We start from the raw sequence: 144,179 nt of genomic DNA, 5'->3' as shown, positions 1-144,179 counted from the left end.
GAAATAGTATTGTGTGAAGGCATAATTTGCTAAAATACAAGTTCAAATATAAGAGATTAAATATTCTTTAAACTTAAGAAACTTTTCACAATTTTTGTGAAATTGATCCTTTGAAGACAGTTTTAGGGAAGTGAAAACAGTAAGTTACAATTACAGAGTATTTTGCAATATTAACTATGATGTGGTTTTTGCTAATAGCAAGAGTAATAAATCATATTTGTTTACAAAAGCCTGGTGCCTTTCCAGATGTCATGAACTGTGGGGTCCTGTGATTTGCTTTGATTTTTACTGTAATTGTTTAGATTTGATTTTCAGTTCCACTACAATGAATACCTTTATGTAAGCAGAGGAATAGGGAGCGTTCTTCTCAGCATGTAGTGGGAAGAAAATTTGACAGAAGTCAAAGTCTGACATCCTTCAGCATTATGGCATCAAGAAAACTATTCCTCGTGCAAGCTCCTATTTGCTGGGTTACACTGCTCATAACCTTCCAGCCTGTTGTGTTCAAAGCCACTTATCTCCAGGAACTGGGTTTGCATTTTCTGTTTCCATGCGATATAGGAAGGAAGAGGGATTTTTGGATGTGTGGCACCCTGAGCATGTTGAGGTGAATTAGTCATTAAAATCATCAGTAGTTTTGGATTTCAGTCAAACAAGAGTTGAGACAGCATGAAAAATTTTCAAAGCACTTCAAGTTTTCAGGTACATGAAGGAACTGCTTCATGGATGTGATCCACACTCAAGACATTGTAAAAGTTTGCAAATTCAAAGACAGATTTTCTAAGAGTGTTTAATACTTAGAAAGCATTAGTAATCAGTTTGTCACTGATTTTAAAAAGGAACCTTTTCAAGCTCTTATTTATTAATATGTAACGTCATAAGGAGAAAATGTTATGTCAGCTCTTCTGTAACACTAGACATAACTAGATTTGCAAGTTTACAGGTATAAGGTTTTTACATCGCTTTAGTGCCTTCTTTTAATTCTGTGACCCTGGATCTAAGATGCAAAAGTTAATCAATCTGCAGTAGACCTGGTGGGAAATGAAGTTCTACCTCTATTCTTTCAGAATTACTATAGCAGAGGTATTAAAGAACTGTTCAAATGCCCAGTGCTGTCAGTGGAAAAACACCCCTTGACAAGACTGAGAATTTCTTTCTTTTCTGAGCAGGGGGTTTTCTTCTTAAATTAAAAATACATTTCTTCTCTTACAACATGCAATCCCCCATCAAGCAAGTACAAGAAAATATTATTCTAGTCAGACTCAGCAAAAGAGATTATTTTGTAGACCCCAGGAGGCTGAGGACTATAATGAACACTTGCAGGACAGCATTTTTGTTTCTCCTAATTTGATTAATGGACATTTTGGCTGCAAGTACTTGAAATGTGGAAAACAATATGTAATGAGATCCATCTGTCTAGCTTGAGAAAACATAACTTCCCAAAGAACAATCAGATTCTACTTTACTTTTGGGTGGGTGTCCTGATGTATCTAGTAGAAGGGAGAAGCAGGAAGAAGGACGGAAGGACAGATGTGATGTGTTCAACGGAGCAATCAGCCTCCTTCATCCTATAAGCCACGTGCCAAAACTCTCCATGTGGCTAATGTCCCCAGGACCTGTGCCATGGACCTTAAAAATGTGCAAAAGTATGCCTAGGAGTAATGCACAGGCAGGTGATAGAGACGGCTCACAGACCATCCTCTGTGGAATGGGGACAGACATTACTGCCCAAATTTTTTTTTTGTTTTTTTTTTTCTTTTTTGTTAATTTTTTTGTTTTCCTTTTTGTATTGTTTTCATCTAAACGCTGGTAACTTGTTTCCATCTCAGAATAGATTTTTTTCCCCTGTGCAGGCTTTTTCCAGCCATCCTGACTGCTCCAGAAAACTGTTGTGAAAGATTTTATTCCAGCAGTACTTACCTGTCCCTAGTTTTCCCATCTGATCCCTGTATCCTCAACATGTTAGCATGCAACATTTCTCTGTACACAATAATGGTGATTTCAGCTGGCTGGAGCTGGGAACAATGGATTGAAGCATCAAAGTCTGCTTGGCTAAGCAGCAGCATTTTTTGAAAACCTGGACAAGCCAGAATTTGAAATTTGAAGGCCAAAATAGAAAATGTACAAACCTAAGTAAGTGCTTGCTTTTCGGTGTGCTGAGTACTATGTATACCTCCTAGGCCAATCTGTTGCTATGGAAAGATTTACCAAGATAGTATATTTTCCAGTGCTTAGTCCAGTTCATTTTAAGATTTAAGTATTTCCTCTGGCAGAGCCTATTACAGTCTCATATATGTCACTAGCAGAAGTTTTGCCTGATACAATCTCATGATTTCTAGGTGAATTCTCTTTTCCTTACCTTGTTAGTCCTCCCTGCCTAGTGGGAAATTAATCTTCACATTCAGGATTAAATTGTGGCTCCACTTTCATCAGTAAGAATGTTTCTGTTGACTTCAGGGAGATGGGATTTTACTCTTGATGGTTACATGCTTCAAATGCTTGTAGGTAATGATCATATCTATTGTCAAGTCCATCCTGTCCCTTACAAGACCCTAGGATTCCTTGCATGTTATTTTCTTAATTTTGGTGGTTTTCCAGTTCTTCCCAATCTAGCACAATTTGCAAATTTTATTTATGTGCTACTCTGCCATTCTTCTGAATTGTAACAGGTGTGGCTGGACAGGGCTGAACCGAACCTTTTCTTACTCCTTGTTTGTTCTAGCTGTTATGCATGAATGAAAATTATGAACCATTAACTTTGATACTGATAGTGTTCACATCATTTTGAACAACTCTGTTTTTCATACATTTTGAACTATGCCAACATCCCAGATAATTTCTGCTTCATGTGGGAGAGCGACATCCTCTGCATTTCCAACAACAGGAACTCCCCCAGGGACACCATACCTTGTACAGAAAGCCACAGAGACCTTTCCGGTCCAGTCAGTGGGACACTGGGGTTTTCACTGGGGTGTGAAAGCCATTAAGCCAAGGAGTCACAGGCTTGCTAATATACATCTTTCCAAATGCTTTGGATTGACACCGCTTTTAAATGACAGCAAAGAAAAGTGTGTCCCATATACAAGTTAGCACCTGTACTCAGCCCGTTATATGATCTGCAAGTCAAGGGAGTTCTGGCTTCTTCTTCTTCTTTTCATGCAAACATTGTCAAAAATCTAAGGCACAAAAAAGTCTTATTTCAACCTATATTTACAGTAAAGTAGTTCATTGGTTTGTTGTTTTTTGGTTTTTTTCTTTCCTGTCCTCCCTGGTTCATACTGAATTGCTCCAAGGCTACAAGGCAGCAGGCAATAATGGTTTCATTACTTTTTTGCACCCTCTGCAAGTTTAGCTTTATGATGATACTTTTCATGCTAACTGCAGTACAAAAAGGCCAGGGAATATCATTGCACTTTATTCACTAGAAGAAACCACAGATCAGTGGCACACCAGGCTCTGCAATTACAATTTTAGATGAAAAATTATTAACGTAGAGGCAAAGGAAGGTCTCGGACCAGTTTGTAGCCCTACACATGAAAGGGTATTGCAGAGGAATAACATGAGTCCAACAGTCTGAGCCCACCACAAATAACTCATTTGGGAATATTAAAAATTGAGCAGTGCAAATATGAAATGTTAGCAGTAATGAACCGTAAATGGAAGGAAACACCCAAAACTCTGCATGTGGTAGTGGGATAAACAGGTGGTGATGAGGGGTGGCATCACTGCCAAAGGTGTTCAGTAGTTTTGACCAAGTGTGATCCAAAGCTCCACCAAGTTACTGTCATAGTCATGAAACAGGAGCATAGGGCTTTTTCTTGGAGACTTTACACCTTTTTCTGTCTCCAGTCTTGAGAGACCACATGTCTAATGTTGAGTGATGCTGTTTCCCACCATGCAACTCATTCGCCTCTCCTAAAAAATTTGGCATTTTTATTACTAGTTCTTTCAAAGCACAGACTTTTTTATTGTGGATTTCCTTTCTCCCATCACTGGTGGGACTTCTGAGCACCAATGAAATGGGAAAGAGAATGAAATGGAAAATATCTGCTCATGGCAGTGTATCAGCCTCTTGAGGCAGGAAAATCCATTTTTGGTATGTTTATGGAAACTCATTTCTGAAATAACACCAGCTAATGATTTTACTTGGTAAATGTGCATGCACTTCTGAATTGCTGAATTTTGTCCGTCTTCCATTTGTTTCCTGGTAGAGTCAACAACCATTTCTTCAGGACTGTGTTTGATGGCTGTTTATTGACCCCAGAACAACTGTGGTTTTCTCACTGTTTTTGACTAGGAAATAGGAGGTATTTCAAAACTATCTCAGTTTTCTGATTTCAGCAGTACTGTTTTTAGATGCTCTGATTTAAGTAGCTCTGCATTATCCAACTGCATTGTTGATTTAGTTAAAAAGAGCTATGATTAGGTAAATTCCTCTGAAAAGATGCTTATCATCAATTGAAGAAGGAGTAGTGAAGCCAATATTTTGTATGAAATAAATGTCACTTTAATTGGCCGGAAAAGTACTGTTAAATTAAGCAGAAGCAAATGCTAAAAGAGTCTGGTTTCTTCAGGTGTCTGATTTATACTAATAAAACAAAATAGATTTTGGATTTGGGGCTTTCCAAAAGCACAGTGGGGGAATGAAGGCATAGCATGGCCTACGCTGGGCTCAGCCCCTGGCACCAGGCTGCTCCCTGACCTCTCAGGATCAGTCCTAGGGCCCGTACCCATTAATGTCTTTGGTCATGACCTTCAAGATAGAAGGGGATGCACACTGAGAAAGACCCTGTAACCACTACAGCAAGGCTGAGAGCAGGAGCAGGAGCAACCTTTCTGGGAAGTGACATGGCCCAGGAGAAGGGTCCCCAGGAGGGCAGCCCTCAAGCCCCCACTCCCAGTCAAGGACACCCATTGGCCCCAAGGGTGCTCCCATGGGTCAGAGTTCAGGGGGATCCCCCTGGTGTTGGGAGATCAAGCCAGGTATGACATCCATGGCCTCCCTGTGTCACCAGTGACTTCACTGCCTGCTCTTCCAGAGCTGTTACCAGGGCCTGTGGTGAGAGAGAGCTCACACACCATGAGCCAGGCAGAACAGCTTTCACAAATGAGGAGGAAGAGGGAAGATGGGAAAACTGCCTGGGACAGATGTGCCACTCTCCTTGCAGCCAGCACTGCCACCACACAACACGTGGGCCTCCCTGAGGATGAAGCCAAAGGCACCGGGGCAACCATGTATTGCTCCCTGGCCCACTCCTTGCAGCTGGGCTGCAACATCCACCCATGGGAGGCAGAGAGGGTGCAGGCATGTCCCTGCCATGGCTCCCCTCCACATCCAGATGGGACAGAGACAACACCCATTGCTGCCTCAAGGCCATTTTAACAACTTACTATATATATTGTTATGGAGTAGTTACAGGATAGTCAGTTTATGGCTGGTCGTATTTTTCTATGCATATTACATACATAGTTAATTGTATTATTCTTTGCTTATAGTTAGTTATGGTATTCTGAGAGCACGCTTGTTCAGGTACCTTCAAGCTAGACATCGTGTCCTGGAATTTGTTATGCACAACATGCATCTGACTTCAATGCTATGGAAGCACAGATCTTTCCCTGAGGAAGAGTTAACAGCATTAGAATTAAAGGAAAATTGACTTAAATTTATGGAACAAATAAGTCTGCAAATACTGTTTGATCCTTTTTGAAATCAGAATGACTGAACAGTGGTGCAAAATTGTTTGTCCAGATCACAAGACACATGTGGGAGTGCATAGAAAAGAGTGGGACTGCATGCACTGTAAGCATTTTGCATTTTAAGAGAGTTGTTCAGATGCTTGCAAACACAAGAATAAGTTTTATTGTGGATTGCTCTGTGACTAAAAGTGAATGTTCTTTACCATCAAAAAGAATATTTAATCTTTGTGTCAATAGTGACAGATGCTCAAACTCTTCCCATCAGAGCTCTGACATATTTTTTTTCATCTCTTTAGTGTAAGTTTCCAGTCTGAATAGCACCAATATACATTTACTTCCAATGTTCAGTAAATAAAACTACCCTGAAACGAATGTCACTGGGCCAATTTGTATTGAGGTTGAGTCTTTTCATAATGTATCACCTAGTCTGAACTAACACCATGTGAAAACTAAGCTTCAGGAATGAGAGGGCTTCCCCAGCCAGTAAGTCATGCCAGGCCACTTCATTGCATCACTTCAGAATGAGGGAAATTTGGAAAAGGCCTTGAGCAATGAGTGGTTTTTTACCTTCACTGGAAAAAGATAGCCACACCTTGGTGAGAATGGCCCTTGCATGGTGACCCAGAGCAGCAGCCATCCAACGCCAGGCTGTTTCAGAGCCTGCCTCTTGCTCCAGCAGTCGATGGGCTTGGAAAGCGAGGGGGAGCTGCTGGCCTGCTTCTCCTTTGGGCGCAGCTCCTCGTGCACTTGCCTCCTGATCAATAGGAAAAGAGCTTTATGTTTGTGTCACTGCCAAAGGCAGCCCAAATGCAAAAGACAGGCTGCCTTCAGCTCTGCACACCTTGAAAAATAAAATTGGGGCAGTAGGAAGGAGAAGGAGGAAGATGGAAGATTCAAAAGCACAGGCATAAATGACAAAATGAAATGGCCCAGAGTAATGCAGTGCTTCACACTGGAACTGGGCATCAGGGGAGGGAAGAAACATCCCCTCTCAGCATTAGGTGCCTTGGCATCCATGAGGTAGGACACACAACCATTTGCCACATGGCCCAAGGCCTTATCCGAAAGGAAACCTTCTCGTACCAGCTCAGTGGGACTGAGAAAGAAGGTCTGGAGCTCCCAGATCTTTGGGCAAGCTGGCGTATGTAAAACAGAGGGCTGTGCTGGGTGAGGCGTTCAGAGCATTTCCTTTCCTTGTTTTGTTATAATGGTGGCATGCTCTCTTCTCTTCCTCCAGACATTTGCACTGGTTCTGTATGCAGCTGCAGCAAGTTAGGCAGCTCTGCTGAGGTTTGTACCCTGAGATTCACAGTGCTTTTGCCCTGACTCTGCTGTAGGGCAAAGTCCCCTGCTCTTTGTTGGAGTTGTGGGTGGACATGGCCCAGGAGGGACCTAAAAGTAACCCAGCTGGTGTGTTGGGCTCTTGTCATGTGCTGAGGAGATGAGTGCACCTCCCTGTGTAATCATCAGGACTCAAACCTGAGGTCTGCAGCTTGGCATGACCATGAGGCCAGGTGGCTGGCTGTGTGAGGATAGATGGACTTACTGGGGCCAGAGCTTGGCAGTGCTGGAAGTCCCGTGGGCAGTGTCAGCAGTGCATGCTGGGCCACGGGAAGGCAAGGGCTGACGTGGGCAGGGCAGTAATAACTAAGAGTAGATCTTAGGAGAGCCTGGAGAGCATGGTCGCAAGTGTCCATGATGGCATTCACCTTGGGGTAGGAAGCAATGTGAGATGCTGCCTTAGCTTCCTCCATAGCATGGCAACTGCCTCACAGTATGGCAGTTTGTGCCCTGTATTCCCTTAGAGGTGAAAAATCAAAGCTGGATAGGATGCTGGCTTACTTTAGAGTTAACAAAAGAGCCTGATCACGGGCGTAAGAAAACAACATAAGCACTTGGCACAGCCAAAGAAACTCATCTCAGTGACACCAGATTTTTGTAGAAAATTGATCAATTTAAGTTAATTTTTTTTTAAACTCTGGTGGTGGTGCATAGAAGTACACCTCCATCCCTGGAGAAGATGTTATGGGATTGTTTTATTTTTGTTCACATCGTTGGTGTCTGATAGCGAACGGTTCCTTTCAGTTGCTCTCAGATAGGCTTTCAGTTGCTCAGCTATGGCGGCCTGTCACTGTCACGCCTATTTCTTTTCCTCCGCAGCAAGCAGCGTGTCTGGTAGCTCTCTGGTACTGCTCTGCAGTCCCTGTTTTTTTGTTCAGCAGCATTAGTTATCACACCTAGCAGCTACAGGTTTATTTCTGACACTGGAAGGAATTTCAAAATGTCCAAGACCTCATGCCAGAAAGCTGTAAGGCTTTTCCCTACTGGCTCTATTGTTTCAGTGTTACATCCTAGAGCCAGCTATGGTACCCCTGTTGACAGAGGCAGGGTTTTCACAACTGGGTGGGCTGGCACGAGCTTGAACCTTACACATTATGAGATCAAAGATGGTTTTAGGCTATTGCAGAATGTAGCTGTGTAAAATCGTAATGACAGTAGCTCATCTTTTTGTCTTCAGCAGTAACACTTGCTTTTCTTATGTTTACATTGTAATAGCTTGTGCAGGTGAGTTATCTAAGGCAAATACAGACCATCCTGATTTTATTCAATACTGCTTCCAGAAAAGGAGAATCCAGGCAGAGGCAAAGACTGATCATAGAATCATAGACTCATAGAATGTGTTGGGTTGGAACGGACCTTTAAAAGTCATCTAGTCCAACCCCCCTGCAGTAAGCAGGGACATCTTCAACTAGATCAGGTTGCTCAGAGCCTCATCACGCCTGGCCTTGAATGTCTCCAGGGATGGGGCCTCCACCACCTCTCTGGGCAACAGGTTCCAGTGTCTCAGCACCCTCACTGTAAAGAACTTCTTCCTAATGCCTAATCTAAACCCACCCTGCTCTAGTTTAAAGCCATTGCCCCTCGTCCTATCGCTACATGCCCTTGCAAACAGTCCCTCCCCAGCTTTCCTGTAGGCCCCCTTCAGGTATTAGAAGGCCATTATAAGATCACCCCGGAGCCTTCTCTTCTCCAGGCTGAACAACCCCAACTTTCTCAGCCTGTTTTCATAGGAGAGGTGCTTCAGCCCTCTGGTCATCTTCGTGGCCCTCCTGTGGACCTGCTCCAGCAAGTCCATGTCCTTCTTGTGCTGAGGGCTCCAGAGCTGGACACAGTACTCCAGGTGGGGTCTCACGAGAGCAGAGCAGAGGGGGAGAATCACCTCTCTGGATCTGCTGATATCAAAGACTTGTCAGAGTGAGGTGGTGATCTTCCTAGGACTGGAAGGAGAACCCCACCTGATGATTATCTGAGATCTCAATTATTCCTGAACCCTCTAACGCATCGTAGAAAGTGACAAAAGAAGCCATGGCAGGAGGCGAACTGTTCCACACAGTTATGCTCAAGTTTCTGTTCCTTTCAGTTTGGTATTGAGTGAGAACAGGATTAATAAGATTGACCACATTTAAAAGCACACACATGATCCAGACTGTTGTTAGGGACTTAAGGAAAATCTAGAAAGAATTTAACATTCCTATGGGTCTTATATAGTCCATAATGACTCTCACTTCCTAAGTTTTTGTTTTAATATTTCCACTACTGGACAGAAAGCATTTCTGAACCCATGAACAGATTCTCCATCTTTGCCTGGAAATCATCTTTATTCCCCTTACAACCTTATTAGACATTTCATTGGAGTGGTACCTTCAGCAATGTGTTTGCTGAGTGTGTTTAGTAAATAGTTTGAGCTTTGTGACCTGATGTTTCTGACACCCTTTTTCAACTATGTTTAATGTTCCTATGTAGGAATGTGTCTGAGAGAAAATGGTCATGTGAGCCAGCCTCCCTACTATGAGAGATTAGATTAAGGGCAAAACAGGTGGTAGAAGATGGAATTAGTACATGGGAAAAACAGGAACTGAGAAGGTAGAAAACATGTTGTGCTAATGACTAAGCAATTTACTATGTGAATTCTTGTGACCAACCTGATCTGTGAATGAACTGCATGGACAGCGCGTGAACAGAGACTGTAAGCCAATCATATAGCTGCCGCTAGCGCGTGCTCTTATTGCCTGTCTATATATACTCTGTGAAAACTGGAATAAAGGGAGAACGATCATACTCATATTGGGACTCCATCGTTACTCCGGGTCCGTCTCCCACTCCAGCATTCCTAGGAGTAAAACCATATGTCCTCTTCACTGGCTTTCTCATTCATTTTCTTTTTCCCAGTTTGCTGAAACACTTCATTCTGGACCAAAGACTGACTTTCTTACTTCAGTGCCCTACTTTTACATTTCAGGGTGGCTGTGCCTTTTTTTATCAAATATAGACAGTAGAAAATCTGAGGAAAAAACTCAGCATACCTCACCACTGAACTGTGATGCCTTTTTCAGGTATATACCCTCCTTCCCTTTTCTCACTTTCGGTAATCCTTTCACTTTTCCTGAAAGGACAGGCTTGCGCATCCACTGTTTCACTAACTGTGCCCAAAAGAAGAATGAGCTGAGAAGCCTAGATCTCAGCAACTAGGGTAAGAGAGATAGATCATACCTCCTCAAGGTGCTACATAGGAAAAATATGTTGTTTAGGACAGAACCACAAAGTCAGGACCATGGAACAAAATTAGGGATGTCAGAGTTGAGTATACTGATTGAATGCACCAGAATCACCCTGATGGCTGAAGATAAGAAGACCTAGATCTTGAATGAGAGACCTTCCCTCAAAACCTTTGAGATCCAGGCCAGTAGCTGAGAAGTTGCAGCCAACGTTGGCAAATGTCATTCCACACAAATTGAATCTGTTGAATTAGTACTGAACTGCTGTGGGAAAAAAGAGAGGGGACTGTATAACTCCAGCAGGAAAAAATAGATCTAATCCAGACTTGTCTAATGATATGCATCCATTTTTGTCACAGCCAAGTGTCTTTGGCTGCTTTGCATTTGAGTTGCTTTCATCACCAGTAGGAATTCATTTGGTACTTCTCATGGCTTTTGCCTACACAAACAATACACTCAACATTTCAATGACTGTTAAACCATTGTCTGAAATTTGGTTTTAAAACAGCAGTTGGAATTAAACAAAACTTTGAATTAGAACTCCGATGAGATGAAAAAATGGGCAGTCCTTCTGGTAAGAAGTTGAATACTTTTGTTTATTAGCTCTGCTACTCCCTTTAGCTTCAATTAACTTTCATTCCAAAGATTTTATGCAATTCTGTGTGAATGGAAATAACCCATATTAAAAGGTCTCAGGCTTCTGCTTCCACTCATGTAGAATTTCAGATGTTCAAACAGTTGCCCTTCCAATAGCAATGCCAGTGTCAGGCAAGCTTGCTCAGCAGTTCCTCAGCAGATTAGCTTGGACTTGCCACCTCTTTAGATGGCTTCTTGTTCATCTGCAAAGCTCAGCAGAGTCCAGTTTTCATTCCTTTATCCCTGGAAGACTCCGTGCTCAGGAGTCTATAATAATTTAGGGTCAAATTTATGCTATATAGAATCATAGAATCATAGAATTGTTGAGGTTGGAAGGGACCTTTAAGATCATCGAGTATCTTACACTATTTAACATCCTTCATTTTGAAAGATCCTGAAGCACGTAGAAGGCAGAAGGCAGTCAACTGACCATAGTGCTCAGACACATGGGTAGTCCTGTGTCAACTGGGATAAGTCAGTTGGGCTACAAATAAAGGCAACAGTGTGTCTGTGCAGAGCTGTGTGTACAATCCCTTACCCTCTACTGAAAAGCAGCATTTAGCAGTAATGTGACTTTAATTAGTGTCATCAGATGCGTCTTTAACAATAAAGTTTAGGTACAGGAGGAGATTCAGTGCAAAGTGATAGTGGTCACAATGATTTGCTTCACATCTGCCTTCTTAATAAATGTTCCAAGGAACCTTTAGGGAGCACAAACCACAGGAACTTTATTTTATGTCTCTTCGGAATGCTTGGATCTCCTGAACAACAATGTAGCTCTTCATCAGGCAGGAATATGATAACATGATATTGCTGCAGACAGAAAATTTCAGCTCATTCAGTCATGAGGGCCTCTGCCTGCTCCTGTTGCAAATGCATATGCATCAAAGTGTAACAGCGCAGTAAAAAAACCCTTTTCACCTTCCCTGCTGTAGGGCCTCCTCAACAGCTATTCAGTTTTCTTCCACTTCTGTATAGCCTTTCCTCATTATTTTTGCATCAGACACGTGGGTACTTGGTTTCCTTTCTTGACAGCTGTGGCAATATTTTTTGAGTCTATAACACAAGTTTTTGGGGCATCAGAGGGAACTTGTGTGTCCTACAGGATCTCCGGTATCCAGGCAGGGAGGAGAAAAGACACAAAGACGCAGGATTCCTGATGCCCTCTTTTCTCTGTTGGCAGCTGGAAAACAAGCTGCAATTCAGTCTTCACTTCCAGACAGCTCCACTACTGCCAGGATCCCTGGAGAGACAGTGGGGATTCAGGCCACGAATGTCTTAACACTTCCAGTATCAAAACCAGAAGGAAACACTGTGGTTTAAAAAAAGAAATTCAATTTTATGAGCGCATATTAAAACATAAGAACAAGAGTTACGGGCATGTTTTGTTTGTTTGGACTTATTCTCATTTTAAATGCCATTTCCTGTTTTACTAGCTCATAAAAAATCAAGGTGATATATGCTGTGGTAAAATCCGACACAGTTCCATTAATTGCAAGGAAGCAACTTTATTCATGCCGCTTGAGGCTCTGACCCTTTTAAACAAGCTTCATGTGTCAGAGACTCTTTGAGCATACCTTGATGCAAGGAGAAGAAATATATATTTGGGATTCATGGTTTAACTCTGCATAATAATGTAACTCATACTGCTTTCATGTACCCTAATACCAGTTTATTAAAAAATTATAACTGCTCTCATTTTATCCCTTCTCTCCTTGTTGCGATGCAATATTTCATGTGTATTGATTATATTCAAAAGTACCCAAGTGATGATTTCTCCTCCTTTATTATTCCTGTATTTCACACCCTGTAAGACTTGATCTGAAACGTGTTTATTAAAAGTGACAGCTGGAAACATAAGAACCCGAGCACAATGAAGACGTTATCTTCCTTGCTGGGTTGTGCTCCTGTTCTGCTTCAGGCTAGGCTGCCTTTTGCAAGATTTTGTCATCTGAAAAGTCATTATTACATGATGTGTAATAAACACAAATGTGTCCCTGGAAACACTGATAAGAAAAATGGGTAGAAAAATGAAAAATTTAAAAAATTGGCTAATTTTTAAGTAATTTTCAGTCTCCAGGTTTCAGAGTTAAATAATTTTGTGTGTCTGACACAGTTTGCATTTTCTTACAAAATGTTCTTTTGTTTTCCATCTAGTATTCCCTCTTTCATACCCTTTTTGTCTCTCCATATATCCTTTCGCAGTCTTACCACACTGCTAAGAAAAGGAAAGAAATATGGCGAGAAAAACTTAAAAGGTGCGGAAAACAGATTTTTAAAGGAAGGGGATGATGACAAAAAAGTGCACATTTTATCATCTCCTGCTACCGAAAAAGCAGAAAATTGAGATGAAGAAGAGATAAAGCACTCTTCTCTTAAGAAGTGTTTAGCCAATAATTTGCACATGAATTATGATTAATTAATGGCATTAGTTCCTTCCCCCTCCACCACTGCCTCGTGGGCATAATTTCATTCTGTCCTCTGTGGAGGCGCGATGGGGGACAGAGCTGAATGAGGAATGAGGAGCCTACAGCCCATCTCTGCAGTGCAGCCACAGGGCATGGGGTCTCGGGTTAGACAGATGAGCGTAGGGAGAAATAAGCTCCCCTGGTAAATCTCAGCGATGGAGTTAAGGTCTTCTTCCCCTTTCACAGTAATCAGGAAGACAGATTAGGGTTTGGTGGCACATTCAGCTGAGGGAGATGTAAAAATCCATGCTGCGGCACTTTGACTTCACCTGCAAACCTCTTTTCCCCCTGGTGACAGTATCAGCAAGTTTCCTTCAGGGAAAGTATTTCAACAGTGATTGTGGCAAGTTTTGAAACAATTTATCTAGAAAATATCAGCAGATATTTTTGACCAAAAGTGAGTCTTGTTAGGTACAAAGAGATTCACAGGAGAGGGGAACTACTGCGTCCACGGCCAGCCTGCAGTCAGAGCAAATGAAGAGGATTATCAAGGCATTCCCACAGGGACGTACCAAGGACCTGGGTTGTCATGCTGCATTAGGAAGGCAGCTGTGACAGCGGACATCATGATTCATGCTCTAAATGCAAACACTTCATTCATGCTTTGAATGGTGCTGTACTCTCTGAGTAGACCTGGTAACAGAGGTAGGTCTAGATCTGAAACAGAGTACCAGCCCACAAGGAATGGGGACTGATGTTCCTCACCCAATGGAGAATTGCGCTAGAACTGGAGTATGTGTCCACTGTGCGCCACAAGCATGGTCCAGGTGTTCCTATACTCCATGTCCAGCATCAATCAGTTTGCAGCACTTCAGGGGAAAAGGAAAGGTACCTCAAAGCCAGTAATTTTGGAATTATATGTCAGCTCATAGGGAGTGTTTTCAATTTCACTTCTCTCTGTGATAGTTACTCCTCCATTGCTAAGCAGTACCAATCATTTCTAAAACATATGAACACAGCTGTGCACAGATCTATGGATGGCAGGATAGACAGAAGCATGAATACTCCTCGGCAGAAGCCTAAAAGAAAAAGAGAAGTTATGTCCTCTACCTGCACCCAAAAGTGAATAGGGCTCTGATTAGAGGAAGATAGGAAGGTCTGAAAAGCTTTTATGGTTTTACTGCACTTAAGAGGATTTCTGTCAGGGCCCTGAGGGCAGTAACAGGCCTTAATGACCCCGACCAGCATCACCTGGGGCCTCCATCCACACCCATGTGCTCTATTTAAGCTCAGTCCTGAGGTATTCCCTTCCACCTAAACTATTTTGGAGAAGTGCTAGTCTACAGCTATTGCTGTGATCACCCTTGATCTGGACTGTAATCCACAGACTGACTTCCTGACTTCACCTGGGACCTGCCTTGTCTCTGTGGGTCTGTGGTTGGTGATGCTCCTGGGAGAGGTGGGCTAGCAGAATAAGGAGTAAGTAGCACAGGAGAAACAGCTCACACCACCAGGCCAGTGGTATCTCGGATCAGGTCTTGATATCAAGTGACACTTGATAGTCCCAGGCTGCAGAGCAGTGCCCACAGGTAGGGTTGGGAAAGGAAACAACTTGATCACAGCAGCTATCTCTGCAGAGGAGAGAGCTCTGGGATGCTTATAGCTGTATGTGAGGAATTTGGTGTTGTATATCAGCCTATTTGGTCTCCTTGGGGTGTGGGGGTTAGGACTGTGTCTTGAATAAAACATGAAATCACTAGAACGTTTAGTTTAACTTCTCCAGATCTCTGTATGAGACTTGAGCCAGTGTTGTACTAGTGATGCTTTAAAACTTGATCTGCAGCTGTTGCCTCTAATAAAGTGCTGGTAAAAAACTTGTATAAGTGTACTACAAGAACAGCTTAGAAAACTTATTCTACAATTGACTTTCCTTCAGGGAAAGTATTTCAACAGTGATTGTGGCAAGTTTTGAAACAATTTATCTAGAAAAGAATGGTCAAAGATGTTAAGGGTGGTTAGGTGCCAGGCACCTCATGGGCAATGAAGTAAATGCAAGTTGCGTATACAGCTCCTACTTATCTCCTATAAACTCTCCAGCTGACAGTACTGAGGTCTAACCAGCTTGCATTCTTCCCTTTCTGCAACTGATTCTTACCTCTGTCTAGGGAAAGGCTCTGGAGGATCAGTTCACGCAGTGCTCCTGATGTTTATGCAGAGTTGGCTTGTCATGGTGAGGCTTGACTGCGAGCTCCTACAGCTTCTGTAAATGTTAACTCATGGCCAGATGAGGCTTCAGAGCATCCCACACTTCCTATGATGTTAGAAAAAAGGGATGAATACTTGAGTGATGGATTTGTCAGGTGTTTTCACTGTTATAGCTTCATCCTGCTCACTTCCCACACCTATTTCTGCTCCAGCCAGCTCTGCTGAGAATTGCTGACTAACTCTTATATGGGTGACTCAGAAGAACTCACTCTGGTTCAATATTTCACTGTGTAATTATAGGGTACCAAAGTTGTTATTAATGTTGGTGCAATGCAAAGATATTATCTTCATTCTCCATATGTTCTGTCAGAACAAATGTTATTCCTACAAAAGACATTTCTGTACCAAGTCATAAAATGTAGCTGTTTTCTCCTGCCACTGCTGTTCATTTTTACCTTCCAAATAACTGTTTACATTTTAGAGGATGAAGTGAATCCATCTGTGTTTTGCAAGTAACAGGACAAAGTGTCTGGTAGAGGTCAGCTGTAAGCATTATGTGAAACCATGGGAGTCAAGAAAAGCAGTTAAAACAGCAGCCACCGCACTGTCTTAATGATGACAGACATCAAATTTGATGTTTAGCCAAATGCTTGTTCCAGACATTTTTGGAACGAAGTGCCAATGTCTGTCAGAGATGTCCTCAGAAAGGCAGAATGCTCCATCCAGCCCAATGCTGGGAACATTTGATTACTTGCTGTAAAGGAGTGCTAAAGGAGGGAAGTGTAATGCTGTGCTGAAACGAGCAAAAGGGTGAGGCAGAACCACTGCTTTGACACTTGTGCTGGGTTGCAGGCCTCTAAATTTGGCACCAACAAGGTCCAGATTTTCCTCTCCTCTAGACAGAGGCCTACTTTCACGTAGTAGAGCTATAACTGAAATATTTTTTACCTCCTGAACTTCCCCATTCCTCACTTTCTCCGCTGAGTTGAGCCAAGCATCTTGCTCATCACTTGTAACCCATTCATGATCCGAGTGTTGCATTTCATTTGGCTTTTGTCTTAGGGGGCTTACTGAGCCTATGCCCAAACTTTCACTTCTAGCATCTTTGGCCTTTGCCTGTGAACAGAGGTGGACTAATCGAGTTTTAGCCCACTGTTCCTTTACACAGTATGAGTAACATTCACAGCATCAACAGAGGACTTTTTCCCATCAGCCAACTCTAAAACTTTTATCCACAGCCTGGTCACCTTCACAGAGCACCAAGAAACTGCAAAATGTTTGAGGTGAAAATGAGAATTTGGGGTTTCTCAGGTACCTATCGCTAGTCAAAATGCAATGCATCAGATTTCCCCTCAGAGCATTTTGTATGTAGTCTACAGACTCTTCATATTGCCATGGTGGTTCTAGCAGTGCTGGTATTCACAGCCAGCTCCTTTCCGCGGGTACAGACACAGGAAAGATCTGTCAGTGATAATCTGAAGTAGTTGATGTAATCACGGCTACACTGATACACTATTCATTCCTTACTATGTCCTGTGAATACTTTCCTTATGATGTAGTATCATCATTCTGTGGGATGCAGGCAGACCACCCATTCAAAAATCATCTGAATTTCAGCCAAGGCAGTAAAACTGAATTACTCATGAATGCCTGTCACCAGACTTGCTTTTTCCTCACATTTTTTGGAAGAAAAGCGGATAATGTCGCTTTGCCTTCTTCAGTGCTCTAACTTTGCGTAGCTGAATATCTTCCAGACCAAATCAACTATGATCAATGCAAAGTCAATTAATGCAAGTCACAGATTAGTTAACCCTATGGAATTTACCAGGTACATATAGGTGTCTATTGTTAGGTGGCTCTGTGCTTGTATAGGAATTTACAGACTGTCCTGATATGGCAAAAATGAACTTTTAGAAAAATCAGTCTGAAATGAAAAAAGCATTTCTAGAAAGCTTTTTTAATAAAAGAAAAATACTTAGCTGCATATATTGCATGCAAGTCACACATAAAACAGATGTAGCAATTAACTCTCAACGCATCTCTTCTGAAATGCAACGGACACATAATTCTAAATTTCAATGTGTAGATGAATGACTTTATCATCAATAATATGGCTTTGCTATAACCATTATTTCTGTGACCCAAAAAAGGGTATTTAATTTTTTTATTTTTTTTTATTGTAAGTCATGGTCTTTGTTAGTGTAATCGCTAGATGTGCTGTAGCTCAGAGTGGCAGGCTGCTGAACGCGGGTTTTGGTCACTGACTGCAGTTTAACAAAAAAAACCCCATCAGAATATGTATATTGGTAAATTTAAGCATAAGGGTGTCCCTGTGCACCATGGCCCCTACTGAATCAAGGTCTTCAGTTCCTACAACTTTAGTATCTTTGGCATACTGCAAGATTGTCAACTATTTCTCAGCAGCTAAATATTACTGTGCAATAAAATAGGGAATTTCTTTCATCTTTTCCATCATTACAACTTCATAGAGTATGTTATGGCTCCTCCCTTTTAAAACTTGTTGCCATTTTACATGGCATATCCATACCCGCCTCTGAGTTATGCCCTGACAATATACTTGCAATTATTTCCTTTTTTGTATTTTTTTGTGATTACAATTGTTCTTCCAGTCTAGTTTACTCATTGCTTTATTTTCATGCTCAGCATTTGGGTATTGTTCAAAGCTAATAGCATGATCACTGCTCTGTTGTAAATAGGACAAGACATATTAGATGTCTTAAGGAGTTTATAATTGAAAACAGATTGATGACTGTAGTTAATGCATTGCATTCCAAAGTAATCCTTCCTGTGTTTGCTTTTTCCTGCTGGCTTCCAAATGTTTGACAAACTGATTTCAATTTTAGAGCACTGGTTCTGTGGTTCATAGCTGCTCACCAAATAACTTCGGCAGCTTAGGTTGCCAGACTGTGGTTATTGGTTGTTAATGTCAATATTTATACCCAGGATTTACATTGCTACTTTCATGGGGATGAAAGGGATGCGGTAGATAGGCCACATAACAGTTTCCGTTCCCTCCTTGGATATCCAGGGGTGTGATTTCACATCATAACCCTTCGGATTTATGATCTGCTGCTAAGGGCAGCCCTGTCCCCGGCAGCCTCTCTGCATTGAATATGGTGGCCTGCAGTCTCACTGGCAGGAGATCACCTCTCTCATCTCAAAGACAGGTTCCTTTTCTTGTTTCTGCAAACTGATCTGATTCCACCCATGGCTGCAAAAAACTGATGCAATGAAAATAGTGGGAGAGCACAGTCAAGAGACAAGCGCCTGCAGTTAGACAAGGTTAGGAGTAATATTAAACCACACCACAAAGTCCCACTGATATTATTAACTTTATTTGTAGGTTTAAAGGCAATTGCTCTGAGTTGTTCCTAAATCCTTGGATAGGAGACTAAGAAATGGAAAAAGAGTTAATAAAAAGTGACTAATGTAATTCATTATTTACTTATTTGTAATGGTGTTTTCCAGAATGCAATCTAAAGTCCAAGCTACAAGTAGACACAAAAAAGAAAAGTTGTGTAAAGTCTATGTCCTTCCTTTTGTGAGAGCTCATTGCATGAAATCTATATTTCATACAGAATTTCATCCTACACAGGGAACAGAAGTCTTTCTTAATTTTATAGAAAGCAATCCTTTCTTTTGCAATTCTTGAATGTTTTGTACTAGCAAGCATTTTTGTTGCTCTTATAATCTATACTCACATCTAGATTTCATGTATCTCATAAACTTGCCTCTCTTCTTTTCAGTAGGTATACTCTCGGGTCATCTAAGTATCCCCGAGGGATGAGCAGTGCAACCTCGCAAGCAGATTTAAGTCAACGTTCCTGTTCATGATCATATTTCTTCATTGCTTTGTTGGAGTTGTTTTTTGCCTAATCTGATGACAAACAGCTCAGAAGAAGAATGCATTGATTTAGGAGAGTTTCAAGGAGCCCTGCATGAAGTGATGTAGGTATTCTAAAAATGCATCGTGTTCCTTTCATCTGCAAATCTTTCTAAAAGAGGCACGTTGGAAAGAGGGCTGCCTCAGAGAGAGTTCCTGTGAATACAGGAAAAAGCAAAAAGCTGGCACACGTAAAGAACTGGAAAGTGTAGCAAAGATTTAGGAATGTCACTTGCCATATGTTCATGCCTAGTAAAGAAATGCAGTGAAGTGTTTCTGCCTCAGCTATGGGGTTTTGTTAGGACAAATACCTTTATTGGCTTCTTTTCTGGTGCACTTGTGTTTTCAACCATGTAGATTTCACTTAGAAAATGATTTACGAAGCCCATTGCCCCCACTGATTATTTGTCTCCTTCCTTAGCAGAAACAAAGGCAGGTAACTATGGAGCACGCAATAATTATTTCACTGGAATATCATTAAAATTTCCACTCTGACTGCAGATGGTGACAGGTCTTGTGGCCAAGAAAAATAGCCTAAATTCTGCAGCGAGAGAATAGATCAAAAAGACCTCACTTTTTTTTCAAGTTCACAGGTACTACTTAGATAATCTACATCCACTTCTACGATGTAATTTTTTTCAGTTTATGAAAAGCCTGCTATCCTCAGACTAGAAAAAACCTAACAAACCTATCCTGTACATTCAATGCAATTCTTTCTGAGGCTAAAGATGTAAAGATTAGACATGCGTTATGAATCCCAGCCAGGAATCTGTCTTCATCCTGTGCCCAAAATTCCCGGAAGAGCTAAAGATGTCGCTTCTGGGTAACGTTAGGCTCTCGTCTGCCCTAAGAATATTTCTGAATGATCCTGATCCTCCCTGTAGTGTTCAGCTAGGCAAGGCTCCAGGTCTGCCCTGCTCGCCCCCTTCCCTCCTGGTTCTTCCCATTCATTTTTCTGATATGCTTTCTAGGTGTACACACGCACACACACACACACGCATTCTATTTTTGCTTGTGTGTTTGTGTGTGGTGCCTATGTAGCTTTCTTCCGCTGTTAGCCTAATTAAATCTAATTGCATTGCTGGGGTAGCCTTCTACAAAGCTTTGACTGCAATATCCCCTTTGGTTGAACTCAAATGTTAACTAACTGTGCACATGTCGTTCTGAGAGCACATCAAATGAGACAGAGCCCAGGCTATATAAAGCAAATGTGGTTCTAGCACATTCCGTTTAACAGGGGATAACAAGAAATAAAATGGAACACCATAACTGCTCTCTGTTCAACCTCTCCATTGCTTGAAATTGTAAATGCAAGCAAATATTTTGCACTTTTGGTATTTTTGTTGGGTTTGTTAACATCCAGGGACTCATGTAGGTTCCTGAATAAAGAGGGGGAGGTAAGGATTATGGGATTGCAAGTGCTGGAGCAAAGTGAGACCTCAGTTAACGTTACAGGACATGGAGCGAGCTCCAGAAGAGCTGCATCCCTCAGTGCATTATTTTATTCTTCAAGAGGAGAAAGGCTCACACTTATCAAGTGAAAAGTGTTCACCATCCATTTGGGGTTTGGATGAAGCCCTGTTGGATTTATGAACTTATTAATACCTCAGTAGTTATGTTAATCTTTGAACTAAGTTTATTTTTATGCTAAGGTGTAGTGAATAGCTACAATAGAATGATGCTCTTGCTCAATCTTTTCTGAGGACAAGATACAAAGTTTGCGTATTCTGGCTATGATAATGTTAACCCTCGTGATCCAGCTGGCAGGAGCAAGGGGTGGAGTGCGTAATCGATTTATATTCAGACTGCTACAGTGCCCATCCCTAGGGACTGGTTCACAGGGCAAGGGGTGGAATTTTAATGCATTTAAATTGAGATTGGTATAAAGGTGAACCCCAATAATCTGGTCTGCAGGGGCAAGGGGTGGAGGAGGAGTCTGAGGTAGGTAGTAAATTCAGGCTGATGATGTTAACTGCGGTAACTTGTTTTGCAGAGGTGAGGGGAGGGAAAGTGCATGTGTGTTTTGCTGCCATGTTGTGACCAGCCCTTACAATCTGATCCCCAGGGACGGAGGGTGGAGTTCATGAAGAAAATATATTAAAACTGTGATGCTGATAGTAGAGTTTATAAAGTATGAGAACAAGGGTGCCCCTGAGAGGGATGGTGGTTCATGCCAGAGCAGGGATGCCCCCACGGGGACTGTGGGTGGCCTGTGCTGGAGCAGAGGAAGAGAAGTAAAGAAAACAAGTGTAGCAGGAAGAAAGTGTTAGGTATACAACCTCTACCTCCAGGGCCGCCCAACTCCTCGCCAGAGGAACTGGGATGGACAGAGTGATCCGCTGGGACAGGGAAGAAGGAGAGAAGTGTTTGGTTTAAGTTGAGCCTAGGGCAGGGGGAAGAAGAGGTCTTATGCGTTTGCACTCCTTTCCCCCCCCTCAAATAAATTACCTGATTTCATTGATCAGAAGTTGGTGTTAATTGGCAATAAACTGAATGCAATCCAGATTCCCCGAGTCAAGACTTTTGTCTGTGACCTTGCTGAAGGACCAGGAATACTCAGGTGAAATAGAAGAACAAAGAGTCACAAGAAAACCTTTAAGCAGGAGGTCCTGGCTATGGAGAGGACATGGGTCTAAACTGAGGAACATATGAGAGACTAAGGAAGTTGAGGCAAGAATGTTTACTGGGCTTATTACTTTGCCTAGACCATGCATTTCTTATATTCCTTGGCTAAAGAGCCAAGAAAAGCAGTCTTGTGAGACTCATGTGACACTTCTGTGTATGTGCCTTTGTGACTGCGTGTGTGTATGTTTGTTTACACCTACAGCACATCCAAGAAATTAATCATAAGCCAAACAAATTGCATCTCAATCACGTGTTTGGGCTTGGAGTGTGTTTAGGTCACTACAGAGCAGGGACTTGGTGGGTGATGCCGGTGCGATGGTTCCCTAACTGGTCACCATTTTAATGGTGCGATGTCTCAAAAAAAGATAGGTGTCTTTACTCTGGCTCTGAACTTCTTAAACTTCCAATGAGTGCATCTTATAGTACTATTTGCTACTAGCTTAATTATTAATCTACTATCATGAGTCTTTTCTGTATGGAGCTTGTTAAGAGATCATTATCGGGTCTCCTCACATTTCTTTTGTGTGATGGAATGAAGGTAGGCTTTCCGGTCCCCAAGTAATCTGTCTTATACCTTGTTCTTTAACTTTTTTGAAACATGGACACCAGCAGGTAATCCGCTGCCTTGCAACTGGGAAAGGGAAAAGTGAAGAGAGAATGATTTTTGAACTTTTTCATTTTTTCTATTGAATTTGTCTTTCAGGAGTATGGGTATTTGGATAATACTAGACTTAGGCTAGAAATATCCATAGTTCTTATATACGTGTGTCTGTGTGATGCAATGCAGATATGTCTTTCTAAGAACATTTTTACGAGTGGGTAGGTTCTTCCTCAAGAGCTAGGAGATGTTTGTGTCTATTTATTGTCTTAAAAGATCCTGGTCCTTCACAGAATTTTAATTCAACGTTTTTTGGGAAGGGGAAGGGCTGATCAAATCAGCTGTTTTTGGCATTAAACCTCAGTGCTTTGAATCATCCCTTCTCCCCACTAGGAAATGAGGCCTCTGTCATTTAGTAGCTACATAGGCAGCATAAGCATTATTCTGAATGTGAAATGAGCTTAAGCTAAATGCCTGAAGAATCTAGTGTGAATTTTTGCCTCTGGATATATCTGTATGGTGTGGTGCAGTGCTGTGTAAAGATACTCTTATTTCCATGCGGTGTCCCACTGAAGTCAGTGGTTCTGTATTTACAGTCTGTTTGAAGCACCAGGTCCTCAGCTTTGGCTGTTAAAATGTATAGATACTTCACTGTAGCCTAGGCTGAAGAAAGATTGATGGTTTTGATGTGTGCATAATGATGCAGCTAGACTTCATTTTCCGAATTCTTCTACATTTACACGTTTCTGTTTTGTCAGTATGATCTACAACAGAAACACACTGAAGTGATTGCAGAGCATGAAAATATTACAGAAATATGTCAAATAATACATTTCTATCATAAAGCTTTAACACATTATGTGGTGTGTATTTGGAAAAAAGGTATTGTGATTTAAGGCCTATCCCATTTAAGTTAAGTTGCTAGGGGAAAGAAGAAAGGAATTGAGAATGCTGAATTAAAATTGTTTTTTCTGGAGCTCTTCTGAGCTGGAATACATATCAGCAATATGATACCTGGAGCACAGAATTGCTATGATCTTCCTTGTGGAAGGAGAGGAACTTAATCCAAAATATCTCTCATGAATGTCACAAAAGTCGCATTTACTATTCTGGTATATTGTCATGAATGTGTCTTAGATGCAAAAATTATATTTGATCTCTCTACTTTCTTTGCAGATTCACTGTAGTGGGAGTAGGATCAGCCTTTCGTTAGATGTTTTGTTCTGCACTCTGTCTATCTGTCTGCACCTCCCTCTCGCGCTCTCTTTAATCTTTCTGAGCAATTTTCTCTCTTCCTGCTGGGGTGATTGAAATGATCCTTTGAAGCAACCAGCTTTGACCTTTGGAAAAAAAATATTCAAAAATGAAAGAATGCTCTAATTAAGCAAAACATCAGTTAAAGTTCTAGCAAAAATATAAGATTCTGATCTGTTCTTTCATGTATGCTTGAAAAGTGCACCGTGTTAGCAGAGGGGCTCATTAGAGGGTGCTTACAGAAACTCCAGATGATCGAGCAGAGACACCCATGAGTGATATCCAAGATTGTATGTAGGAAAATTATGTATTCATCACCCTTCACATAACATAAGGTTGCGACCTACTGCCCAAGCAGTTCAGGAAAAGAGAAAACTTTTGTTTACGCTGGGGCTATCAATCACTGTTCCAGAAGTGAAAGGGGGCTCAAAAGGATGTGTATATTCTCCACTGTTGGTTTACCTGAGAACTGAGTCCTCTGGGTCCGGGCATTCACGTGTGTGTGCTTAATTGTAACTGTGTGATTTATCAACTATATGGCAAGATTAAGAAAAAGATCTTTTTGAGGCCATGGTGTTCTGTTCTTTCACAGTGTTGTCCCCATCGTGGGTGTACGGTAGGTTGAGGAAATTCTGAAAGTACAAGCTTCACCTTGTATCCCCGAGCCTCCTGGCCACCTGGTATAAAAAGGTGAATTTGGATGTTGTGAGAGCTGAGGCTGGCACTTCCACGCACCAAATGCCCACAGCTCATTGTTTCAGCTGTAATGCCGTTATTGCTAAGATAGCGACTACTCTTGCTGTGAAAATGACGCACAGGATATGATGAGGAGGTGTTCGGAGTTTACCCTCAGAGAGGCTCTCTGTGGGACGGGGCTGGGGAGGGTGTCGGGGGCCAGTGGGTTCAGCCCCACGGTGCCTCAGCCAGACAGTTCACAGAATCCACTTCATAACAGTAGTGAGATACCGCTTAGAAATGAATAATTGTGGCATGCCCACACACCGCCCCTTGAAAAGCTGTTTAAGTGGAATGATATAAATCGTTTGCATTGTTTGACTCGCTTTTCCTTTTCTTTTTTGCTGAGATGAGGAATAATTCTCTGCAGTGAGGTTGTGTGCTGCCGAGGTTTTTTTCCGAGCTTTCTCAACTCATTTAGCATTGTTGGGTGAAAATGCTACAGGAGCAAGGTGGGTGGAACTCACAAAAGCTCCTGGTTTCAGCCTCTCTGAGTTTTGGGTGTGCCTGATTCCTGGCATGGATGGTTTTCATTTAGTCATAGGCTTTTCTTTTTTTGCTCCAGGTCTGTGGACAGTTAGATGCATCCTTAAAAGTACTACCACAAGCTCTCCCGTTGGAAAGCTGCACACTCACAGGAGGCAAAAAGGATGGAACAGGCACAGAGGCAGGAGGAAGGTCACAGCACTTTGACAGGAGTGAGAGTTTATTGCCTGCATTAAGAACGTGCTAATGCAGGAGAAATAAACTTTGAGAACCGGTTGCATGTGTGGGGTGATGCTATGGTGTGAAGACTCTTTTCCCTGCAAGAATCCACAGCCTTTATCTCGCAGTGGGCACTTGTCACCAAACACTGTCCTAGGGGACTGGGCACATTTAGCCTGGCTGCTTCAGGTGGTTCTCTCCAGATTTTGCTGACCTTGCCTGGCTTACAGCACAGATATAATGCTCTCTTCCCATGGACGGCAGTAGGAGCCTACTCAGCTTAGAAAGACACCCAAGCATTAGGGGGGCAGTCCAAGCACGCGTGCTAACACGTTCTTGTGTCTTGCTGTTCTTTCAAGGGCACCTTGCAGAAGTCTCACTGCAAGGGCTGAGCAAGAACCTCTTCCCTTAGGCAACAAGAACTGTTTATGAACAGGGTTTACTGATGGACAGGGGTGCTTTTCTGTGGACAGATTGGAGAAATCTTGACTATTCTGGTCAGTCTCAGTTTCAACATGAGGCAACATGGCACAGGCGTATGTGCAACAGCTTCTAACCACTTACTGGTGGCAGTTATCATGGTGGTGCTCCAGACATCTTCATAGTGTAGGTAAGAGTTGGGAAAGATGTGGCTGCCTGGATGGGAATTATTTCCTCAAGCACAAGTACAGCACAGGTTTTAAAAAAAAAAAATGCTTTTTGGCAAAAAAGGGCTCTGAAGTACTAAAATCTTGAACCGTTGGCAGAACAAGGGAGAGCCTGCTCTTTACTCCTTCAGTCATCAGGCTTTCGTTGACAATTATTTTGGCATGCATAACACACACTATGATGGACCATACATTTCTACAACCTCTTGAAAAAAAAAGAGGATTGTGCTGGTGTTTGGTTCTGCAGCCTTCTCTGATGCCCAATGTGACAGAAAATAAGATCTAATAGAGTAAGCCTTGTGTTCCTTTTCTTTTAAATACGGAACATTTATTGGCGGTAGATATGGCAATACCACTTTAAAGTTGACTCTTTTGATAGCTTCAGTCAGATCTGACAAGGAGTCTATTCCCAACAGATATTTGTTGGGGCTTCTTGGCTAAAGCATCTTCCCAATCTTTTGACAAATTCAGTGTCTCAACACTGTGAATCTCACACCCACCACCCCCAAAATACTGTCAGAGCAAGTGGCTTTCTTTAGAAATGTCCTCTTTCCAAGTTTTGCACGCTGAAAGTTCCTCTTCAGCTTTACTAAGTGTTTCTTGTGGGAGGATCTGATGACGTCTTTTCTTTTTATCTTCATCTGCAGCATATCAGTTGTTCCTGCCTTGCAGACTTCACAGCTGATCCTTGGGTGCATGCAGCCCTCCAGCCTGCCTGTGTGTACTAATGAGGCTGGAAAGCAAGTTTCTCGGTGCCGGTCCTGTGAGCAGGACCTTGCGCTGGGACACCTGCGTCACTACCACAAGCAAAGCCCAGGGAGTGACGTCATGTCATCGGATTGCCTGGCACAGTTCAGAGAGTAACAAATATTAATTGCCTTCTGCTGACTAACTGATGGCTATCTGTGACAGACTAACTATTTAGCTTGTTCTCGCTTCGTAGGTTATCGCCCTATAAGAAGAGAGTAGCTGGGTGAAGAGGCCTCTGGAAGGAGAAGAGATGCTTCTTCCCTTGGGGAGCAATTGAATCTGCCCAAGGGAGAGACATCCGTATTATGGGGTGGATCACAGGAAGCAGCAGCAAGGCTTTAGCAAAGCAGAAATTTGCAGCACAGCGAGGAAGCGAGAGACCGCTGAGAGAAGCAGAGAGCACACTTTGAACTCTGTGCTGATGTAAGAGAAAAACCTCTTAGAGAGCTGAGGACACTCTGCAGACAGTTGCAACCCCTGAAAACCCTCCAAAGTATAGCTTGAGAGCAATGGCCCACCCTTCTAGGATACGATGGGCAGGGGGAGATTTGTTTATAAGCCTTTTAAACTACTCCTCTGTCTTACCTAGTGTCGTACCTAGTCCCTTGACACCTTCTGATCTACAAACTCAACAAGTCAGGTTTTTGGTCTAATAAAGACTGGCTTTTTCTAAATTTGAACACCTTCTAGGTTGTCTTTGAGGAGGTCCCTGTGAAAAAAAAGGTCTCGACAGATTTGTATCAGAGCTTGGGCTAGTCTGGGATCCCATCTCAGAGTCTGGTGGTTTTCATAAAATGAGTCAGCAATCTATTGAATTGAATCATTGTAATAGTAAATGACACTTTGTTCTCATGTTACCAGACTTAACAGAAAATCCTGAGACTGAATCATCAGGTCACCATGAAGATAAAGTACTTTCCCATCCTCTGTGCCCGGTCTCTGCAAATGTGCTCTGAGGTACGTGGTTCAGCTGCCTCTGCCTCGGTGGAGGAACTTCACCTTTGCAAAGCAGAGGACACTTTAATTCTCTCCTTCATCGGGGTATTGTACATCTCTAACACTCAAAAACTGCCTCCCCAAAATGTATCTTCAAGTTTTGCAATGATTTGGGGTAGGTTATGCTTTCCTCTATCCTGGGGAGTAGAGGGCACTGTCAGGGGCCTGGACTAGTGGTCAGATGACGTGTGTGATGGAAAGAATGATACTGCCTCTTGTGGCTCTTTTCTTCTGCCCGTCTCTGTTCAGCTGGCACCCCTTGGGGCAGGAGCTGTCTTACACCGTGTGACGGTACAGCACACACTGATGGTATCGCTCTGGGTTGAGGATGCTCTGGGGAGGAAAAAGGAGCATTTTATTCTCTGACTTTGGCAGATCAGTGGTACCTCTGTTGTGCTGCCCCAGGTAGGCCAGGCGGATGTGTTAGGCCAGCCCGATTGCTGCTCTCGGGCACTTGCCAGCAAATCAAACCCTGTGAGACAGGAGTGTGTGTTAAACCTCTCCAAAGGCTGGTTCAGTAGCTCTGTTCTCCCTTCCCTTCTCCACGGCTCTCTATGGACTGAATCTGCCCTGACCAAGGCAGAAGCACATCCTCCCCTGCTTCTTTAGGAGTCAGCAGAGCTACAAGATTTGCCTCTGGTGCTGCAGACCCTCCATCCTCCTCTCTGGGTTTAGACTTATCAGTAGCCTTAAGCTTTGGCAAAGGCAGAGGAAAATTCCTTGGGGAGAAGGAGGAAGCTCTTCTCTGCCCAGTATTCACAAATGTGCTGGTGTATATTAAGTCCATACTGTCCATGTGAAGAAGCACAGTAAAAGGAAAATAGGTACCTCCCACAGAAAAAAAAAAAAGCATCATCAGTGCATAGCTGAACTTCAAAAATGTTATACAATATCACTCAAACTCTTCAGTGGGTTTGTAGCTGGTCTAACCAGTCTTTTACATCATGGAATCTTCATTAAACAAAGGTATTTACTAGAGCAGAAACAGCAGCACGTGGCATAGATAACATCTCTAGTACGGGAGGGGGGAAAAGCTCTAACCATTCTTTAGAACATACCTTGCTCTTGTGTGAATGACAGGTACTGCTCCTTCAGTGCAAGGGGCAACATATTCCCGAGAAGTACACAGAAGACTTCCACTGTCGGAGCAGTTTGGAGCCAGCAAATGCCCTACTACTGCTTCCATGCACCTTGTTCATCTATGATTGTTGCTTTTAGTACTCGTTTCTACCTTGTTTTCCTGCATGTTCCATGCAGCGGGTTTCCAGCTGCTCCTGAGGGGCAGCCTTTTAAATCTGTGCCTTCCACTTTTTCCTTTTTCATGGGCTCCTGGGTGTCTCTGATTTGAAGGTGTCCACCCGAAGTACAAACAAAAAAGCCATCCTGCTGGCAAGTGGGCTTACATTTGGCATGTAGGAGGCTGTGGAGTCATTTGGAAGGCTTTACAATTGCACAGCTAAAAGGAGATTGAAAACCCCAGTTTAGATGAAAGCAGAAAGCATTATTGTACTTGTATCCGTGTATCTTTTGGCTGCCTGATAATGGCTGTATCGGAGCAAAGGCCTTCTCCAAAGGAATTGAATTACATAGGCAATGTTTGCCATTCTGGTGGCGCACAAGCCTTTCTTCCAGTTATTTGCATAGGTGGTTTATCTTTCTATATCAATAAATGTTTTTCTTTTTTAAATTTCCTTGAACTGTCTCTCTTCAAAGTATCAGCAAGCAAAGCTCCTTAATGACTGCACATTGCTCCGTGATCAAGGACATTTCTCTTCCACAGAACTGTTGTTTGGAAATGTTGTGATGTTTTGACCAGGGAGCTGAGTTGCTCATGATAGAAAAACTCTTTCTTAAGCAGGAGTGCAACATCCCTACGTATGTACCTATCCACATGGATACGCCACTTCACCTTTTGGAAATATAAAACTTGCAGACTTTGGATCTTGACTGAGTAGCAAACTACCTGCTGACGTTCTGTTTTATACAACTCCCAAAGTCTTCAGCTATTCCCTGAAAGAGATAATGCTCACGAACAGCTGGAATTTTCCTGTCCTCAGATTACCCTGTCCCCAAAGTGAGCTGTACAAAGCTGTCTGTAATGACGCCTCGCTGCCCTACGTAGCCAGTAGAGGCCAGCAGCTTAAGCTCCAGAAACTCCTAACCCACCATGGTGGGCTGACCCTGTCTGGACACCAGGTGTCCACCAAGCTGCTCTTTCACTCCCTCTCCTCAGCAGGACCAGGTGGGAAAATATAACAAAAGGGTCGTGGGTCAAGATAAGGACAGGAAGAGATTACTCACCAATTACTGTCATGGGCAAACCAGACTCGACTTGGAGAAAAATTACTTTAATTTATTACCAACCAAATCAGAGTAGGGTAATGAGAAATAAAACCAAATCTTCAAAATACCTCCCTCCATCCATCCCTTCTTCCTGGGTTTAACTTCTCTCCTGAATACTCTCCCTCCTCCCCTCCAGCAGCACAGGGACATGGGGAATGGGGGTTATGGTGAGTTCATCACTTGTTGTCTCTGCCACCCTTTCCTCCTCAGGAGGAGGACTCCTAACACTCTTGCCCTCCTCCAGTGTGGGGTCCCTCCCATGGGAGATAGTTCTCCATGAACTTCTCAAACATGAGTCCTTCCCATGGGCTGAAGTTCTTTACGAGCTGCTCCAGTGTGGGTGCCTCATAGGGCCACACGTCCAGCCAGGAGCCTGCTCCAGTATGAGCTTCCCATGGGGTCCTCCGTGGGTGCAGGTGCATATCTGCTCCACCGTTACCCTCCATGGGCTGCAGGGGGACAGCCTGCCTCACCATGGCCTTCACCACGGGCTGCAGGGGAATCTCTGCTGCAGCGCCTGGAGCACCTCCTCCCCCTCCTTCCTCACTGACCTTGGTGTCTGCAGAGTTGTTCCTCTCACATATTTTCACTCCTCTCTTCTGGCTGCTGTTGTACAGGGGTTTTTTTCCCCTTCTTAAATATGTTGTCAGTGAGGTGCTACCACCACTGATGGGCTCAGCCTTGGCCAGCAGTGGGTCATCTTGGAGCCAACTGGCATTGGCTCTATCAGACATGGGGGAAGCTTCTAGCAGCTTCTCACAGAAGCCACCCCTGTAGCCCCCTCACTACCAAAACCTTGCCATGAAAACCAAATACACCCACAAATGTGTAAGATTTGAGTTAATTTGTATTTGCTGTTGGAGGAAGGTCAGCTATGGGTGCTGCTGCAAACAAGCGTTAGCCAAAGAATAAAGGAGATGGAGCAGATCTAAACAGTCCTGGGCGGCCAGTCGTTATGCAAGCGATGTATCTGGATACATTAAGAGAGATCAAACATTACTTTTCTTTTTTTTTGTTTGGAAGCAGCAGTGGCTGTGCAAAGACAAATAGGATATGCAGCTGGAGTCTTACAGAAATTTCAGATCTTTTTCTGGTAATGTTTTCGAAAGAACTGGTACAACAGTGGGTATAAGGGACTATCCTGGACAGGCGTACTCTTCGCTGGGTAAAAAACTGGCTGGATGGCCGTGCCCAGAGAGTGGTGGTAAATGGAGTTAAATCCAGTTGGTGTCCGGTCACAAGTGGTGTCCCCCAGGGCTCGGTGCTGGGGCCGGTTCTCTTTAATATCTTTATCAATGATCTGGATGAAGGGATCGAATGCACCCTCAGTAAGTTCGCAGATGACACTAAACTGGGCGGGCGTGTTGATCTGCTTGAGGGTAGGTTGGCTCTGCAGAGGGATCTGGACAGGCTGGACCGATGGGCTGAGACCAATGGTATGAGGTTCAACAAGGCCAAATGCCGGGTCCTGCACTTGGGACACAACAACCCCATGCAACGCTACAGGATTGGGGCAGAGTGGCTTGAAAGCAGCTCGACAGAAAAGGACTTGGGAGTGTTGGTGGACAGCCGGCTGAATATGAGCCAGCAGTGTGCCCAGGTGGCCAAGAAGGCCAACAGCATCCTAGCCTGTATCAGGAATAGTGTGGTGAGCCGGACTAGGGAAGTGATCATCCCCCTGTACTCGGCACTGGTGAGGCCCCACCTCGAGTACTGCGTTCAGTTTTGGGCCCCTCACCACAAGAGGGACATTGAGGTGTTGGAGCGTGTCCAGAAAAGGGCTACAAAGCTAGTGAGGGGTCTGGAGGACAAACCTTATGAAGAACGACTGAGGGAGCTGGGGTTGTTTAGCCTGGAGAAGAGGAGGCTGAGGGGAGACCTTATCACCCTCTACAACTACCTGAAAGGAGGTTGTAGAGAGATGGGGGCTGACCCCTGCTCCCTGGTGACAAGTGATAGGACGAGGGGAAACGGGTTCAAGTTACGTCAGGGGAGGTTTAGATTAGATATTAGGAGACTTTTTTTCACTGAAAGGGTTATTAAACATTGGAATAGGCTGCCCAGGGAGGTGGTGGATTCACCATCCCTGGAGGTGTTTAAAAAAAGGGTAGATGGGGCACTTAGGGACATGGTTTAGAAGTGGCTCTTGTCAGGGTAGGCTAAAGGTTGGACTCGATGATCTTAAAGGTCCCTTCCAACCTCAACAATTCTATGATTCTATGACTAAATATGTATGAATTATCATTTTATTCCTTTTAGTCTAGCATCATATTTGTAATGTTATTTATTAAAGTCATTTTGGTATATGGATTTTAAATAAGATATTATTATTCCCTACAGCATTACCAGTGTGCTTCTATTAATATTTGAAATCTGTTACATAGGACTACTGTGACTTTGATCTTCAGGGCATTAAAAATAGTACTTAAAAAAGAAAACAGACTGTCTTAAGGAAGAGCCTCAGCAGTGTAATAAACAAATTGTTTAAAAAACACATCAGAAAATATAAAGTGAAAAATATTAAAGTGAAAATATTTTTGTAAGAAGTTGAAATCGCTGTAAGTAATACTTGTGGGTTCTTTAGCCAAACATATTTCCTTAAAGGCTCTGTGTCATTTCACACTTGCTTCTGAGTGTCTCATTGTTCTGGGAAATTTAATCATGATAATTATGTACCATCTCTTCTTTGACAAAGACCCTTAGCGCTTAGCAAACTTTTAATGATATTATGAGGTGTACGAATCACTCTTGCAATCAGGGAAATGCAGCCAGCACTGGCACGGAGTGTGGCAACTGCTTAGTAGCAAGGCAAACGCCCTACATGGTGTCACAGTCGTGGAAGGAATAGTTGAATTGGATCCAGTGGTGGAATAAATAGTAGTTCCAATTTATTCACCACCTAAAATCTTAGAAAGGGTGGACAGAGAAGTCCTATAACCTCGTTCCCTGGACCAGAGCGGGTTACTGATTCAGAAGGGCAAAAGCATGACAGCAAGAAACCACCTGTGTCGTTCCCTGCAGTACTTACAGCAGAGCACTACAACACTCTTTGAGATTCAAAATACTTGGTTGGTTGGTTGGTTGGTTTATTTTGTTAGAGTTGTTTTGCTTTGAGGAAGTCATCAGATACTCCGTGTGGCCGTGAGAGTCCCAGTGCCTGCCGACCACCAGCGAGAGGCAGGGGCAGTCTAGACTCGCGTGGAGCACAAGGGAGGTTTGAGAAGCGGAGGGACCGCTGCGGTGCCTGAGGCCCTGTCACACGGTAAGGGAGAGTGAGCCTCTCCGCAGCCCCTGCCCTATAGGGGTGGGGATAGGGTGAGAGGACGGCAGTGGCTTCTTTTGATAGATTCCTTTTGCTGGTGATCCTCATGTGCTAGGGATGGAGGTACTCCCATGATTCATGTCATCACTGTGCAGTTCCCTGATGTCCAACAGGAAGGTCACTGGGAAAGACCCTCTTTCTTTGCCCAGTTCACAGCAAACAATTCACACCAATTGAAAAATTCCAAAGACAAGATGGAGAGAAGTCCTCCCTCAAGCAGCTAAAGTCACAGATGTAGTTTTGCTCCTACAGAAGCTGTGGAAGACCCACCTGCAAATTCAACAGTTGAATCAAAGCAGGCACTTGGGTCCCTGGCATCCTGGACAAGCGTTTTCCACCCTCGGGTGCATCAGGTATTCTCAGGGCGGCCTCACTGATTTGGATCAAAAATTTCAGTCTGGATTTGAGACTCTCTTCCTAATGAAAGCTTAATTTGAAAATCACCTAATGCTGATTGATTTACAAGATAAGATAAAAACAGGAGGAAGGATAGTCTCTCTCTCCCCTCTGTGGTTCATAGCCATCTCATATCTGGGATGGTGGGTTTGGGACTGTGGACTCCTGCCAGGCTTCACCTGAGAGTGTGTTTAGGCGATGCTAAGTGCAAACAGAGCAGAGATCCCAGCCGGCATCTCTGCAGAGTCCTGCAGTACTGCTACCAGTAATCGAGCTCGGGGCTGACATTGCACTGAGTGGCATCATCAAAGATGCTGGTTTTTGAAATGTCGGCTGAACTGCTGTTCCTTTTCCTTCACTGCTGACTGTCAAGTTGAAATCTCTGGTTTATTTCACATATCCTCCAATGTTGGCCAAAACAACTCCAAAATAAAAAATGGTTCTAATGTTCAAACCTGTTTGTTTATGCTGAATCCTTGGTGGCAACCATCTGCTGCTGTACTTAACATTTAACTTACCAGAACACTTGGAGATGTCTTGAGGTTGAAAAGTTCCTGGACCACCGAGAAGCAATATGAGATGGAAGATGGGATGTCTAAGATACATATCAGTGGTATACCGCTGATTTGCTACATGCCCTTCAGCAACTCATACCTGCTTTTACATCTATTTTGGTGTAAGTACGCTTACTTGTATTTTGGTGTCTTACTTATTGCAGCTATTTTGCAAAATAGCTATCAGTGTCTCAAATGGATGCTTTGAGAGAGCTAATTAATTAATGTTAGTGAAGCATTTGGTATTCTTGGATAAAAGACACTACAGAAAAACAAATTATTATCCCTTATGTTGTAAATCAGATTCCACTTCATTCCTAAACACTTGCTGTATCTAAGGCTGATAGCAAAAACCAACAAGCTCATAAAAAAAAAAAAGGTAAAATACAGTCGCCTGAGGGCTTCCTTAATCAGAGATCTTTCCTTTTCAGATGAAAAAGACATCTACAGTGAACAATTTCACTAGCCAAGAAACAATAAAGAAGAGGCTTCCCGTGCGAAGTTAAATAGATGGTAATTACTCTGTGACTAGAGAAGGAGTGTGGGAAGAAGGCTGAGACAAGCATCCCACTTCTGAGCCACTTAAGCTACGAAGAAAGCCAAAGTCCTATGGCTCCATTAAGAATCAGAAGTTAGAGGTCTTTATCACAGCTGTCTCCTAACTGAGAAAGTTATCTAATCATCTACTTGCGCCTTGCTTGCCTAGGGAGGTTTCCTTTTCCACGGTCTGCAGCTGTACCTTTGTACTTCAAGCCCTATTTAAAATTTTGTGGTTATGGTTCATCCTCGCTTCCCATCCTCACCTCCTCTGACAACACTCCCTTCTGTAATTTGAGGAGATGCAACAGCAGGGACACGTAGAACAACCATGCGCACACAAAACCCATAACTGCGTGCAATAAAGTAAATTCGGCCTCATATTAATTTTAACCAGCTGGTGAAAACCGGGCTTTCTCTGGGCTCTTACTTCATTGTTTAGAAAAATGACTGGTTGGCAAGAGATTGTTCTTGCAGATGGAGGGAAATTTCTGCCTCCAGTAATATCTGTGGAATGAAGCTGCCTGGAGTGGGCATGCTACGGCTTAACTGAGGACACTCTCTGGCAGTCATACTCTTCAACAGCGTGAGCTGGTAGTTTTCCACAGCCTTTACCCAGTATCAGGACATCAACCTTTTTCCATTAACTCATCCTTTCTGCAGCTCTGTGGTTTCCTGTGCTTGTTCTAGTGCGAATTTCCTCCCATCCACAACTTTGTTGTGCAGCTTTTACTTCAGGAGGCAAGAGCTTTGCCCTTGTTCTGGTAATTGTGAATTGCTGAGGGCACAAAAAAAAACCCTGCTAACAGCTAACGCCCTACATTTCCCAAAGCCCTACATATTCTTCCTGCTGCCATAGCTGAGACATCTAAAAAACGTGCCACCTCAGCATACTAGGCACCAGGAAACCTTTGCTTAAAATTAACTTTACCAATCTCCCGTCTCTCTGACAGCCTGAGAAGATGAGCGCCGGAGTCTCCAGCAACACATGGATGACGATGTTTCTTGCAGAGCTGCCTCGTAGCTTGGCAGCCTGGCTCAGCTACAGCCAGTTTGTACAGACGCTCTCGCCTCAGCCTTTACTGCTGCCACTCGGGCTGCCCCGGTGACTAACATCGCTGGCAGTGGTGGCCCTGCTCCTTGCAAATCTTCCAGCTGATTTTTGCCATCTAATCAAGTCTCCTCTGTGACATCACCTGCAGGAGGGAAAAGGAGCTCATAAACCTGGCGATCTAACTTAAAAGCTGCTGCTGTCTCTATGCACGTCTCAGGCTACTCCTGTGTGATGCTGACGCTCCCTTTGGTCACCTACTGCAGGGAGACGAAGCGAGATGGAAGTTCGACAAGGTCCTGTCAGTAGGATAGCCCCCAAGACCTGGCTCCTCCTGCGAGACGTATTTATCTTGCTGCTTAGCACAGCCCCTCTACTAGGCAAGCTCCCTCAGGTAGAGAAACCTCCTGTTCTGGCCGTACGAACTTCTGCCTCCCTCAACAGCCGACCAAGAATGTACCTGCGTGTGCAAGGCAGCAGTTCGGGCTTTTGCAGGGTGACCGTGCCCTGCCAGCTCTGGCGTGTGGCCTGCTAGCAAAGCCATCTTTGCGTGGAGGTGAAGAGCGGTGGGGAGGTCCTCCTGCGGCACCACCCCAGTCGGCTGGTTCCACGCACCTCCTGTTTTGCTGGAAGCACATTTTTGGACAGAGATCTAAAACCGGCTCTGGGAAGGGAGGGAACACAGAGAAGGGGGCTGAGCCACCTGTTGATTTGGCTTCTGCTGCCTTCCTGGGCATGCTTTGGTTGGCCATTTCTAGTTTTGTACAGGTACTGAAGAGGGCTTGCTTTCTCTTTGACTCTGTCCTTTAAAACAGGCAAAAAATTAATGATTCCTATGTACAGATAGCTCTACACCTGACTGTTTTCCTGCCCTGGGCACCTGGGCTGACTACAGTTCTAACGCTCCTGGTTTGCTTCTTGATGCACTTACAGTATCTGTATCAAAGCGATGGGGGGCAATAAAATCAGTTGACACTTTCTCTGAACTGTTGCTGCCTCCATAGAATCACAGAATGGTTTGGGTTGGAAGGCACCTGAAAGGTCACCTAGTTCCAACCCCCCTGCCATGGGTAGGGACATCTTCCACTAGACCGGGTTGCTCAAAGCCCCATTACCAGTGTAGCTGTGCTCTGCCCATCGCCTCTTGTACTTACACTGGTAAAAGATTAGACAGATTAGACCTTAGTAGGAAGATGTTGCTAGTGATGTGTGTGGTTTGGGTTTTTTGTTGTTGTTGGTTGTTTTTTTTCTGAAGCAATTGGATGCATTTGGCTGTTAGCAAAGGATTTGAGCGTATTCTGACTGATGTTGCTCCCTCTGGCACTGAGATTAATTTGAACATTTTGGTATTTTTTCCTGTTGTGAAAACCAAGCATAACTAAACATTTCTCACACCAAGATCCCGTATCGGGTTGGTATTTCACCTGCCCTGAGTAATCATAAATTAGTACTGCAAAAGGAGGCTCTGATCCTATAGGAGGTTCCTAGCAGATGGAGGTTTTGTGTCCATGCTAGTTTTGACGGAAGTCAGCTGGGCTGTGGAGGGGTGCAAAGAGGTTGCCCATTTGGCTATAGCCGTGATCCTGGTACTCATCATTAAAATCAATTGTAAGTACAAATTCTCTCATTTTTATGCTTGCTAGGGAGTATGTAGTTTTTAAAACAAAGCTTTCAGGAAACTTCTAGAGAGAATGTAACCTATATGGTTTTGCTTTTTTAAATAAACAAATGAATGTATTTGAGGCTTTTGATGACAAATTCAGATACTGGTTCCTACCAAAAAAGCATCGCTTAATAGTGATTCTCTAGCACTTACGGATCAAAGACCCAACTCAGGTTCCTTTGCATATTAATTAATTGTGTTTTAATCATTCAGTTTAGATTTTCTAAAATGGAGACAACTTAAAAGAAAACAGACAGTGATGAAAATGTCTCTTCCAAGGGCTTTAGTTTGTCCTAGACACCTACTGTTTGAAAAAATGCCAGATCTGGAGAAGAAACTGCTCCCTGGTCCTCAGATTAACTCTTTGCATTCAGAGACAAGGGCAACCAGGGAAATTCCTATCATTATTCCACCGAAGGTTTAGAAGGTCTTGGCCAGGTTTCTGGGTCAGTTAAGCTGATGAGAAATCACGGCTTTCTTCTGTGCAGGAGCATAGTTTTATAGCTTACATGACTCTTGGACTACTTAGTCACGAACTTGATTGATTGTTTCACCGTTTAATCACAGAAGACGCCATGACTTTTGCAGGTATAAATACCCAATGACAACTCACGCACTGCTGCTGTTGTCTTTGCAGTCAGAAAACAGGCAACTGTACCTTAACTGCTTTTAAAACATAATGTGCCCTGAACACATCAAAGGAGGACTCCTTTGTATGATCCTTACTTCTCCTCTATTAGATTCCTTCATCTTGTGTTACCATTCAAAGTCATCATAGCCTGAAAACAAACTGCATCAAATCAATAGAGTGGGTCGCTGATGTCCAGCTTCCACTGAAATGGGAGGAAAGTGAAGCATGAGCAGCTCCTTCTCAGATCAGAAGACCACATATTTCGAAGCCCAGGGTACTGTGACGCGATGTTGTGGCATTAACACGCAAACACAGCCCTCATTTGAGTCCACTTCTTGGCACTGCCATTCCCTCAGGCGGGCCAGCTGAAGGAGGTAGGAAACCAAAGCAGCGCGTCTGCCAGATACCCAAAACGAGCTAAGATTTGATGTGGCTGAAACTCGTGGTGGAATTGATTTGTATAAAACTTCCTTTGGTTTAAATCCCTGCAGGGTGCACTTTAAATCCCATAACTCAGATCAAAACTACCAACTACAGACCGGGCAAAACCACAAGTTTTGATTGATACGCAGCCATAAAGCAAACTTCAGCCAGACCGTGTTTTGCTGTCTCTGTGCGGGAACCTATGCTCCAGCGAAACCCTTGCCCGGGGTCTCTGCACACGCGAGTCCCTGTGCCGATGGCGCAAGGCAGGATGCTTCCCAGCGGGCTCCCAGCTCCGCCGGCACCGGAGCGCCTGGAGTAGCATCTCTTCTCCTTGAGACTTGACACCCGTGGACGGGCTCCTTTGTACTCCTGCCTCCGTCCAACTCCAGCACAACCCGCACCTTTCTCGTAGGAAAACTGAAGGTCTGATTCGCTGCCCGCGTACCATTCCCCCATTCCCCCTTTTCTTCCCCTTCAGCAGCCGCAACCCCGCAGCTCGCTGGAGCGGGCTCATCAGCCAGGCTTCGGCTCGGCGGTTGTTCCGCAAAACCACTCGGGAGGCTGCACCGACGAGCTCAGCGCTCCCAAACCGGCCGCCGCTGGCACCGGACCCGCCGCTACCCGCCGCCGAGTCCCCGCTCCCGGGCGGAGGGGGGCCGGGGGGGACGCCGCCCGCGGGAGGGAAGGTGCTGCCGGGGTCTGCGGCTGGGCGGTTTCGGGGTTTCGAGGGGGAAGGGGGGGGGGTGGGGGTGGTGGTCGTGTTCCTCCCCTGGCTCCCTCCCGCCGCTGCCCCTCCCGGCGGTGAGGCGGGGCCGCCCCGCCCCGCCGGCGGCTCCCGCGGCCGCGCATTGTGCATCGCGCCGCTGCCCCGGGCGGCAGCGCCGGTCCCGGCCCCTCTCCCTCTCCGCTGCGGGGCCGGCGGATACTCCCTCCCCCTCTCCTCCTCCTCCTCCTCCTCCTCCCCTTCCACCCTCCTGAGGCGGGCCTCCGGCTCCTTCCCGCGGCGGCCGGGGTCGCGCACGGTGAGTGGGGGGCGGCTGCGGCGGGGGCAGACGCGCACCCCCGGCGGTTCGGTCTGGGGGAACCGGGCGCTGCGCCTGGGTCCGCGCCCAGCCCGGGGGAAGGGAAAGCGGGTCTGTCCCTGCGTGTCCCCCCCGCCGCGGGGGGGCACGGCGCCTGCGGGGGGTGGGGGGGCCTGGGGAGCGGCGGCGGGGACCCCCCTCTTGGCACCCAGGGGCCGTGGGGCGGCGGGGGGCCGTGTTGAGGGAGGGGAGGCGGCAGAGGAGCGGCGCCCGTGGTCCGAGGTGGGCTCCCGGCTCTGCCTATTCCCGTGAAGGGCGATGGAATAAGGCGCCTTGTAGCCGTTGGGGTGATTTCTGTTGATTCTAGACTTCGGGCTGGCAGGTTTTTGCACACCGGGTGAATATTAAATTCGTGTTTGTGCAGACGCTCATCTCCTTTTTTTACAGTCTGAAATAGCTATCTCAGGTAACTGGAGTTGACTCTAAATGTGATTCCTGTGGGTTGACTGCCGTAAGCCTTATTTACGCAAGTAAGAGCTATATGCATGAGTAAGAATTCTTTTTTTTTTTTTTTTTTTTTTTTTGTAGAATGATTTTGCATGTTTCCACCCCAAAGCGTATGGTCTCTGATGGCTTTTGTAGAAGGTGGGCTTGCCCGGTTCAATTTTTGTCTGCGTGCGTGCAGTCGCTGTTAATTTTGGCAGCTCGTAAGTGGTCATTGGTGAAGGTCCGGTGTCTTCGTTTTCTTCAAGAATACGTTAAGTTGGATGTGTGCCGGCGTTTTAGCATTGTAGAAGCAACAAGAGAGGCAGCCTTAGGAAAAGGATCGAGGAAATGATTTAGCTTTTCTAATGTTCATCACTTCCAGCCAGCATACTTTTAAACATTTCATTTTAAATTGCAGGAAACAATCAGTTTTTGCATTTACCAGCATGTTGATTAATAATGGAAAGATGGGTCTAAACTAAATTTTGGTGCTTCATTTAAGATAAATGCTTTTCATTTCTCTTGTCTCGCACACCTATTAGCTTTTAGGAAAAAGAAGACTATTAGGTGATGATTAGGCAGCCTTCTTTCAATTTGAATAAAAGGAATAGTTCGATACAGGCCAGCTGTAGCATAATGGGTACGCTTGGCATCTAGTGCATAGTTGGATGTAGAGCTGTGGTACCGCCCAGCAAAACTGTTCTTTGTTCATAACTTCTTCCATCGCCAAAGCTATGTGTATCTAAAACTTAGTTCTGGGAGTAGGATGAATTCTGCGTATAACCCTAGTTTTCTCTACGATAGTCTATTAATACGTGACTTACTATGAAACGTGTATTGACAGGGATTTCATATTTATAATATACACCATTGATTGAATGACTTAATGCTTCATCTTTCTTTTTCTCATTAATAATCCAATTAGGGGAAGACTCTGGAAGGAATATGGAATTAAGACACGTTCCCAGTGGATACGCAGTAAAAAGACACTGCAAAGCAGACAGAGTAAGAGGACTTTCCAAAAGTACTCATCACCCAAGACAGAGCCAGATTTTAAGCACTTCTAGGCCTGTGTTTAGGCTCCAGAGTAAATTGCTAGATTTTCGAGTCTTTCTTTTCAGTTCGCAAACTTCTGTATCCAGAGTTCTTTGGGGGACCTCCGTGTAAGCCAAGTTTTGAGTCTTCAACACTTAAGAAAATCAAGCCCCAAGCACTTCAAAAAATCTGGTCCTTGCATTACAGTCATACCTCCCCCCATTTCTATTCTAAAGGCATTTCCTTTTGATTTTTATGACAGATAGAATTATAGTTATAAAAAGTGGCCACAATGAAGAAAGCCAGTAAAATTGCTTTAATTGTTGGGGTTTTTTTAATGTAAATGCCAGTGGGATTAATGAACAGCTCCATAAATACATGTGATAAAATGCACAATTGGTAATAGAACTGTAAGTGGTACTTAATCTTTGAACAAAAATAACAGGTAATGGCTAAAAATAGTATTTCCCGTTTCAACAATAGAGTTAAATATTGTAATGGATATTAACTGCAACAAGGTAGATTGGTCCAGAGCTGGAGGCTCTGACCATTCGTAGCCACTGACCTTCTGGCCTACTTCTTTATTTTTTCCTTCAAAGTATCACTCTTGCATGTGTGTTTGGTAATAAACCACAAATGCAAACTAAAAAGCTGTTCTTTAAGGGAAAATCGGTGCTTTTTTGCTACGCAGTAGTGGCACTATAATTTTTAGAATGCATTCTGATTTTGTGTAGCTCAGCGCAAGCTGCTGAGCTGTATTCAGGTTGTGCCTGGATTTACCAAAGCGGTTGGTCCCGCACATGGACAAGAGCATCCTTGCACCAGAAAGGAAACAATTAGGTCTGGGTCTTATCTTTTAACAGTGTTTGAAACATTTCAACATCACTGCTGGATAAATGCCTTCATATTAAGGTCAATGAAAAATATGCCTCTCCAATAGCTCTGGCCACAGCCTCTCGAGGAGCTGTTGAATTATGAGAGCTTGTAATTATCTGCCTACATCTGTGTCCCGGGACTCATTGACACTGAGGACAAAGAAGAGAAGAAAATGACAAATGCTTGTCCAGAAGCATGTCCTCTCGATGGCATTTGCTTTCCCTCTGGTTTCTTAGGATAAGACTGGCGAGTTTGGGGTGTGGAGAAAAAGGCGATTAATTAGCTAGTGCATCTCTAGCCCTTGGAAGACGGAAAATACTGTATGGGGATGATTTGAATTAAGTGCTGTTATTCCCCGCTATTAAAGAAATTGCTTGCCTGCTCTGTGTTTCGTGTTGGAGTCGTAGGCGACCTTAAAGCATTATTTAAACTGTGGTTTAGGTCTCTTTAAGCAGAAGGGCCAGGGAAAGTCTTTCAATAGGGGGGGAAAAAAAGTAGGTAAAGATTTTCTTGTTTAAGCCTTCTGTTTAGCAGCTGCAAATCTGTGTGTATGGGAGGGAGGAAAAGGGAGTCGAATGGAGCCGAGCGAGGAGCTGTGGTGTGAGGTAAAATTCTGATATTGTTCTCTCATGCCACCCCGCTAATACATTTGCATTTAAAATTTCCAGGCGAGCCAAACTGTAGGACCAGTGCAGAATGCTAAATGCAACCTGACAGCTGACTTGGAAAATGCCACATAACGATGCCGGGCATTCCCTTGCTCGGACAATTGAGCTGAAGATTGTTTCTTGTAGTGATTATGGATCTGAAGCAGAGACAGGTGCAGAAAAAAAACGGGACATCATTGAAAGATGTTTACTTTTTGTCACATTACCCTGTGACTGCTGGAAGACTCACAGGAACTGTAAACCCCAAATCCCTCCCTGCCCTTCAGCTAGCCACAATATACTCCTTTGTGGCGCTCAGGCTGAAATTCAATCTGCCTGGGAGGCTGACGAGTGGTTCGGGGCACAGTTGTGATCCGAAAGATATTGGGTATCACCAGGGAGGTACGTACCCTTTGTGCCGCTTGTGCGAGCAGACGAAGCAGCAGGTCTTTTGGGGAAACTTGGTGATGCAGCTCCTGTATAAGAGTGAAACGTATTTATGCTCAGTGGCGGCATGATGTAGAAGCCAGGGTGGTGACAACTGAGGAAAAAACATGAAAGGCATCAGAAGAGCTCAGTGCATTATACCTTTTCATGTGTAAAACTTGGGTGTCTGCAGTTATTGGCAATGAACTCTGCCTCTGCAGACAGTCCAACGGTGCAGAACAATCTAAGGAGACTGAGGGATGGAAAAGGGAAAAGAAGATGAACGGTAGGTTAAAGTGTGTATTGGGTGTGAAAGAGCACAGGCAAAGTCCCAGGGCTGAAACAAACCGAGGGCCTGCAGTCGGGCACGGCTGCTGCAGTGACGCAGTAGTACAGGGCAGCTCAGTTGTCCGTGATATCCTGGTTATGAATGGAAGAATAACAGGCTTTACATGGGCAGTGTGGATGCATCTGCCTCCCTGCCTTAAATGTAGGACACCTGCCCTTTGAAAGTTTGAAAGGGAAGGGAAAGAGCTGGTGAGGAGAGCAAAGGGACTGATTTCTGAGGAATGATTAAAAATGCTTAATGTCACCAGATTATCTAAGAAGCAGAGATACCAGCAATTTCAAGTGTGGGTACTCAAGACGTAGCCACGTAACCTTTGCAAGACTTAATGGGCTGCAATAGAGAAGGTGACTTGAACATCAAGAAAACCTTCTTGATGGAATGAAGGTAAATAATCTTCCATGAAAAATGCCGGTAGCGTTGTTGATGGCGGCTTTTGTAAAGCTCGTAGAGAGCCCTGGAAAATGTTCTGCAGGGCTGGCAGCTCAGGGTCACACCTCCCCTGGCTGAACTGTGTCTGCGGATTAGGATGGAGGTTTTAGAAACAAGGCTCTTCAGTTAGCAGGCCAGCTCCTCTGCTTGGAGTCAGCTTCTCAACTCCCCTGTGTGGCCTGCTGGAAGGGACGGAGTCATGCTCTGCTAGCTTGGATTAGATGCTGACGGGGAGGGAAACGAATTAATAGATCTTATTCCATCTTTAACTCATAGGAGCCCGTGAGCCAGGAAAATACGAACGCTTACCTTGCTGGCAGCTGAAATGCATGCCATTATTCTGTAAAACAAATGTTGTAGCGTCTCCTATGTTGTTCTGGTCACGCGGTGAGGGAGGATGTGATGGAAGACACTTTTCCTGTGGTGAGCACAGCAGGCCGGGCTAGAAATATTTCTCGGTTTATGTTATCTCTGTTATTTTGTGTCCTTGGGTCCATGTTGAATTCTCCTTTTGAGGAAAAGTTAGAATGCAACAGGCTCAGGGTGTTTTCCTGCTTCAAGTTCCAGCCATTATCGGCAAAAAAATCCAAAGGATATTTTTGGACAGTAGGTACCTCTTCCTTTGCTGACTCCTGTAATAGACACAACATTGCATACTTACTGAAATGTGAACAGCAACTTCAAAGGGGTGAGCAGCTCTGCTGAAGTCGCAGGCAATGCCCAAACAGATTAGAAGGGCCGAGGGCCGTGATCCAAAATGCTCCACAGTCAGGGAAGAGTCTGCTGCTTTGGGTCAGCTCCAGCAGTTCTTCAGTCCAAGATCTCATGTTTGCTTATGTTTGGATTTAATCAATTTATTTCGGTTTAAGCTGTCTTTTACAATGCGATCCAAGAATGTAAAGAGGTTGCAATTTTGAACTTAATTAGTTTCATCGTATTACTGTACCCTACTGATTATTGTCCTGTTCCTCTCCTCAGATTTGAGGTGGGTCAGTTCATAAAAAGTCTGATTAAAAAGACCACTGAATAGTATGACGTATGATAGTACAATAACGTGTCTCTCCCGTGTGGTTTGATGTCCTAACATGTAATCTTTCTTCCGCTGGATTGCTTGTTGTATCCCAGAATAAACCAGAGTTTATGTAAATTAGGCATGGTCTTACTGCAGAACAGGTGCTCCAAGATGGTATGTTGTTGCTAGATAGGGAGGAATATTTTTATTCTGATTCGTAGTGGCTGCTTTAAAAATTGGAGGCAGCTTGACTGTCTTCAGCATGAATGGTTTATTGGACGGTAGGCATGGAAAACATTGACAAACGTTTACAACGCTGACTTAAGGATGACTCTCCTTTGATTAAGTGTAACTTGAGTCCCAAAATTTCTTCATCTGGTGACTTGGTACTAGGTTCTTACTTTCTGTGTTGTCCATTTGAAGTGGAAAGTCAGAAGAAAAGAAGCTATGAAATTTTGTTGTCTTGATTGCAAAGGACATTAGAACACTGAGAGAAGTTAAGCATTCTTCCAGAAACTGCATTAACCCAGCTTGGATGTGCTCATCTGGCCCCTCCATAAGCCAGTACTGCTGGTTTTCTTTTCGCCACTATATCAATCTTCTGTAAAATATTCTGTTAAGGTTCTCTCCAAGAAGAATGGAGGGCCACTCCTTTTCCTTTGATTAACTACTTATATCCTGATCTAGAGAAATACCAGCAAACTGGTTGAATTTGGCAATTTTCATTGATTCCAATGAGTAAATTAAGTTTGCATCTAGTTGTCCCTGTAAGCAGAACACCCACTGTTGGCTGCGTTAGTTCATAGATATGACTTGGGCTTACAGTATCAATTACTTTTTAAAGTAAGGCACTAAGGATTACACACAGAGAGTCTCGATTGACTCCTGAGCGCTCCACTGGTGGTTAGTGGTCATGGTTTTGCTTGTTTGTTTTGCTGGGGTTTGCGGTGGGGTTTTCTTGTTTGTTTTATTTAAATTTATTTTAATTTTTTGCTTTGGAGGACTAGGCCAAAGCCACTGTCAGCAGGTTATGAGATTTAACAGATGATTGGGTTGGCTTGGCATAACAAAACCTCTACTCCTAAATAAAGCTTTGTCCCTTGTATAAGTTACCCTGTCGTGTATCCTATGTGAGGTCTGAATCAGTCCAATTCAAAGTGCCAGGAAAAAGACATTCTTGTGGTAATTCTGGCATCTCTGAAGATAGAAAGTATTGGAAAATTTGAGAGAGCTTGTTCTTATAAAATACCCAAGCCAATTTTGTATAACTGAGAAGCAGCTTGGAAAGTTCAGATAAGAAGCCAGATGTTGGCCCAAACTTGTGAGATTTGCTTGCGTGGATCAAGTCTGGCTTTACAGCATGCTTCCCAAATTAATTCTGTAATGTTTAATTCCAGCATGAGTCGATTTTCCATTTTATTCTGCATGACTTCTGCTCATTTGTCATTATTAAACAATTTCCTGGAGATATTCAGGCTTAAGTATGTGTTTGTATGACTACCAGAATTGTCTGCAGTTACACAGACAGCACAGAAAATATTAATGCAGGTTAGAAGATAAATTTTTCCCATCTACAGCACTGTGTAGACCTTGTTACAGTCATCAAGCATTTCTCAAAGTTTACCAGAAGATTTAATTTGAAGAATGGTCTCAGCTAGGAGCAGATGCAAGGTTTATGCTTAGCATACTCCTGTGTCGTAAATTCCTCTTCCTTTTGCTGTTTTTAGGGTCAAGTTTTTAGCATTGATAATATGCTGCTGGCATCCTTCCTTTTTACTCTTTTGCTGGGAAAAGAGTATCCAAAAGAATATTTATTAGCTGATTTAAATTCAATTAACTTCATTTCCCTTTCATGGAGTTTTTAACAATGTTTAATGAGAGATGCAACTGAATTGCACAGCTATTATTTCCCCCTGAACACATCGAGGTCTTTCTTGAATTCCCATGAAGGTTTCTTGATCATTCACATTTTAATCCCGGCCCTCATAATTATTTTGTAGCATATGGAACGTTCTGTAGATGCTAATTCTGGTAGCCTTTGCCATGCTTTTTTAACAAATAGTTCCAGTCCCTCGTTTATCTGCCTTAGGATCTACTGTTTATTGGTGACTTGGGTTTTCTTCTGCCTTAAAACCCTTGGGTTAAGGAGCTAAGACCACCCTGTGCTAGGCAGAGTACGAACACAAAACAAAGTGCAGTCCCTGCCCTGCACATTAACGCTTTGTTCTATGACTACATGAGGGCGATTCCTCTTAACTGATCCGTACTGAGACCTCTCCAGACTCTCAGTTGCCACTTTAGCAGCTTTTAGATATCCTAGAAGGTAAATCTCCAGCTTAGGGAGAAAACAACTTAAAACTGAGCACCACTACTGCAGAAACAAGCCTTGTGCTTGATGGAAGCTGTAAAGAATTTAAGTTTATAAAGCCTGCCTTTCATCTGTGTGCTCGGGCAAAAATATGATGCACTTTCCTCTCTTCTTTGCCTTGCTTTTCCTCTCATTCGAGCAAATGGGCTGATGAATGCTTAGGCAAAATGTGCCCCTCCTGTTGTCTGTCTTGTTTGCTGGCTTCTTTCAACCGCTTCTCTATTTAGTGTTAAACAACAGGAGATGAAAATCACAACTAAAAATGAAGATTTTCTGTTATCGCGTAATCCTGTGAAAAAGGATGTTCTGCTTCCCCCAGAAATGGTTGAATTGCAGAGGATCCTTGTTAGCCCTAAAATGTGTGATGGCAAGAAGAATGATAAAAGCCCGTTGAAATTAGAAGTCGTTGCACTGCTGAGCGCAAACTACTGTATGTGGATCACTCGGTACCCTTTGAAGACTTTAGCCCGGAGGGTGATTTTTGTAGGCGGCAGAGATTCAGAGGCAGAGCCTGGGGAAGTCAGAGCGCCATTAACTGAACTAGACTCTTTTCTAAGCGTTCCTTGGTTTTCCTTTGGTTTTCCATACAGGCGCTCATACGTACAGAGACATATGTAGATACACACACAGACGCACGATGTTTAACAGACGGAGCATGAAGGTGGATCTGCTGCTCCGAAAACAGTGACCACCACTCTGCAGGTTTTGTGGTGTGTCCTCCCTGGTGCCCCCTGTAACCTTGTTCGGGGAATTAAATGGAATGTGACTCCCAGAAAGACACATTGGGTATCTAGATGTTGCCTTTCTGTCATTGACACAGCTGGTGGAAAAAGTGCATGAGGCTTGCCGTTATTTTGATCCAGGAGAAGGCATGACCAGAAGACCCTGGGTGGCTTCTGTGTGGTGATGCCATCACCAGCAGGCGCTAGGAAGGATGGACGCGGCTTTACGCTGCTAGGTCATATCCTTTAAGGCTCTTTGCTTCATGCTGTCATGCAGAATGTGAGGAATGCTACGTGCAGTGAAACAGCTGACACACCTATTGGAATTCCTACTCTTTCAACCTGAGCTTTCCAAAGCCTGATGAGATATTTCTGGCAGAATCCTGAAGAGCTCAGAATGGCTTTCTATCCACAAGTCCTACCAAGCAGTATTTACATAACATGGGGCAGGATCCCCTGTGGTTTGATCTTTGTGTATGACCCAACTCTCTACAACTGTACGATCCCATACAAAGTCTAGAGGCGTTTTGTGGTTTCGGATGGCCACGGGGATTAGGAGGACCCCTCCTGGGGGTGCGTGGGCAGCTTAGGCAACACTGCTGCTGCTTTGGCTGGCCCCAGCAGCTCCGTGCACACGTTCAGAGATCCCAGATAGAAGCAAATAAAAGCAATTTGCTTACGTTCCCCCCCACTGCCTTTTATTTTTAAAAATTTCTGCATTTGCTGTGTTCCACAGTCTCTTGGCTGTCTTTACAAATGAGACAGTAATGGAGCAGATTTATTAAGCTGATTGATTAAAGAACAGGGAATAACAGTGGGTTTAGTGGAATTGGAAGACAGTTCTGACCTCTGAGGAACACAGAATGGTGTGCTGGAATAAAGCTGAAAGATGGTGGTGCCCTTGGTCAGCGTCCCCAAAGTCATGGGAAATTTGAGAAACTCACTTTGCTTACGTTTTAAAAACACCTTGTTGTTTTGCTGACTCTACAGCAAAACCCCCATCTTCCTCCTTGGAAACAAAGTACAAAACCTTTAGGACATGATGCATGTCCCTCTCGGGCCAACGCTTGGTTTAGTACTTAATTTATCATGTTTTTTACTGACCGAGAGGAAGTCAAATGGGTTGTGGTGCTTTGGGTGGTGGCAGGAGGTGTCTGGGAATGGTGAGTCCGGTGCTGTTGCAAACACGTCTCGGTGCTCATGGCTTGCTTTGTAGCTGCTGAGTAGGGTGTGATGAGCCAGGGCTTATGCTGTCGTGTTACGGAGTTGGGTGAATTCTGGGAGAGCACTCGAGTAAGAAATCTAAGTGCAGGGTTTATGTGGACAAGTGTGGAGAAGCCGAGTAATGCCTGTGCATTTAGAGCAGCTAAAGGTATCGATTCATTTTGCGTTGAGTTTTTAGGTATGAACGCGATCTATAAGCAGCACCACGTGCCCTTTTCCTTGGGGCTTTTCCATGCGAACGGTACTATCTCACGTGGTAGCTGATGCCTGCAGCGCTGACAGCCAAGTCTTGTGTGCTGTCCTGTTTCTCATTCCTCCTTCTTCCCCACCCCCTCTGATTACTTTTCAGTTTCTTCTATTTAAGAACTGTAAATTACTAGAGTAAACCTGTTACTCTCGGGGGTTGTGTTTATCTGTTGCTGATTTTACTGAATGGAGCTGTGCAACTGCCTAAAAGATTAAGACCACGTGAATTAGGGTACTAGGTCATGTTGGGGGCTTTTACTTTCTACTAAGTGGAAGAGCAAATATTGCAAACTTGAAGAAATACAAGGGAAATATTTACTGCAGCCTCTATGCATGGAATAACTTGAGGGGAGGATACAAATTCGCCAGCCCGGCTGTACCTCGGTACAGTGAAAGGCAGGGCAGCTCCCTGGTACCTAAGTGGAAGATGGATGGATGTTCGGCACGGCACTGCTTGATGCAGCTGAGACCTTGTGCCTTGTCCTAGCAAGGCTGTGCAACGGGGGACAGCGGCAGCAGGGAACGAGGACAGAAAGGAAATGACCACCTAGTTTTCTCTCCTCCCTTCCAGTAAAACCTGGGCCATGTGAAGTCACCCTGAAGCTAAAGCAGTTTAAAAACTCACCGAGTCAAGCCACCGCCCTTGCCGGAGAGTAGAAATCTGGTCTTCGTTTCAGCTAATTCTGGTTCAGCTACCAAAACCCCTTTGTATTCGGCCCTTAGGGTGATATTCTAGCTGTTTATTTTAAAGAGTCAGTGTGGCTAGTGCCTTCTTGGGGGAAGAGCCTTCCTCTTACGGGGAGGGGATACCAAGCCTGGAGAGTCCTCTGGTTCCACAGAGGACATTTATATTCAAATAGAAATGAGAAGAGCATTTTCCTGAACCGAAAATCCCCATCTCTGGTGTGCTTGCCGGCTGACTGCTGCAGCATCTTATTTGCTGTGCTCTCATGGCCCCCTGTCAGTGTTCTCCGCTGTCGCGTTTCATTGTATGTTTTCTGTTAACACAAAGGCATCTGTGTTAATCTCTCATTTTCCAGGCGATTCAGCGTTCTCTTCCAGCCTCTGGCCGCCTCCTTTTTCTCAGCTTTTTCCCAAGGTGGAAGTTAAACTTGGTAAAAATATGTATAAGGGGGGATTGACCCAAGTTCTCAAGATATTAAAATTACTGCAAAAGGGAACCAAATGGGCCTATGCCCTTCTTTATTTCTGTTTGGGTTTGTTGTGTTTGTTTTTTTTTAATAATAAAGTCAGATCCAGGGCAGCCTGTAAGTCTCCGTGACCGTAGTAAGTCAGGCAAGGTAAGAGGGGCTCTCGCATTTCTTTATTTAGCAAAACCTGTAGGCTTTTGGCCAAATCCCACAACCTTAGAAAGGCAGCAGAGTATTTCAGCTCTTGAAGGCCTGCCTGCAGGCTGCTCCATCGTTGAAGAAAATGCACTGTGGGGGCTGTGGGGAAGGGAGCCTTCCCTTGTGTTAGATTTTGGTTTTCACCTTTAAGAGTCATTTTTGTTCATGTTATTTTTTTTTTCCACTTATTTGAGCATCACTATCATATCAGAAATTTTTCTTCTCCTGCCCTTTAATTAACAGATGAGAGCTACCAAACATCATCCCGCAAATACTTCAACAAAACCAGGGCATTCCTGGGTATACATAAACTAAAAAAACCGAAGGAAAAAACCCAGGATTTTATAGCAGTCATATAATATTAATAGTAGGCTTCTTCTGAGGCTTCAGAATTAATTTCGAGGCAGGGAAGTAATTTTTTAATTACCTTTAAATAAAGCGCTGAGGAGTATAAAAAGCTGCGTTGGCTCTGCGTGGGGAATGGAGCAGCAACAACCCAGACCATCTTTCCTTGGGGACCACTGCATTGTAGTTATCTCGGTGAGGTCTTCAGTATTCAGAATCGGATACCAACGCTGTGTGAAACAAATGGGGTCCGCCAGCCTTTTGTGGCGTCTTGTAAAAGCCTTTTTCTCCCTCACAGTTTGAAAACGAAGGGAAACAGGGAGGAATTTTTTGAGTCGTCTGGCTTGCTGCTATGAGATTATGTGGAAATGCTTTAGCTGCTCTTTAGTTACCCATGAATGATTGTGCTGAGAACATATCCTGAGAGAACATATGCTTCTGCTTTTGCTTATGCTTAATTATCTTTTTTGTGCGGCTTTCCCACAGCACCTACCTCAGTCAGATTTTGGTCTGTGAGTCTGTGACTGAGGCTCCACAGCTTGAGAATAATGCAAAAATACCCCAACAAATAATAATTCAAAAAAGCCTTAAATGCAACTGCTTTTATGCTATTTTGTAGGTGGACCCTGCTTGATAAAGCTTGGAGGAAAAATTTTCAGACTTGTAGTTAATTTTTATTGAGGTGTGATTGCCCTTGAAGCTTGGAGAGAGTTTTCCCCGAGTAAGAAGCCTGAGAAACGACGCTTAGGCTTGTGCAGTCTCTCGAGCAGCTTTCAGGTTTGGGGTTTGATTCTTGGGGGTTTCCCCTTCTTCGTTCTCTTAGTGTCTGCACCCTTGGCAACTTTCCAGCATTGTTCTCCGACCTGCTGTGAAGGAGTGGAGGAGCGGTGCTCTCTTACCGCTAATTCAGCAGAGATCGAGCGATAACGTTTGGTAAAGGTTAGAGATGCCGGCTGAGGATAGGTTCAGTCACCCAGCCGGCCACGTGCCTCAGCTTGTGGTTCCTCCCCGTCGTATGTACCTGTTTCTTAACCAGTGAAGGTAAGCGTTACCAAAGCTGGCCATCGCTCTTCAGGTTCTCTCTTCTGATTTGCACTTTTTTCTTTTTGCCTTTTTTTTTCCATAAGTGGAATGACTGATGCTACAGTGTAAATACTGTGGCACTGGCAAAAGCCTCTTCTCTCTCTCTTCATTAGAAGTGTTATGCATGTGTTTCTGCCTCTGTATAATGCAGAACAGTGGCAAACAAGACTCCAGGTAAATTCATCCTCAAAGCAATTACCAGGTGGTGTCGTCCACCAGCACAAATTTGACAAGCTCCACAATATTCCTTGATATCCACATTCTTCCTTCTCTTTGGTTATCGCCTACTTTTGCTGTTGGAATGCAGAGTTTTCATAAGATTTCCCAAAGTTTGATTTCATGTGTAGCAAGATCTTCTGGTTGGGTTGTGCTGCTGGATCTGAAATCTAAATCGTGTTGCGCTCCAGCTACTTGTGATACTGGATCTCCCGTGTTTCCTTTGTTTTCATGGAAGCGTGAAAATCCTCCAACCATATAGTCTTTTGTTGAAGAACTAGTTTTGTTCAGGTTTTAAATGACTTCTTCTACTTGCATAGGGTTGTTACCTGCTTACAAAAGGGTTGTGGAAATAGCGTTTAAAAAGTTCATAGGTTTGCGTTCTTCTTGCACCAGCAGAAAATTGCACTGAGCACTTTACTGGATGACTCAGATAAGGCACAGCAAAGACGCTGCACTGCCATCCGCTTTGCAAACTGCTGCTTCCAGTTAAAATCTGGAGAGGCCCCCTTTGCCCCAGCTCTTTGGTACTGCCCCTCTGCCAGCAATTAGTCTTACATGTGTCTGCTTAGCAGAATAGGCTGTGTGAGCAATCCCTAACCTACTTCAGGCAAGATCGGAAAGCTCAGGTTAAACTTCAATGGGGAGATGCTTAAATGAGGATGGCAGTCTCAGCGCTGGTGCGGCTCATCTTCCTTCTGCCCCAGGCAGGAAGGATGGCTGGAGCTGGGGACTGCTTTACGCCTCCCGCTTGCATCCACAAAGGGATCTGTTTGCACAGTGCGACAGTATCGAAGCAGAAGCTTAGACTGGTTTAAATAAATCCATTTAACATTAGTGTAGCAATCGTGTTCTGGTAGAACTGGAGCGTTCCTCTGAGCCTGGTTAACATGTTAGTTTGCAAAATGTTCAACCAGTATTGGTTTTCGAGCAGCTCCTTTCCTCTCCTCTGCCTGGCGAGGGGCTCTAACGCTTGGGGCTTTCATTTATGAGTGAGTGTTTTGTCCATGTGTCTTGGTACATGTTCCCAAAGCTCACAGAGCGTGGTCCAGGTAGCAGGTTGCTTGTGGTCTCTCAGCAGGCAGTAACTCTTCCTTTGCTGGAAAGAAACCCCTCCATCCGTTCATGTGTAAAAAATCTCAACAGTCATGGAAATTTCAGTAGGAATGAAGACATCACAATGAAAATCCCTCAGGAGAACCTGGCAAATTAAAATGGAGAAGAGGAAGATACCACCACCCAGACTGAAAAGGGTCTTATTTTAAGAAGTTTAAAGTTGAGTAGAACTTTATCCAAGTTAGGAAGAAGTTGGGTAGTTCAGGATAACTCGTTGCTTTTACCAAGTAGAGGAGAATGGGGAAGAAGTTTTAGGTTTTTCTTATTATTGATGAATCAAGATTCCTTTTTTTTTTTTCTTCTTTTTGTAGTAAGGATGTTTCTTTTAAGTGCAGCTGATACCACTTTAGCCCTCAAGATGGTCTTGAGGCTTTCATGTTTGTATGCTTACAACAGTGGCAGGCTGGGACAAAGCATTGCCATGATGGTTAATGAAGTGCCATTGTATTCTGGCTGTAGAATGATGAAGGGAGATTCTTAGTGATATTGCTGCTGTTGCAGTTATTTGGTTATGATTGTACTTAAGCAAATGATTAGCAGAACCATTGTATTAGGCTTTACATGAAGTACATGGAAATAGACCTTAAAATGCATATATATACACATATGTATATATGTATACGCATTCTAAATTAATGAAAAAGAGGAGGTCTGGTAAGAATTCCTTGGAGTGAGAAGATAGCTGGAGCCAGCACCAGTGAGGAGTCTCCTTCAGTCCTCCGATAAATGCCCCAAGTCAGCTAGCATGGTCTAAGTCTTAATGGACAAGTATATATTAGATTTTTCTCTGATTAAACCACCAGCCATCCTGCAGGAATGCTTCCAAATCACGCTCTTCTCACCCCATAGGCTGGGTTTTCTTCCTTGATTTCTTCGCAGCTGGTGAGCCAAAACAGCATCCCACCTGCCTGCCATTCATCCGCTGGCTTTGCTGGTGCCAGACCAGCTGTGGAGCAGCAGTTGCCATCTGTCTGGGGTGAGGACAGATTGCCAGTACAGAGGCTCAGGAAGTAATTATAAGGCGAATTTAATTTGCTCTTCAAGCACGTTGAGGTCCAAGTAGCTCTCCCTCCCCCCACCGAAAGAATCGGGGGGCAGCGGGGCGGGGGGGAAGAGAAAATTATAGGAGGGAAGTATAGGGAGGAAAGAATTGAGCTGCGTCCTCGCCATCTGTCCTCTGCGACTCGCGCAGCTGCTCTGCCATTGACAGGTTGCTGTCTCTCCAGCCAGTGCAGACAGCCAAATGACTTGCATTGTGAACACAAGCCACTGAAGATTAATACTAGTAAATAGCCTGGTTAGAATAAACTACCCTGAGGCAGAGCCTCTAGCTGTTGGAAAACCTTAGGTATCCTCTCCCTCTCCTCTCTCATTTATCCTTTCTCTCCACCGAAGATTTTCCCAGATTTTGGGAGCTAAACATAATTTCAGTAGTCATGCTTTTTCTGGATCAAATCCCACACCTTTGAATGCAGCGCGATCAGTTTTGGAACATTAAAAGGTTGTCTAGAAGCAAAGGGGAATGGCGGGACTACTTCTGTGCTTAAAATTAGTTAAGAATGTGCTTAAATGCTTCATTAGCTCTGGGCCTCCATCTGCTACCTGGGGCTGCACAGTTCCTGGCAGTCCCAGCTCCAGGGGCACGTGGAAGATGGTCTCCTTTTATTTGTGAAGAATACGTATTTTGCATTTATGGCTGTGGAAACATGGCAAATGGGCAAACGTGGACTTCAAGGTAACAAATACTAGAAACTAAACAAAAATACCACGGGTGTAGTGTGCTTTTGTGAATAGCTTTAGGTATGTTTCTTGAAAGCTTAGTCAGGCACTCAAAAGGTGTCTGAGGGGTTCTCCCAGTGCAAGGTGTGTGTGGAGTCCACCTCTCCTCTCCTGGAGGCTCTTCGCGGTGGGGGAGTGGGGGGTGTGTGTGTCCCATAACAATGTGGGTCCCAATACAATATCTGTTTACATCAATGGAAAAATACCTTGTGTACCCAGTATAAAAAAAAAATCCAGCACAACACTATTTTTGTTTTTCCTCTCCTGGTATTACTAATGATCATAGAGATTTTCCAGAGATTAGTCACTGGCAAGTGTGCCTTCCTGAGCCTGAAGGACCATTCAGGCAGTTGTTAATCCCCAAGAATAGCTCTGCACTTTAGTCATTACTGAAAAATTGAATATTATTTAGAAGCTCAATGTGTCTCTTTTAACTGTTCAGAGAGGTGATGATGGGATGACATTAAAGCTCCTTAATGTTTACGCTGTAGGACTTTAAATTATTGATGGCAGGAGCACAAAATGATAGCTGAGTTGAGTCCAGGTGCTTTTTGTGACAAAAAAGGCATTGTAATTGCTGCTACTTCTATTTACCTCTTCATTTTTGAAGTCAGTTTGTTTCCCACAAACCCCTTCCCTACGTACTGCCTCCAGCACACTGAGTCCTGATGTGGGTGCACAGTTTGTCTAGCTCCTGGCTGGTTTCAGTGATGGAGGATCGATGGAGCTATGAACTTGCCAATTTCTGTTTAAGTCCAGGACCAACATTCACATCTCCCCAAATTTTGGCAACTGAGAGATTAGAGACCCGCTCTGTCTTCTTCCAACAGTAGTTTACCCTGTGCTATCCAGGCATATTGTCTTCACCAGAGAAGAGTGGAAAACTTGCTTTATATCCTTTTCTCCTTTTATTCTCAAGGGGTTCAGGCAGCAATACCTGCTTTGAGAATGGCAGCAGATGTGGGCTGTGGAGCTGTATTCTTGTGCTACTTGGGTTTTCTCGGGAAGCTTTTGACTAAGCAGCTGCCGTCTCATGCGGAGTCAAAAGCTGCATCTGAGAGTGCAGTTGAAACGTCAGAGGAAATCGCTGAAGTCGCTGCCTCCAGCTATTTGCTACCTTTCTTCAAAATGTGCAAGGCTGGTAGAGCAGCAAGTATCTCAGTATTGGATCTGGCAGCTTCACCGGAACCTCACCGTCTGTGGCAGCGGAGCTGACACCACTGGATTCTGCACAGAAGCAGATACAGAGTGTATCACATCTCTGCCAACTTCGCTTTGGTAAAGCAGGGGAAGGGGCAGAAGTGGTAGTGTCATCGTTTCTTAAATTTCTCTTCCCAGACTTGGAAAAGCTCTATAATGACATTAGAATGAACTGCCTACTTATTCTTTTTTCTCTTTCTTTTTTTTTTTTCCTTTACCCTTTCCCCTTGCATTATTAAATACAAGTGGCAATTACTTCTGCTTTGAGGGTGTATGACTATAGAATACTACCTATGCAAGGATAGGACTCTTTTTTTTTTTTTTATTTTTTTTTATTTTTTTTTCCCGCTGCAGTCATAGTGATCCTGGAAATCAGGAATTACAATGTTTCGTATTCCTTTTGCCCAACACCTGCAGCCCAACCAAAATTTGCTTTTGCAGCCGGGGCCTTGTGAGCATCTCTTGTAAAACTCCACTACAGGTCCTGCATATGGCTCTAATCTGGTGCCAATGCTGGCATTGTTAGGCTTGGTTATTCCTTGCTATCAGTAACCCCAGCTCTGCTCTAAAAATAGGGAAACGCGAGTGGCTTTTGCTCTGGTGTGTGCCCGAAGGGTGCTGAGCCAGAAGCTTGGTCATTTGAGTAGAGATGTCCACATTAATGTCGGTGGGCTTTAGAGCGTGTCCAGCAAAGTCTACAGATTTGTGAAAAGAGACAGATAAAGTTGTCAAGGAGGTTGTGGGTCGTGACCTCATCATTCCTTTTTTCCATGTAGACTTTAAATTCTTGCTGCATTGGAAGTTACTTTTGGCTCCGCTCTGCTGCCAGATGCCTCTCTCTCCCTCCCCTGTCGCTTCTTCCAAAGGTTGCTTATCGCTGGCCATGCCAGGAGCAATGGATTGGCTGAGAAGGGTGTGATTTGTTTCTCTAAGCTGGTTATGAGTCTCAGTTGCCCAGCATCCTTCAGTCTCTTAATCTCTCCATAGAGGGTTGCTGTTGTTCTTAATAGGAAGCTACTGTTCATGGTGAATGTTTTTCACGTAGGCTTCAGAAGCAGCTGCCTTAAACATGGTCAGGCACCTCTGCAGAGAGAGCTTGAGCAGTGGGCTCGGAGAGGGGCCGGGGTGAGGATGGCTGTGGACAGGACTCCCCCGCGGTGCAAGAATTGCTTATAAATAGGAAGACAATTGGTTCCCTTTTTGGTTTTCCACCTCCCACAGTTCCTGGGAATGAGGAAGGAGGCTAATAAGACATGTTGGCATTTGAGTTCTAAAGCAAAGGCAGCTGAAGGGGAATGCCTCTCTTCATTTTGTTTTTTTTTTTTTTTGAGGAATGTTGCTGCAGAGATTGTGCCAGGCTGCTGGGCAAAAAATCCCACCTGGATTTGCTCAATTTTCAAATGTAGGGGTAAAACAGTTGACAGTCCCTGACCATGAGATTATTGAAAGTGACTGAGCCAGCAAAGGAGACCTAGGGGGTGCTCAACTGAAATCTTCCAAAATGCCCTCGTTTACACTCATTGCATCCTTTCCTAGTAAAACCCTTCAATGGTGCTTCAAAATTTAATGTGTTTGAGTGCTTTAATGGAAGCAAAGGAGAGACCTTTCTGTTTTGTCCTGAAAAAGCCCATGGAAAGTTCAAAGGGAACTTTCAGTGCTTAGTTATGCTGCGTTGCCACATCCAAGAACTCTTCTCCCTGAGGCTATAACGTTTTATTGAAATTGCTGGGGGATGTTGGTTTTCATGTGAGACCACTGAATGGGCAGTCTGTGAAACCAAGGCACTAACATGTCAAATATGAATTTAGCTTAAAATGTTGCCTGTTATGAATAGGATTTTCCAGTCTTTTCCTGATTAAATTGTTGAATATTTTTCTATAATTTTAATTAAAGCAGCACCAGGGCAGTGCAGAAAGATTTAAAGGGATTTTTTTTTTTTTCTGTCTGTGTTGTTAAGTGGTAGTAATCCCTTGAAAAATGTGTTAGTGTTCTAACTCCACGATTAAATTCACAGCTCGCTCGCAGCGTGAAAACGCTGGCCGTGTGCAGTTGCATTTGCAAGCTTTGCTTGTGAGACGTTTTCACTTAGCTGAATAAGAATTACATTTGGGGTGCTGCGAAATCCAGTTCACAGGGTCCTTTCTATGAACTGGAGCGTCACCACCTACGTCTGTGCAAGCACGCATGCTGTAATCTGTGCACCACTTGTCCATGCCATCAATTAGTCCTTAAGTTTAAGATCTGGTCTGTGGGAAATGAAGAATGAGAGAGGTTTAAAATATGAATTATTGGAGTTTTGAGTATGGAGAGGGGTTTTAAGTAGGAGTTTTGGGTGTGGAGAAAGTCATAATCTGAGATAAGAGGGGAAATCTTTTGGTGCTTTTAGACTTGGTTGATCCTATAATGAGCCCCTTAAAATTTTGTTTTTGCTTTTGGTACGTTCTAGCTTTTTCTTTGTCTCCATGGAGTAAAATTTAATGCATTTTAATGCAGAGCTTTCTATGACTTTTTCATCCTACTTAGAAGAGTAACACCAAGGATTTTCAGGAGAAATTATCGCCTTTAGGTTGCTATCTTCATAAGTTGATGTCCTCAGAGATAAAAAAGCAGATTAAGTGTCACTATTGCAGCAGAAAAGAAACTCAGCAATACATGCAACAGAAACTGACTGTCAGCAAAAAAAAAAAAATCAGCTATGAGAAGTCAGCATTAAAAACAATCATATTATTTGTCAGAGGTACAATGTTGCCCCAGGGAAAGTCAGCACAGGCTTTCCTATCCTTTTCTGTAGCCAGAATTCATCAGAACTCATTTTTTAGTTATAACTTGAATTTATAGTATGAGTTTTAATTCCATTAAAGTGAAATTGTATATATTTTTTTTTAAGGAGAAAGATCAGGGAAGTAAAGCCTAGATGACATACTGCCATCTTTTTATCTCTCTCAAAAACGAGAGAAAAAGGTATTTAGACCTGCAAGTATTTCACAAGTCTAAAAGATGAGTGAATCGAGGTGCTTGGGACGCCAGCAATAACATAGGCCGATCCCCGTGGTCTTGCTTGTTGAGACCAGTTGTAGACTGGCTTGTTAAATGACTGGGGAGGGGAAGGCCAAAAGCACAAAAGGGCACTTGCTTCATAGATTGAAGTAAGACTTAGCTAGCCCAAAGGCAAATCTACACGCATGTTACTGGAGGAATAAAGCCAAGAGTACAGATGGTACGTTTTATATCAAAGTCTTTTCAACTCATTCTTCCTATGCACTTTTCTCTACGCTTCTGGTTGATTGAGCCGAGCTTGCAAAACTCTGAAAGTAGTGACCAAGCCTTTGCAATTTCCAGCCATCGATGTTCTTCCTGGTCATCGCAGTCCCAGATTAAAATCTCCCAATAGAAAAAGGTCTGTAATAGTGCTGCTGTGGGCTTTCATGCAACAGACCTTGATCATGTCAGCCTGCCAGGCTGATTGTAGTTTAATTGCAATCACCATTTCCAGCGAGTGCATTGATTCTTGGCTTGCGCCTTTGTAGACTGCAGTCGTTGAAATGATAGAGTTTATTTGCCGGCCACTCGCGGCTGAATTGAAAGACATATGCAGTAATACCCGAAATTAGAGTCCGTGTGACTGATTTCTCTGGCCGCAGCTGGCTAAGCTGTAGGTGTAAGTGGGCAACTGTGTCAGCTCCACTGAAATACTGATGTACAGCAGCTCTTGTTGTCGATCCTGAGGAGGAACTGGCAGTCCCTTTGCTGAGCACATTCATGCTGTATGAAAAATTAATTTCACCCGCACTTGCAAATAAGTTAAAATACAGTCACTTAGAAAAGAAGGGCAGTTATATTAATGTGTTAGTTATAGTACACCTGTGATGCACGATCCTGCGTTTTACCTCATATTTTTGAATACTCACTAGTACTTGGACAATTAGCCTCTCTGCCAGAAATAGCATTTTGGATTTGAGCAAATTCCAAAATAGCTGTTTTTTCAAGCGGCATCACCAGCCACGCTTCACCTTTTCATCCTCTGCCTCACACACACAGAATATACCTAGAAATTACACTGCCCTGTGGCTCAGAGCAGTTTGAGCTGAATCTGGATTTGTGGCAGCTTTGGGGTCCAGGAACCTCTGGAACTGTGTTTCTTCTAATGCTGGTCAGGAGGTCTCTAAAGCCACAACGTGACGGTTATGTCTGCAAAAGTATTTTGGTCCTTCACTGTGATTGCCCTCAGAGACTTGTATTGCTGCTTTCCCTATAGCGAGGGATGGGTAAGTAGTATGTGCCTGAGAAAACTGTAAAGCAGTTCTGAAATTCTGCCTGGTTTAAGGTATGGTATCAATACTTGATAACAAAAGTCTATATGATTCCTTGATTTGCTTTACCTGCCAAAATAACAGACTGATTGCTCAGCTGGTGTGAGGAATATGCTTAATTACAGTGTCCTGGAACGTCTGTGCAACAGCATCATGGGTTGGTTTTTTTTCCAGACATTCTCTTTTTTCCTTTCCTCTGAACCTAAAAATAGTTTAAGGTATACAGGATATTAGATGAAAGCAAGATAAACGTAATTCACAAATTAAAAAAAAATAGTAATTTATACTTCATGCGTGCATTGATGGAATAGCTGAGCTTTCATCATCAAAGTCAGGTCGATTTAAATAAAAAAGGCAATGGAGTTTTATTCTGAAATAACCCCCTCAAATCCTGAAAAACATCACTGTGATGTTAGTTTATTATCCCAGCTAATCAAATTATCACAGGTTATAGGCAAAATGGATGATTTTTATTTATTTTTTTTTAATCTGCTAGCATGGAAATGTCAAAGCATGATCCCCAAGCGAAACACTATTTTCATGCCCATAAGCATCTAATCTTTTGAGAACCGGATGGCTATTATTGCACTTTCAGTCCATAATCTCTGGCTAAAATTTGTGGGTTTTCTCATCTACTTTAAATTAGAAGATTAAGAGTCTTCTTCAGTTTGCCTTTTAAGCAGGGAGGGGGAAAAAGCCAAAATTCATGACAAGATCTGTTATTTTAGATCCTACTTTGATAATATCCACTTCCAGCTGAGACTGGCTGGTCATAGCTTTTGGAAGACCTCAATGTCCTGTCCAGTCTAGCAGTTTTGGCAGACGCTCCTAATATAAACCCAGCTATATCAAGAAAGCTCTACTCTGATAACAGCTCGCTTTGCTTAGAGCAGTTTTGTACTAGTATAATGTCTAGCTATGTCCACGGGAGTTTTTGTTGGTCTAGCGTGTTCCTATCCAGTGTACTACTCTCATATCTTGTGGTTTTGCTATACATCCCTCACTTCCAATTTGTGCGTGTGTCATCTCCCAGATGCACGCGTGTCGCTGAAAAGGTTGCTTTCCCTGCCTTGCCCCCAGATACTCAAAATAACGGTTCGTGGCTCTGTTAGCCTACAAGCTACCGATAGTTTCTCCCCTTCTGCCAGCTGGCTGCTGAGCTGCTTGTGTGCGCGCTCCTTAACGCATTGCAGTCAAAATGCACCGACTTCGCACAATGCTGTTATTTAAACCAACACCTCTGATTTTGACTAAAATAAGTGGTAAAGGAATGAAGCTCACAGCCATAGAGCAGACAAAAGGTGGGAGTATAAGGGGATTATTTTGTTCTCTTAAACGCAGGAAAGATTAACCGTAAAATATGTATTTTTTTTAAACACATGCAGTTATTTACATCCTTGCAAAGTGGGTATGAAATGCCACAAAACAAAAGCAAGAGTGGTTTGTACCCAAGATAAACTGAGTAAAATGGGAGATCTATGTATTCCTAGTTAGATTTAGCAGTGTGTTAGAGCTGGTACTAAGGACTATGCAAAGCGCAAGCCACGAAGAGCCGTGCTTAGAATGTGGATGCAGATGTGTGTGAATACCACTGGTGTGTCTATGTGTGTGTATGTGTATATATATTTTTTTTTTTTCCATAATAGCATTTTATATTTATTGACCGGTGTTTTTAAAAAAATATATATCTTCAAATTATGAAGATGTTTGTATTCTAAGTCATTATAAATCCTCTGCTGCACCAAGGATACCCGCTCTGGCGTTGTTTGCTGTGTTAATAGTCATCTCAGAGAGGCGCTTCAAGACCAGCCCAGGACAGGCAGTGATATTACGACCATCATTTGCAGCCTTAAAGAAAGACTTTCCAGCGTTTCTAAATTATGCATTTAAGACTTTTCTGGGCCTTATAGGTCAGCTGCTCTCCAAAAGTCATCACCGCAGATCGTCCAGCATATTTGAAACCATTTTCACTTGCACTGTGTGTGCTCATGGAAACTCTCTTATCCTCTTAAGTGACGGGTGTAGCTCTTGGTGTCAATGAGTCGCTCCCCCCAAAAGAAAACAAAACAGAAAAGGGAAAAGAGGCAAGAAGGAAATGTCTATTTCTATCAGTGATGAGAGGGAACAGCACTTGTTTCATTTCTGCGTGTGTTATGAGCTCATTAGTGTACTCTTGAGAAACAGTTCCTAGAATAGCAATATGTGCAATACTACTTTTTGTGCATCTTTTGTTGCAGAGCTGCCTTTTTTGCAAGGGGCTGACTTTTTTCCAACCAAATCGTATCGCCTGTCAAGAATTTTCATGTGACTCCTGGAAACCTGCTGCAGTCTTCCCTATTTGCTATTCACTCCTGTTTTCTTCTCCTTTGAGCAGGTAAGCACATATTTCTGCAACGTTATTTGCAACTGGAAAATATTTCCAATTTCAGACACCTGGAGAGCTCATTCCCTTGGATTGACTAGGGTTAACATCTCTCTTCTGAGATTTCCCACAGATCCCACTTTATTTTCTGCCATAGAAAAATATCTGAACAGCAGTGCAGTACTTCGGGATTTTTTAACATCAGCTCATGTCAGTCTACATCCCTCTAGCTTTAGCGCAGCTTAAAAAACGGTATGCGTGAACTTTCAGCTGTGAATCTATTTACAGCTGAATCAGGGTTGTGAGCAAGCAATATAGAAAACTGCTTGAATTTCTGCTCTCCGAGAGGAACCTCTAAATAGCTTTATGTCCTTAGAGGGGTGGGGGGAGAAAAGCCCTGAAGTAGAGACCCAGAGTGGGGTGATGCAGAAGCTGGGGTGTCACCCGCCATGGTGACCTCCAGCTGAATGAGAGGGTTCAGATACTGTTCACCAAGATCATGGCCGGGCAACCGTTGCAGAAACAAATTAAGCCGCCCCGGCTGACTGTGCACTGAAGCGTATGAGGAACTCTCAAATGACCTATATATGATTATATATGATTGATGTATACGTGGGTGTGGCAAGAAGCGGCACCAAACAGCTGAGGGGTAGTAATATCTTACACAGCTGCAGCTATTTCTGCAGAGGTGCTTGGCGCAGCCCTCCAGAGTCCCTTAATATTCATTGCTGGAATTAGACCCGCGTTTGAGAATTCAAGGTTTTTAGGAAGGAGGAAATTTTACAGATTTCTTGAAATCACTTTCAGTAAACTCTAGTCATTAATGGAGAGTGTGTATGGGGGTGTGTGCGTGCATTTATGTGAAAGGAAAGTAAATGTGCTTAATCCGTCTTTGATGTTGTTCTGCTTTTCTTTTAACATTATCATCACATGTAGTAGCTCTTATTTTTGCAAAGCAACTTAGAAATTTTCTCAGAAAACAATTGCTAGTTTCCTCCTCCAAAAGAATTTTCTTTCTGAACATATTAAGAGACTTATTTTCTCTTAAAGATTTATTTACTTTATCATTGAGCTGCAGAATCTAACCTCTGCCATGGCTTCAACTTTTTTTTTTTCCTGTGTTTTTTAAGGGAAGAGGTATTTTCTAAAGCATTTGCTCTTGAAAATTTCCGTTTTGATTTACTTGACAGTAATGCATGCTTTCTTCCCAGTTTGTATCAAGCGGTAAATGATGGGAATGCCTGTTCCATGCTACTTTATTGCAGTGGTAGCCGGATTTTGTTACGGTGGTTACTTGGTCTCATCTCAGGCTTGCAGGGGTAAATGGTCCCCTATAATCTGCAGCTCCCACCAGGGCCCTGCACCGTAATCCAGTGCAAGGCTGTGACCTACAGCAGAATTTAGCTTTGTCTTTAAACTGGGCACAGATTTTTAAAAGGGAAAGAAATTATTTTCACTTGCACTGCCCTTTTTTCCCCAAGGATTTCCGGGGTGCTGTTAGCTACTGCCTCTCTGGATTCCCCAAGAAGTGAGTTAGTGGTATCAGTAGCAGAGAAGGGGATGTTGTACAATGAGCACTTGATAGTCCCAGGTCATGAAGAGTTACGGGTATGGGCATCACTTTTCTCCTTATAAGCGATTCCTTTGGAAAAGGTGAGGGGAAAAATCTGGGTACAACTCAGTCAGGAATTCCCTGCTACGTTATTTCGAGCATACCCACAAATCTTCTGCTCCTGAACTTTACAACCTCCTCTGAAACAAATACCCATGTCTGCTGTTAACTAAGTTAGCAGCCTACCAACTAATCCATCACCAAACGTGAGTTCTGTCAGCAGCAACTCCAAACACGTCTGCTAGGAGGATTCAGCCATTGCCAGCAGAACTAAAAACTGTTCTGATGCTTCACTGAAGTATTTTGAAAAGTTCACTGTGAACACTCCCATCTTTGTTTTGTTTGTTGTTAAACTTCTATTCCTGGTATTGTAAATAACTGCCCTGCAGAGTACACAGAGAGACATATGCATGCCTTCTGTTTCTAGCAGAGCCTTTGCAAGCTATCCCACTGTAAACTGTTTATAGATGACTATGTAATCTGTAACCTTACTGTGATGGAGAGTCAGGTCAGAGTTCTCACCACACGAGGAGGCATTATTAGACATTATGCATTGAGTGACTTACCACCACCCTGACAGAGTGTTTGCTGAGTAGAAATACCAATGCCTTATGAAAACACTGCCTGCCAGCCAAAACCCAGCATTTTATAACCACTTCGTTTTTTTTTTTTTTCTTTGCAAAAGCCGTAACTTCTCACTTGCTGGCAATATAATAAACTTTAAGTGATGCTTATGGTTTTAAGTGCAGCACTGTATTCAAATTTTATATTCCAGCAGTGTGCATATTTTCACAGTTACATTTATTATTTGCTTTTCGTTGTGGCATGATATAATTTAAAGGTTTTAGGAGCCTGGCCCTACTGTAACAGGGACCATAGAAAACACGTATGGAAGGTTTCAGGTCTCCAATAGTTTATATCTGCAGGCCATGGCCTTGGCCTTTGCAAACAGTTGTATGTAAGTTTTACTTTCTGGATGTGTAGAGTCCCATATTGTTCCGTGGAAATGTCACAGGTTTCAAATCCAGCACGTACGGAAGCCTTGGCATGGCAGGGGCCTACTCAGAAACAGCAAACTATTGTGTTTGCTGTGCTCACACAGAGACAAAAGTCAGTAGGAGAGTGTTGAGATAATAAAGGAGGTGAGCAATGTTTACTGTCACAGCTGATAAGCGCTCGATCTTTTCATAATTACTATTATGAGAAATTCCTGGCAAAACTGTAACTCTTTGTTTGCTCCTTTTCTTTCTCCTCCTCCAATACAAAGAGGAGAACCTGACAGTATCTTTATTTATTCTTCAGTTCTCCTTGTCCACTGCTGGTGTGAGTGTTACTTTCAGCTCAACTCTTCCCTAAAATTTCATCTGATTTCTTAGCCAGAAGATGCTCTTAAGCAGCAAATCCCATTTGAGGCTGTCCCATAAAGGCTGCAAACTTTGCCCATTTTTTCTCAGTCCTGCAATGCCTTTGGTTGACAATAGACTTGGGTAGAAATACTCCTAATTTAATATCTCCCTACTTGAAATACCAACTGAGCTTGTAAGCCAAAGGCATCTCCCAAAGGTCTCTTCATCTAGGGCCACAGCATGTACTTGAGGAAATGAAACATTCATTAGTTGGATGCCAGATTATTTGCACTTCTATCATGATTAACCAGGCAGTAAGAGACTGGGGGTGACACTCATCTAATTTTAGGTATTTACATCTTGGAATACCATACCCATATCTGAACTGCTCACGTTATGTTCTCTTTATAGTTGGAGAAAACAGGCGTGTCCCCCAGCATGACTTTCCTGAACAGATTTAAACACTCTTTGTAGGATAGGATGAAGTGCACCCTGGATGTGCCCAGTTTTCTCCAGCAACCATGGAATGAGGTCTGGATTTTCCTGTACATCTCTGTTTGTGAGATGTACATATCCCACTCCCGATGGCCATTACCTCATTTCCTAGTAATTAGTGCTGAATGAGCTTAAAAAACGGAAAGTCTAAGCTAGAGTGGCTGAACTTTATGCACCTTCCAGTTCTGACCTCCCAGGTCACTATGGTGCTGTCACTGCAGTCATGAAGGTCTTCTCTCTCTTCACAGCAATTACGGAGAATTTAATCAAAAGGAAGGAATTACTTCAAAGTTTTCTTCCTGTTTCTTATTTACCATCTCAGTAAAATACAGACACTAGGAAAGTGTAGATAAAAGCATAAATATTCTATCTATTGATCTGCCTATCTAACTTTATGTAAAATAACTGTCAACTCTATAACAGCTGACGTCTTTCATTTATTACATTTAATTTTCTTATAAGTAAAGGAAAATAGTATCTTTCGTTCCTCTTTTTTCCCCAACTCCACACAAATGCAACCCAAACCACTTTCATAGAGCTGAGCAGAGGAGGACAGGTCACCTCACTTCTTCCGAAAGTTAAAGAATGAGAATTACCAAAATAAGGCCTTAAGAATTCTATACTAGGCACAAAAAAATCATGATGTGAGCTCGAAAAATGATGATTTTTTTATTTCTTTAGAACTTGTGTTCTGCTTTTGAATTGAAATGGGACTGTTTCAGCACCTGATGTTGAAGACTAGATAGCATTTCTTGATAAAGTAGTAAGAAAAGTATGTAGATAAAGGCAAGTGGGTCCTGACAACAATTTCATTAAACCTCTTAACTAGGACTTAACAAACTATCTAATCATTTTGGATGCCTTTGGTTTTGGCCCTCTTATAGGGAAAAGTTGTTACACAGTATTAAGGATTCAGTCTTTAAAAATTAAGGCTCCTATGCTTTTCCTTTTTTTTTTTTTTTTTTTTTTAATAACACTACTAGGTACCAACAATAGAGTTGGAAAGCCTTTTGCCTTTCAAAAAAAGATGCTTCAAAACATTTGAACCAAGAAGATTTTCTGTTGAAAGCATAGGTAGGAAGCAATACATGACAGTAAATGAACAGTAAAAATTTCTATTTTATTCCAGCAGAGTAAGTTTAGATGTGTTTACGTTTCATCTGACATGCTAAATTCTTGTACTAAACAAACCAAGGAAACCCAAACAGAGTCAATGAACTGAAAACCTGGATTCAAAAAGCCATTTATCTTTATGCTGGTCTGAGTCAAAGGTTCAATTCTGGATACTCTCCTTCCTCAGAGTGTTTAAATCTGGATCTAAAACTTTCTGTTGGACCCAATCTCTAAAACAGATGACTAATAAAAATGACATAATGACACACATATATATACACGCACATATCTTCTTTTTGACATGCAACGTATTAGCTGAGGGCCAGGATTGTTTTATTTTTGTGTATAAAGTGATTCAACTCCTCCTTTCCCTGTCCTCCTCCCTTCTCCCAGTCTGCCCAAATCTTTGTGCTGGCTCGTACTGCTGCATAGCCAAATATTGCAGAAAGGAAGATGGTGTGCTATTTTTTGCCCCTTTTTTTTTTTTTTTTTTTTTTTTTGCAAAAAGTAAAAATTTTGTTTTACTTTTTTCCTTGTGTTCATTGGTCAAATTAAAGAGTCAACTTAAAAATTGATGCAAGCAAATGGCATCCAAAGTGCCCTTGTGCATTTTATAATTGCACCCAGCTGTGATTACAGTCCCACAGAATATATTTTTGCATTTTCTTTTCTTGCATTACACTTCATTGGTGATTCACTACCTAGAAGGGATTCACCCCTTTTAGGAGAGAGAGAATTCACTGGTTTCATGACCTTTTATTTCTGCAGTAGAAATGGGTGAACTCACTTGGAATAAATACAAACCAAGCCAAAACATTACACAGAACAAAATTAATTCCAAATCTGACCTTTCTGAATCGTAAGGGGGAAGGAAGGAAAAAAAAGGGTTGCTTCCCTCTGTCTTTTGACTGATGCCTTACAATTTGCAAGCACCAAAATATCACAGCAGGGACTAAAGCTTTATGGATATGTGTCCTGGTGAAAAGCAGATGAACGGCAAAACTGTAAGACTCTCAGTGCTACAGCCGCTTCTCAGGTCTGTGCCTGGAGTGGGGTTGGGGGTACCCTGTGTCCGCCTGGATGTGCTGGTGTTGTCCCTAAATAGGGGTTCTTTACCCGCTGTGCAAGAGCTAGTCGCCACACTAAGCTGGGATATTTGTTTTTATTTCAATTCTGCAGGATTGGGTGTCAGGCATTTAGCAATAGCCAGCACACCTCACATTTCAAACCACCCAATATTTATAATGATAAAATACAGATGATTGGTTAATAATGATTCATTCACCACTCCTAACTATACATATGCATCTAAGCTCATGTTTAAAACATTTAGGGAGGTTACCTGATTAGCATGCTCATTATTCACAAAGAGGTGTGTATTTTAGCATTACAATTACCCAAGGTTAGTTTGGGATGCACTCTCCGCTCGACTTTGGTGCAGAAGTAATGTTTTTTGCTATCTTATGTCTAAGTCATCAACCGCAAAAGAACGCTTAAGACGCGTTGTTTCATTTTGCATCCTATTCAAGGTTAGGTACCTTCTGTGATGTCTCAGCCACATCCCAACTGAAGCTTCTTGATAAACTTTTAACTTTGTGCTTTGGACATCACCCGGACGGCCTGGCTGGTTTGAGGCCACGGGTGGCCCTTGCTGCTCTGACCCACCTCCCCGCCGCTGTTTGTGGTGGCTGTGGCGCAAAAGGGGGAACAAGAAAAAAGTGTGAGGCGAGGAGGGTTTATTTGCTTGCCTGGGACACGAGAGAGTCCTGTGGGAAGCATCTCCCACCAAGGAGACCCCTCAGGACCTGGTCTCGGATTTTTGTCCCCCTCTAAAAGGGGGTGACACACCGCAGCTCCTGGGGGCTGCCTGAGGGACCAGGGAACCAGGCCCTGCCTGTTGTCTTTGCCCTGCTGCCGCTGCCCCTTTCATGCCATCTGGAAAACCAAAAGACTGACTCCTTTTATTAAAAAAAAAAAAAAGCGCCCAAACGTGATGGAACAGCTGTCGATTTACAAATGTTTGCAGGGGTTGAGCTGTTTCAGTGGCGGGGTCCCATCGGGCCGCTCTGGCTGCCATTTTGTCTTGTCTTCCCCGGGACCGGGCCCGGGCCCGGCAGGGGGCGCGGCGGCAGCCGGCACTCCCCGCCCGGCCCCCGGTGTCGGGGCGAGGGGCGGAGCGGGGCAGGGCCCGCCGGGGCCATCGATCGCCTCGGGGCACCGGTAACGAAGCGGCTTCCTTGGCAGCGTCTCCTCGGCTCAGACGGGGGTAATCCCGCCCGAAGGAGGCCGTAACAAGTCGTGAGGGGCTCTGTCAAAAAGTTGAAAACCGAGTTAAAAGCAACGTGCCTGGGAGCACGCCCTCACAGATGTTATGGTGCCTTTTTTATTGGTTCCTTTTTGTGTTTCATATGGCTGTTTTCAGGGCTTCTTTCCCCATGCGCCCAGTGGGTGAGGGCACTCGGCAGCAGCACCCGTGTGGCTGAAGGGGAGGCACAGGCCCGGCTGCCCTCTCTGGCATCCTCGTCACCTCCGGTCTTCATCCCTTCAGGTCTCATCAGGCTGAAACCTGGCATGTGGCTCAGATGGGCTTGAAATTAAAAAAAGAAAGAAGCAGGCTGATACAAATGGGTTTGTCAGTTTTTAAGTCAGGGTGAGCAAAGGCTGCAGTTTCTCTGTGGACGGCCAGGCTTTGTCCATCCTCCCGTGATCCTCCCCTCAGCGATCGCCATATCTCACCATGAAAATGTTGTGAAGTTTGGTACCAACCTATTTATAACACGAAAGTATCCTAAAGGACTGGAGACAGATTTGAGTGTGGAACTGACCACAGTGCAGGATTTTCCGCTCATGAGAGGTTTTCAATTAATTTTTCCCAATGTCATTCCCCAAATCAAGTATGGTCTGCAAGAAGCAATTCAGGCAAGTGCTGGCTGCAAGCCTGGGACTACATGGCCTATGGCTTTCTGTATGAAGGAGCTGTGCATCCTAGAGACGTGACCCAGGGCTTTCAGTACCAAGACCACAGAGGTCCAGCATCTGGGAGCCTTGCTTGAGAGAAGTCCTTCAACCTTTCTGCTTCAGAGTGGGGGAGCTCAGCGTGTGTGGGCTTTCAAACTGCTGGCTCTAGAGCAGCAAGCCTGAAAGACCCTGGATGGCTCACAGCTCCAGAGGAAGCCTAAAACTTTTGTGGTCCCAGCAGTTTTCTGAGAGGGGAAAAAAAAAAGGGAATTTTAGTTTTACATACATTCAGAGAACTTGAATTATTTTGCAATGAAACATTAATATAGCCTGCGTTTGGAGAGCAGATTATTTGAAATGACTGAAGGAAGCCTGGTGAACAAGAAAGCTGGAGGAGCAGGACTCTATCAGGAAAAAGAGACACGAAAGAAATATAAGGAATGGAAGGAAATGTAATGGAATTTGCCTTATGTCCTCAATAATGACGCACTCCTTCCAGGTGATAACTTGAACGCTGGCGTCACGTTGATGTCTGATTGAAGACTGAGACTGGCTAATGGGCTGGAGAGTGAAAGGAGTTTTTCCAAACCTTGTTGTGGAGTCTAAAAAATTCCAGCACTGTGCCCTTTGAGATAAGTTATTTCCCAGAGCATCCTGAGAAAACACTGACGTGATACATACTGGGATGGCATAGTGGTGGACCTACTGGCCTGGTAAAATGAAGATTTAAATGTACAAGTGTAAAATTATTTGTGTGATGAAGCCATTTTTTACCCTTGCTGTTTCCACTGCCTGGTATCGCAGTCTGCAGGGACTGTCTCAGCATATGTTTATGAAAAGATGGCAAAAGGTCCCCATTTTTAAGTTCCTAATGAAAGCCCCACCATACTGAACACTACAGAGTCCAACTACTCACTAAATGTTGCAATTTTTGGATTATCTTTAAATCTCCGTGGTGATTTTTCCATTCAGAAAAATATCCTTGTGATGCCAAGGGAGAATGATAAATTTTCTGAAAGAATCCATTTGTATCAAAGGCCAGGCTTTTGTGACTTTTACAGGACCACGAGATTTGTTCCAGAGAGCTATAGTTCCATTTGAGTAACAGCAGCCTAGTACCACCAGAGTCAAAGATCCCCCAAATTTGCAGTGCTGTCTCTTGCATTGCTCAGTACTGAAGTGACCTCCATGACTTATGCACAGGAGGTGGCAGTAATCTCAAGGCATGGCTCATGTTTCCAGCCATGCTCACATTCTCATGGACAGAGAATACCACACAAGTGATATCCTGGCTTTGAGATTAAGCCGGGATATCACTCATAACTAACAGCTGGCCACCAGTGCCGTTTATTAGAAACTCAGCTAGTTACCGAAGTGGGTTCTTTATCTTGGTGACCTTCCAAGGCAATCAGAGCCTTCTTGGAAGACCTTGAATCAGAAATGTTTGGATATAAGAAAAATAGCACTGTGCAGCGCACAATTCTGATCTCCCAGGGTTCACAGATTTGGAAGGCGCTGTACCATATATAACTGTGGAAGACAGCACTGAGATATACTGTAGCTGCTGCATCAAGGTCATGGTGTTCTGGGATCCAATTAAAATTATGCAAGATAGGCAATTTAGGAAAGAGTTCACATAGAGCTCAGGAAGGAAAAAAAATCATGAACGTTATAAGCTCAGTTACTTTGTAAGATTAATTTTCCACTATCTCATGATCTTGTAATAAGAGCACAAAATGTTTTAAACGTTTGATTTGCTTATTGATCAGCACTCTGGAGACCTTTCTAAATCACAGTTATAGGTTTGACTTCCATTTAACAGCGAAGTTGTGGGCTTGCCTTGGAGTAGTATATGCTGGTTGCAGTGGGTTGTGAATTTGGTGCGTGGGCAGCAGTGAAACCTGGAACGTCTGATGCTGGGAAACCCACCTCCTTGCCTGGAGGTGATGTGAGTAGAAAAGGTGGTAATGCCACAGGTCCTGAGCATTGATCCTGAGCACAGATCCAGAGCATTGATTTTGCCTCCTCCAACATAACCATCATGCTCGTTCAGGTCACTGTGCTATCTTTAATTCCCAGAAACCTATAGAGAGATAATGAGGAATGATACTGCGAGCTTGGGGAATTGCCATTTGATGGAAAGCTTGATATTGTGGATGAGGGTGTAACAGGCCTATTCCTGTCCTAATTCTCTCCTAATTCCCACGTCCTGAAGGACAAGGATAAAAAATTTAGCTATCTTCTACTGCATTTTAAGAACTGCTTATATTGTTATGATCTGTAAACCAAAAACTGCTGCTGGCAAAGGGGATGGGTTTTCATGCATGCTTTGAGCAAAGGTTTCCTTAGAGGTATTGCTAGATTCTTGGCCTGTGTTAGGTTAGGCTTGTGACTGGGGGCCTATTCTCAGCTCAGGGCCCTGTTTGCTAGCTAGAGTACAAACAGTAAGTGAAAAGGGTAAAGAAGAGCTCACAGTCCAACCAGGCAAGACAAAGACTTGATTCCCTTACATTCCGCCGAAGAGGGGTTTGCAAACACTGTGTTAGTACCAGCGTTTTGGTCTCCTTTTTCCTTTTCCTTTCCTTTATTTTTAAAAACTTTTCCTGAGGAAGAATTAGCTAACCAAGAAAGATGAAAAAGGAAGAGGGAGCACAAAAGCAAAGAGTGATGGAGAAGCAGAAAGGGAGCAAGGTGGGGAGACTGAGATGCTCAAACAGTGAACAGATAAGAAATGTCGTCCAGCAGAAAACTGGAAAGAAACTAGACACGGCTGGTTGCTGCTGTCCAGATGGCCCTTTGCTCAGATGCAGGTCTCTCTTTGTGCTGAGAAAGTCTCCTAGGCACATTCACGCTGCTCTGCCTCACACCGAGCAAAACTGGGAAGGGAAGGTCTGGGAAATTGGCCCTGATTGTCCGCAGGCGGCAGTTGATTAGAGTGTCCTTGTTTGATGCAAGCCAGTGTATCTCCAAAGCAGGCAGTGGGAACTGCAGCAGCCGCGGCTGCCTGTGGGTCGGGTCTGAAGCTTTTTAGGATGGGCTGCACTTGCAGGTGCCCCTGCAGAAATGGCGAGGGTGGCAGAGCATCCCTTTCTAGCAGTAGTCAAAGGACTCTTCTTAGTGGTCACCTTCTGCTTGCTTAGGAAGGAGCATTTGATGCTCAGTCTTGAGCATTTCTTCTTTTTCACAGCGTAGAAGACAAAGAAACCCCATGTGCAAGTCTTTCATGCAGCTGAAGGAGCAGAAAGCCCAGCTCTGTCTAAAGGGAGGCAACTGTGGTCACGTGGGCACTCTTGGTCACAGGATGCAGAAGCACAGGAGTACACGGGAGGTGTTTCAGAAGTTGGGGAGATGACCCACTAAGTCCAGGTGGCCTCCTATAAATCAGCTTGGCTGCGGTGAGAGCAGAAGTGCAGCAAAGGGCTAGCAAAACGAAGGCTGTCCTGTGGCCAGCCTCAATAAAGGACAGGCAGAAACTGTCCTTGAGAGTGCCTTTATCTCCAGAGGTTGCAGAGAGTCAGTCGGATGGAGGGGGAAGGGTGTAAATAGTGCCTGTTTGGTTTCATACTTTCTTTATTCTCTTTATTCTTTGTTTTCTGATGATAAAGGAGCTTTATGTGGATACAGTAGCAAAGGAATTGATGAGTCATAAGGTTTGCAACTTCATTTCCCCCTCCGCTCCTTTTATTTTTTTTCCTGATACTCTCATCTCCTTCTTCCCTCCTGCCTTGCCCCTCCTCTGCTGGCGCAGCAGGACGTGCTGTGCCTTTAAGAAATGTGGTTTTTCAGAAGACTAATTCCTGAGCTTTGGCATCTGTTGAGGCATGCCCTAAGTTTTGTGGTGTGGTTTATGAAAAACTAAAGTGCATTGGTCTAGGGAGGTTTTTAACTCCTTTCTGCCATAGATACATTTTACCTCTTCATTATTCACTTGCAGAGTGTACACCGTTCAGCATTTCCGTTCAGCATGGGGATTTCTGCTCTCCTCTCCAAAAGGGGAGGAGAGATAAAGCTATTTTTTTTTTTCAATTAAAATTTCTATTTGTTGAGTTGTTTTTTACATGGCAAAGCTCTGCTGAATAAAGCTGACATAGCAAATCCTACCACTGACACTAATATTGCTGCAGTGTTAACCTGTCATTGCAGTAGCAGGACGGTGTAGCCGAAGACACGTTGACCTGTAGCAGTCACAGCATTGGCAGCTTTATTATGAATTTTATATATTGTGATTTATTTTTTTTTAAGTTCCCATTCATCAACATTACTTTTTGCTTCCTTTCCCCTCTCATCACAGTCAAAAAGAAACTTGTAAGAAGTCAATACGATTGTACTGTGAAAATTAACATAATGTAAATGAGATTTAGGGGGATTTCCTCTTTTTCTTTTTTTTTTTTTTTTTTTTTAGCAAATCTCATTCGTTTGAAACCAAGTGTATGCTTCGGTAGGTCTGCCCGGATTTTTTTTCAACGTTTGCTAGGGGCAGCAATGCGGTCTTTAAACCACAGCTCCCAGAGAGAATGTTGCAGGTGTTACAGGCATACCAGGAGGTAACTACAGAGTTACCCTTGGTGATGATTTTAAAAGCCCTGTTGCTACAAGGTCCTGGATCTGTATGCTGACGTCATCTTGTAATAACAGCATAAAACCTCTTGGGCTGTCAGCCTATATTCATGTACCTGTACATTGTTTTAGGCCTCAAGATAGCAAGCAAGTCCAGGTGAGCAGAATTCCCCTACATCTCCGGCATCGTGGCAGCTCCGGGACTTGCCATGCAGTCACCCGCAGGATGTGGGCCCCACAGATGAAAGAACGGTTTCTAGTAGAGACAGGCCTGTTTTTATGAGGAGAGATGTTGGAGGGGAAGGGAGGGAGCAGGAGCTAGGGCTGGATGTGCCTTCCACACTGAGGTGGGTGTGTGGCTTTGATTAAATCACTTAACCTTTGAGCTGCAGGTTTCTTGTGAGTGAAATACTGGTATTAGCACCGTGTACGGCATGTTGGGATTAAATGAATTAACGCAACAGTACTTTACAGTCTTGGTTCTGTAAATGTGCTGAGCGCAGTTGTTCTATTTAAGAAGCTTGTAGTGCTCGTTATTGAGCCTACGAGAGGGCCCCCACCAATCCCCTGTCCTCCCCTCCCTCCCTATTAGTCCGGTCAGTGCTCTTATCCCTCTCCATGACCAATAGCAAGCAATCTCTGCTGCTTAGCCTCTCGATCTTGAAGCAGTGCTGTATTGCGACAACTCTCTTCACAAGTGGCTACAGAGGAACAGCCGCACCGCAAGCCCTGGTGAGGAGCTCTGTCTTCTGCATCGCCCTCCAGCCGCCCAGGCCCAAGGAGTCTCCGGCTCCCCAGTCCCCGCAGCATCCCCTCGGTAGCATGCTGGAATGGGAGGTGGAGGTCCTGGAGTCTCTTGACATCTCTGCCACTTGCTCACAGGGTGGCCTGGGCAAGTCACATCACCTTTTTCTTCTTCCCTCTTCATGCTGAAGTGCGCGTTGTATCTTTTACCTTCATACCCAAGAGCTGCTCAGGGCTGAATTAATGAATGCCATGAAGTCAAGGATGTCTGTGGATGCACAGCGCAATGTAAATGCGAAGTATTACTTGGTAATTATGGGTGGAGGTAACCCTTGTTGAAAAGGATTAATTTTATCATAAATCAACATTTGATCAAGTGGAATCGTAGGAAGAAGCGTAGGGAAAGCCTGTCCTCTGTTACCTCAATCTGAAATGTTTCAGGAGATTGGAATGCTGCTTCTCCCATGTGCTTTGTGCATGTGTCGACTCTGAATCTAGTACTGGTTACTGAGATTGATGGGGTGGCATAAAAATAGTCTGACTTTTATAGGTGTAATATTTCAACATACAGAGGGAAAGAGGTCTTTTTTTTCCTTCTCTTGGGATTCAGGATTTTATGAGGAAGGCAAGTACTGCTTTTGGCAGTGTTGTCTGGTATATCCAAGGTTGACACAGCAGCTCCTTGGGTTCAGTCAATTGAGCAACTTGTGGATTTTAAGAAAGAAAGCAGGTGAAATATTACTATGTAGCTGCTGACATACTAGCATCATCAGGGTACAGTTTATTAAGTCTCCAGTACTGTGCAGCGATCAAAGAGTTAAAAATTCCAAAGGTTTAATCCAGTATAATAACATTTTGCAAGGCCTGTCAAATTCACAGCAAGTGAGATGCAGAAAAGCAACTGAGCTAGGTGGAAAATAAAATTAGATGGAATTATATTGCCACAGGTTTATCTAACTAGTTGTTTCACATAACAGGGTAGACGCACGTTTATCTGAGCCGTCAGCAGAAGCTCAGACTGAGTTGTGTTCCCTTGCTCTCCCGGCCTGTATTATCCATAGAAATGGAGTGCTCTTCATACGATTTGAACAAAGCAGTGTTCTGCTGTATCTATTTTTGGTCACTGATTTGTATGCTGTAGAAGCCATCTCATTCCTTAGAATACAGCCATATATTGTTGTGTTTGTTTTCCTTTTGCTGCTGTGCACATAGTGGATTGTTGTTCGTTTGTTTGAAGGATTTAAACATCTGGAAGAGACCAGGGATAGCCATGTCTTTGTACATAGGTTAGATGAAGAGCTGCAGGTCCCTTCCAAAGTGAAATGTTATATGCCATCTACTGTGATGCTCATTTGTATACTTGAGGGTTTTGGTGTGGGAAGGACAATCAATGTAATGCTAATCCAAGCAGCTGGATAAAACTGCTGCTGCTAAAACTAGCGCAAGGTAAAAATGGATTTATTTCCCTGGGCAGTTCTGCAATTGCTTCCCACGTAGGTAATACCAAATATAAATTTTGGAAGTAAATATTTATATGAAATAAGCTTAGCTGAGTTTGGGTGAGTAGTGAAAGCAATCAGTTTTTACTGAAATATGTCAGTAAATGATGCATGTAGGGCAGATCTCACGGTGAGAGATTCAGTTCTTCTGTCATGTAAGCTTTGCAATATTATTTGGACACAAACAAATCCCATTATAGCCCAAATTTAGACAATAGGTTATCACAGATGAAAAGAATAAGTAGAAAGTGGGGAAAAAAAGGAAGGATAAGTTCGTCTGTAATGCAGCCCCCTTCGAGTGAGTGGGAGCTTATTCTGCAAGGAGCCCTTGTGGCTTTTACCAGACTATTTGCAGACCAATGCCGTAGCCACAGACGGAACAGTTATTACACTCTGGCTCAGTCGATTGCAAACAATTTCTTTTCTGAGAAAGCTAATCACTGTTTTGTTACATTACTTCCCAGCAGATGAGCCAGGGACTCCTGAATTTAAAGCAGAACCGTGAGTGAGTGGCAGCGAGCTAAGCCTGGGCTGGAGTCTTGTAGCAGCATATCCTTCAGCTCCAGTGCTGCAGTCAGAGAGAGAAAGATTTTTCCTTTGAAGATAAGACACCTGGGGCTTTTGTAGAAACTAAGTATGCCCCAAGTTGTGCAGCTGTTATCTCGATTTTTAAAAAAAAATCAAACAGCCAGAGAAAGACAAAGTGTCTGGCTCTTCTATGCGCCACCAAAAATTCCTCAAAATGCTAAAACCCAAACCAGCACGTTTCGTTCTGCAGTTGTGTTGCTTGCAAATACTTTCCGTCTTGTGGCTTGTGTGACACGTTCAGCCGAAGCAGCCTCCCAGGCGAGCCGTAGGGCTGTGCCGTGTGCGTATGGGAGAGAGGGAGTGCTTATGGGAGTGTGCATATGTATATGTATGAGCGAGGGAGCGAGAGCGTGTGTGTGCAGTGTCGTAACGTGGCAGGGCACAGGCAGTTATGAAACTTTCCAATAAAGTCTCAGTACGTCAGTATTGGTTGCTTGGGTTTGGGTTTTTTTTTTTTCTGTCCGTGGCCCTCCAGTTTCATTTCCATTTATGAGTGCAGAGAGAGCGAGAAAGGGACAGGTTGAGAAGTGCTAGCAGACAACACCACCCCCCCCCCAAGCCGCTGGAGGAGCCGGAACAGTTCCCACGACAGGTGGAGCAAGCTGCCGCGCTGAGCGAGATTCCCGGGTCGAGATTCCGGGGTTGTGGTGCCCAGGGACAGGGGGAGGGGAAGCCCTCGCTCTCGGGGCAGCTGCGGTTCCAAGGGGCCCCTTCAAAGTGCTGCAGGAGCAGCCAGAAGTTTGACTTTTATTTTTTTGAAAGGACTGGAGAAATTATTAACCACAGTTGATGACGTCAGAGTTGATCTGATTAAAGGTTTGTTTTCTTGCTGGCAGAGGTGTGCTCCGTAGAGACTGGTTCTCTCTTCTTTTTTTTTTAAGTTTCTTTTTTGAACAGCAAACGGAGGGAACTGCTCGCATTGCTGCTGCTGCTGCTGCCGCTGCTGCTGCTCCAGCTGCGTGTGTGTGTGTGTAAACAGGATGGTGTATCTGTAGCTGCCACGCGCAAACACACATTTGACCATGAGGACTCTTCGCAGGTTGAAGTTCATGAGTTCGCCCAGCCTCAGTGATCTGGGCAAGAGAGAGCAGGCAGCCTTGGATGAGCGGGGGACCCAGCAGCGACGGGCCTGCTCCAACGCTACCTGGAACAGGTAAGGTCTCCCATGATGCGACGACTCCCCCGCAGCCTCTCCCCGCTCCCCTGGCTGTGATTAACGCGCAAGTAGCCGCTCCGTCGGCTTGCAGACTCGGCCGCCTTGCTCCCGGCTCGGCAAGGTTACAACGCGTCGGGCTTCTGCATTAGTGCGTTACACATACTGGGGTTCACATTCAAGTAAAAAGACGGGAGCGGCTTTTTTTCCTGTTGGTGTTAACCTTTCCCTGAAGGATGATAGCAAAGAGCCTTTACTGCAGATGGCTCAGCCTGCTCTTCCTTGTGATGGGTAAGGACTTATTTCACAGGGTCCAGCTACAAATATGTCTTTGTGTCTATCTAGATATTCTCATTCGAGGTTCATTTGGTTTATTTTAGTTTAAAAACATCTATTTATACACAACTATTAAAATACATTATTTTTATTTGCATAACTATATATATTGCTGGTTGTTGATACAGATATGACAAAGCCTACTCAATTTACTCGCATTAATACAAATTTCTCTGTGTGTGTGTGTACGTGCATGTGCAAGCACACGCACTTTGGACAGGACAAAATAAGCCCTGATTGTTTTGTTTATTGTGTTTATACATCTGAATTTTATTACTCTTTGGAAAAAAAACCAGCAAACAAGCAAACATTTTGTTGAGAATGTGTCACTTAGCACAGATATTCAGAAAGCATCTTAATGACTGTTTTGGTGACACTCTTAAAGATGAGTCTAAGTCTCTTAAGTCGTTAGGAATTATATTCTTATGTCCTTTTTGAAGATGAAATGAAAATGTCATCTCCTGGGTCACAGCTTGGAAAGTGTCATTTATAATGTTTTACAATTGTATGGTGGTACAGCTGTAGGAAGAAAAATACCAGTGAACTATAGACACATTTGTTAAAGGTATTTCAGTTTTGAGCAAAACCGAGGAATTATAAAATATCACATCTTCTGTCCCTCTCTCCACTGGATTTGTGGTTTCATGCCTGCATTATGAATTAGTTGTTTGATGCCAGCAACACACCAAGCACTGAAACTGGTCACAAAAGAGGCTGAGTTTCTGTTCAAATATCGTGCTATTTATGTGACCCGGAGTTGCCACCGAGGCCTGGGTGGTGGTGGTAATTAAAGGCTTGATTGGGCCACCTTGGCTTATGCCAGTTGGGGCTTCACTTGGCCATTAGCCTCATAGGAAGCAGCAGGGAGTAAGATACTCCTTGGTGTGAACCAAGGTGACAGAATATGGTCCCCAAAGCCTTTTTGTGATGGTGTGCTAACGGCTTTAGTTGGCAGGGATAAGTGTTTCCAGGTCTTGCTTGCAGGAAGGGAGCCATGGAGGGGAATGCGAATGGGGACCAGGTCAAGCATGGGCCTTGCTGGGAGTGCTCCAGGCTTAGGGGCTGCTGATATTTAAACCAGAGTGTTTTCCCAAGTGACACGAGCAAGAGTTTGTTATTTTTAATTTGGGCAGGACGGGTGTAGCTCTGGCCAGAAGTAGTTGTCTATCAGCGAGCTAGACTTCTGCGTGTTCCATCCAAACGCTTAGACAACTGTCCCATCGCCTGTTCCTGGAATAGGTGTCTGTGAGTCATCCTGTTGCCGCTTTGCGTGAACTCAGGCCTAACCGTGCTTTCCTGCCACGGGTTGCCTTTTCCCTGTGCAGGGATCACCGGGCCGTCCCTGCCGTTTGGTGGCACGTGCCTCCAGAACGCCTCGGGAGCGCTGGCAGAGCTGCTGCTTTGTGGTGGCAGGCTGGTGCTACCTGCGGTGGCAAGTCAAGTGGGCATCACGTGCCTGCACTAACAGCTGCCTACAGCTATGGCAAGTACTGCAGATGACGAGCCAGTTGCATTGCATGGGCAAAGGGAAGGCCCTTTATTTCTTATTTAACAGTGCAAGGCTTTCTCCTGAGTGAAAGAGAGAGGCAGGGTAATTCTTCTTTCAGGTGCAAAACCTCTCTTGGTTTTAAGAAACTCAGGTATTCTACAGGCTGTAGAACTGGAGCTTATCCTCAGGAAAGTCAGGGCTTAAATGATGTTGGATTAGTTGTATTAAGAAGTTATCCACTATAGCTTCTGCCTGTCACCAGCGTGTGCCCATCTTGGCATGTGTAGCAGGATCTGGTCTTGAGGGAGCTGGTGCTCAGCTCTGCTGGACGTAACCATAATGTCGGTGTCACAAACTGGGCATCTAAACTTTGACTCACCAGAAATCTCGGATGGGTTTTGAAAATCTTGGGCTGTGGAAGGTTTTTTTATTTTTCCCCTGCAAAATTAAAACACCCCAACAGAGGGCTAGCATACCATACTTTGGTTTATAGGAATATTTGTTCTTCCAAATGAAAGAATTACCTGTTCTGTTTCATTCTGTGCAATATCGAGCATAAGGGTTTGCTGATCAAGGAAGTCGAGATGCACCAGCAGAGCTCTTCCCTCTCACCATGCCTGGCTGTTCTATATTTAAGTGTCTGCTGGGTTCTTGCCTAATGTTAGCAGCTGTGCCTGGGTGTGGCACGTGTGTATCTGCTTTTGAAAGAGGCCTTGAACCAAGTTCATCAAAACTCATGTGGGGAGAGGTGAAGCACAACCCCACAGCAGGCTCTGCCCCACACAAGACTGCTGATGCCAATCCTGCGCTGAAAGTCAGCCCTTTGAGGTGGAGTGAGGATGTTGCCTCGGCCCTGCCAGGGACCACGCTGAAACACAGCCAAGCCGGAGTTTTGCTGGTGGGGTCTTCTGCGAGGTAGCAGCTCTGTCACTGTGGGCTTTTTTTGAGGAAGATGCGGCGTGTGTGTGGCTGCAGTCTGGCTGCCCAGCAATGTCCCCTCCACTCCGTTTGGACTGCTCGCAGCCTTCAGACCGTTTATATCAGAGGATGCCTGCTGCTTTCTGACACCGAGGGAGGGCAAACTGCAGGAGCTTAATCGCGGGGTTCGGTGTGCAGGGGGCACGTAGAACTCAGTGCTAGCAAGGAAGGTCTCTTCCTCCCTCATAACTTTCCTGCACCCCCAAACTAAAATGCTGTAAAACTTCTCAGCACTGTTAGATGAAAGGGAAATCGGTGCCAAGGTGCTGTCTGCTACTATGCAAATTACACTTTATATCACAGCTTTTTCTGAGGTTGTTTTCCCATGAACCCCAAAAGACCTGTACAGCAGCACACCGACAGTGCACGTTAACTAGCAACCAACAGCAACATAGTGGAACAATACCGTTTCGTTACAGCTCACAGAATTTGCATTGGATTAAAATAGCTTAGATTTTTTCACTAGCATTGTCTTCAATTCCTTTTCTCCTCCCCTCCCCCCCCCCCCTTTTCTGCTTCAGGCAAAAAATGAGGGCTGAATGCTGACTAAACCAATTGGACTGAGAAACCCAGGGTTTTTAATCTTGAGCTTGCAAGCTGGGGCGGGGGGCGGGGGGGACGCTCTCTGGGCAAATAAAATCCATCGCAAGGTTTTCACTCTGACTGAGCTAGCACAGACTGCCTAATCAGGAGCTGATACTGACTGAGTTGTGGCATGGGAAAGCCTCTAGTCAAACGCACTTAGATCCTCTTTGGTGTAAGAAAATGGGGAAAATTCACAGAAATGTGGAAGAGTAGGAGATAGCAAAGAGAAGGGGAAGAAAACACAGGTGAGATGCCTGTGATGTTAGTGAGATCAGCAGTAAATCCAAGGAGACGTACAGAATCAGGAGTTTTATGGTTTGGGCTAATTTTTACAGGGCTGTAACAAGCACAATAACTTGCTGTAAATTCATTTCTACAGTCAGGGGAACCATATGTCATCTTCTAATTAAAAATGAATGTTTTTTCAGATCATGGTGAGGCTTTTCTAATGGAGGAAACATTCCAGACCAGCATATTTATCTAGTACGTCTACTTTGAAGTCTTCTTTCTTCCAATATTTAGTGTTTATTTAGAAATAGTTTAAAATATTTCCACTGCCTTGAGGATCAGCTTCTCTTTCATGACCCTTTAATCAAAACCTTCTTTTGGCCATATGTGTGCATGGGGGCAGACAGAGCCGAGTTGTGGGGTGGGAAGGAGAGACGGGGCGAAGGGGATTTCCCCCTTGGTCAAGCCACCACTGCAGCATGGAACATGTGCCAGCCTTGACTACAGTAATAGAAAGTGGTGGTGGTGGAGAATTGCTGCTCCCCGTAGCCCTCCAGACATATCTATACTTGCTTGAATGCAGATATAATTTGAAGCCAAAATCTCCATAGTCCTACACGCTGCAGAGATATTAACTCTTGGTGACACCTCAGGGAAGTCCCTTCACCTGTCTGTCTCAACTTCTTACTACGTAAGAGTATTGTTTATAGTTGCTGAAGTTTGTGAGTTGATGCCTCTCAAACTCTTTGAAGATAGAGTTTTGCAGACCAGCTTATTTTCGTTTGTATGATCCAGTGCATAATTGCAGCCTATCCCTCTTTGCAGATTGCTTTACCTTGGGTCGAAATTTCAGAAACGTAAGTGAACTAGCATCTGCAAGCTTATTTTGAAAGGGTCAAGACCTCATGGAAAGCCTGTGGAGTTGCAGCTAGACTGAAGCTGTGTTAAAAATGGGGTCTTCCCCATTGGATTAAGCTAATTCAGAAAAATGAGGTTTTAGTCTGGAGCAAGGGTGTCTTAAAGGAGGTTTTGATGCAAGTATATCAGGTCAGTTATTGTTAATTAGCTATTCCCATAACTGTCCAGAGGAAATGAGCCCTAAGTCATTTAGTCCCTTTTGAAAATTAAAATGTTGTCTTTAACTACCTGGTACTCGCAGGGTGTGATTATTCCCACAGCATTGTTTTTGCTCATGGACTTCACCTGGAGCTCTGGAAAGGGGAGAATTTGCAAACACTAAATAAAAATGCCATGATATGTTCACTCATGCTGTTTGCATGTGAGGGTAGTGACTGCTTTAGAGAACCACAATTACCTGTGTGCTGTGCACAAATGAAAATGTATGTCGCTCCACCTGCTATGCCAGGAAGTGCCAAGCTGGGAGGGCCATGGCCACGGTTGAAGCAAACGAGACGTCAGGATTCAGAGACTTGCGAGCCAGACTTTGCTATTGTTCCTCAACTCTGTGGACAAACTGATTCTGACCTGGCAGAAACCAATGTTTTAATCACAATAGGTTTTCCTTCTTGGTTTCTTAAAAACATCAATGAAAGAACAGGGGTGGGTGGTACTGCAGTGCTGGGGGGAGCCAGCCTCCCACCCACCGAAGGCAGTGGTGTCTGGGTGCACAGCTAGCAACTCAAGGGAAGCGTATGCTTCGGTGGTATCGGGCCACAAAGGCAGTGGCTTTCTACTATGCAAAGATCAAAATAATGAACCCCACCCTCCCCGTCTTGGCACTCACGCTGTTTGGCTGGTTGGGAGTGCTGTCAGTGAGCATCCAGCTTTGTGCTCTGGGGATTTACACCTTCCAGACCCCTTCGTGCTGAAGAAAACAGTGGGGACAGTCTGCGCTGTGTGTGCTACAGCTGCCATTCCCCATGTTTCAGGCAGCTGAACAGAGTTCTGGAGCCGGCACCTTCTCTGGAGGATCGGACAAATCTAGAATGAGTAGTCTATCCAAAGAGGTGAAGTTTCTTAGCCTGCTGGGTTGATTTTTGTTGCTGTGAGTGCCGCCTTGATTGTAGGTAGTTTCCTTTTGGCAATCTGTGGCCAGTGTAGAATAGATAAGTACAATACATTGCTGGAGCCACCTGACATTTTGTCTTCATTCTAAAGGCAAACCACCCCAAAAGACCCGGTCTCGGCAGTTTTCCAATCCTGATTTCCCCTCCTACAGCCAACCTGCTCTAGCTGTGCCTCTCTCTTCCCTGCCCCCCCACCACTCACCCATGGGAAACCTCCTTCCAGGCTTCTTTCTGCCCCGCTGCTGGTCTCTCAAAATGTTGTCTTCTAGCTATAGTACTCAGACCAAGAGTGACCCATGGCATATGTTTTTGTGAGAAGGTGCCTGCACAATGTATCTTAGTGCTTGGATTCAGGTTAAATAATATTGCCACAGCGATTTACCCTGATTAACACCAGTTGAGGAGCTGGCTGATGAATTGGTGTTGTACTTTCAAGAAATGTCATAATCCTGTAACTCGGAGATCTGCCTTTTCTCGCAGTGTGAGGGTGGCCATAGCTTGTTTCAAAGGTGCACTGCTCAGGTGCACAGAGCTTCCAGGTTCCCCTTCTTCCAGGAGAAGATACTGACGGGGGAGCGTTAGCAATTGCTCGTTTCCTTCAACAGGAGAAAGTGCAACACTGCAGGAATAGGAGGTCGCATCTGCACTTCTGTGGAAAATGTGTCTGTACACATACAGCAAACCAGAAGCTTTTATGACCCTGGACATACAGTATAGGCTCTAGTCTTAATTGAAGACTGGAACCTTAATCCATACTGAGCATGGGCAATTAGGGAGCTGACTTTTTTTTTTTTCTCTCTTTTGGGCTCTTTTTTGTCTCCTCTGCCCTGCTTGTTCTTGTGCACCTTGAGCACACTTTTATACACACGGCAACTACAGGGAAGGTGTTTGGACTAATATCAGTGCATGAGTGCACCCATTACTAACTTTCATGTTGTAAAAGAGTTACAGAAGGGAGTTTACAAAGCATTTCCAGTTCAGGTTAACTATTAAAATATAAGTTTAATTACATACATTATTGACTTAAGCCTTGGTGGAGGCTGCTCGCAGGCACAAGTAAAGGTGATCCACCCACCTCAAGCATCTTGCAGGGCTTTTGTGTGTAAGCAGCAGCTCAGTTTTTCTTTACACCAAAAGGTTGTACCATTCTGACTAAACCCTTTTAAACAATTGTTCATTACAGAAATCATAGCATTACTTTGATTTAAGCAAGGGTTGGGTTCGTTTTTTTTCATTAGCTTAAAGTAAGTAAGAAGATTCAAGTGAGCTTTTCATTATCCTGACACCAACCTATGCCCCCAATAACATCCCGGTTATTCCAGCTCCTCTGGAGCTCCTCCAGCTCCTGAGCATGTGTGGGGGCCAGATCTGCATGGCCCTCCTGGGACTGCATGCCTGCACCCTATGCAGGAAGGAAATGCTGCTGGTCAACATAGTGGGGCCAAGACAAGGCAGTTTCCAGACAAGGCAGTTGTTCCTCTGTACGAGGGAGATCCCAGGCAGATTAAAAGGTCAGCACTAGGATGTTTTATGTAGGTGCAGTTCTACTACACAGGCAATAACTTAAATGCTCACAACCTGTCCCCCTTAGTTCTTAAAAAGCTTGCTCTCTCTTATTTCTTTGATGATTAATAACGGACCTGTTAAGCTGTAAAGAGAAAACCTCCCCCTCGTTTAGAAAGCAGTGCCAGAGAGAAGGAGAGAGAGCACGTTGACTTCTACGAGAAATACTTAGTCATTCTTCTCTGCAGAAGGCTGGCAGGGAACATTGCAAAGTTCATTTCCGAATCAGAAGAGCGTGTAAAGACTGCTTGTTTTATTCACTACATTAATCGTACTTCACATATTACTCATAATATTAAAATACCCAAGTCGCTTCACTGTATACCAGAGACATTTAGCTGCCAATTTTCAAATAATCGTAAATTGAGTGTGTCTGTTTGAGCCAGCCAAAATAAGCTGGGTTAGATCATGAGTGTATGTCTGTGCACGTGGGTGTAGGGGAGAAATAGAGGGACCACCTCTATTTTTTTTTTTATCTCTGGTGGTGGTGGGAGTGCTTAACACCTTGGAAACATTGTCGAAAGAGCAAAAGAGAGAAGAGGATAATGGTTCCTATTTTGATCTGCTTGTGCATTTCTCCACAGCAGGTCGTATCCTTCACCTGCCACTTTTAATTGCCTTTTTCCACAGATGAATGTGGTTGAGCTTTTCTAACAGTGCATCTCTTTGCTTTTCAGCGTTGTGTGCCTGCATTTTGAATCTCAGTGAATAGTGTCATGTTTACCTTCCAGCCCATTCCTCTGCTCCCAGCAAGTATTGAATGGTGTTGTCGTACTGTGGACCTTGGAAGGTTTAATGTGGGTTGCCTGAGGTCCCCACTTGCGCTCCACTGCCACCTGGCCTGGTGCCTGCAATGACATCCCCTTGTGCTGGGAGCAGCCGCATGTGGCTGGATCTGTTCCTGAGCCCACCAAGCTTATCTGCCAGTAGGAATCAGGCTTCCTCCCTCTGGAGAGCTTATGAACAGATATCGCTTTTAGTTCTTCTTCTCAAGACAGGGCAACCTCAAATTCTGGTACCTCCAGGATGGGCAAATCTGGTGCTGGTTTTGCTTTCCAGAGCTCCAAAGCCAGTTGCTGCTCCATTGTACCAGACTGCAGCGCAATGTGAGCAGGGGCAGGTCATCGGCAAACCTCTGAAAAATGGTGTCACAGCCTCACTGGTAAAATCAGGTCCCCAGGAGGGATTGTACATGCTGTAGCTTCTCGTTCTTGGAAGATCTTTTCAGTAGATTTCTAGAGGTGAAATTCAAGTTGGTGGCCCCTAAATACACGTCCTGAGTATCTCTGAGGCTGATTGTTACTGTTCCTTGCTCCTGCTGAGTACAGGCTGGGAGGTGGCATGCAGAATGAGATACCCAAGGAGATGGTGCAGAGCAGGAAGACTTCTGCCCTGTGTTTTTTAATACATCTTAAGATGTCATCTCCCCTTCTTGGGTGCAACTTTGAATAGGAAGAACCACATGCCAAAATCTGTATTTTCCCTTTGCAGTCAGTAGGATTGTGAAGGAAGAAGAAAGAAAACAGTGGCAATGATAGCATTTAATACTGTTATTGATAATTATACTCATTGCTTCTGTTATTATTTTCATAAATATATTTTTAAAAACCCTTTAGAGATCACTGTCATCATCTTTTTTTACATGTGGGGTAACTGAGGCGATTCAGTCATTGCCAGCAGTGGGAACAGTCACTTCAGTAAAAGCAGTCATATTAGAAACCAAGTGGCAGTAGTATGAGCAGTGGAGCTGATGAATGCTGCTTCCTTGTGCGTTAGCATTGGGAAGCTAAAGCATCTGTGTGCGTGTCGAATAAAGGCTGAGCTCACCCTGCAGTATTTTCTTGGTCATTAAAAGATACTCCTTCTACCCCAGCTGAAATCTGAAAGACCTTAAGGTTTTTGGGACTTCCATTGCATAGTTAAATGTGGTAGAAGTTGCCAAGCGGTTCCAAGAGTGGAGTAGTGAGGATGAGCTGATGAAGCTGCATGAGTTTTGTTTCCTTTAGAAGTCAAAGCTGTGAGGCTACAAAAGGTGGCACTGGGTTGGGGAAGGGGAAGGAGATTTCTGCTCCCTTCTACTAATGCTGGAACAGGTTTGGTCTCACCTTCCACTGGCATTTCTTTACCTTTGTCCTCAGACCTAAGCTCAGTGATTTAGGCTGATGTGTCATCATACTAATTGTGTGAGGTGTATTTCAGGAGCATTTCAGAGCTTCATCTTGAACCACATACTCATTTCAGTAACCCTTTGAGGCGCGGTCTTGTTAAGTTCATGGGACTGGATAGCATCCCTGCTAAGCATGTGGATCGCCAGGCTCCTGCAGTACCTGGCAGGTTTTTGCCATTCAGTGGGCTGGTGGCCATACACCTCAGGGACAGGCAGCATTGGGTATGGGACTTTCTGTTGAGCTAGAGAATTTTGTGGTCCCAGTCCTATCTTTGGTTGCCTCTGATTGCAGCAGAAGGTCACCACCTCTAAGCAACACCTGCTTGCAGAACCGTTACAAATGGCATTGACAGTGAAAAGGGAGCATTTTTGTAGGACAGATGGTTGGCCTGTGCCAAGCGCATTGCTGCCTCTCTCGCTGTCTGCCTTTGAAACTCTAGACCTGTTGTTCTTTCAGTGCAGCCTTGGTTTTCCTTTAGCTGGAGCAAGAGCATAAACCTTTGAGAAGTGAGTAAGTGGTAATAGGAAACAGTCTTTTTAAGCAATTGCCTCATTTCTGTGGTTTCATTTTTGACAATGAATGAGAGATTGGTTAAACTGACTTAAAATTCATAATCAGCCAGTCTCCTTTTAATTTTTTTTAAGGAACTAACCATTCTTGGGATTCCATTCTAGTAAAGGGATGCTATATTTGTGGGTTAAAATTCAGGTACAGTGTCCAGCCTGGATAAATGCTGATTTGTTGATAAAGAAGTCAAGTAACCATAGCTCAGACAAACGTATGCCAACAATGCTGGGAATATCATCACTGATCTCATAGTGCAGCTGTTAATTTTCTTTGTGGTGAGCCACAGAAACAAAAATATGCTTTAAAATACTTCAAATATACTTAATATGTGAATCTATTAAAAGTTATACTTAATATACTTCAAGTACCTAAAATATATAAGCCTAAGTTTTCTGAAATGACTGATTTCAGATGTGCAACTGCTGAAGTTACCGAGTTGGAACAAATCAAAAAGAACTGATTTTCAAAGGTTTCATCTATTTTCTAGAGCATAATTCCCTTTAAAGCATCTGGGATGGGGTACCAGCAGCCATCTATGACTTTTAAAAAGGTCCTGCAGTGTCTAGGCAGAGATGTTAGGCTTATTGTGGAAGTGATAGCCTTCTAAAATGTGATCGGGTGCTAATGACTCCTACTGTCCTCTTTCAGTATCCACAATGGAGTAATAGCAGTGTTCCAGCGTAAGGGTCTCCCGGACCATGAACTTTACAACCTCAATGAAGGAGTCAGGTAAGAGACTCAACTCTACGCAAGGTGTTATTAGCCAGCAGGCACAATGCTGTTAGTGAGCACTGGCACTTGAAAGCTTCTACAGCAGTATTACAGGTTTTTTTCCCCAGTGTTAGTTTCAACCGGTACAGTCAGTTTGGCCTCAGTCAATAGCTGTTGCCGACGTGTGCCAACACCTCACTGGGTGGCGAGGGCTGCGTTCCTCCTTCTGCACGGCAGATATCCAGCCATGAGGAGGATGGATTCTTTCAGAGTCTGTCCTGATGTACTGGGTTGAAACTAAGGAAGGGAAAACGTGGACCCCTGTAGTACTGCAGCCCTGTACCACTGCGATGCTGCCATCCTTTCCATAGGTGCCAAGCCTAACTCTGAGTTGCTTCCCTTGCATCCACAGAGGATGTAAAGCCTTCAAGCACTCAGTGCAACACGATAAGGAAATACATCCTGCCTGGTGGTCCCTTACATCTAGCTTCTCCTTCCATGTAGGCTGAATATGCTGTAGCTGTTACAAAGCTGTCTTGTCAGCACAATGACCTGAGTAACACAGTTCAAGGTTCATATTTCTTTCTGATTCTGTGATGATACTGTTTGCAACAGAATAAATATAGACCAGTGAGATGTATAATGGGAACTCTTTTTTCAAACAAACAAAAAAACAAAAAAGAGGTGAAAATCCTGCCACATGAGTAATTTAAGTTATAGTTGAAAAAAGTTTACCAAGAGATAAGCTGATATCTGGATTTACAGCACTTCACTTTACTTTTACTACTATTTCTAGCACTTACTTACTAAACCCTCTCTCACTGACAAGGGCAGGGTAGTGGATTTCCTTTTAGAAACTTGTCCCAAGGCTTTGAAGAATAAACGGTGGAAAAGAGGCTGCACTTACAAAAGACAGACAGCTTATTACATTCCCTGACTGTCTTCAGATAAGAGCCTCAGTGATTCCCTTTCCTTTACTGCTTATTCTCAGTCTATCTGGGCACCGGAGTCTGACAAAACCCACAGAATATCCAGGTGTTCTGGGATTATCTGTCCCTGTCGGGTTCCAAGTCTGGGATAGCTGGCCCAGGCTGGGTCCATTAATTGTATGAGTATCTTCAGAGAAGTCTGGGCAAATTTGGCCTGTAATCTCTCTTTTTCCCCTCTCTCTCTTCCTTTTTGAAATTAAAAGACACTTATTCTCCAGTTATTTCTTATTTCTCTGGGGAGAAAATGACATACAAAGAATAGCTTTTCTAGGATGGCTGTCAGTTAGCATGATCCATCAATCATTTTGAGTTAGTTATTGGAATAATGGTTGATCATTATTGCTGTAAGTGCAGTCAGGATTCTTCAGCTTTATCTGAATGTCAAAAAATGGTAGTTCTGGGCTAAGATTTCCTGGCCCAATGCATTTGCCACAGGATGCTTGTCTGCTGGTGAGAGACAGAAGAGGAAAAATTATCTGCTGATGTGACAAAGACAAATTTAATCTTGTATGAACCAACAAATAGAAGATAGGTAGGTAGATAGGTAGATAGGTAGGTAGATGGATGGAGGGATGGAGGGATGGATGGATGGATGGATGGATGGATGGATGGATGGATGGACGGATGGATGTTATTTGGTGAATTGTGCCCAGATTTTGCTTTCATTTACCTGGTTATAAACCCTGCAGCATGATGATGCTTGCTAATATAGTTCTGTTGAATTGTTGTAACATCCCAGGCAGCCCAACAAGCAAGCTGACTACAAATAGACTGATTTCTTTTTTCCATTTTATGATGGGCTTTGCTGCAGCATGATAGGCCCATGTCTTTTTGTTAGGGTAAGTATAACGCTGCTTTGTTGTTATCTCAGCTGATCGCTTGGTTTTGCTCTGCCTGGGGGAGAACAACGCCTGGTGACTCACACATGAGCTGATGGACAAAATATTGTGAAATCTACACCTAGCTAGAAAGCTGCTGTTGTAAACGAGGCATCAGCAGCATAACTCTCGTGGGATGAGCGAGCATTTGGCGAGATGCAGCGTGGCTTTCAAGACTGGTTCTTGGCTGCTGCTGCTCAGAGGTTGTTCCTCTTGCCTCCGACTTGGCCTCAAGAGCCTTCTAATTTATTGCCTAAAGCTGTCCATCCTCTCGGTGACAACTCTGAGTTTGTTTTTCTGAAGCTTCTCCTGTGTGTCCCGCTTGCTTCATTCATAGAAAAAAGCTAAGATGAGAAAGCTGCGAGTGGGCAAAGAGGACACAACAGCTGAAAGATCTGTCTCTAGAGGAGAGCATGGTAGTGGTATTTTTTAAACACGCCTGTTAACATGTCCAGCCACAGCCTCTTCCCAGAAGCTACTGCACTCCTGCTCTGTGCTTAATTTTACTGCCATCCACAGTCAGTAACATTTTGGAGCCTCCTGACTGTTTGCAACCAAAGATCTTTTGCCTCACTTCAATTCAGCTCAAAACTTATCTAAGAAATTACTGATTTGACCCATACCAAAAATATCTGGCTTACTACTATTGTCATTTAATTCAAAATAACCTTCTTTGGGTTAATGTTATTATTGAATGCAAAAATGCATGATTCATAAACATGACCTCAGAAGTGGAACAAGTGTATATTTGCCTTACGATTGTTTTAGATGCATTTTCCCCCTAAGTACTTAATTAAAATGAAACAAATAGCCATTATTTCCACTGGGCGTTCAGGTAAATGTCTAGTATCAATAACTTTTTTCAACAGTTACAGGGCAGTAATAGAAGTTATTTTATTTTATCACTTTAATTAGAGCAGATTCTGGGATAGTTTTAATAATTAAAGCTTGAATATCCAAGTTGTCTCACAGACCAAGTGTAAATATTTGAACAGTTACGTTATGCCTGCAATATTTGCACACCATCGTTTTGACTCAGGAATGTCACGTATATTCAGCTACCGTATGTCACATACGTGCAAACAAATACATATAACTTCCTTTTCTGAACACACATCTTGAGGCTTTGAACTCTGATTGTGTATGCCCTGATGATTTAAGAAAACATCAGTGGGTACAAATTTGTACAGCACCGTTTACTTTTCTTCTAGATTTGCCTCATAAAAGCTGCCGCTCATATACACCAATGCCTTTTGACACCATTCTTGCATTCCTCTGGCATTAGTAAGTGGCCTTAAATATGGAGTTACATAGCACTCGGAAAGCCTATTACCGAGAAAACCAGTGTGTGATTTCAGCCTCTTTTATATTACTGTAACTCCTGAATAACTGTGCTAAAGCTAATGATGTACAATAAGGTGGTGAGAAGATCTCCAGTAACTGGGAGTATCACCAGTGTATGGCCTGTACATTACTTCTTCTGAGCCCTTACTAGGTGCTTTAATTGGGGGTTGATTTAAAAGTCAGTAATAAAATTCTATATGCATATACTTACTGTTTAGTATTTCTCTTGGTGCATGTGTACGATATTAGTAATCACATAGTGTTTTTTCCTTTTTCATTTCCTGCACCATATGTCAGTGTTTATTTACATCACTTGTAAATCAAGGAAGAAAAAGAAGGAAAGGGAAACACAGTGGAAGCAGGATATCCTGTATTAAAGTTAATACATATTTATAGCTGCCTCTTTTCTGAGTTTCAGGATACTGGTTTAATGCAAACAAAGCACATTTTAGTGGCATTTCCTCCTTTGTAGCAAGAGTTCAAACCCAGTAAAATCACTTGTTTCCATTTGCTTCCTTTAACTTTATTCAACTAATAAAGTTAAAATCAGATATCATACAGTGTTAGACTTTCCATTCTGAGTAATGTTGCAAGAGTTAATTTTAACATGAACCAAAGAAACGGCAGCAGGAAAATAAAAAAAAAAGTCAGGAGCTATTTTAGCATATTTTCTGTGAATTTATATTATCATCTCAATTTATGAAGTCATTAAATAGGCAATGAAGACCTGATATCAATGACATACAAGCTTCATAAGAGTGCAAAATTACTAGCTTGAAAATCAGATGCACTTGAAATGAAGTCCCCTATCTGATATGGGATGCCTTTGAGGTTTGATCAGATTTTTACCTGGATTCCCCCATGATGTCTACATACGTAGATAAGGTTATTCAGTAATCTGAATGATCCAGGATCTGACAGGTGACAACCTAACTGATTTTTCTTAAAGGAAATTAGGCAAGGATGAAAAAAAATTGCAAGCAATGTCTTGGATTCAGTTTTGTTGTGGATCTCTTTTAAATTAATATGGGTACAAAGAACATCAAACACCAGTGTTCTGATGTGGCCTGAGGGCCTCACTGTTTCACGAGAAATTAATTAAGCAGCGTGAAGTATCTGTATTATTAGGGATTCAAAGAGGAAGATGCATAAATTGTGCTGTCAGTTCTTCTTTTACCCTGTAAACAGAGATGCTAATGTAGCCATAGTGCTGCTTGGTGTGATGCAGTCCAGTGCATATAATTAACTACAAGCTGGTTGTTTAGTTCGTTCACAGCTGAAAAAATGGAAATTTGGTGGGATTTTGTTTTATCAGAGGGCTATTTATTGAATAAGGAGAACATCATTTTGTATTTCCTGCCCTAAATGCCAGGAATTATCAGTAAAATGTAATATAGGAAAAGAGAAAGTATTTGCAAATCACCTGTTCAAGACTATGAGGAATCCAGGATAGACTTCAAAGAGCTGCTAACTTGAGGAGAGGGCAGAAAATTAAGCAAAACCTGTCAGCATAAAGCATCACTATTTTTTTGAAATGGTGGCACAAAGAGATATATGTAAATATATTGTCTCTGTCACGGGAGAATTCAAAACTGCAATTTTCTTGTGATTTTAACCTAAAAATGGTTTACCTATCCATGTTCAAAGTAAGAAAAACCTTTAGTGCCATCGCTTGCAACCAAGAAAAAAATCACATCACTTGGACAGTAAATTACCACTTTGAGTGAGCATGGCGTGATTTGGCTATAGCATCCTTGTACTCATTGACGTACTTTTAAGTCTTTAAGACTGTAACAATCTTCGGGGGAGGTGGGTTTTAGCCCCCACCAGGGGCTTGTCAGCGCGTACCATTGAGGATGGAATCTCAGGGCACTGGAAGGTTGTCCTTTCCCATATGTTGCAACAGCATGCCAAGGGGGCTAACTATACAATAGTTATTCATGGCAACGAGCCACCTATGGCTAAAGCCTGAGCTGGCTTTGAAAATTTCCGTCTGCAGACAGTTTGTCTGAATTAATCAGATTCTAGATGAAAAGGATTTTGATGTTTAGGAGCATCTGAAAACCCCCTTCCTTTTGTTTATTTTCTATTTCATTTATGCCTAGAGTGTTTCCACAGAGTGCTGTGAGGTCAGTGTGGACATGTGCTTAAGGATAAATAAATAAGATATTGTATTTCGGCCTCCTAAAGATTGACCTGCTCCTCCTTTCCTCAAGAGGCTGTGCTGAAGCATGTGATCTTAAAAGCACTGGATCCAACTCTTGCAGACTTTTTCATGGAGTGTAGGGATACGCGGGATTTTTTAAACCAGATCTGTATTTGTTTACTAGATAATTAATTTGATTAATCAGTTATTTGTTACTTAAAGACATAACCCAAAAGGATAGATGATAACATGCTACCAAATGTATAATTTACACAACTGCCCTAACTGAAGTGAGTATTTAGATTTTAAGTCGAGCTTGACATCATTTTTTTGTGGGACCTGAGATGGTCACACATGGTCAGGATGTCAAAAGAGCTCATGGCTTTCAGGCCAGATTTGCAAATGTTCTGAAAACCCAGCTGGGACTACATTTTTGTGAGGTCCGAGCTCTCATTTATGCTTCTAAATAACGACATGAGTGCAGAGAATTACATCTAGCATCCAACATCTGAGACTTAAATGACATACAGCTCTTAGAAAATGTAGTGAGTTTTGTCTGGATACCAATGTTGGGTTTGTGGATCGGGTTGAATTCAGTTTCTGAATTTGAGGGTTGTTTGTGGGAATTTTTTTGCATGTGATTTTGGTTTGCTCTCTGAGATTGCGTTGTAGGATTTAGTATAGAGGAATTATGAAAGACAGAGCTAAATTGTTAAATTCCTACCTGCTTTTTCACTGAAATTGTATGAAACTTCAGCTGTCCTGGGTCTCATGACTGAAAGATCATGACCCCTTCAATGAAAACTGGTCAAGTTTCATGCCTGCAAAAAAAGCCTGTAGAATATCATCCTGCTTCAGGTTTCTCTCTAAACATTTTATTATGTCTTGGGGTTTTTTTACATTACACAGGATAGAGATGATTTGGCCCCGAACATGCATCAGCCAAGTCACATGCTTGTTTATTGGCTCAAATGCATGGATGGGCAGAGAGCACCAGGAGTTCTCCCACATCTGCAATGCCAGGTGCCAGAGAAACCCTGGCACAGCAGGAGAAATTTTTAAAAGGCTTAGATGTAGGATGGAAAGCATCCTCCTCTCATCAAGTCTCAATTTCTTTTCATATGTATTTGCAACTGAGCCATCTAAAAGCACAGCAGGTATTTTTCAACACCAGGAAATGCTGGCTGGGAGTGTTGGTATTGTTGACCCCGTTTGCTCTGTTTGTAGTTAGGCATTATTGACAGGCTCTGCGCTCATATGAAAATATTTTGCTATTAATGACTTCACCTTTTCCATGCAGTGCACAGCTAATACAATTTGCTGATTACACAGATCCTTTTCTTATTCTTTTTAATACAGGCAATTGTTGAAAACAGAACTGGGATCCTTTTTCACTGAATATCTACAGGTAGGCATGTGTTTTCTTTCATTTAGATCAGATTTCATTATATGCTACTGAGCAAAATCATTTCACCCACTCTAAATGCTGATCTGGAGTCTCTTGGAACCATTCAGAGTTATCCACTGACTTCTCTGTATTCTGTCATTTATGGACTAATGAGATTTGGATTTTATATATATATCTAGTTAGATAGTGAAAGCCCAAGATGTGGAATAGATTTGTGCGGTCGCTGTGTTTCTGTATGACATTGCCGTCTTTCAGTAGACTTCAGACATTCTCTCTTTTAAGTTCCCGAATAAACCATTTAAGTTCATTGTTGTATAGTTAATAGGAAAGACATGTAGCAGTAAGTATACGCTGTCTATTGAAGCAGTATTCTTTCTGCGTCTCTAAGACAGAGTACATGCTTTGTGGATCAGCCATTTGACGTTTGAGAAGCACTTTGTACCACACAGAATACATGCTGTGTCCTGAAAGTAGTAGGGGATTATATCACCATTTGACAAGTGTCCCCAGTGATTGAAGCAAGATGGACGCAGGAGTCCTTTTATGATTAATCATTAAAATAAAAAACAGCCTTTATTGACAAAAGTTAAGAATGAACAAAATGTGAAATATGATGGCTGTAGGGAAGTACAGAATTGAGTAAAGGTAGTCTGTATTTTATTTACAGAATCAGCTGCTCACAAAAGGCATGGTGATCCTAAGGGACAAGATCCGGTTTTATGAAGGTAACTTCAGTTTTGGCATGGCTATCTATGTCTGTCACAGGAGTTTTAGCAAAGGCATTCTGGACATGGTGTGATGCTTCCCAGGACTATGAATTAGTTTGCATCAGTTCATTCCTGCAGTCTCTTCTTGTGTCTTGCCTTGGTGTTCCCGTTGGCTTTCATCAAGGAGAGGTGACTGCCTAGAGCAGCAGTGAGGGAATAAAGTAAAGTTTACCTCCAGCGTGGACACTTCCTTCTCCTTCAGTTATAGCCTGCTCAATGTTAAGGAAAAGTGGAAAAATCAGAGTGAGATAATTTAATAAACAAAAAAATAAGCATTAAGATCTCAGTTAGTGGAAGTGTCTGGCTAAGTACAAAATAATGCTGTAGGTATTTTTAAGAGCTATTATGGATTCATGCTTACATAAATGGGGTCAGACACTGTCTCTTTTTTTACAGTCAAAGCACCATTTATCTGTCTGTACCTTCTGGAGGTGTCACCTTCTGGAAGTAAACATCAAGGATAGCCTCCACCAGATGTGTTGTTTTACAGTCACCCTCATTTCGTGTCCTGTGCTATTATGCAGCACTTAGATGTGCTCTTAAATACACCATTTTGTGCTAGGTGTAGGCATACAAGTTGCAGCAGGGGAGGTTTAGATTGGATATTAGGAAAAATTTCTTCACTGAAAGGGTTATCAAGCATTGGAACAGACTGCCCAGGGAAATGGTTGAGTCACCATCCCTGGAGGTATTTAAAAGACATGTAAATGTGGTGCTTAGGGACATGGTTTAGTGGTGGACTTGGCAGTATTATGTTTTTGGTTGGATTCGATGATCTTGAAGGTCTTTTCCAACCTAAATGATTCTATGATTCTATACGTCATTGGAAGGTGAAATGATTTCAGAAAATCTTCAAGAATTATTGCCTGTGTATAAACAGTCTGAAGATCTCTGGGGAGTCTAGAGGCAATTTTAAAGAAACGTGTCTTTCCTTTTCCAAAGTGCAGTCATATCACTTAGTCTGAATATACTGTTTCAGCAGTAGCCTGGAGACAACTGTTTCTATTAGTTTCAGCGATCTATAAATCCTAAATGTGACCTTTCATTACTGACAGTACAGCTGATCAGATTAAGATAGTGCTATGGGACCCAGCTTTTCTGATGAAAAGACGAGAGACCTGAACACACAAAAAGAGAACGAATTTCACATTAAAAAAATATCCCCAAAACAATATCCAGACTCATCTAAGGTGAACACAGAATTCCTCTGTTATATAAAATAACAGCTTGGAGACCATAAGAGGAGCGGTAAGGATCTTGAGACCTTCATAGCTGCTCTGTAAATCATAAAGGAAGTTGGGTTTTAAGGATCAAATCAGCAAATAAGATGCAGAGACGTACAAAGGTCCAACCCCTTTTTCTTCTGGTTTTACTAGCTTGAAAATCAGATATTATTGCTGATCTTTCAGATCAAAGCTGAGATGAAAAACTGACGTGTGAGACCACTAAATGGCTTGCAAACGTAGGAGCATGTTTAGCAAATACAGAATTTCAGCAAGCTGTTAAGTTCATTTTGGTTTTGAATTTGATGTGTCACTTTGTGGTTGCCCCAGAAATGCTGGTATGGTGAGAATTAAATCAGTCACATTTTTTCCAAGTCTGTCCTTGGAAATGTCAACTCACTAAAACTGCCAATTTTTAGGAGGGTAGCTGTAATTTAGGAATCTCATTCAGAGGTAGAGGTCTTTGTGACAGACTTCTTACAAGCTTTCTGTCAGCTTGCCTGGGGACCTGCCGATGGATGTGAGTGTCCAAGGCTGGAATTTGGGTTTTCTGGCAGCAGAGGCAGCAGCACCCCAGAGTCCATTCAGTCATCAGTGACCCCATGGCTCCCAGAACACCAGAGACAGTCGGGAGCACAGAAATCTTGGGAGCTCCCATTCTGAGCTGGGCTCCCTTCCTGGGTCTGCAGGAGCAGTGGTCCTGCCCTCAAATCTTAGCTTGTCCCGCATCCCATGGTTTGAGTTTCCCTATTCAGTTGGTGTTGAAGTTTTCAAAAGAGAAAAGACATCACTTCAGATCCCACTTTGGAGGGTTTTTTTCGTGCAGGAGGTTTTGAAAATGTTAGCTTTTGTTTTGAAACGATGAGTTTCTATTCTAATATTCCTTTCAGGCATTTCAATTACTTTTAGAAGCACTGTGAAAAGTACTATATGCGTGGTTATGTCATACAAAATTGACTATATTGTGCTTCATTAAAATGAGCATTTAGAGTAACCCAGCTTCCTGGAATCTGGCAAGTGCTTGTGGTAAATGTAGGGATCTTTCCCTGACAGTAAAAGAAACATATTCTTGAAAGGACATGGAAGTCATGTTCCTCCATGTGAAAGATGCTCATCATCAGCAAACCATAGGAATTTTTCCACAGCCCCCAGGGCTGAGGAACAGGCCGGCCTGGCTAAAGGCAGTTAACTCTGCAGCCTTTCTGACCTGCTGTGCAGAAACCTATCACTTCACAAAACAAGCTGCCCACAAGATGAAAGGAGTGTGTGACAGTAAAGGCACGTTTATCTCAACAGCGTGATTTGACTCCATGCAATTCTAGCGTCAAGATTTGAAAAGGACCAATGTTCACACGTACATCTGGAGCCAAATTTGTAAGGGCTTAGTTTCCACTTAACCTCAACTTGTGGGCAACTAACGTATTTAACTCTTTTTAAAACTCTGCCCTCAAGGAAGTGGTTGGGCTGCTTCTTCAGGATCCGATTTATATCTTTGAAACACTTCAGTGTTTCAGACATTAGTATATGGAGGTTATAATGCAACAGTATTTATTATTATTATTATTGCTACAGCTGGTAGGAATTTTGGACCCGATTCCCTGATGTGTTTCACTAGAACTAATGGAAGACAAGTTTTTTTAAAAATTGAAATTGAGAACACCCTTTTCAGTCCTGTGCACGAGGGAATAGGACAGAGAGAGCTCCTGCCTGGTGGCAGAAACAAAGACCTTGACGTGGTTCACAAGCCAGCAGATGCAGTATAGCATGGTGACGCACACTTGTCACTAAAAGCACTTAAAAGACATCAATGCTGGAATAATTCAGGAGTTGCAGATGGGCCAGAGCTGGTGCTATTTGTCATGTGCTGAAAAATGCAGGGAGATCAAGTATCCCATAATAAAGATTGGCAGTTGCTAACTTGGAGTATAGATCCTTTCATGCAGAGTTTCTTTGTGATGTGAGTGTAATTCTAGGCAAAACGTTCCCTGGTGGAGTCCCTAAGTAATGCTGTAATACCAAAATTAAGAATAGTATCCGATTCTGACACCAGTAGTAATACTGATTGATCACGATTGAACTTGCTTCCTGATAAGTCATGTTGTCTTTTCTGAATGCCTCATAATCACTGATGTATTTATCTCTATATTTGCTGGTGGAGGTGTAGTGGCATTGCGCTCCCTTCACAGTTGCGTTAGGGGCACAGGGATGCTAAAGAGCTTGCCCAAGGTCACACAGGCCATTTTGCAGAACAGGGATTTGAAGCCAGCATCCAGCTATCGAGCCAGACTTCCTCTCCCATAGATCTCGGCTCCTGCATTTGCCTCTGTGTTTTGTGAAATGTTCTGTGAGGAACTCGGTGTCAAACTTGGTTGTAGGACCTGGCCTGAGCTTCTCCGATCTCCACTGGGGAGGCTTCTGGGCAGCTGCAGCTGGGGAGGGAATAGAGAAGGAGTTGGGGTGGCCTCTCTGTGAGGGCCGTGGGGAACTCACGTCATAGCAGGTTTTGACTGCATCCTTTGAAAGTTACAGTAAAAAGTAGAGCCACAACACTGTTCTCTTTTTCGGTAGATCTTGGCTGAGATTTTCTATGTAAGTGGAGATACAGGGAAGCTAAGGGATCAGTCTGAGGGGATGCTTTGTGGAGGATCCCCACAGAGCACAGTTTGCTCCGCTGGCTTACAGCTTAGAGGGCAGAGGGGAGTATGGTGGGGGAGAGTTCTCTGAAGGAATGTTTCCCCCTTTAACCTGCTGTGTCCTCCTCCTGCTGCTCTCCTCCGCAGTCTTGTCCAGTACTGCAAGAAGAGGAGGAGGTAACCTGAGCTGTTACTCTCTATTCTTGACAGGGTTTTTCTGAGTAAGCTTTAACCTCAAAGTCTCTGAGCTTGCTAAGAACATTAGATGTGTCATCTGAAAAGACACAAATACTGAATGATCCAATACAGTGAAAGGAATACTAATTCTGTACTTTTAATAGTAGCTGTTGCATGATTCATCTTTGCGTATAATAGCAGGTCCACATCGTTTTCTGCGTGTTTTAGTCTTTACAGTTAGCTGATTACAACCTTAACAGTTCACTAGTTTGTTTTGTGTTTTTGCAGGGCAGAAACTACTGGATACCTTAGCTGAAACTTGGGATTTTTTCTTCAGCGATGTCCTGCCCATGCTTCAGGCTATTTTCTATCCTGTGCAGGTGAAATATTACTCTTGTTACTATAGAATCTTGAAAAACTGGAAAAAGCAACTTTACTGGTTCATCAACAGATTGATGCAATCCTTAACTCTCTCTCCTTGGGCCAACCTCCCAGTGCAGCTGTTCTGTATAGTCATGTCATGCAAATAAGTGACTTATGCAAACAGCAGTTTGAAGTGCTTGGGTGAAAAAGATGAAGGGGAACTTCGAAAACAGGAGTACAGGGATGATGGTTAGTCCTGTCAACTCACACTAAAAGTCAAAAAAGGTTATGAATAATAAACTGAAATATGCACACATTGGAATAAGTGGAGCTGTGTTAACTTAAATAATATACATTTCCTTCTCTGCGATGTGAATTCATCTCTGAAGTGTCTCCACTTTTGAAAAGGAAGTGTATTTCCGAGGTCAAGTTCTACGCTACTATAAATGAACAGTAACAGTCAGCGAAGTTAGACCAGTTTACATGGGCACAGCATTTGACTTTAAATTTGATTTTCAATCCACGGTAGGTACTTGATCTGATTTGGATGAGGCTCACTCTTCTGGCTTAGTGATGACCACAGAGTTGTTTATCACTTAAGTCCCAAGGAAATCTGTACCAAATAGGTATAAGTGACCTTCCAGAGCTGCTCTTAAATGCCTACAGATTTTAGTGGGAGTTTGGTGACATATTTGGGGAAACTTTGGAAACTTTCTCCCATTTTTCCAAGTGGACTTCATGCCTAAAATGATTGTCCAAATGTTGTCAATATTACCATTTGCATCTGCAGTTAATTACAGGCATGAAATCTGAAACCAGTGGGAAAGCTGCAACTTTACACAGAATTTGATTCTGAAAGAGAACTCTAAAAACACACAGGGCTACTTCACCTGTTGACTTGCGTCTTACCAGTAGAAACTTTAAAATTATAGACATAATCATGGTATTAAAAACCTACTCAAACGCAATGGGAGACTTTTCTAAGCGCCACGTAATTTAAATCCAAGGCATTTGGGAATGTAGAGGTATAGGCAGGCTCTCAACCTGGTTTTCCATGCTGACTTGACCAGATTAGAACTCACTCAGATGTTTTTGAAAATTGCACCAGATGTCCCTTTTCACTGTTGTGTTCCTGAGGCCTTTGAAAATAATTTAGCAACACCCTTTCAGGTGGAAAATTTTCAAAGGAACCTGGAGGCAGTACGAACCCCAAATCCCATGTAATTTAAAATAGATCTAGGTGCCTGATGTTCTAAGGATACTTGCAAAAGCCCAGCTGGTGCTTATCTGCTCTTGTAAATTCTATTCATTAGCAACTGAAGCAGATTTGGACTTCTTTACTTCAGTACACATGATTAACAAAGTGAAAAGGACTGGGTGGGGTGGGGGTCAGGTATTTTTATTCTAAACTAAGGTAAGTCAATACCACCTGAATATCACACCTTCCAGGAGGGTTAATATTTGGCTGGCAGCACTCAGAACTGCAGGCAAGACTATATATGTACAGCCATATATACCCAAGGAAAAAGCCCTGATGCTGGCAATAGTTTTACAACTCCTCTTCGGTTACAAGGCAAGTGGTGTTAATCTTTGCAGGCAGAGATAGCATTGTATTCTTCAGAAGAGATTTTTTTCAATGTGGAGTAATGCTTGAACTACAAAAAGATGCCTTTGAAAATCCAATATGAAACTTCAGCTCTGCTTCTACCTTATAGTGAAATCTTCTAAACTGTAGAGAAAAGGAGGATCCACAGGTGGGCTGAGTCAGGATTCCCACCGTATTTGAAGAGAGTACCCAGCCAGTACACAAAATCTTGAGAAATAATGGAAATTCGACCCTTTTTCAGCCCTGCTTTGTTTTTTTCTTTTTTTTTTTTAACATATGATACATGTCATTATTGTTAAAGTACAAAATACTCATATATAGTCTGCGCTGAAGTACGATCCCCACACCCACCTCAACCTCATCGTCTTCATAAACAGTCAAGAAACATTGTCTGCAGCGTTCCTTACTGACAAATCACACTCACTGTGCAGATTTGTAGGCTGCTCTGTGTCCTTTGTTATGTTTCCTCTGCTTTTCATTCAGGTTTACCATTCTTGTAATCCCTCAGAAGAGGAGGAAGGAATTTTGACAGAGGATTTTGAAACTCATTTTCACACTGCTCATAATCCATCTTGCTTTGCTTCTGTTTCTAAGGGGAAGGAGCCCTCGGTTCGGCAGCTGGCTCTTCTGCACTTTAGGAATATAATTACCCTCAACATTAAATTGGAAGATGCATTATCACGTTCCAGAGCCAGAGTTCCACCTTCTATTATTCAGATGCTGTTAATACTCCAGGTAAATTGGTTACTTTTCTCAGGCTGTTTTCTTTACCCGTCTTTCTGTACTGTATTGCTGAAGTCTTCTTAAGCAGTCTCTGATTTTGCTCGTTCATTGAGAACTTCTTACCCAGAATGCCAGAGCTTCTGTGCAATTAAATTTTGTCCTAGTATCTAAACGTAGAGACTGTAGAGGTTCAGATTTCATGCCTTAAGATCCAGAGGGTCTGAGAGTAAAGACTCATTTTGAAATTGTGAAATTGAAATCCACTTTGAAATTGAAATACGAAGTTTTGCAAGCAGACCAGTGTATGTGGTAATAACATGACTTCCATGAAATGCTGGATTAGCACTTCTGGATATGAAGCTTCACATCTGGAGTAGGCGACAAAGTGAATATGCAATTTATAGTTGAATCATGGTCATATTTGGTCACTGGAACCAAATTCTATCAAAGCTGTTGACACAAAAACTTTAAGACCAGGGAGATGCCAGTATTTGCCTTCAATGTTAGATTATTTTTTTTTTAGTGGCAGGGAGGAGAACAAAAAGAGGAACTGCAGGCGAAAGGCAAGTTGAAGATTTTTTTTGCTTAATTAAAGAAAAGCATGAGCTTGTGTTGAGGAGAAGGGTGATGAGGCAGAAGGGAGGGAGTGAGCCAGAAGTGGATTCTTAGGGGGTGAGGAAGTTGAGATTTTCCTGGCCGATTATTTTTTTAATAAACAAATAGATTTACAGCAAATGAAAGGATATAGTTTCTCACACTTAAAATGATTTTTTGCTCTTCATCACTATATGAATTAGTTCCATGTCTGAAATTGTTTTAAAGAGCAGGATAGTCTAAAGGCCAGTGATGAAAATGGAGCAACAAGTAAGCTTCTCTTTCCTGGGTCAAGAAATGGTATTTCCCCCCTGCTATCACAGTATATATTTGTTAGAGTGTATAACGGTGTGTTTAACCTAGTTTTCTCAGAAAAAGATGCTTATGTGATAGGACTGCCTGCTTGCCCCTTGTCTCACTTCTCCTGAACCTCCAACTTGCCGAATGCTTCTTGAAACTGCTGGCTGGTTATGGCACAGTGACAGCAATATCGGAGATACTGAGATTCCTAGGAGTTTTGTGGAAATTAGTGTCTGGAGAGAGGAGAGGAGCCTCAGGGAAAAACTGGAGCATGGGCTTAACTGCATAATGAGACATCAAAGAATTCACGTAATTGAACTGTGAACCCGGCTGTGTTAATAGACACCAGAGATTCCACATGAGAGAGCACCATCACGAAAACCTGAATCACAGGAAGGTTGTCTGTCAGGCCTCAACCCTTCTTAGATGTGAGGTAAACTGTCTATTCTAAACCAGGCTTCAGCAGTGTCGTTGCTAACATATCTGCTAGCTTTTTTGTGATCTCTTCTTTAGAGAGTCTGTGTTGATCTGGCTTCAGATGAATTCAGTGGTGAGCTGGGAACTGAATAACATCCTGATTTAGCAAGTTCATAGGAGGTGATGTGGAGTCATTTGCCAGGATTAGTGCTACAAGAAACAGTTTCTTTGCAAATCTGTTTTCTTCAACAACCAGAGGTGTTAACAAGGTGGATGCCTGTTTAGGTTAAAAGGCCAAATCCATTTTCATTGTGAAGCTGTTGGTGGAAATCAGTAACTAAGTGAGAGGGAGTTTCTCCATGGGCGTTTATTTCTGCATACGTTACTTATGGTTGTGCAGTAGGGTCCTTTCATGGCAATACCTCTGCCAAACTTGTGGCTTAAAATCTAATGGAAATTAGTGGAAAAGGTCAGAATAGGATCTGGGAATGAGCTATTTACATGCTTAGCAGTGTTAGTCAATAATTGGATTTCAGAGCAAAGGCTTTTTCCCAAACTCAAATGTCACATGAAACAAAAGCAAATTTTATACTTTTATGGCATAATAATGGCATTTCCTTGACTTAGATTAACTCAACATGTGAATAGGGCTGGAAGAGGCATAACAATTCAGCTGTCCAAAGAGCAGATGGTGGGCTTGTGTGCATGGATTTCCCAAACTGAGAGATGATGTCTTGTTGTGGACATTACATAATCCCTATTTCTGTCTACTGCGGATATCTCTTCCATAACAAACTTGGTGACACTGGAGCAGACTCCCACGGCTGGAGGATGAGTCTAGTGATGTCGACCCTGGACCAAGCGTTGAAGCTGGTGCTAAGTTTCCCTGTTTCTGTCCTTGACAGCCTTCTGCAGCTGTGTTACGTAATTAAGGAGTAGGTCATGTTCTTCAAGACAGCAGCTGTAATGTCAGCTGAAGGCCATGGGTCGACAAAGGCCCACGCTGACATGCGCCAGTCTGTCCTGTTAGACTGGATTAAAGTGGCAGAGATTTGGTAACTAATGCAGGGTGCATCTGGTATGGCGCATGTATTAGCTTGACAGGGTGTAAGGGAAGAGCTTGTTGTCAGTTTGTCAGGAGAAGGCACTTTCTTTATGGAGGGGAAGCGAAGCTTTTTAAAGAGGGAATGGAAGCTGCAGCAATCCTTGGACTTTATTCAGGAGGTAGGTGCTGATTCAGCAAAACTCAGTAAACCCATGTTTTACCTGAGCATGAGTTCGCTCACATGGTGAAGCCAATGAAGCTATTTCATTGACCTCTGTGAAGTTACTGACCTATTGCAAGTTGCACACATTCCTTGCTTGCTCAGCTGTCCACGCTCTGGCAAGGAGAATAAAACAGTTCCTGCCAAAGAGCTGAATAAAAGGGCCTGAGATGAAGTTGCATCCCTTACTTCATTGTTTAGTTGATTGTTTTTCCTTCTTTGCATCAAATCTTCTTTCCTGTCCTCAGTAAATATTTGCTGTATGTATGCCTACCAGCCATGCATTTAATACCCTAGCATGCAATATAGCACCCACACCAGTCCTCTGGCATGTAGTGACGCGATAGAGGATATACATTGGAATAGAAGGGGTCACCAACTTGACACATACCCCACAATTTGCCCAGAGAGCCAAATATCTCTTTTTTTGTGTGTGTTATCTCCCTTTTTTTTTAAAAAAAAAAAAAGGGAAAAAAGGAAGGGGGGCAGGGGGAGGGAAATCTTGCGTCTTTTCTATGCAGTCCCCTTTTGAAGGAAAAAAGAGCCTCCATTTCTGGGATAAAGCTACAAGTATTGTAATAGCAGATTGTATATCTGAAACTTTCTTGTAAGATACTCTTCATCTAAAGGATCAGAAATGAGTCCTCAGGTTAATTATTAGACTTGGGTTCTCCAGTCCAGTAGAGCCACTTTTCACCAGTGCTATTACCTGGTCTAATTACAAACCAACAATCTATTGGGAAAGCAGAACTGGCGGAAAGAGTGATATTCCTGTGCTGTTGAAGTCAGTGGGAGTTTTATCATGGCTTGGAAAAAGTGCCTTATACCAGTCAAACTTTCAGTTGCCAGCATGGCCTGACCCAGTTACAAAGCACAAACTGAAGTGTTAATCCTTTGTGGCTGCTTACAGGCGCCATAAGCTGAAGTGCCTCCAGGATGCTCCTGTTTAAGTTGCAGGGCCTTCAAGAGCAGAGTCATGACAGAGCGAAGTAAAAGAATTAAAACCGCTTTTGAGCACAGAGCAATGCACAGGAGCTCACGTAACCACACTGAGTTGTCAGTCTTGCCTCGATGACCTTTCTTTTTGGGTGAAATTAGGAAACTGGAGGGAGAGGAACAAACAGGAGAGATTAGAGAATAATTTTCTCCTTTATGCTCTGTGAACCAAAGAGAGTAAAACTACCATCAGAGGATATAAACAATCTGAATTATTGCCCAAACCTACTGTCAAAGAGGACCTTTGCCACTGAAATGGGAACATCTTATCTCCAGGTATCTCTCCTGAGGTCTGAGAAAGTTGGAAAAGAAGTATTTCAGAGTGTTTATCTGCATCTTTTGGTTAACATCAGTGTTATTTGAGTTCACAGAATCTCTCTGGGTGACCCCAGGTATTTAAAATCTGTAGAAAAGCACAGCACAATGTCTCTCATGCTGAGGGATGAGGCCTCACTAAACATAAGCTCTGAAGAGAAAAATAAAACCTGTGGTTTCCTTTTTGGTTTCTCTGAGCTTCATTTGAACTCCCTTGCCTGTTGTCTTTCTCTGTAAAGGAAGACAGAATAAATACATAAAACTGCCCAGTGGGACCTATTTGTTATCTCTGGAAAGTTCCTAAATGTAGGTTCAGCTCCTTGCACTTTAAAGGGGTGGAAAAACACATTGCAGGAGCTGAAAGTAAAATGCAGAGTGCTAATTTTCCATCTCAGCAGCCACACAGCAAACCAAAGACAGTGTAGTGGTTAAAAAAAAAAAAATACCCTTTGTTATCGGAAAACTGCACGGTCCTGCCTGTGGAACAACATACTTGCTGTAACGCTACAATGTGTGTCAACTGCAGTCAGTTCTTTATGGCCATAGGATTTAGAATTCGGTGGCTGCTTTTGAGAGTTTGTCTTACTAATTCTCTTAGACCTGAAGCATAGGTTGAACAAAGTGGTGTAGGTGTGAGCTTTCAGCATGCTTTTAATTTCTCTTTACCTTTTTCTGAATTCCTGGTTTATAAGACACAAAAAGCAGAAACCAGTAAATAAATGTATTGTAGAGCCTATTTAAATATACATCACCATATCAAAAGCCTGTGCTTCCTCTGGGTTGTGCAAAAATGTGTTTTCTTCATTCCTGGTGAAAAGGTGGCTTGTCTGTGTCATTTGCATCAGCCCCACAGGCACATAAGGGGTCAGGTAAGAGATATTACAGCCGGGAAACTGCCTGACACAAAGGGAAGAGTCCTCCATTGCTTTGGGCTGACATACATGAAACTGAGAATGTGACCCTCAAAGAGTATTTTGTAGAATCAATGCTCTCTTCTAAGCAATATCCTCTGACTTATTCTGTCTTATTTATTGTTTCTATTAGTAAGTGCAGTTTGCAGTAATTAAATTGACAGAGGTTTGTTATCCTGGAATGAATTCGTATTGCCATGATTTGTAACAAGGCATAGCATTCCTTTGTTGTAGGAAAAAAGATCCTTTTGAAAGAAAATCTTCACCTTTCTGGTAGTGAGGAGTGCTTGTCATATTTGGGTTTTAATTTCTTCATATGGTTTTTATTATTGCGCTGGTTTTCTGGTGCTGGGAATCATTTCTGCATGGAAGCAGCAAAAATGCTAGAGCTATCTCATCTACATCTTGGGGTATTGCCTCAAGCAGGTTGGGATGTGCTGTGTTAATGACACAAGAAGCTGGGAACTGACCGGAGAGTTCAAAAAAGTGACAGCAGCAGTAGCCTGTGTGCTACAAAGGGGAACCAGAAAGGTCTAAATGTACATTGCAGCAGTGCTGACACTTTGGTCGGATGATGGTGCCGGGTGGGAGTGCTAAATAACACTATCTGTATTAACCAAAGTACCACCTTCGCTTGCTTGCGTGTCAGTCACGGGCAATTTCCCTGACGTAGCTGGGGACCTTGGTGTAAGTGGTAAGGACGTGAGTCAGTGGCAGTCGGTGGCTATCCATTTTCCACTTACAAGCTGTGGGACTATAGTTAAGGAGGGAAACCACATGAGAGGCATTTTCCCTCTCTAATGTTTTTAGCTCTGTTTCCACCTGGCACTTATTTCACAGCTCACCACAAGTATGTTTTCTCTAGGGAAAGAGATAGGGTGAGCGAGCGTGGTTGCTGTTAACCATTCCATAAACCTGACTGACACTGGGCTTTTTTAGTAGTATTTCCAACACAGCCAGCATTTCTGCACCACGGACCTTGAAAGATCTGCACTCATGTGGACCCTCTTTCTAACAAAGGCCAATGGAAATCCATTGCCATATGAAAAGAACAGATTTCATTTTGAAATCAAGTACTCTCCAAAACTAGCTCTTAATATATTTGACAACGCTATGTGTTACCTCTTCTGTGACCTTAAGCAGCAGAAAAACAGGAAGGCAACATAAAATGTCATTGTTTTGCGTTGTTACGTATGAACCTGTCTTATGAACACCATGGCATAGTAATTCAAATGTGCATCTTGTCCCTCCTCTTAACAGAAAGACTGTCTTCAAGGGAACATGACCATAACCTTGTCCATACCAATTAAACACAATTGTTTTAGGAGGTAATTTAAATTGTGCAAACTGCCTTTGTGTGTGCACTCATAGTGCATTTTAAGAGTACTTTGCATTAAGTAAAATGCCACTTCTGTGAAGGATACCAGTTATTAACCACAGGTACGGCTTCAGATGGGAGTTGGTCAAACGCCACTGCAGTTGTCTAGACTGCCCTGAGTTGTGCTGTTACCATCCATGAGGTCCTCTGCAGCTGCTGCCCATAGGTGAGAAGTGCTTGGCCTCCTTCAAGTTACTCAACGCTTGCCTTGGGGCTAGAGTGGGCGTGCATGGAGTTGCAGTGTAGCTGCTGCCTACAGCACCTGAGACTACCTTAGCCCACAATAATTTACTTGTGCAACCTAAGTGCAAGTGGTTTCAGCTCAGGTCAGTTAGATCCATGCTTAACCTCAACTAAGCCGGGTTGTCCTTACTAAAATATATGTCTCTGTCCTGGAGTTTGCCTCCATTAATGAAACTGGCTTATTAAAACCAGTACCAGTTCATTGGTAGGCAAATCCTTAATTCTTAGCAAAATAGAGTTAAATCAGTAAAATCATTCTTAACTTGAATTAGAATGTCCCTGCAGACCCTATAATTTTATCAGGTAAGAGGGAGGTGGTTTTAACTCATTGCATTAGTTCGTACAAATGTCTTTCATGGACCCATTTGGGCCAATAGACTAAAACTGGCATAAAAGATAGCATAGAAATTTTGACTGTTCAAAAACTCCAAGCACGAAACATTCCCATGGTGCAAGAATCCTTTGAGGCAGGATGCTTTAATACCATAATTCATGGATTGTCTACAGGGGGAACACAAGAAAGTTAATCTAAGCTACCTTTTAAAGAAGATTAATTAAACATCATTAAAACTCTGTATGGACACTCATTCTGAGAATTAAAGGGGTAGGATGGGAGGCGAGTTAAATTAATGACACTTGAATTCTACATCAGAGGCCTAAGCACAATTTATCTGAACATTTCTGTTCTTAATGTAGTGAATATTATTTCATTTCCTTGGATGTCCCCAGGTAGACAAAGCCACCGGAGGACTGCAGCTGTTGAATTGCCCCAGGCTCTACAGGGGGGGTCCCCAAGAGGGGCACTTACTTCTCCTCTGTTATGGCTGACCACAGACCTGGGAGCCATCCCAGTTTCCACCAGGTATCCACCAGCTGCAGCAGTGGTGGCACCTGGCAGAAAAGGGGAGGACTGTTTGCCCTCTGTGACTGAGTTGTGTCCATGCGGTAGCAAGGTCAGCCAGTGCTGTGGTTGGGGTCGCTGCTGCATCACCTCCTCTTCTGTCCTGCTGGGATTCACCTGGCCCTGCTCACGAGAAGAACGGCAAAAGTAATTTCCAACAGAAAGACTGTGCAGGGTTGTTTCGTAGTGTTGTGTACATGAGCTTCCCTGTGGTTTTCAGAGATGAGTCAACATCGGTTTCCAGTCAGCTCTGTACTGAGCTGCAGCTGGGTGCGGAGCGGCTTGGATACCCCTGTGCAGGTACCACCATGTCCCTGCCGTCTCACTGCCTCAAGCTTTCCAGCTGGGCATGGGGCTATCAGAGAAGCTTCCCACCAGGAGATTTCAGAAGCAGCCCATGTGCTCATTCTCCGGCTCCTTGAGTTTTTCCTGCGGCAGAAACAGGGCTGCATAGTGCTCACAGGATTTTGAACGCTGGTGCTTGCTGGTAGCACAGCTTCTTCTCCCATCATCTTGCTGGCTGCTTTGTCACCATTTACCTTTGCATATGTTGCCTTCTGACTCTTCTCCTCCTGCGAACCCATTTCATTTTCCCACAGGGCAGAAGGGAGGAATGCAGACAGGGAAGTAGCTGGCAGCGTGTTAGTCACATGGAGGACAGCTGGAAGCTCATCCTTGCAGGCAGCTCTTTCCCTGATCTCAGTTTCCCCCTCCTGACTGCGATTATGCCCGTAAACCAGGTCAAGACCCAGTAGCAGCCGGTTGTAGAGTGTCAGGACACACAATGTGGGGAGCTGCCTGCACCATGGGCCCGTTAGATGGTCGTGACTGACTGGCATCTCTCAGCGATGCCCGAACTGCTGAGTCCTCCCGGAGGCAGTGGTGACCTGAGCGAGTTACTGAGTTACCGGGACCCGGGTGGCAGCTAGTAGAAATGCAGATGCTGTGAAGCTCCATTTGCCATGTAGGCAGTGGGAGCTGGAGCTGGCTGTGGTCTCCTGCAGGCAGCCAGCTGCCCATCTGGTCTGGGGACAGATGGGGGCACAGCCAGCGCTCCTTGCCTTAGAAAGAGGTTGTCCCCTGTCAGCAGGCACAGAGAGGTTTGCCCACACTGATGTGAAAAGTCCCCTATAATTAGAGAGGAGTGAAACGAATCGTCTCCTGTATGAATTGTTTGGAAGCAACTCTAGGAGCTGTTTGCTCTCCGTCAGGAATGATTTCTCCCAGGATTTTGATGTTTTCCTGTTTTTCCATCTATAATATAGAATTTTGTTATTATGGGAAGATGTGTGCTTCCATTGAAGCTGACATGGTTATTAAAAAAAATTTTATAACATGTCCTAGCCTCCGCCTTCTCCCTAGAAGGTGTGCTAGAGAATGGAAAGAGTTGTGAAGGATATGGAAGCTCCTGCTTTGGAATGTCACCTGAGCTTTGTCTCCAGACCTTTCCTCTCCCAGTCTTTGGTTGCTAGTGTGGTTGCTAGTTTGGACAGCATGTACCAGGCTGGTGGCACAGAGACTTGTGCAGAGGGTAACTGCTTTGTGGTGTAATTCTTCCAAAAATAAAAAAGCTGTGCATTGCAATCTGCAAAAGATAATGGGGTGATTGAACAAGTCTCTCGGAGGCATGCTTTCTCCCAGGGTGAGTGGGTAGGGTTCATTGTCTTCTATCAGTAATTTCACAGTCTTACCCATAGCTCTGCAGTGGCTGCAGAAGAAACAACTATGTGGCACGGTGGTATGCGACACGGCCTGTGAAATTCATTAACTTGCCACTACCCAATTACTACAGGCAATTAAAAGGTAAACAGTTAATCGTGTGACAGCACAGGATTCAGATTATGCTATTTGATTTAAACCGGTATCTGTTGGGAGTCTTCTCTGGTTACCAGTGAGCTGCCAGGTGGTTGCAGCAAAACTTCTGCAGCGCAAGGTGACAACGATGTGGCAGGTCGTGCCTGCAAGTCAGGCATGTGGGCAGTCACACCAGGCGTCCCTGGTACGTTATGGCTTTGCTCTGAGTGACCCAGCTGGCCGTGACAGCACAGTTTTGCTGAGAAGCGACCATCCATCAGAAGAGGGGTGGGAGCTGCGGTGGGGCAAGCCAGGGGTCTGGGAAGGGAAGGGGACTGCTCCCGACGTGTGTGCTCTTCAAAATGGTTCCAAAGGCCTCCGGTTTGAAGTCATTAGGCAGAGGGTTGCGCTTCAGTGGTGTCTGATCCAAATGCAAAGCAAAAAGCAAGCGTGTTGCAATCAAGCAGATGCTGGCAAGAGGAAAAGTCATCGTTTAGCCTGGCTGAAATCTGTCAGAAAGGTATTTTGCAAAATACAGCTGTTGCACTCAGAGTAGCTTTCACATAAACCCAATTAAATTTATTTTCCTTGAGCAGCTCAGAGCTGCCAGCCGCTTCTATTACTGGATGCCGTGTATCTCCAAGCCTCCTTTTTTGCTAGCATGGATAGACAAGAGCCTTTATGCGCTGGGCACTGTATAAACACCATGAAAATATCTCTGCACTAAAGATCGTGCAGCCTGATGCAAGAGACAGTAGGTGTATCTGGACAAACAAATGGGGAATACAGGGAGACAAACATACTAGAAGTGATTTTATAACAAATAGTGTTGGTCTTAGTGGTCCAGCTGTCCTCTAGAGACTAAGGGCAATGTTGTAGGCTGCCTATTGGGCTCCAAGAAGAAAAATAAATCCCTCATTCCTCCTGTATCACTCATGAGCTTTTCTTGTGGTTTCCTTATTTAGTTGAAGAGAACAAAACCTTGGAAGAAGCAGTGGGGTATTTCCACTGTTTCTCAAAATGTCTGAATCACACAAGGACAGATGTTTAGGCAGCATAAAGCTAATGCAGCTCTGCTAAAGCTTGTAGAGGAGGAATCGGGCAGTAGTTTTCTCTGAAAAGTTCTGGAATGTTGTTATCTATGTAGAAGTGTTATTAACATTTAAAACAGAAGCAAGGAGAAGGTTCGCTTGTGGACGTGGGTGTGTGATACTATGTGAATTCAATTAAAGCATCAGCCAGCTTTGAGGGGAAAAAAAACCCAGACTTTTGTTTCAGTAGTAGGGTCATACCTACAAGAGGTAGGTCGGGGTGTCTGTTGGTTTCAACCACACAGGTTTCCATTACATGTAGACCTACCATGGCTGTTGCAAGAATTGCTGAATACTGAGGAATTTTGCCAGAGCGTGGAGTTGCCAGTGTGCATGTCCCTGACGGGTGATGGGGATGAAGGAGGGAAGGTCAGCCCTTCAGAGCCACTTCTGCGATCACATCCCTAATCCGTGCACTGCTTGTGTGTGGGGAGTACACTGCTCAGTGCTCTCTGGCTGTAAACTAAGATTTTGTGTCCTTTTTATCCTCTGCACATTGGGTTGCCGAGAGAGGGTTTCCATTCTAGGTACAGTCAGTTACTTCCCAAGTATTTTGATCTGGCAAAGACTTTTTTAATTGAAATTTAATTGTTCTGTAGAAATGTGTTGCTTTCAGCAAAGCTTTTGCTGCAAGCCAGGAGGGCTCCCGCAGGCCCAGGCTGCCGGGCACCTGGACTCCCTAACTTCTGTTTTCTGGGATTGATGGAAGCTCAGCCTCCTCTTGCAAGAGAATAACTACGAAGTGCTTGCTCAGGAGCGCACTGCTCAGTTCCCAGTTGTCCTGACGGGTTGCTCCCTGCCTGCACAAGCAGCAGGCTGAGGGCAAGCAGCTGCCCTCAGTGGCTGGTTGCCCGAGCAGACAGCTGCCCGTGGGTGGTGTCTGAACCACACACCTCCTTCAGCCAGGATAGATAGGTGATCTGAAGGTGTTCTGCTGCTTTCTGGCTCACAGGGATGAGTTGACGGTGGTGAAAATTGTGTCACTACCAGAAATAGCAAAAATTTTAAAAATCCAGAAGGCACAGCTGACACATCAGCTCAGTCTATTCAAGTGTATTTCAGAAATGAAGAATATTTGTGGAGTAGATTCAGTCACCTGCAAAGGATGAAGCCGCATGGAGGATGCTGAGGGTTGAATGTTCATTAATGAGTTAAAAGGGAAGTGGCTGTGAAAGGCAGTACCAGAAATCCTCAGAAGTAAGTAACAGCAGTCAAGTTAATGTTTGCAGCTCTTCAAAAGCATTTCTTGGATGTCTTTTCAAAAGAGCCTGGATGCACTAAGGGAGGGCTCTGCCATCCTTTTTTCTGTTTGAGTAGATGCCTGAAAATAAATCCAAGATGGATTTTCTTGTAATGCCTGTTAAATGAGAAAACAGAGCCAAGACTAGATAAAAGACTTGAATGCTCAAGAGTTAAAAGTCATCAATTCAGCGGCAAGGTTAGATGAGCTTAATGTGTATAGATCAGCAAGAACTTCAGGAGGGAGCCTAAAAAGAAATGAGAAGCTTTATTCTCTTGGACATTAAACATCACATCTAATTATTTGGTAACTCGCAGGGTGATCTCTGCATGGGGCTGCACATGGTGCTTCTCTGCACGTGTGTTTTTGCCTGTGAGTGTGATGTGGAACTGCCAAAGCATTTGTAAATGCAGATAAACTAACTCCAGCTCAAATTTATTCCATAAACAGCTCTTCAGAGACACTCACCACTGCATAGATTCATTTGGTGGGTTGTTTCAAAGTCACATTAGCTTATTTGACTGAGATGATTGCAGCTCTCGTCTGGGCTCAGGGGATTCACTTAGCTGGGAATCAGACAACCTCTAGCCCTAAAACTATGAAAGGCAGAAATACATACCATTGGTTTTGGTGGATCTCAATTAGCAAAGTGGCTGTTCAGCTTCTGCAGGATCCTAAGCACTGTATTTAAAGCCTCAAAGTAACTTCCTTACTTCTAATCTTATCTTTTACTCATCTTCAGCCTTCATCTTCTGCCTTGTCTTTTGCAGTCTCATATGAAATGTTTAAGAACAGTTTAAAGAAAAATAATACATTGGATTTCTGTGAGTCAGGGGAATACTAGCCTGTTCTCAGTGCTTGATCCTTTCTGGAAAGAAAAATCCTATTGCTGTCTTTCCGCAGCCGAGCCATTTGAAAAACTCTCACCAGCTGAACACAAACCGTGTCTGGGTGTTTTGTCTTCCTTATCTTTTGTCTGTGTCTCAGTGCCACCAATGAAAGGAAGAGAGAAACAGAGCAGCTTCTCACGCTGACGTTGACATAACTTGGCACTTGCTGGAGATTAAAGCGAATATGACAAGATCTTTATTTCTGAGGCAGTCACAAGGATCTGAAGTGCTGACTTCTGTCAATACGGCAGTGGCAAGCCTCTCTGCCTCTCCCTCCCGTGAGTGCTGTTGCTATGAGAAAAGTAAGAGGCAGAGATGAGACAAGACATGGTTTAACTCTTCAAATATTCTAGGCTTTACCAGTATGCCAGTGGCTTAGGATTAAATGAAGAGAGAAAAAAATAACGTGAGGCAACACTACTGCGGGCTTATAACAATACAACCACGAATTGTGCAGCTGCATTTGTCCAACACATGCAAAAAGGATACCGGTGCATAGGAACAGACATGTAATGCATAGGGCACGGCCTTCCTTGGTTCCAAACCAGTATAAAATTTTTAACCTAACAGGAGTTATTCTGACTTAAAGCAATTGAGAATTTGATGTCCAAGTCCTGCTTTTCACATTTGCTCCTACCGTGAGATACCTGATTGCGAATACACATAGTATAGTCTTACAAGTTTACTGAAAATGAGTTCCTCTATGAATTCTTAGGCCTCTCCACCAGGCTGAGATAGCCCTCTGTGGGGGGAAGCTGTTTTCTTCCAGCTTGTTCCAGTCTGCAAAGGTGTTGCCTCCATTTCCCTCAGCCCAGGCACATTTTCTCATTCTGCCTCTGGGCTGCTGCAGAGAAACCCCCACAGGGAAGAGGGCACACACAGTTTAAGTGGATCAGGTTCAGCTTAGTCAACCCAGGCTTGGACAAAGCAAAAGTTAGTCCCTGCTTGAAGCAGTTTTGATCCTGTTTTGAGTCTGTTTCCTAAAGGCTAAAAAATGTCTGAGTTGTCTGCTTGGGTTGAAAGTGGCATGAATCATCAGGGAAACCCAGGAGGAAGTACCTGCAATTTTCTATCCTGGCAAACACAGACAAGTGAGCTAGAAGCAGGAACAGGAAGATTAAACTCCCAGTCCTTGACCTCTTTCTGCTCCCAGTTCGTTTGATGCAGAGCCTTTCATTTACCCAGATGTCTCTTTAAAATGGATCAATTGATCTTGTAGTCCCTCTCAGTGAGCTCCCACGGCTTAACTCAACACTTCTATGGGACTTGAAGCTCTCAGATGGAGAGTCCTCCAGAAATGCTGAGCCCCGTTGAAGCTGGTAGAAGAACATGAGCCAACAATGTGCCCTTGCTGCAAAGAAGGCTAATGGTATCCTGGGCTGTATTTGACAAAGTTTTGTCAGCATGTCAAGGGAGGTGATCTCTCCCCTCTACTCAGCACTCATGAGGCCACACCTGGAGTGCTGTGTCCAGTTCTGGGCTCGTCAGTACAAGAGAGACATGGTCATACTGGAGAGAGTCCAGCAAAGGACTATGAAGATGACAAAGGGACAGGAGCATCTCTCATGTGAGGAAAGGCTGAGAGAGCTAGGACCGTTTAGCCTGGAGAAGAAAAGGCTCAGGGGGATCTTACCAATGTTCATAAATACCCGGAGAGGCAAGGGCAAAGAGGACAGAGCCAGGGTTATTGTGTACTTGGACTTTTTGCATTACTCCTTGAAGCAACTGCTCCCTGTTTCTTTGGGGCAGGCTGGTACCGTCCTTCGGAGCAGCTTTAGCAGAGGATCAGTCTGGATTATTCAGTCTTTTGGAGATAATCCTTCTAGATGCAGGTGAAGTATTACTGCAGCATGGCAAGCGTGCATTACTACTGGCGATCGTTCTGTGCGTTTGGTTCTTTGGCCAATACGTGGATACTTGACTTGGGGGGAAAGCTTAGTTGCTGGGTTGTTGTGTTGGGAGGATGGACTGGTGTTTTGAAGTATGTGCTTTCTGCAAAAGTTTCTGAGAAGCGAAATTCAATTAGCATTTGTAAAATTGCATAAGAAACCTCACAGTAATTACTGAGAAGACTTTGGTCAACTGATCTCAGTATAAGTGATGTTTCTGAGTTGAAAACAGTACAATGAGCAATGAGTTAATGGTAGTGGGCAGAAGAGAAGGATGACAGGCCAAGTAGGGACCAGCAAGCAGTGTGTTAGCTGTGCCTCATGCTCTTGGCTATGGCCTGTGCTGCAGGGGCAGGAAGGTGGAGGGGAATGTTCCCATGCTGGGTCCCACTGGTGACTGGGGGAGATCCTGCTGCTGCTGGGGTGGGCCGGGTGGGACTGTCCTATGGCTCTGGACGAGAGTGTCCCCCCGACATGCATGTCATCTGCTTCAGGCGCTCAGTGAAGGCAGGGGCTTCCTGAACTTCTCTCCTTGGGTTCAAATGCCAAATGGCACTTGGGTTCACCACTGGGTTTCCTCTGGTGTCTTTGGAGAACCTTTCCCCAGCATGGCTTGCCGTGGCATGTGGTATCTGTCGATACGGTAGGAAAAGCCAGACTTCTAAAACTCCAGTATGTTGTTGCTATTTCGCTTGTCTAGGGCCTGTTTACTGCTTCACTTTTTGGTGGTAAGACTCAATTATTGTCAGTCATGGTCAGTTTTGGGCGAAAGCACAAACCCCTTGTGTAAGGCCTGAGGAAGAGAAGGCAACCGGGGCTGAGGGTTTTGCTGTTCCTGCCTTTGTGCCTGTCGCTGTGTCAGGAAGGGGACGGGGAGGAGCAGGTTGTGTGGTGGTTGAGCTGTCGGGCAGCAATGCCTTGGCAGTCCCCCCACGGAGCCTGCAGAAGAGTCCCTTGTCGTGCTTGGGTAGCCGGGCTGGTTGTCGTGATCCCCCGGTCGCTTGCGAGGCCTTTTCCAAGGGCTTATAGCGAGAGCTGGGAACATCTCTGAAACAGCCCAAGATCGGATGGAGGTTGGCAGCGTGGGGAAATATGTCTGATAAACCTCAGTGTGACATTGTACAGAGGGGGATGGTGATGCCACTTTACCAAATCTTTCATCAGGTTTGTTTCATGCACTTGCATGTTAGGTTCCCGTAGCCAGTGGCACTGAGGCTGAGGCGGGGGTGACTTGTGTGTGACACAGAGGAGAAGGGATGCCACCTGCCAGGTGCTTCCCTTGTCTTGCGCCCGCTGGGGAAGGACCAGCTTTTGGGCAGTTTGGGCTTGGGGGGTACTTTGTGTGTGTTTTTCCAGGTGGGTTCTGTGGTTTGTAGAGGGGAGTTCAAGCTTCATCCTTGCCCTGCACCAGAGGCCTTGAACAGAGAGTTTCTCCCTCACGCCTCTGCTTCCCTGGCACGTCTGGGTAGACGTTGTCCCATGTCACCGTGCTCATTAGCATGCGGAAGCCCATTGTCTGCGGCGTTGCCCAGCAGCCTTTGCTCCCTGGCGCACCACAGTGGGCTTGGGCTGGCAGTTGCCCGCGCTCCTGGAGCGACCGCGGAGGTGGGAGGAGGCGAGAGAGGTGGCTCTCCAGTTCCCCAACTCAGAAGCTGCAGCAGCACTTCCACACCTTCCGCGTGTCCTGGGGCATCACCAGTGCGGCGTCGGCATCTCCACGTGGCCTTGGTAGCCTTGCTGCGTAGGGAAGGGCAGAGAACAGCTGCCCCAAGCAAGTTTGGGTCCGGCTCCCCACCAGGGACTCACAAGTGGCAGAGGAGAGAGGCTGCAGCCGCTGAGCTCTCAGCCCCAGAAGGTCCAGCGATTAGTTCTCCGTGTGCCTTGGTGGAGCGTGAGCAGAAGGCCGGCAAGGATGGCCAGCCACACCTCAGGTGGAGAGGGAGGAGGAGGAGGCTTCTTTCTGGTCTATGTGGACAGGACAAGCCCTGCAGAGCGAAGGCAGATGTCCCGGCGCAGACAGATGCCCCGGCGCAAGCAGATGCCCTGGAGCAGACAGATCCAACGGCGCAGGCAGGTCTCCCGTCAAAGGAAACGCCGCTTGCACAGCCTGATAATTCTAACTTCGTTTTGACTTGCATTTGTCCGATTCTCTAATGTTTGTAATTTCACCTTTAAAAAAAAATGGTAGTTTTCTTGCTGTCGTGTTCCACACAAGAATTTTAAAACTCACCTCTGTTGTGTTTTTTGAAAGTAAATGGTAAGTCTGCCTACCACTTGGGTATAGCTTGGGTTGGGCACCAAAACCGCATGGGTTGGGCACCAAAACCACTTGGGTTTTCGTGATGAAACTAGATGATTGCCAGTCATACTTGGTTTTGGTTGGTAACAAGTGCAACCTTCAGAGAATGCCTGTTGATGCAGTTTTTGCCGTTGGAGGGAACACTGGGGAAAGCCACCATCCCGATGGTCCCTAATGATGCCCCTTCCAGCTGTGTCCATGAAGGAGAACAGGTTAGAAGAGGAAGGTGGAAGGGAAATAATTCCCCCTTGAGAAGAATTTTTCTGGGGGGTTGTGCCATCAGGGCAGCATGGTTCTGTCAGAAGGGATGGAGATTAGGCCTCCTAGTAACATTTGTTTTATGCACAATAATGATATTTATAATTGGTTTGATGAGCTGCAAACCTCTTTCAAAGCTTGAGGTGCAAAGCTGAGTGTTTCTCCTTAAAATACCTGCCACTCCTGCACACCTCCAAGCAGATGTTGTGGTTCCATGTGTTTCATGGCAGCTTGCAGGCTCCAGCTGAGCTACATGTGTCCTCTCTGGACGTGTTTCTTGCTCATCTCCTTTCTCTGTCCAGCTGGCAGTGGAATTGGAAGCACATGTCTGCCTTGGGGCAGAGCATGTAGTGAAAGTGCAAGGCTTGGGCGGCAACATGTGACTGCTGTTGTGCCCTGGCTGTTTCTGGGCTTAGAATCATAGAATCGTAGAATGTGTTGGGTTGGAAGGGACCTTTAAAGGTCATCTAGTCCAACCCCCCTGCAGTAAGCAGGGATATCTTCAACTAGATCAGGTTGCTCAGAGCCCCATCAAGCCTGGCCTTGAATGTCTCCATCCAGAGGCTTGCCTGCCTCTGTGTGTGTCTCTGGAGAAAGATATGCCCCAGGTGCCTAGCAGCTCCAGGCTGTTTTTGGGGTTGTTGGGTCCCTTTTGCCAGTTGTATATTGCTGAGTCAGAGAGATAGGAAAGGTTTTGGAGAAGAGTAGGTCTGCAGGCTCGAGTCAAGTGGCCTCTCGGTACAAATACTTGCCGAAGGAAGGAGGGAGGGTGGGCAGGTGCTTGTGTACGCAGGTCCTCAGTCTTTGCAAACAAGCCCACCAGCCACCTTATTTTCAATAGCATGCCCTAAAACTTTTTCTTGGCTTCTTTACAACTTGGATGTCCTGTGAGGCTTCCTTTTTTTTGAAATCTTAGGCCTGTCTATGACCTCTTTATTGGACTTGCCTTTTGTTTGATGCTTGTGCTCCAAGCAAAAATTGAGGCACAAACCAGTAGGAAAAATGTAGAGCTGTCCGTATGGATGCTCTGTGAATATAGCTGAGGAACTGGGACTTCTGTTCCAATTTTTAAAGTGCGCAAGGAACTTTAGTTGGTGACAGACAGTGTTAGTGACCCTGTTTCTACTTACTGTTACATTTTGGGGTTTTTTCTCTAAGCCTGGCATTCCCTGGAGTTGATTTCATCTTGTGGCATCCCTGCTGTTGTGGTTGATGAAGTAGTGTGATTTCTTGGAGAGAGTGATAGTAGTTCAGTCCTGCTTGAATAACGGTTCTAGCTGGACTTTAGTAAGGCCTTTGACATAGCTTCTTGAAAGATCCTCATAGAGAAGCTGTTGATGTACGGGCTGGATGAGCAGACAGTGAGGAGAATTGGAAATGGGCTGAATGTTCGTGCCCAGAGGGTGGTGATTGTCAGTGCAAAGTCTATTTGGAGGCCAGTAGCTAGCAGCGTAGCCCAGGGGTCAATACTATGTCCAGCCTTTCCTTAATGATCTGGATGACAGGGTAGAGTGGACCCTTGGCAAGTTTGCTGATGACGTGGTACTGGGAAGAGTGGCTGATACACTAGAGGGTCATGCTGCCATCCAGAGGGACCTCAACAGCTTGGAGAAATGGGCCAACAGGAACCTTACGGAGTTCAACAAGTGCATGAAGTGCAAAGTCCTGCACTGGGGGAGGAACAAGTGCAGACACCAGCATACGCTTTCCAACTGGAAAGCAGCTTGGCAGAAAAGCTCCTGTGTGTCCTGGTGGACACCAAGTTGAACATGAGCCATCAGCGTGCCCTTGCAGCAAAGTGACCAATGGTAACCTGGGCTGCATTAGACCAAGTATTGCCAGCAGGTCAGGGGAGATGGTTGTTCCCCTTTTTATTCAGTGCTGGTGAGGCCACACCTGGAGTGCTGTGTCCATGAATGTGGTCAAGGGACTGGAGCATCTCTTCTATGAGACAAGGCTGAGAGAGCTGGGACTGTTCAGCCTGGAGAAGAAAAGGCTCGGAGGGGAATCTTATCAATCTATGTAAATACCTGAAGGGGGGAGGGTGCAAACAGGACGGAGCCAGGGTCTTTTCTGTGGTGCCCAGTGCCTGGACCAGGGGCAGTGCGCACAACTGGAATGCAGGAGGTTCGCTCTGAACATTAGGAAATGCTTTTTTTCCTTGTGAGGGTGACTGAACACTGGCAGAGGTTGCTCAGGGAGGTTGTGGAGTCTCCATCTTTGGAGGTGTTCAAAAGCCGTCTGGACATAGTCCTGGGCAACTGTCTCTGGGTGGCACTTTTTGAGCAGGGGGGATGGACCAGATGACCTCCATAGGTCTCTTCCAACATCAGCCATTCTGTGATTCAGTGAACATCAGGATTTCATCAATATAAATGGAAAAATTCATCACACTCTCCATATCTTATCTGTTTTCACCCTGTTTCCACCTTTCCTGGCTTGGGCTGGACCGCCAGTTGATGTGAGTCAGCATAGTTCCACTTAACTGCAATTAACATTCAGAGTTAAGCTGAGTAATTGTTGCCAACAGTCTGGTCCTTCTCTGTCAGACAGCAGGAGGGTTCAGCATGCACTTGCTCACCTCTGATGCAGGAAAGCTGCAACTACACAAGGAAAGCACGTAGCAAAGGTACCAAAGAAATCCATCCTCCCCCTTTTTCAGAGGACTCAATTCTCGTTCTTTATTTCTGAAAACTAGTTATCCTGTCAATTATTGATGATCATCATCTTGTTGGTTAAATAGTTTCTAGGACAGATTGTTTATGCTTAAGGGCTACGGCAAAGTCCCATTCAGCAAGTTTTTACATCATTATTTGCCAGAAGCACCAATGCATTCTACAAGAAAGCCCCCACTGTGAGCATGTGCACTTCTGCTATCACTATTAGCAAGAAAATGTTGAATTTAGTTAACTTTTGGTTTGACACTGCACAGCTGATTCTACCATTGGTGTCAACGTTGCAAAGGTTGAGAGGAATCAGTTATCATATCTGATATCTCCATGAGTTTACTGATGAGTTTGCATTTACTCCGTGTGTAAATGGAGGCCAGATGCTGCTCCACAAACGTAATTCCATTTCTATAATACTGGGGGATTTGCTCTGCAGGGCTGACTCCCAGGGAACGAGGTGGGTAGTTGAAGGTGAGGGAGCCCAATATCTCCACCTACCTGAGCTTTCTGGTTTTGTGTGGGAGCCCAAGGAGTTTCTGCAGGGGGTATAAGAGTGAGATCTTTGAGTTTTTCAGTCGTGTTGTACATGTCAGCTGAAGATGGAGTAAATGCGAGCGCGAGACTCCCACGATGGTGCTCTGTGTTGCAGTAAAAGCAGCAGCTCTGAGCAGCTGTGCACAGGAGGGTCAGCTTCAGCTGTTTGGGCAACAGTTGCTGCTCCAAGGGCCACTGGGGTCTCCTCCAAAGCATGGGCCTGGGTGGGCTTGGTCAACGAAAGGGCCAGAGTGCTGAGAGAAACCAAAAATTCAGCATACCTGGGGACCAATCCCGAAGCCTCTTCTCAAGCAAGTAAGCTGTAACGTAACTTCACTGCCATAGGTTTGTGCGTGGGCATTGCAAGATCAGTAAAAATTAGATGATTAGATGTTAGATGATATTTAAGTATGCGCATCTGTCTATTCAAAGGAAGATGGAGGGATGCAGACCTCAATCCAGAATGTGACCTATAGCGTACCTGGGAGCACCTGCTGTGCTGCCAGTGGTACACGTGGTGGGGACTGGTGGCCCGTTTGTCCCCAGTTCCTCCTTGCAGTGATTTCATGCCTGCTCTGAGTCCAGGTTGCTCTGTGTTGCTCAAGTTTTAGAAGGTTAGATGTGACGCAATGAAAGGTGTTACAGGCGCCAAAGTGGGATAACAAGTAGTCACGGCCTGTTAAGGGCACTGGTTTCCAAATGTCTTACAAGCAAGGCTGCTCTATGACTAAAATAAGAAGCAGATCTTGCCATTCCTGTGGTTACCAGGGTGTGCACTGCAGTCTGCACAGCCTTATCAGTTCTCCACCAGCAGTGTTGGCTGAGTAATGTGTGTTTTCACTACAGATACTATTCTGTGTCTGCCTTGCAGTATGTCTTGTGACTTTTAATTTCAGTTTTCCCTGGGAGTAGTCAGGCAACTATTGTTACCCAGTATTTGTCAGATTATCGCCGCTGCGTGTGTGTTTCTTTCAGTCATATTGATCTGACCTGTTGCCAGTTAAAGAAAGAAATGCATTTCTTAATACATTTTTCTTTCCTCCAAGGAATCGGCTTTTTTTAAGCAGAAAATAGTTACATTTCTTAGCTGTTTTCCTGTGTGGTTAAGATAGGGCAGTACATGAGGCCAGGACCTCGCTTGACCCTGTAAACGCTTCCTGTAGCACATCTCATTTCATGTAGCACCAGATCAGGACTGCTTCAGCAGTAGGTCATGGCTTTTTGTTGGTAGACCAGGGTGGAGGCCAGCTGTTAAGGACGCCCCAGCAGACCCAGGCTGAGAAACCCCAGAGGACCCAGGCTGAGGTTAAGCAGGTGTTATTTGGCCATGAACTGAGCTGTATACAGGCGCTTCCTGTCCCATGGGCAGAGGACTTTGATCTTCTGGGTCATCAAGTCACCAAGAGTAATGATTGCTGAAATTACTTCATTAAATCATCTAGAAGTCTGGCTTCTACTCATTTCTTTCTTGAGTCCAGAAGTTGGTAACCCCGTATCTGGCTCACGGCTGTTCCTGCTTGGTGTCCCTTGTGGTAGAGCTGCTGCCATGTCAAGCACCAAGACATGCTGTCCCTCCCGTTGTGCCTCCCTCTGTGCCATGTCCACTCCTGGCAGGGTGCTGGCCTTGGCTGCAGAAGGCCTGCTTGCTTTGCCCACCTTGACCTGGGGGAAGACAAATGTTTTGTTTTGTTTTGTTTTGTTTTGTTTTATTTTATTTTATTTTATTTTATTTTATTTTATTTTATTTTATTTTATTTTATTTTATTTTAATTTTTATTCTATTTTATTTTTCACTTAAAAGCTATCCATCAGTTTGTCAATTGAAAGAGGAGGCAGTCTTCTACGCCAGTACTTACACGCGTGTAAGCGTGCTGCTCAGCTGAAACGTTAAAGCTGAAGCTGAGTGCTACATCCTTTATTGAAATGGCCAGTGTATACTTCAGCACATCTGCAGTTGCAGGTGGGGGTGAAGTAGTTCTCATCATTATGTCCAGTTGTTAGGGTACAGTTAGACGCTGGAGATAACTTTTTCATGTATAATTTATTAGGTAAATGGTCCTGTAATTCTCTGTGCTAAAGAGGGAAGTGAAAAGCAACTGAGTGAGACCACCATTTCTGGATGTTACTAGTGGCGGCTGCTATTAGTCAGAATTAGAAACTGTAAAGGACCTATACCCTTTTACAAGTACTCAGCAAAACACTAAGTTACTGATGGTCAGTTAAAAGCAGTTTGCTGTTTAATAGTGGTTTATGATTATTTTCAGACACAGATGAGTGAGGAGTTACCTGGAGCAACTTGCAGTTGTCCAGCCACAACTGAAGCAGCCTGCGGTAAAGATGAATACAGGGAGGCTCACACATCAGAGGAGCTCAGCAGATGACCGGGGGCTTGCCCAGGGCCTGAAAGACGAGGTCAGGGTGGATGTGGGGGTATTATGAACAGCAGATGTCAAGGGGATAGAACAAAGGATTAAAACTAAAGGAGTCGAGCATGAGAGAGCAATGGCCACGTGGAGATGCAGCTAAGACGCTGAAGTGCAATAACATGAGCCAAGCGTCAATGAAGAGCAGCCAGGAGAAGCAGGTAGCTAAAAGAACAGCCAGCAGCTAGGTTTATTTCAAGTCTCTTGGCATGCATGAGACATCCCCTTCAGGTGTGCCTGATAGCCAGAGGACACAACAGCTTTAGCTGTAGCTCTTTTATCTCCAACTGTTGTGATTTATGTGCTCGGTTCTCTGGGCTGGTGCCTCGCCTGCCATTAAGAGCGCAGGCAATGCGTTGCAGGATTTTTAGGGTAAATCATTTTTCAGCCAACGTAACCCACCAATTCCCAAGATTTCAAGACAGTTGGATGAAGTGGTGAAAATACCATTCTTCTGCTGGTGGCTGCTCTGCTCACCAGGAGTCCTTGAGAAGAAAATTTCATCTTTCTTCTACTTAGCGCTGTGCTAACAAGCGCTTGTGAGCAGACTGTAATTCACAGAGCGATGGGGCAGAAACTGATGCAACCTGCTCTGAGGCCCCGGAGCAGTCCCAGCTCCAGGGGCTGTGTTTTATCATTGGTCTCCCTGGGCAGGCTATTAACAGTGGAGATTTGCCCCCAGTTTTTGCCACTGCAACAATGAGGGTTTGCCACCTCTTTGCTCCCTAATACACATAAAAAGGAGACGTGCAGCTTCGCATCCAGTTTTTGGGGTGAGAAGCGAGAGGCATAAGCAGCAAACGATATGCAAAACCAACTCCCTTTCTGCCACATGCCAGGGTTTCATGAGCCCCAGGTCTTTTCCATAAGATGTCCTACATCTGCATGCAGGAGCTTGGGAAGCCTAAAACTCTACATCCTAATTTAGCCAGGCTGTCTAATGAGACATACTGGACCATCAGCAGCCTCAATAGTTTTTCGTGGCTGTGACTGTCTTTGGGGATTGCTTCATGTCTTGAGGTTTTTACCAGAGCCTGCGGAAGGGAAGTAGCAGACACCAGGTGAAAAGTGGTGGGAGGGGGATGATTCATTTCTGGGTTCCTTCGCAACTCACAGCCTGAACGCCTCCCCGATGGGCTGGGCTTGGCGCAGCGGGGTTTGTGGTCATTTCAGAGCATTCGTTTGCAAGTGCTGATACTGTCCGGTTATATTTTAGGTGTCTCATTTTACTGAAAAATGAAAGGATTTTGTTTATGGTGATGAATAAAAAGAGAGAGGTGGAGCCTCAGGGAGTATGCAGCCATGACCACCTGGTTGCACAGGGACAGAGGCTGCAGGCAGGTTTGCATCTTACACCGAGCTGGGTCGATGGCAGGTCTGCCCGCCCTGCGTGCCACTATCACTGTTCCCTGCCTATGAAGAGAAGAGCAGGGTGTGAAAAATTAATGTAATAGGACACAGAAATAAAGAGTTGTGATTGTGGTTATTTCATTGCCATAGTAAAATAAAGCAAGGATATCTGATAGTTTTTTGTTTGTTTGTTTGTTTGTTTGTTTTAAATTGTGGCAAATGTTACCAAAATAGAGTTTAGGTTCCTGGTAGCTTTTCAAGTCACGTAGCCTGTGCTTAGATACAATGTTGGTAATGGCTTAATAGTATTTTTCCTTAAAACGTATGTTCATCTACAAAGCAATCTATCTATGTTGTACAGCATGCAAAAGGTTAAAGTAATAAACCTTAACCTCAGGCAGGTTTTAAGGTTGTGTTGGAGAAGGACTCCTCAAGTTCTTAAATGCCTGCTTGGAGCGGCCTCCACTTTAGGAGCACTTTGAGGCTCAGAGAAGTCCTACATATTGAAAGAGGAGGCTGTGGCCTTACGTGGGGTTACAAAACTCCCAGTTATTCTTCTGAAGGTGTCTGTTTATTCGCAGTGCCAAAAGACGAATTTATTCTTTCCTCTGCACTTTCAGAAGAAGCCCTTGTGCCCTTTAAAAACTCAGTAGGAGTTTGTGGTTAATTTACAGAATTAACAGAGATGGAAACCTGAGCAGTTCAGTGCTTCTGTTCTCACTGGAATGACATGGTTTTGACTCATGGGGCTTTGTTACCAAACACAAGGAATGTTTTGTTCCAGCAACATACTCAAATGCAGCAACGGGGGGCACACATGAGGCCGGTGTCACGCTTCAGCAGATGGGGCAGTAACTTCATAAAGTGGCTACCTCAATAACCTGTAGTCTTTAGAATATATGGCCCTTCTGGCAGTGCTTACAGATTTACATATCAAAAAGAGTAGTGCATATGGTCCTTTTAATGCTTTTGAACTACGATATACAATTGTCCATTTCTAAATGATTTAATTACCGGTTACTGAAGTCAGGGACTTCGATACAGTGTTACATGAAGAAATACATGTCTCTCTTATGGATGCTGAGGATAGTTTTCCACTTTCAACGGTATTCACATATTCAGGACTCAAATCCCCATTATCCATCACTTGAGAGTAGGGCAGAATCTTGTCATAATATTACATTATAATCCTTCCGAAGATAATGAGGTGACTCTTGTTGCATTTCAAAACAGTGTGACCAAGATGAGGATTTGATCGAGCAGCTACACTCTTCCAGAAGTACTGAGGTACTTGCAGCTATTTGATATTGGGCTATTTTGGCCCTCAATCGAGAAATAAATAGGTCAGGCAGGGCCTTTGAAAGGAATTTAATAGATACATCTCACACTTGCTGAGAAGCATGAAGCTCTCCTGCTAAAATGAAATTGGGTTCATGAAAGGTCACAGTTATCTTTTAAAGTGAGTTTTTGCATGTCTGCAGAGCAAATGTTGCACTAAATATAAGGGTAGAGTCTCTGTTTTATTGCTCCAAGTTTTCTTTCTTCCTCCAAATTACAATATAGCTTCCTGCAAGCTAAGCAGCCAGCCTGCTAGATGTGACTTTTTGCTTTATTGCTATATAGTGACATACCAAACTAGTAGGGCATCAAGCATTAATTACAAGAACCATGAACTGCCAAAATAAAAGGAAAATAAGTTTTTTAAATTATTTCATTGGTGACTTTTAAGTCCTGCCGAAAGTTTTTCAGAAACTATTGTGACATGGATAACAATCCCAAGTTGGCTTTACTCTAAAGCTGATTTTGCCTTTATAAGCAAAATCACTTACAAATTTGGGAAAGGGTCTGAAAAGGACTTCATATATCTTTAAGTATATGTGGATGTCCACATAGATAGATGTGTAGATGTCTATGCATGTGTATGTGTCTATCTACATTTACATACAGATGTATGAAGCATTTATAGCTATACTTTTCTCCATCCTAAACTTCCAGCAGAAGTGCCTTGCCACTGAATGTGGTGTCACACAAACAGGTGATTTCGCATGTGGCACAATGGACGGGGTGGAAACCTCTGGTGGAGAGAAGAGTTTAAATGCCCCCTTGGGGCTGGCAGCTAAAGCAAAACAAAACTTTCCCCCAGCCTGCTAAAACAGATCTGCTTTAGGAGGTGTCCATCCTTCCCCTTGAAGCTCCTTGCCCTCCTCAGCCCCATACAGTGCGGAATTACAGTGCCCTCCGAAGTGCGGTTTGCATGCTGCTGCGGTAACAAGAATTGGCAGGCCAGTCGCCATTTCAGACCCCTTCTCTAACCCAGCTATGCTGGATACTAATATCGCTGAGGGGACTCTGCAGCCCCCTCAGGGCCATGGGATCTGCAGGCTGCTGCAGCCCTTGTTGCTGTGGGCTTGCTGTTATAGAATCATAGAATCGTAGAATGGTTTGGGTTGAAGGGACCTTAAAGATCATCTAGTTCCAACCCCCCTGCCATGGGCAGGGACACTTCCCACTAGACCAGGCTGCTCAAAGCCCCATCCAGCCTGGCCTTGAGCACTTCCAGGGATGAGGCATCCACAGCTTCCCTGGGCAACCTGTTCCAGTGCTCACCACCTTACAGTTCCCCGTGTCCCACTCCCAGCTGACTCAGAGGTGACACTGCCACAGCAAGCCCCCCTCAGGCTGCCCTTCAGTGTCACCAAGTGCAGCACTATCCACACCTGGGGTTCACTAAAGAAGTTAAATTGGAAGAATTGCAGAATTGGAAAGCCCCGCTTTCTCGATAGGGTTGTGGGGCACCCCTGCCCCTATTACTACCTTTTGTATATCTCAGCTACCTTGTTGTGGGCTGATGTATGAACCTGCAGCTACCTCCTTCCTGGGCCATGATCTTAAAAGCTCATGAAGAGGAGCAGGGACTGCCTTACACTCCCTGACTCAACCTTTCACAGCCTACAGCCCAGACCCTGGGGTCGGGACACTTCCCAGCTGTGTCATGTCAACACAGCTGAAGCAAGGACCAGCTTGGCTCTAGGTCAGGGGACATTTGGCTTTGAGAGCGGCACACAGTGACTGCAGCGCCGTGACACTCTGCCCCTTGTCAGGGGCTCCGGCCAGGTGGAGGTGGCCCCAGCTTGCTCTAAGCCTGCAGGCAGTCCTCTGGGCCACTCGGGCTGGGGTAAGTCATAAATAAGTGATGGTGTTGTTCAGGTCCTATGGAAAGTTTGGGTTTGGAAAGCTGGGATAGTCCTTCCTGAATATTGGGATGTACTTGTGTTTGGTTAAATAGAGGCCTGGAGGATGTTTGTCATTGAATAACACAACAGAAAGAAATACAGGAAAAACACTGTTTTACAAGTGCAGGACGTGGTCTGCAGCCTGTTACTCTCCTGCTCACACATTAGGTCCACACCAAGAAAATGGTTTAAGGGAACTGCCCTGTCCGGCGCCTGCAGGAAGGCCCGGAACAATGGCCAATGCAGGAAGGATGTTGCAGGTGGATACGGCACATTTCTGGCAAGGTGTAGAGCACAGGAGAAGGCACCATGGCTCCAGCGGACGCCAGATGTTTTATGACTTTTCAGTATGTTTTGCAAAGCATCCCATGGATGATTGCAGAGCTGAGGAATAAGACTAATGGCAGGCTGTGTTAATACAGGGTGGTTTTATACTGTAAAGGTGGTATTTTGTGGCCTCTTCATTTCAAAGGTGGGAATCAATCGAGGCTGAAGTGAAAAGGGGGTTAGAGATTAGCACTACGCTTGGGAGAGCAGGAGTGAAGGTCAAGGGCAAGACTGAAGAAGGAGATGATGCAAGTGGCTAGGGAGCTGGGATTTTGAGAGAAGAGGGTGTTTCTTGGGAGCAGTGAACCAACGGGCTCTCCGGGCATGGCAGCTGCAGGGCTGTGTCCCAACACAGCTTCTGCTCCCTGGCCCCATGATGGAGGGGTGTTGTAGCAGCTGGAGCTTGGCGTCCGAGTCTCCATCCTCCCAGCTGACTCCCGGAGCCTACCCCAGCCCAACAGAGCTGCTGGAAGCCTCCTTGTAACCCCTCCAGGGCAGCAGTCAACGCAGAATATGGCTCAGGCTTTTGAGGTGTTCATCAGGGAAGAAGGAGTGTATAGCAGAACAGATAATTTACAACCAAGAGGGAAACCAAAAGAACTTTTCAGGCATGTAAGGCCAATAGGAAATCAGATGGTGTTAAGATGCCACTGGACAAGGACACTTTTAGCATTCATACAGTGTCGCAGTTCTGCTCGTGGTAAGAATTATTTGGTGGGCAGTATGGTACAGTGGATTACTGGGTTTCATTCTCCACAGCTGATATTTAGCTACCCTCTTTCACAGGTATCAAAAATACTTAAGTGGCAGCAAAGTAAATAAAGCCTTACCACAAAGGCTGGGCATGAGCAATGATAAGCAATGGCTTTTGCTACTTGTATTACGTATCATGTTTAGGAAACTGGTTCCAGAGGTAATTGGTGTAGGAGCCTGAAGAGGATGGCCTAACGTGCTGGCCTTTGCCAGTGGGCTATGAGGTTGATGCGATTGTGAGTCTGTAGTAAGGTAGCAGGCATGCTGTCCTTCTGAGGGCTGAAAAGATCTTGGCTAAATCCCAGCAAGACAGGAGGAGAGACCCTGGAGCAGATCTCAACATGATAAAAATGGAGACTCTTCCTCCTGTTTTTTGAAACATTTTCTCTGATACAGGCCAGCGATGACTTGGAAATAATACGTGCACCTTCAGCAAGTCTTCTGAATTATTCCTACATTATTTCTGTCTGGTTTAAATTGGTTGAATAGCTATGGGCTCATTCTGCTGTTACTTTGGTGTTTGCCAGCTTTCAGATTCACTGCATATGTCCTTATCTTCATATTTGTATTTGTGACTCTCCCAAAGTTTTACAGGACATAGCACATCTCCAAAGATTGTTATTCATTATATAAAACCTGCTGAACTGGAGTCCAAGTTCTAGCCGTTCTCTGTTGGCCACTATTTATTTGCCATTCATAAACTTTTATTGAGTAACACCAGGCGGCATTCAGGCAGCGCAACAGCCGGGAGGTGAACTGAGCCATTCACAAACAAGTCGCAGGCTGAGAGTCACCCGTAGACACTGGTTGGTGAATCATACTGAGCAGCGAATACATCCTGAACATCAGGATCCTTTCACACTCTGAGGGAAGTGTTGCAGTTTTACTCATTTGATCTGCATATTGCTCTCCATAGGCTCTCATCCCAACATGTTTCTTTTTGCCATAGTTCAGGGACGTATTATGAAATCTGGGATTCTGCTAAATTCAAGCAAACTTCTTGCTGAGCATGGCATTCAGGATCTTGATTCTGCCATAAGATATGTCAAGCATATGGCTGTATAGCAATACACCAAAATGTGAATTTACTTCAAGTTGCAAGAGGAATCCTACACACACGTACACAGGGCTGTGCTCAGACAAGGCAGGAGCACGCGCGCTGCAGCTGTAAGTGGAAAGGAGACTACAGCTCCACAGGCTTTTCCTGTCACCACTGCAGCCTTATAAGCCCACTTGTGGGTAGAAGTGCAGAGTTAACAGCTAAGGGCAAAAGATTTTGCCTGTGGGTGAATCTTACCACGCTGGTTATAATGTGACTTTTGCCTGGATAATGGCAAATGCCAGGGAAGGGGGTGAGAAAGAGATACAAAGCTCTTCACTATAAATATTTCTTGTTGAAAATACCCTGGAACAAGTACTTCTGAGTCTCACTTTCACCTTTTTCTTAACCCTCTTTGGTATTGCTTAGATTGCAGTGACACCCTGTGGTACCAGCTGCTGGTGCAGCACTGGGCAGTAGTTCGTTCAGGAAGCCAGTATAAGATCGCAATAACAAAAACTCCAGGGACGTTACTAATTCATCTTCACAGACTGCATCCTCCATCCTCCCTGACTGCCTTTGCGCTAAGCAGGATGCACCTTTCTGGATTTAAATGTCCTGGAAATAGCTGCTGCCTCTTTCCGAGCATTTGTGCAGTGCCTGCGTAGTGAGTCTCTCTGGTTCGACTCACATCTCTTGGCTTTACAGTAAGAAGAACCGGCTGTAGTAACAAACCAGTATCGCATCACGGTGCATCTTTGCTATGGAACTTAGTGAAAGTGCTTGCTGCCTCTTTGCTTGCCCTGGGGAGCAAGGAAGGCTTGTGGTTGGAGGGGACAGTGCTCATCTTGGGTATTTTCTCTCTTTCAGGGGGTTCACGAGTCGAAAGGTGTGACTGAAGATTATTTGAAACTGGAATCCCTGATCCAGAAAGTCGTTTCTCCTTACTTGGGCACATACGGTCTGTATTCCAGTGACGGACCCTTCACGCACTCTTCCTGTATCTTGGGTAAGAATAACAGAGACTCGATTTAACACGGCCCAGAGGGCTTCACCAAAACCTTGGTCTGCACAGGGCCAGGGCCCACGCGAGAGGAGACTGCCAGTATTGGCACAATGCAGTCAGGCTCCTTTTCTAAGGACACGCTCTTTGCAACAGGCAAAGTCACAGTGAAACTTGCCAGTGGCAGAAGATGAAAACAGATCATTGTAACAGTGGTCATTAATAAATCTGTGCATCTAGAGTGTGTTTAGCGTTCCATTCTACCTTTTAATGTCAGAGGTTTAACACAGGACACTTTATGGACAGTGAGAGCTTGAAGCAGGAAGCCATTTCTAGAGTGCTGAGTAGTGTCTGTTCATTAGCGCACAAAGATCATACAAGGCTGTTTAAAGCAGGGAAGAGAGTAGGAATTTGTCTTAGAGAAGACAAAGCGATAAGCCTTCAAACATGTAAAAGCTTTCTGCAGAGTGGAAGGTAGTAAGCTGTTCTCCATCCCACTGGAGATAAGAAAAAGAGTGGACCACCCGTAGCAGGGGAAATTCAGTTTACATGGAAGGAAAAATCTCTAATGGTACATAAAACGCCTCTGGAGGCTGTTGAATCTTCACTGCTAGAGGTGCTATATATGTGTCATATACATAGGCATCCAAAAGGAGCAAGGTGGGTAAACATGGTCCTGCCTGGTGACAGAGGATGAGTGAGTGACCTTGAGTCCCTTCCAGCATATTTTCTATGATTCTTTGAGTTCTGAAGCATTCAATGACTTCTGTGAAGGCAAAATTTGGATGAGATGAAGGTCTTTTGAATATCCTGCGTAATACTTCAGTCTGTCGAAAATTACCATCATAAATCTAAAGGGAAATGTGGTAGTAACTGAGTATTTTAATATAAATACTGCGATGGCCTGCTTCAATAGAGAAAATAGAGAGGAAAATAAGTTCAATGGTGTGTTTTCTATGCAGTCAATCTGTTTGCTTGTCAGAAGTGGTCAATAAGGTAGTTGATTTTCCCCGACAGCTAAATGGAAAAATGGTTTTATTGCAGTAGGCATTTAAGAAACAAATCAGTTTCATGTGAATAAGTGGAGGCCATTTATTTATGGAAAATGGTTCAGGATTACTACTTTGTATTCGTTGCTTGCCATTAAAAGGCCACAAGCATTTAAATGGAGCCCCAAACTGACATTTTCTGAATACAAGCTTCTGTATCTCGGGGCAGAAAAAATGCACTGAAAGAGAATAAAACTCCCGTGAAGTGCGTTATTAGAAAATAAATGTTGTATTATATGACTGCAGAAGATAGGAAGGTTTTGGTGGACTGGGCACTTGCCCTTGATGCGATCTGTGTCTCTACCCCTGGATAGGTCTTACTGTAGACAGTGAACCTGGATCTGAGGGAGTTGAGCACATCAGTCTCTGCTGCTTTTAAACTAACAGATCTAGTTCTGTCCAGCTATTTTGGTAGTATTATTTAAAGCTTTGACATATTTTCCTTGGGACTGGCGAGGCCTCTGACCCCTTTTCTTCCCCATCTGGCCAGCACACCCAGCCTTCCCCTCCAGGCAAGCCTTGGTGTGACCAAAAAGCCAGAGTTCCCGTGGTAGGGCAGCCCCAGGGAACCTTTTCTGTTTGCCAGGTCAAACTCCTAACAAAGAAAAAGTCCAGAAGTGAACTTGGCTCAGTTGATTTCACTGCTGAGGCAGAAACAACTGCAAAATACAATCTTCAGTACAGAAACGGGCTTTTTTACTAGTACAACATATGATTGAAATTTGTGTCTAGGTAAGCACATAATTATACATAAGTATAATTTTAGGATAGGCTCATATTTGTAAAGGAAATGGTGTGGTTTGGAGGGGAACATATACCAGCATCCTAACTTAAAGCCAACAATTTATATGCAGTGGCTGTGGTTGACTTCCAGAGTGTAACTCAGTTCTCTTCTCCAGCCGTGCCCCTTTCATGGGGATGGCGAAATCAGAGTAGCAGGGAGAAACCTTCAAACGTGAGTCTGAACAGCAAAGTCTGCAGAAAGTTTTCATGATGATCATTTTGGTCTAGCTGCCGAAGGGCGCTCCCACCCTAAACCACCGTTGGCAGATCTCTGTGCTGACTTGCTGCCACCTGCTGCTCGTTCTTTGGGAAGAGCCCCCTTGGTTAAGAGCAGCATTCATACAATCACTGCCAGATCCAGTGCAGGTTTGTTCCCCAAAAAAGGTTGCCGTGGGCACAGCCCTCCATTCAACGTTTCCAAACACTCTTGGTGCTCTCTCCTTTGTGTGGTCTCTGGACGATGCTTTGCATCTAAGTTTTTCCAGAATTATTAGTAAGACTGCCTGTCTTAATACCTGTGCCCCAAATTTGAAGAGACCTGATTTTCCCAAGGTGAGGGGAGAAGGTAGATTTCAACTGCTAGAAATTAGTGATGACTTTTATAGCCTGAACAATAACAGAATAGTGCCTTCTGTTCTTGTCTAAAGAAAGCATTTGCAATTGTATAACAGGTCTCCCACAATATTTACTGCTTTACTCCACCTGCTGAAGTTGTACGAATATAAGGGCATCTTAGCTGTTATTTGTAAAGATATGTCTGGGGCCTTCAATACACTAAAGAAATCTAGGAAATCTGAATCCTATGGATCTATAAAACCAGCAAAATGTATTCTTTTAAAAAAGTTTTTGTCATTCAAGAAAAGCTCGTGAATATTAAGGCCTGGACTTTCCTTTTGAACACTTGTAATTATTAGTACCACAAAAATGGGAGACTTTGTAGATATTACTGCGGATCTTTCTCTATTTACAGAGAAGCGGTTCTTCAGGCGTTCAAAATCGGGTGACATCCTTGCCAAGAACCCCGTGGTGCGATCAAAAAGCTACAACAACCCACTGCTGACACCAGTGGCCGAGTACGAAACCGAGGGCATGGCTGCCAATGGAACGGGCATCCGAAGGCACTCTGTTTCAGAAATGACCTCCTGCCTGGAGCTACAGGGGTACTCCAACCTCACCACCATCATGGACAATGGTTCCAAGAGCTCCATGACGGCCACGAAAAGCTCGCTGTCAGGAGACCAGGAGAGGCCCAGCACTGGGTCGGTGCAGTGCTCTAGCAAACTCAGCACAGTTGAGCAACAGAAAGGACTCTTCCACTCGATGGATGACCCACATAGGTCTTTTGAGCTGGACAGGGACCCTTCCTTGATTCCAGTTCCCTCTTCCAGCCCTGAGAACATAGTGGATCAAATTTTGGAGTCAATCGACTCTGATTCTGAAGGCATTTTTATTGATTTTGGCCGAGGCTGTTCCAATTCATCAGCATACAACGTGGACGTGAACAGACAGAGCATCATGTGAAGGACATTGGGAGACAAACCTTGGATTTTAATATTATATATGAAAGTTAATAACGCATTGAGTCAGACTACGGGCAAACTGTATATGTCTAGGGAAGAACCTCTGTTGTAGGTCGTCACAGAGGTACTGAAGTACACAAACACAAGTTTACAGCAGGCGGAAATCTGCTGCGAGGGGGGAAGAAAAATCCAACCCCTTCTCCCTGTCCCCGTCACTCTGGAGTCGGATTTCCTATTGTCTTTATAAACATGGAGGTTCACAAGCTGACAAGTGTCTGGTAAAATGCTATTAGTGCAGCTGGCAGTGTTCATTCAGTAAAACAGCCTAGCAAATACCTGTGTTCACTTTTAATTTTCTCAAGAGATTTCCTGTAGACGGCAGGTTGTTCTCTGAACTGTAACACCTCAGCCAGAGTAAATACATGTCCTTTTAAAAAAAAAACAAACAAAAAAGCCAGAGGCTGCGTGCCTTCATGCCACAGAACACAGTGATAGGGAAGTCTCTTTTAGTCTTTTTCTTGTACATCTTGTATGTCCTCCTTTGCCTAATGGTGAGGTAGAATTCTTGAAGAAAGGCAAATAAACAGAAATGTGCTACCTGATGTCATGTGATGCCTCATGTCTGATGTTCTGTTTCACAGCCAATACCTTGTGTCTGTGAGAGAGTTGTCTTGAAAATGGCTTTTAAGGCCGTGTTAATTTGCTCTGAATGTGGCACTTCCAAGAAATCTGTGCATTGTCAACTCCTGGAGCATCCATTGTATGGAGAGATTCCAGCAGAATTCAACTTACTTGTTTCCTAAATAAATAAAAATGTGGCCTCTCAGTGGAAATCCTCATTATATATTTATGTTCTTAAAGAAATACAATAATGCATATACTGTCAACTACGTATTGATATTTGGGGACGCGAACCTTGCAGCTCTTCTCATCCTGAGCGCTCCCAGCTCTTTGATTCTCCCTCGCAGTAACACGGCGTTGTAAGAGCTGTGTCAGTGGTTTTACAGGGGATTGATGCACGTGATACTACGGTGAAGTAGAAATCATGATGCGTGATAGGTTTTTTGATCAGGTGGTTTTATGCTGCTACTTCAGGTCTCTCCATTCTAGGCATTTCCTCTGGAGGAAAGAGTCAGTCGATGACTCCTGAGCTGCTCAGCAGTGACTGGTTGTCAGTTCGGTCTGGCAGCGCCTGGCACTTAGCTCAGATTTTTAAGGACTCTCCAGCTTCTCTCTGCACTTGCACTGCTGACCCCAACATTCGCCAAACACTTCCCCAGGCCTTGATTACGTTTCTAGGCTCAAGGCCCCACTTCTGATACTTCATTTCCTTTGGCCTCGTGACTGGATCTTTTGGAAAGTATTAGCTCAAATCTTTTGCTTTCACCCTGTTTCACTGCTGGAGATTTCAGCTTTTGGATCGATGTGCAGGCTCCCCATAACACACTGATTTGAGAACCTCAGAAGCCAGACGAGGAAGGAGCCCTGTAAATGAGGCAGGGGTTTCGTGTCTGGTTTACTTCCTTGTGTTTGGCATGTTCGGCTGTGCAATCCCCTGTAGGCACTTATGTTAGGTCATAATTAAAATTTTCTTTTACCCAGAGATAAAGAATTGCTTCTATGTCCCAATAGTCTCAAACCTAACAGCCAGGGAACACACCTGGATGGGACCATCCGATGAGGGGCAGAGTCGGTGCGGAGCGTCTTAACACCAACTGGTAGGAACGCAGGTGCAGCAGAACATACCTCAGCGAGAGGAGAGCAGCTCCGGTGCCTGTGGGGGATCTTTGAAACGGCTTAGGATGCAGGCACCTAACTAGCCCTCTGGACGTTCAAATAAAAGTCACCCATTTGGCTGCTTCCTGGCCATGGCGATGCCTGTACAATCCCGCAGTTGTGCACCAGGGCACACTCAGGAGTACTTCACTCCTGGTGGAGCTGAGTATGTCGGCAGCTCGCCCACATCTGAGGTTTATCAGGTTCCTACTACGTCGGTGCTACCAATGAGTGTTTGCCCACTCTTTTCTAGCTGGGGGGCATGATGAGCCCTCAGTCTCGAGGCACATTTGTTGCCACGTTTGGCCCTGTGCAAACCACAGGAGAGACGGAGGCCTCACTGAACTTGGATCCAATAGATGATGGGATCGGTGATTTCCAAAAGTGTCCTAAAGTGGTACAAGCCCCCATGCTGGTGCCCTCAGTCTCCACCCTCATTCCTACTGACAAACACTGTTCTGTTTCCTGAATTATTATTTAGGCTGGAGAAAAACAGTATCCACAGCCTTGTTCTAAGGACACAGTGCAGGGGAGGAGAAGATAGACTGAAACCCCTGCAAGAAGTTTTTAAAAATATAGTGGATCAGGGCCTCTGCACACCTTCTTCCCGTAGGGAACATTAAATATAATTAGAGTCATAAGCTTACTTAATTATTGGAGAATATTTAAGCACAGTTTCAACTGTGAGAAAGGGACTGCTAGGACCCTTCCCACCTGAGCTTTTGCGTGGTTAGTGACCTCCTGTGTCATAGGAGACCTTGAATCCCCTGGTATGCTGGCAATGAACTAACCTTTCCCACCTTGCCTGCATGGAGCTAGTGAATGAAAATCCTCCCTTAGCTGTTTTAGAAGGTTATTTAACCATTGGGTTCAGGACAGTGACTGCATAAGAGGAGTATTCCTAACAGCCACCTCAGAAAACCTCAGTGAGGAGCAGGATTTAGGAAATAGTCTTGTCTTCAGCGTTTCCTCTTGGCCAAGGCAGGCAGCCTGGGGCCTGTTGTAAAAGCTTGAACTGGGACGCTTCGCCTTCCCGCATGCACTGTGTGGGGAACCAGCTGTCCTGGAGCTTTGTAGCACTGCAGCCCAGCACCCCCAGTCTGGCTTTTACATTTCTAACTCTGGCACTTAAAGTGGGCTCTTTAGGGACAAAGGTCTAGCAGCAGAAAAGATCTAACATAGGCTTTCCTTAGCAGCACATAGCCTTTTCAGCAGATACAGACCAAGACCACACTAGAGGAGGAGAGAGAAGAGCCCCACCCCATCCTGCCCCCAAAACTGTGGTTACCAGCTGTGATAGGGTTGAATGAGCATTTAAGGAAGTTGGGTTCAGGCCTGTTGGGGTTTGTTACTTGTTGTTAGGTGTTGGGGTGCTCTGTGCTGCTGAGCTGAAGTAAAAGGTTTATATTTATCCTTTTCAGGATGAAGAGGATCTCAATTGGCTTCAATTAAAGTAAGTTAACCTGATGATGCTGTAATGCTGAGCTCTGCTGCTGCCGTGGCGTAGAGCTTGCTGAACTAAACTTGCCTCTCTGCTAGCAAATGTGGCATTCACAAGTGTTTTGTCTGCTGTGCTGGAGTAATGACTAAAGAAGGAACAAGCGTGTTCTGACTCTAAGGGTTCAAGCTGCAGTTTCAGGGCTATTTTTTAATTAAAGAAAACATTTTAAACTCAGCAGGCTTCCCATGAAGAGCCTGAAAATCTTAAGTCAGAGTTAAGTTCCCTACTGCAATGGTGATAGGGCGGCATTTTGTCTGTCCTTCAAGTTTCTATTAAAATGTGCAGGCAGACATGACTGTAAACTGAAAAACTGTGTGTGGTGGTCTGGCTAACTCCTGTGAAAGTCACCATCTCTGTTGTCCTCAGAGATGAAGTTTCCCATCAACTCATTCCCCAAGAAGTGGCATGACTGGAGGCGCTGTGTACTCTGTGGAAAGATGTAGGTGGAGCTGTGCTCTAGCTCTATCCTTTGAGCAGGTCTGGTTTGTATCTGCAAGACCATGGGTGTGATCGTGCTTTATTTATGAACGTGCAGAGGGGCATGGAGTCAGAGGTAGTCCTGGGAGGGTCATGCCAATGATGCTGAGCCAGGTGCACGTAGGCAATCAAAGCCCAGTGTGCCGGTGTTCAATGACTTCAAATGCTGCACAGATGTGAGACTCCCCTAATTTGTGATCCTTCTGCTAGTAATCCCAAGGCAGACAAGTCAGGGATGTGGTCTTAGAGACAAATCCTGGAGTCATTACAAAGGAAAAACGTGTATCAAAGAGTACAGATTCTTGCCAAAATATATTTATGGAGTGATGGCTTTCAGCTTTCACATGCTGCTACATGGCAGCGTCCCAGTGGTACTCCAACTTTGTCCCTAAGGGGGCATTCTCAGTATGCCTGTTCTTCCTCTCAACCCTTCCTTTGTTATGATAAACTGTGGCATTTTATATCCTAATCCAAAAGTCAAAAGCTCTCTGTTCTTTCCCCGGTTGGGACAGGTTCCAAAACCCTACAAGGGAGATTCAGAGCAACAGATAGCATTTAAAGCTCCTGTCATCAGGCACTGCAGGGTGAACGTTATGCAAGCAATAGAAACTCGGAGACTAACCTAATGAAGAGCTGCTGAGCTCTGTGGAGAAGTAACGCAGCTCCCTGGAGCACAAATGGAAATGGCAGAATAATTGGCTGCAAATAATGCTGCCCAAACAGCGGCCTTTTTTTTGTAGAAATAGGGAAAATTACTTTCCGTTATTCACTTAGCTCCTGGCAAGCTGGTTCTGATAGTGCTTTTGACTAAAACAAACGTGTTTGCTGATACCACCTGAACCGCTAAGCTGTGGTGACAGTGCTATGGGCCACCTTCTTCTAGGCCCACCATACAGACATGCAAGTATATGAAAATACCTGATATCTCTATAAAGTTCTGGTTAGAGATATATGGATTGTCCCTTTAATAGGATAATATCCTGTAAGAACACCTTGGAAATAAAGATGTCAGAAAGCTTTACTGTTGTTTTTGAGCTCTGGTCTGCAGAGGTGTGACTGTCATTCCAGAACTTTTCTCAAAAGTACCAGAATTTTGAGAGAGGGGAGCAGAAACCCAGATATCAATCGAGCTAGCAGTCCTGCAAATAACACACAGCCATTTCAATAATACAGAGATTCTTGACACTGTGCTCTCCAGGAGAATAAAACGCTTGTTTTGCAATTGAAGTCTTGTTTGCACCTTTCCACAAAGGAAAAAAACATTATTCTAAAAGGGGAATAAATATATTTTCCCACGAAGAGCCTTCTGACATCCCTTTCTCTTCATGTGGTGTGGTAGCAGTAGCAGCAGCAGCAGGCTGCTGCGCTCAGTGGCTTGCAAGTTCCTGGACTCCTCTTCCGCTGCAAAGGGAGGAGATGGTGCTTGGGGCTGGAAGAGCAGACCAGCATCTGGAGATGATGTGGGTGAAAGGTGCCAAGAGAGCAGCTATGCCATTGTGTCCTCTAAAATCCAACTTGGGTTAGAGCTTCTCGAGCCAGTTAAGACAAATAAACTGCCAGCAGGCTTCAGAAAACCACAGACCACCTGATGTTGAGCTACTGAGGGTCAGCCGCCAGCCTACCCTTCCCAGGAGGGTGAGGTGGAGAAGAGCTGCCAGGGAATAGCTGCTGGAGGCATCCAGGGTGGCCCTTGGTCACTCCATATGGCCTGGAGAGTCTTGGGCTCCTGCCTGTTTTCTGATGTTACTGACAGATTAAGGATCTCAGAGGGACGGAGATGATACCAAATGACTGAACTCCCTAAACTATTGAGAGATGTGCCAGAAAGTGGTTCAAGTATTTTGTGGGGTCCCAGGATACCACAAACAAGTGGACACAAACTCTACCAGGTCTTCTATGTTGGCCTCGTCCCATCAAAACTGATGGTTAACCTCAATTGGCTTCATCAGACTCAGAATTAGGCTAATGCATCATCTCTGAAATCCCCTACCTGGCCCTCAGAAGGCACATTTTGGGGAGATCTCCAGAACAGATTTAGCTTTTACCTACTATCATAATGTCATAATTACGCTGGCATTTTAATATTCTTCAGGCAGCTAACTCGATTAGTAATTGAATAAAGAAAATAGCCTGTTCTTTCACAAATGGTGCACCCCTCAGGTATTGTAGTGCATAATTGGATTAGCAAGTTGGCTGCTTGCCTGCCTATAGCAGGATTTCCTACCTGAGAGAGGAACTGCCAGGATGCTCTGCCAAAGCCAGAGGAGAGGGAAGGGAAAACTGGGTGTGTGAGCAGCCGTGGAACTGCTGGGATAATAAACCTGACAGAAATTTATTGTTAGTTAGTTGCCTTTATAAAATGAGGTAGCGGGGGCTAAGTTTATACTTCTATTACTGAGTGTCTGCGTCAGCATTTTCACCACAAGATTGCTAACTCTTCCAGAACATACTTATTTCCTAATTATTTCTTTTTTCATTGAAAACCAAATATTTAGTCTTAGGCAGAGTTTTAGCTAGATTGCAAAATGCATTCCTTTTATAAGCCCTAGCCCTCTGAACTCTGGGTTTGGAAATCAGGATTCAAAGGGAATTCTTAGGGCACTGTTGTTGTCTTTACAACGAAGATTAGTCTTGGGATCAGCTTGCTGAGCTGGAACTCGGAGACTGGGATGGGTTAATTCCATGTCCTCCGTGGGCTTTTTGCATAGATTTGAGATAGTTAATAGCGCTGTACCTCTTCAGAACA

The 144,179-nt window shown here is 44.0% G+C and overlaps 1 protein-coding gene across 8 annotated transcripts; it reads left to right on the top strand.

Annotated features, from left to right (window-relative positions):
* The first annotated feature begins 39,442 nt into the window (after positions 1-39,442).
* PRR5 (proline rich 5) lies at positions 39,443-138,286 on the top strand. Of its 8 annotated transcripts, none has more exons than XM_074590749.1 (11): positions 39,443-39,661; positions 40,109-40,127; positions 63,117-63,253; positions 79,193-79,306; positions 89,896-89,976; positions 96,675-96,723; positions 97,391-97,448; positions 101,812-101,903; positions 104,087-104,227; positions 134,195-134,333; positions 137,130-138,286. In XM_074590749.1, the coding sequence occupies exons 4-11, from the start codon at positions 79,203-79,205 to the stop codon at positions 137,678-137,680; spliced, it is 1,215 nt and encodes a 404-aa protein (XP_074446850.1). In that variant the 5' UTR covers positions 39,443-39,661; positions 40,109-40,127; positions 63,117-63,253; positions 79,193-79,202; the 3' UTR covers positions 137,681-138,286. The 8 variants fall into 8 exon arrangements, with proteins under 8 accessions (XP_074446850.1, XP_074446827.1, XP_074446785.1 ...); XM_074590736.1 differs by having other exon boundaries at positions 39,464-39,661; positions 40,109-40,191; XM_074590743.1 differs by having other exon boundaries at positions 39,473-39,661; positions 40,109-40,210.
* The last annotated feature ends 5,893 nt before the right edge of the window (positions 138,287-144,179 follow it).

The sequence above is a fragment of the Larus michahellis genome, chromosome 1, assembly GCF_964199755.1.
Source record: "Larus michahellis chromosome 1, bLarMic1.1, whole genome shotgun sequence".
In the NCBI taxonomy this organism is placed as follows: Eukaryota; Metazoa; Chordata; class Aves; order Charadriiformes; family Laridae; genus Larus; species Larus michahellis.
This window is presented reverse-complemented; position numbering and strand designations above follow the sequence as displayed.

Excerpts from the sequence above, each read along its gene's own strand:
- PRR5 (XM_074590684.1), top strand. The coding sequence starts at position 79,176 with ATGAGGACTCTTCGCAGGTTGAAGTTCATGAGTTCGCCCAGCCTCAGT. Across the intron at positions 89,977-96,674 it reads AACCTCAATGAAGGAGTCAG|GCAATTGTTGAAAACAGAAC; the intron begins GTAAGAGACTCA and ends TTTTTAATACAG. Across the intron at positions 104,228-134,194 it reads AGATGCTGTTAATACTCCAG|GGGGTTCACGAGTCGAAAGG; the intron begins GTAAATTGGTTA and ends TCTCTCTTTCAG.